Source organism: Lissotriton vulgaris, chromosome 11, assembly GCF_964263255.1.
Source record: "Lissotriton vulgaris chromosome 11, aLisVul1.2, whole genome shotgun sequence".
NCBI classification, from domain to species: domain Eukaryota; kingdom Metazoa; phylum Chordata; class Amphibia; order Caudata; family Salamandridae; genus Lissotriton; species Lissotriton vulgaris.
Genome location: NC_141699.1, coordinates 575,077,273 through 575,221,451, shown reverse-complemented (window position 1 = coordinate 575,221,451; position 144,179 = coordinate 575,077,273).

Sequence of the window (144,179 nt, the reverse complement as noted above, 5' to 3'; positions counted from 1 at the left end):
TAGTCTGCCCTGTTCCCATGATGCACTGGGCCAGGGACAGACTGATTTGCATATAGCCAGGTTCTGAGCTCGGATGGTGCAGTGAGATAAATAACGGTGATGGATCAAGCCCTGATCTTTGGACTGGGTAAGAGTGGTCTGCTTAATTCAGACACTCTGTTCATCACCACCCCCCTTTTCTGAATCGTTTTTGCCCACTATAGGTGTGGCAGGGTATACTCAGACATGAGTCCCTTTCTCACTGCACCATCAGGATTCAAGCAAGCCGGGCTGAAGACGGCTGAAATGCCAGAAACCGGTCCCCGGTAGCTTGTCTCCTTTCTGGTGAAGAATTGGCTTGGTAGTTTAGTCTGCCCTGTTCCCATGATGCACTGGGCCAGGGACAGACTGATTTGCATATAGCCAGGTTCTGAGCTGGGATGGTGCAGTGAGATAAATAACGGTGATGGATCAAGCCCTGATCTTTGGACTGGGTAAGAGTGGTCTGCTTAATTCAGACACTCTGTTCATCACCACCCCCTTTTCTGAATCGTTTTTGGCCACTATAGGTGTGGCAGGGTATACTCAGACATGAGTCCCTTTCTCACTGCACCATCAGGATTCAAGCAAGCCGGGCCGAAGACGGCTGAAATGCCAGAAACCGGTCCCCGGTAGCTTGTCTCCTTTCTGGTGAAGAATTGGCTTGGTAGTTTAGTCTGCCCTGTTCCCATGATGCACTGGGCCAGGGACAGACTGATTTGCATATAGCCAGGTTCTGAGCTGGGATGGTGCAGTGAGATAAATAACGGTGATGGATCAAGCCCTGATCTTTGGACTGGGTAAGAGTGGTCTGCTTAATTCAGACACTCTGTTCATCACCACCCCCTTTTCTGAATTGAAATACAATAGCCATCATCGGCGTAACTTGCGAGACAACCTGCCTTTTGGGCAGTTTCTGCGGATCAAACGCAATTGTACCAGGAGGGAGGATTATTTTAGCGAGGCAAAGGTACTAATGGCAAAACTGGTGATGAGGAGCTATCCTTACAGATTAGTGAAACATGCGATGAAACGAGCATGGTATTTCGATTGACAGGCATTATTCTATAAAGAATCTGTATCACAATCTGACAATTCATCGAACACGATTACTTGCGCCACCACATTTGGGACAGAATCCAGCATTATCAAAATTATCATTCTGAAGAATTGGTACTTAATACAGAAATTAGAACCACATCTAACACACCCACGGTTTGCTTTCAAAAGAGGGAGGAATCTAAGAGATCGTCTGATGAGGGCATACAATGAACCGATTCCAGTTTCAATTCAAAATATGTGGGGTTTGACACCTGTAATGGAACATTACCTATGTGGGAATTGCGCAGCCTGTGCCACTACAAGTGTGATAAAAACATGTAATGTGAATGGAAAAGAATGGCGTTTACAACAACATACTAACGGGCACATGCATCATTGTCAATTGCATTCACAAACAGTGCGAATCGCAATTTTCATCCTTTTGCGAATGCAATTGATAAAATTGGGATGCATCATGTTTTTCGCAATTTTAGAAATCGCAATCATGTTGCGATTTCTAAAATTGCGATTGCATTTAAGAAATCGCAATTTGAGATTTCTTAAATGCAAATCATGAACATTTTAAATTTGCGAATTCACAAATAGGGAGAGGTAAATTACCATGAAGTTGACCTTCATGGTAATTAGTGAAAACTTTCAAAAATGAACAAAAGTGCATTTTTGAAAGTGTCATTTTACACACACACATGCCCTTGGGGTATGTGTGTGTGAAAAATGTACTTAAAGTTATATTTCAGGGGTGCAGGGGGGGGTCCCTGCACCCTTGAAATTGCATTTTGAATTTGCGATTCGCAAATTGCTAATCGCAAATTGAAAATGACTTCTCATTCATTCCTATGGGCCTCTAGGCCCATAGGAATAAATGGGAAGGGATTCCTTTAATTGCGATTCGCAAATTGTGAATCCCAATTAAGGAAATGTAAGAATCGCAAAAAAAAATGCGATTTCTTGGTGCATAGCCGTTTGCGATTTCTTAATTGCGATTCCTTAATTTTCGCAATTAAGAAATCGCAAACTGCAACAATGATGCATGTGGCCAAAATTGTTTGACTTGAAATGTGATTTACTGTATGCAATGTCTGTGCTCCTTATTTTATATCGGGAAAACAACACAAGAGGTGAGAAAACGCATTATGCAACACCAATCACGGATACAATGCAAAGTATTAACTGCACCTCTAGTTGAACATTACATGAAAAAGTCACATACTCCTTCTGACATGAAATGGCTTGTACTTGAAAGTGTAAAAGGTACAAATAGACTGAAATACATCGATCAGCTGCTCACACTCAAAGAAAACAGATGGATTTGGACTTGCAAGACTGTAGAACATGGATTGAATTCATTTGTTGAGTGGCATACACTGGCAACCCTGTAATAAGTTCTCCAGGCTTCCGAGTATTCAGTATTGTCACATCACAGTAGGAGGATAAATACGATTTGGGTCTTTTTGCATATTTTGTGACATCAATAATGATATGCAGGCCACTTTAGTGTTGGTCATGATAGCAGATCTGTTCTGATACACCCAAGATGGCGGACCGTGCATTACACAGGATTTGTAGTATTTGGGTTGCTATTTCCCAGTTGTAGAGGTTTTGCCCTCTTTAGACCTGCGTACAAACTATTGGTGTGCAATCTGGGATTCACAGCTATTTGAGCAGTGCCTTTTTATCATCCTTACTGTTTTTTCTGTTCTGACTTTAAAATCGTTGGTTTAAGCTGTGGTAGAGCTTTTCACCATATTTTTTCTGCAATTTTTTCTGTAATTCTCTCTGTTGGGATTGACGTTGAGGTGGGCACTATATAGGGTTTTAATTCGGCTTTATGGCAAATATAGTTTGCGCAGAATACCAAATACCAACAGGAGTGAGGTTTTGAAGCCACTCAAGACCTATCCAAGATGGTCGCTAATACACGTGATGCGGACGGCATGACGCATGATGTTAAAAGTAGTCTTTGCCGGGGCCGCGTCACTCGGTCTTTTATGTCAGGCAGAGAGTCAAGCAATGCTGATTCCTTTTAAAGTAAGTGCCTTGCAACCCCTATGTAGCTGGTGAGCCTTTGGTAGTTGTGTGAGAATGGGCAGGGACTAATTGAGCACTTTGGTTTTGTTTGGTAGGACATTGAATCATTGATATACAGCGTTTTTTAAAGTATTTTCGGTGCCTAACTGTATATGGGCGTCGTTCTGGTCTTCAATAAATAGAGTAATAGAATCCATTTTTATTTATTTTCAGACTTGTCATATTGGTTGAAGGTAAGAAGACTGATGTATCAGTCTGATTACAATTTTAAGATGGTTTTTGGTGGTGGTATAGGAATATCTTAGTTCTTTTGTTTTTCACTTGGTGTGCTTGAGCCTAAAGGAGATAGCTGTGATGGATTAGTGAAATTGTTCTGTCACTAGTGATTTTAGTCAATTCTATCACTTATGGTTTGGTGACACTATGTTGGGTTTATGTGTGGTACACATCTACACGGGTGTTTATTAATTAATGGATGTTTTCTTTGTGTGTGAGCAGAAGATACGTGTATAGCATTGAACTCAGGTTTGGTCTCCCTTTACATAGTGTGTTGTATTTGTATTTTTATTGCATTAGATTCTTTGTGCAACATTCCGTCCTGAAGTTGGTCTTGGGGATCTGTTCGACCGTTACAGAGACCGAAACGACGACAATACTGCATCCTTTTGTTATATTGAATAGACTGCATGGCATAATCAAAGCAATGTGAAATATATCTGTTTAAGTTTGTAATATGGTGGGGTGTTGGCCCATATGGATAACAAACAAAAGATGTATTGTTGCTATTGAGAAAAATGTGGACAAATGCAGTAGTACTTTTAGAAGTTGGCATTTCTGTGTGCTATGTGTTTGCCAGCCTGATGTGTATTGCATGTCTGGCTCTGGAGTGACAGGGGCTGGTGAGGTGTGTGTGGCTCCAGGGAGGGCTTGGGAGTCAGCGCTAGGCTGAATAGGTGATCTACATTTGGAGTAGTGGGAGGAGTCCCCTGACCCTGAATAGGTCTGTCCCTTCCTAGGTGAATGCTGGCCCGCCTCCCTGTGGTGCATCTGATGACCGAGTCCCCCCCTGACAAAGGGGTAGAGGAGCCCTGTAAACAGAGTGCTTCAATATCCCCAGAACCAGTTGAGACTGGTTCCCACAAGCCCTATGCCAGGGCAGACAAAGAGAAATGTGGTATATACACTGGGGCTGTGACCCCATGGGTGTGCTTCCTTGCAACTTTGCGGCTGCTGGGCCCCAGGAGAAACCGCCATGAGGGACTGCCTCCCTGCTGGAGGGTCCTGTGAGCTGGCCTGCCTGGGCCCAGCTTTTGCCCTGAAACTGTTGGGGCTTTAGCGCCCTGTGGGTACAAAATCTACTTTTCCAGAGGAGCACGAGGGCTTTGCATCTCTGGGCAGTGAAGGATTTGGAATGGAATGCCGGTGTAGGGATCCCCCTGCGCTGGTGGAGAGGAGAGGGAGTCCACCCCGCATTTAGGAAAGTCCCGTGCATTGCCTGGAGTTGTGGCGGGAGCCCATCCCACATGTTGGTGTCAGCGTGGTACAGCAGAGCCTACCCCATGGTTTTTATACCTAATTAGTGGGAGCCCAACCAGCATTGATGCCATTCTAGCCGGAGCCCACTCCGCATTCTTGTCTGCGTGGAAAAGGGCCACCGCACCACAAGAGGCGGCCGGGGTGGCAGGCAGGCTGCCTTACTGTGGGCGGAGCCAAGACCCGGAAGTTGACGACCGGCTGGTCGGAGGAGAGATGGAGTGACGCGGCATTCTGGCTGACCGTGTCTGCAGGAGATCGGGGCACCCGTGTGCTAGTGGGAGCCCCACAAGTTGTCAGAAGAGCACGTAGCCTGCAAGGCACATGGTTGGTGCCTTTTCTCCATCCAGGAAGGACCGGAAAAGTGAGGAGAGGCCCCCGGAGCAGGGGCCCGCCAAGGCACATTGTCGCTGCCTTCCTGTCACGTCGGAGGAGTCAAAGAGAGCACCAGTGAGTTGAGCTCGAGTTTTCACCCTGTTGGTGCCAGTGCTTGTCTCCTTCAGCTGTCCCACAGGAGAGGGGGCAGCTACACACGTTGGGGGGCAATTTGGTTCTGTAGTCCCAGAGCAGGGCCCCTCAGGTACCAAGAGTGCCGGTGTGGATTTTGTGTTGGCCGCATGTTTGGTGCCGAGAGCAGCATCGGAAGGCCCCCATTGAAGGAGAGCTCCCTAGGGATGGTAGAGTGCTGCTGCTAAGTCTTCTATGCCTGCACCGTGAGAGAGAGAGCGGACAGCTGCAATGGTGGGGCATTTTTCCTCTCTTGATTAAGTAGGGGTGAGTTGCACCCCCCCTCCCCAGTGCGGTACGCACATTGCTTTTGCTGCATTGGCAGCCAGAGGGCCAGTGGAAGGCCCCCATTACACCCTGACATTTTGGACAAAGGGCATAGGGCCCCCTAGGAAGGCCAGGGGTCAGTGTTGGTAGGGCACAAGGCCCTATGGTGATACCTATGGCATAATGTGTTTATGCTTGTGATTTATGCATAATATCTTTAGGCTGATGATGATGATGCCTAATGCTAAGGTGATATAATGCTGAGGTCATTCAGGTACCAGTAGTTACTGGTTGTATTATTTTTCCTACTTCTGCTTTGTGATGGTTCTGACAGTGGCCTGATTGACTCTGTCATATATGTAATCCCCTGTAAATTATTTCCTAGTGCCAGTTGGTACAGTGTATATGTGTGATTATGATTCCAATGTATTTTGGATAATACAAAGGCAATTTTTATATAACCTTGTGTGGAGTCATTTTTGTAATTTACCTAGTGTGTGGCTGCTGTGTGTGTGTGTTGCACAAACTGTTTACACATTGTCTCTGAGATATGCCTCACTGCTTGTGCCAAGCTACCAAGGGGGTGAGCAGGGGTAATCTTCAGTGTGTAACTCCTTTGCCCTGACTAGAGTGGTGGTTTCTGCCTGGATTAGGCGCATGCCCTTAGCCAACCAGATATCCCATTTCTAACAGCCTCCCAGAATAGTTTTTGTACATGAAGGTGCCACTTCCTGCCCCCACAGCAATCCTGCCGACAAGATAGGCACCCTTGCACCATGGTGCAAGGGTGTCTGCATTGGCGGTAACTGCACTAGGGCAGGCCGAAAGGACAGGAATGCGCATATTGGATAAATACTGTGTATTCCTGCCCTTTCACTTTGACGTAGAGCAGCCCATCAAGGTAACTTGCTGTGCTGCCCTACTCTAAATTACCATAAATGAGCCCTGAGTTTTTACAGTGATCACTGACATAGCAGCAACAGTTCCTCTGCTACCTCAAAACTCACTGCAGACTTCTAAGAAATCTGTGGATACATTTGTGAGAGATTGTCTGCTACCAGAAATCAGAAATCACTCTCAATCTGTCCATTTTAACACAGAGCCATTAAGGGCCAGATGTAGGTAGCCCTTTACCGATCGGAATCGGCCGAAAATACCGATTTTCGGCCGTTTCCGATCGGTAAAGGGCTATTGAGATGTAGGGGCACATTTTCGGTAATTTTACCGAATCGGTATCATTACTGAATCGGTACATTTACCGATTCGGTAATATGTTCCGAATCGGTAAAATAATTACCGATTCGGTAATATTTACCGATTCAGTAAAATTACCGAAAATGCAATGTAGGTAGGCAATGTACCTTCTGCACATGGCTTACAGAATCAGTATTTTACCGTGGAATACAAATCCATGGTAAAATACCGATTCCGGTGTGCATGCACATGTGTGCATGCACACCTATGTCATGTGACAGGCAGACCTGCCCTTAGGGCAGGTATGCCTGCCACATGGCACCTGTGCCTGCTTTGGGGGTGCCAGAGGGTGTCAAAGTGACACCCCCTGCACCCTTGTGAATTCTTTAATTACCGATTCGGTAAATACCGAATCGGTAATGCCTAATCATTCCTATGGGCTTCAAAGCCCATAGGAATGAATGGGCATTACCGATTCGGTATTTACCGAATCGGTAATTAAAGAATTGTTAAGAATTCTGTAACGAATCCAGATGTTGGGACCTACATACCATTTACCGATTTTGAAATACCGAATCGGTAGGATTCGGTATTTCAAAATCGGTAAATCGGATTTACCTACATCGGGCCCTAGCTGTCTTGGTGATAAATGTCAACTGCAAATCTGTCTTGTAGGCTATAATTACACCATTCATTTGAAAGATGTTGTCATGAAGTTGTTGGGACCACCTAGCAGTATTAAAATAATACAGCACATGTATCCTACTGGCCACAATAATGGCTGCTGGGCCTGAAATTAAATGGTGGGCTTCTAAAGCCTCCTTGCTTTCCTATGGTATCTTGATAGAGCAGCTAAATCCTGGCTTGTGTAAAGTTGTGTGGTTGTTGAAACCAAATACAGTATAAAATATATAATACTTTCACCAAAGGAATGGCATATCTGGCCACAGTTATACATTAGGAAAGGAAAAACTAGCAATTTGTTATCACTTTTGTCAGTCAGAAAAATGTACAACAGAGACGCAAAACCAGATTCTACTAACATTTATAAATTATAACTCCCAATCTGAGATTCATAATCGCAATGCAGTATGGTACCATTGAAATGGTCACAATTACTATTCTCCGTTGAAAAGATCATGGTGCATTTTCAAGAGGACACACAAGGTTTCAAGAACCCCCATAGTATGTTACTGTTATGCTGTGGATTTCTGCCATCTTGGATATCACTAAAGATGTCTACCTCTGGAGTTGTCAGAAATCTCACCTGGATTTTCCGCACGAGCGAGAGGAGGCCACGATGCTGGGTCCCAATTTCCGTATCAAACGAGATGACCCAACAAAGATCAAAGTCAACCCCGACCGAAAGGGGAAGGGGAGAGTAAATAGAAGATGTCCACTGATGACTGTGCTACAGGAGGTGTGTCTAGCGGGACAGGTCTAGGTTCTCGCTTCATGAATTTACGAAAAAGGTGCATAAGTGAAAATGTCTATCAGTAGATTTCCTAATATTTCTTATAAAGTTGTGTATATTAAGTAATTACCTAATTATCCCCTCTTCCCACTAGTGTGGAGATAGCGAGATTAACAGGAAATATCAAAATCTAGAGGCAAGAAAGAAAAGAAAAAAAGTAGTATGCAGCAATCAAACATTTCCCTCCCATTTCCTGAGCTATGGTGCGTACAACAATCCCAGTATACCTTAGGTGATAATGATAGGCTCATAAGGCACGGCTGGAAAACTACATAAAAAGAGAACAATGTATATCTATCTATATTTTCAGTGCATTACTTCATGCACACAATGTGCAGCCAATTCATTAGGTCAAAAATACAAAACAAAAATAAGCCTAAACAAAATTAATGATGCAGAGAACACAGACTGGTAACTGTTCGGTATAATCCATCAACTGTATTTCTTGTATTTCTTTCAGAGAAAAAAACAGGTATGGTAAAGCAGAAGACTTCAAAATCAGATAAGTATAAGCATTTTCAAAGCAAACTTAAGTGTCTGATGCCAGCTCGCTAGCGTGTTAGCAGACAATGTTCTTATCAGCTTGACTCTTTATCAGAATGTTTTCTTTTGCAGAAGCATCACGACGAAGTATCCAGAGATAGTGGTTAAGGATTCCATAGAAAGAAGCCACTGACAAAACGTGACGGTAAGAGCTCGACCCAAGGAGTCTAAGGAGGACCCTGCCAGCAACGAGGGGACACCTGGAAGCCAGGTAACTGTGAGTGACAGCAGGAAGCAGCTGACTGCAAACAGCTAGAACAACAAGCAACTTCCTGCCCGTCATTGCCAGACATGCTCTGCTGCACCCGAAAGGCGGCACGGAACACCAGCAGGCATAACAGGAGTTGACATATATATTTTTTTTTTGTCATGTCTTTTTTATTTAAAGAGTAACGACAGCATTTGCACAATGTAAGAAGGAATATTAGGTTAATCCACGTACACATGTTGAAGCTAGCTTTTTTATTTCGGTTCCCATTATTTGACGGTCTGGGAATATCTCAAATGTGCATCTTCATCTCCTCCTCCATCTGCTCTCCCGGTTATGGCAAGTATCACAGGTCGGCACCCGGCTCAGTATAGAGGCCACATCTGTATTCATTCCAACTGGCCCAGACCTTCCCCCGCTTTCGTGGACACCCAGAACCTTCATAGATTACTTTTTCCACCATTATACACCAGTCCATATCTCGTTTCCAATCTTTAAGCTTTAGTGGCGACTCTGCTCCCCATAATTTTACAATATTCCTCTTGGACACCATAAGCCCCCAGTGTGACACATGTTTGCTCCATCCGACCCAGATCTGAGGATTCCCACACATTCAGTAAACATCTCCTCTCTAAGAGGGGATCATCCCCTCCCACTATATTATTTATACAGGACAAAATTGAAGTCCAATATTTCTGTATCCCTGGGCTGTTCCAAATTATATGATGGAAGGTACCAAGCAGGCAGAACAAATTTCCTCCCCATCTTTACTATTGTGTTGCATGACATAGAAGCCCTGTATAGCATCAAAGCTGTGGTAGTCAAAATCGTGACCTGATTGCTGCTTCTTTGGGGGAGTATAGATCTTCATAGCAGTCTTCCTCATCTATGTCCCCTATATCTGCCTCCCCGTTGCTGACGGAGCTGGAGCAAGTAGTCTAGCTTCCAAATGGGATGCTTCAGGGAGGATCTCACCTCTGGGGATTCCTGTTGTTATGGCATGCCGAACCTGGAGATATCTGAAAGTTTCCAATCTAGCTACACCGTATTCGCGCTGCAATTCTGGAAATGATATCACTTTTCCTCCTTTCCAGCGATCTCCCACCTTGGAGGTGCCAATCATGTCCCATTTATCAAACCCAGGTTTGAGTCTCAGCATGCCTAATTTATTGGAATCCTACACAGGAGTGAATTGTGTAATTTTTCCCTCCCAACCTAGGGTTTTGAGGTTTCTATGCTTGGGAGTGGTGTATAGTGCCCGTTTATAGCCGTGTGGTTGCAACAATTGACGGTCCATGGCATATCCTGGGTCCCCTTGTGGACAGTCCACCCATTGCATGATTGGGGCAAACTGTGCTGCTTGATAGTATTTGTGAATGTCTGGCGGCACTATGCAACCGTCATACCAGTCACGGGTCAGTTTTGTGAGTGATATACGAGTAGCCTTTCCATACCACAGGAATGTCCTTAATTCAGATTCTATTGCCAGGAACCAGGAATAGCGTATTTTGTAACACAAATAAAAATCTGGCCAATGCCATCATTTAAATAACGCCGCTCTACCCAGTAGGGACAGAGGCATGGTCCTCCAGTGGCAGACATCCTTCTTAAGGTGCACCAGGGGGCCCTGGAGTTTATAGTCGGAAAAGCTTCTGGGTCAGTGGTGACATAGATCCACAGATATCGGAAACCACTCTGGTCACCCTTACTTCGTTATCCTGAGGTTACCGCTGAGCTTCCCATTTACGGACAAACAAAATTGATTTAGACCAATTAAAGATATATCATGAGTATTTATCAAAGAATGTGAATATATCCCATATTCAATGTAGGGAGGCGCGAGGGGATGCCACGTATAGCAAAATATCATCTGCATACAGGGATATTCTGTCTTCCCATTCCTCAATCCATCACAGGTCCCGAACTAGGGGGTCCGCATGGACCAGATCACCATAAGTTCCAAGACTAGGGCGCACAACAAGGGTGAGAAGGAGCAGCCCTGTTGAGTCCCCCACCTGAGTGGGAATTCTCTAAAGGGTTTTACATTAACTACTACCTTGGCCAATGGTTTGGTGTACAATAGGCATATCCACGACAAGAACTTTGGGCCAAAGCCCATGCGTTCCAACACTGCAAAAAGATGTGGCCACTCCACCGTGTCAAACGCCATACGGGTGTCGAGTGACAGGATAACTGCGTCTTCTTGGATAGATTGGGCTTGAACCAGCACCCCTTGGAGTTGTTGCAAATTCAGAGCAGAATTCCTGCTGGGCATGAAGCCGGATGGACCAATTTATAGTTGACATATTTTAACATAGGAGTTCATGGAGACGTCACAGGGGTGTTTAGTAGAGAGCACACAATTATTTGTTTTGAGATATGCCCTATTGGGGATTTCTATGTATCCTTCTTTCCAATGATCATGGTCATGTTAGATATGGAGCTTCTTGTTGGCTAGGGTATGCCTCCAAGCCAGGCATAATCCATCACTCTAGTCACGGTAAGTAACATACACACCGAAGAAAACCTGTACTCTAGTAGCTTGGTGCAGAGAAGGCAGGCTTATCACCAGAGGCAATGTGTAAAGCATTCCTACCACACACACATACAGAAACACAATGAATACACCACAACAGACACTCCACACAAAATGATGTAATATAGTATATTTTAAATAAATGCAGACCAAAAAGACATGAAGCACAAATGCTGTTTACACTATGCAAATACTAACATAGTACACGTTATCCTGACAAAGCAAGGCAGAGTGGCATATATCATAAAGTATTTGGCAAGTCATGCAGACTTATTAGAAGGCTCATAGGTTGCAAAAATGACAGGAATTACACAATTAGTGCACAAGGTGCATGTGAAAAGCTCAAATGAGGCAAAACGACCTGAATTATTTAATCCATTCCCAGGGCAGCAAACTTGTGTAGGCAAACATATGAACCAAATAATGAAACCCCCGAGCAACACGACAATCAAAGTGTCAGTACAAAATCAGTTCTTGTTCCTTCGTTGAGTTTAAATAAAAAGTATCTAAAGCAACTCAACGAAGGAGGAAGTACTGATTTTGTACTGACTCTTTGATGGTTGTGTTGCTCAGGGGTTTTATTATTTTGTTCAGGTTAGGGGCTTGGACCTTTACATATCTTAAGGGTGTAAGTGGCCACCCTTTTCCTTCTGAAGCTCCATATAGGTATTATTTTATAGTTACATGGGGATAGTGATAGGTTTGCGCATAAGATACCCGTGTCACTGACAACCCCTTATGAAAAAATATGAACCAAATTATAGTACAATGGAAAGGTGTTGGGTACCCTTCAATCTTGGTAGTTCCTTTGCTTTCTTTATGTGGCAAACAAGGGCCTCCACTAAGGCTTCACCCCGTATGGTAACCAGTGGTCCGTGCACCAAGGTATGTCCACACCAAGGGGGTAGGGGCACACTCACTCCAGGATTGCCTGGTGTGTCTTTTGTGGTTATCAGGCAGAACAGCACTGCCCATGTAGATATCCCATGACAGCAATAGAGCTTCCCAAGGACCGTCCACCGCTGCGAGGAGTAGAATCCCAAACCCACAAGGGGACCAACTCCACAACAAATGATGGGCTGGACTGAGTGACCTTTCTGCCCTGGCGTTGTGCAGCGAAAGAAACCCACATGGCTCCCCTCACTCCTTGTGCCTTAATTCCTGGAGACTGTGGGGTAGGCAACCTTACCTGGCCTGGGTGCAAGGTGTGTAATCATACCTCACACTGGGCCATGGAGAAGGCGCTGACTCCCTCGGTGTCTCTGCACACCCGCTCAAGTAGAAGGGTCGCAATGGGGGGCACTCCCGTCAGGAGGTGAGGAATCCAGCCTGCCTGTGAAGTTGACGGAGCCCCTATGAGGGGGTTTTTCACAGTATGACAGGCGTTCAGGCCAAGAGACATGCATGATGCGCTAACCTTCAGACGTCCTCAGAAACCAATACCAGCACTCACCATGCGCTGATTGTGGAAAGAGCTCCCGTCCTTCAATAATCTTCCCCACCATGAGGGATTATCTCAGAACCACTCGCCAGCGCTGAGCCATCTGTCTCACTTCCCAGCCTCACTGGCAGCCCCCTTGCCCATTTGTTTTTTCCCAGTGAAAGGCATGGGGAAAAAGAAGAAACCAAGCTCAGGCGGGGAAAGTCCCTGGGCCAAAGCAAGTTGCTAAAATTGGATCCTCCAGTACCCTAGGCTTCCAAATGAACAGGGATGAGGGGGAAGCAGCCAACCAGCTCCTGGAGAACACTGGAAGCACTCAGGGAGCAGTGGGCAGGCAGGCCAGCATACAAAGTCACTTGCAGAGTGGGGCATTCTCTACTGCAACCCAGCTGGCAGCAGGTTAGCACAACTAAGCAAATAGTCCAAATGGCAGTTCCTCAAAGCAGTGCCATAGTCCTCTAATACAGTATGTAGAGCCAGTAGCATCTAGTTACAAGTCCCACACAGTGTCTGGCTTGACCAGAGTTAGGAACAGCTGGCAGCAGGGCAACAAGCAGATAATCAATCGAGTGAGTGTCCTTTAGACGACTTAGCAATTAGCAGGCAGCAGGGCAACAGGAGAAGAGCCAACCAGATTAGTCCTTTAAGCAGCACAACAGTCCTTCTGACAGAGGTTCGGTTCCAGATCTAAAAGTGATATCTAAATATATGAGGCCAGAGCCCTTGTATTATATTCCAAAATGTCTTTGAACCAGGGGTAACTACCAAGGAACCCTTTCAAGTGTACAATAAATCCCTTTCAACCCAGCCCTGGTTCTAGACATCAGTAAGGGGTAAATCAGCCCTTTGTGTCAGGGCACGCACAGCCTATACAACTGTAAAGTGTGAACACCCTCTCCCTCCCCTAGCCCAGGAAGAGCATCAGTATGTAGATGAATGTAGAACTTAACCGTGTCACACTCAAACCCTTCTGTGTGATGGTTGTCTGGAAAGTATGCACAAAGTGTAGCTATCACCCAGGCCCAGACGTGGATTGGAATAAGGCTATTAAACACAGTCATAATCACAGAGAAATGCCCAATTTCTAAAAGTGGCACTTATAAAATAGCAATGTAAAATCCGACTACACTAGTAAGCAGGATTTATCGCAACCAGTCTAAACATACCAAACATGGCAATGCCACTCCTTTAAGATCAGGAATTACCACTTAAACATATATAAGGGAATTCCCAATGCTAGTCTATGAGAGGAGTAAACCTCACAGCAGTGGGAAACATAATAGGCTTTTTGGCACTACAAGGACATGCCACAAAATAAAGGCACATGTCCTACCTATTACTTACACAGCACCCTGCATATAGGGCCACCTCGGGCCTACCTTAGTGGTGACCTATATGTAGTAAAAGGGGAGTTTGAGATTTGCGAAGCCTTTAAATGCCACGTCACTGTGGCAGTAAGCTGCGCTCACAGGCCCACCTGCGGCAGTGGCCGTAGACAGGTTTGGAAGGCGACTTCGGTAGGTGTCACAAGCAGCGCAGCAGGCCCACATGTACCATTTAATTTACAGGCCCTGGGTATATGGTATACCATTGTACAACAGACTTACATGTAAATCTAATATGTCAAACAGGTGTAAACCAATCATATTATGTTTTGGGGAGAGAGCAAGTTGCACTTTAGCACTGTTTAGCAGTGGTAAAGTACCCAGAGTCCTAAAGCCAACAAAAGAAGATCAGAAAAATAGGAGGGGGAAGGCAAAAGGTTTTGGGATAACTCTGCAAAAAGGGCCAGGTCCAACAGTCATGGCTAGCTCTTAAAAGTGCCCCTGGACCACCTGATATTCAGCTATGGTCCGACTATAACACCCAAAAATATCCATTCAATTAAGTTAAATTTAAGGTAAATTATATACTGCTGTATCTATAGTGCAAGTTACATAGCAGCAACTGAGTTTTTAAATAATGAACTTTGTTAAAATATGTGAATTTCACATTTTAATGTTGTAACATATGTTATTAGATTCTATTCGTTAAGTTGAGAACAGGTACTTTTGTGTTATGTTGAGCATATCAGTCAATCTGAGAAATATAATTTTGTAATTTGTAATTGGCAGTAACTCAAGCAAACCTCTGGCCTGTATATCCTTTTCTATTGGACTCTAATCAAAACACTCTAGCACAGGCTTTAAATTCCCGGACAGGCGAATGTCCTTTTAAAAATAGCAAGGACCAGTTATTGTGGAAGAGGATGGCTAGGCAATGCCTGACAGAAACAAGGGAGTTTAGATTGAGAGCAGCTGAAGAGCAGATGCTCTGACAAAAGTTCTTTGGGTCATAGAGAATGATGAGCCCGTCAATAAAATATCGAGATATTCCGTTTTTATAGATAATATCAGTATTTCTCACACCAGGCTCTTTAACGCAGAATATATTTTCTGTCTCGATGCAGTCAGAAAAAATGGCCTGTCAACAGGGGCTCAGCAAAGGTCAGAAGGCATAGCCTTTAACAATACAAGCATGGTGATTTGCACAGACAAACCAGCTAAAGAAAATTACTTAACCAATTCAGTTATTTTCTGGGCTCTTTTCTAATAATTTTCACATCATGTTATGTCATAGAGTCTTGTACAGTGCACACTTTCACTTCCAAAGAAGTATACCAATGCTGCTGTGGGCCAGCTTGCTCCTAATTGAGATGAAATAGGCCAGCAAAATCTCACACTGGAAGAGCCACGTTTTGAATGAATGAATGAGTGATTGATTTATAAAGTACAGCAATACCCTGAAGTATCTAGGCACTATCTAAAAGCACATGCAGCTAAGTACAAGAGGGAAATATGGTTATGCCCTAAAGAGCCATGTTTTAGGCTTCTCCTAAATATTACCAAGTTTGTCTCTTTCTTAAGAGAGGTAGGTTGTGAGTTCAACAATTTGGATGTGGTCGTGATGAAACTCTTGCCACTCCACTTGGTCTTTTTTTATCCTGGGACGATCAGATTCCCGAGCTCTGCTGATCTTAGTGACCTGACCAGGATGTAGGATTTTAGATGGCTAGCTAATTGGGTAGAGCATGTTTGATTGAGTGCCTCTTTAGAGCCTCAAGCAAATGGAATAAAGCAATGACAGGAAAGACAACAAGGCTTCATGCAGATTACTAGGTTTTGTCCACACCTTGAAGAGACAGAGAGTTGGCTGATCAAGCATCCAAGAAGGCACTAAGGTGGATACATGTAACATGTAGCAATGAGATGTTAATGGGCATAGCAACTCCATTTTGCCTTCACAGTCATTGTAAGTTGTGAAGCACTCCACTGCGAATCAGATCAAATACCATTGTTATCTTTTGGATGCCACCCACTTGATTGATGTCAATTTTGGAGGTTTTTTCATGCCATGTTAAATGAGCCTATAAGTGCTGGTCTGGCCATCCAGTCAGGTGACTGGAGATTAATGTGGTAAGAGTAAGAGTTGGGTTTTCCATGTTTGTTTAAGTTTGGCCACTTCCATCCTCACTCTTAAGAGCTCTTTGAAACAAATGTGATTTGGTATCTTTTGGAGCGGGCAATCACTCCAGGGAATTACCTAATTTTTTTAAATCACTCCAGTATTCATGATCATTCCTGAAGTAAAAAAGAGGTCTGTATAGTGGGGGTTTGGGGCCTTAGTATTCTTATAAGAGGAGTTAATGGAATTCTCAAATACGATGAAGTAAATCTGCATTTAAACACCGATTATACTGCTGTGAATCAGGAGGGCGTGGCTAGCGCATGAGGAGGATGGCAGCGTTCTAGCGGCACTCGGTGAGGCGAAGCAGGGACTAAGGAGCATTATGGCACCATTTTTAGCAGGAACTTGCTGGAAATGATGCCACAGACATCAGAACTCATGCGGGATATCAGAGCGTGAGTTTCACTTTATTCAGAGCTCCGCAGCCTGAGTGCTTCTTCCTCACCGTCATTAATAGTTTTGACGGCAGGGGACCCACCATCATATTTGAGCGCACACTCGGCAAACGTCACATCCGCGCCCAGAGGTGCTTTAAATTTGACCGCAGGTGGAGCGGGGCTGCTACTTTTTTGAGGGGGCATTGGACATTGGCTGGACTTACCTCGCCTGGGAGACGCTTGACTTCTGCTCCCTCACCTGGATCACTACCGCTGTTGCCGCTGTTGACACCGTGCGGCGGCTGGGGACTATATTTCCTAGCCTCCTTAGCGGCGGAAGCCGCAAACGTCACATCCGCGCCCGGAGGCGCTTTAAATTTGACCGAAGCCCCGGTGGAGCGGGGCTGCTACTTTTTTGTGAGGGCATTGGACATTGGCTGCACTTACCTCGCCTGGGAGATGCTGGACTTCTGCTCCCTCACCTGGATCACTACCGCCGTTGCCGCTGTTGACACCGCGCGGCCTCTGGGGATTATTATTCCTAGCCTCCTTAGCGGCGGAAGCCGCAAACATCACATCCACGCCCGGAGGCGCTTTAAATTTGACCGCAGCCCCAGTGGAGCGGGGCTGCTACTTTTTTTGTGGGGGCATTGGACATTGGCTGCACTTACCTCACCTGGGAGACGCTGGACTTCTGCTCCCTCACCTGTATCACTACCGCCGGTGCCGCTGTTGACACCACGCGGCTGTTGGGGACTACATTTCCCAGCCTCCTTAGCGGCGGAAGCCGCAAACGTCAGATCCACGCCCGGAGGCGCTTTAAATTTGACCGCAGCCCCCGCATCGCGGGTTCGAGCGCGGTTTGCGCCGGGCTAAGCCCGGGCAAAGGGCGGGCCATCTGTGGCCATCCGGGGCCGGAGGAGACCGGGCTGGGCTACCCCCCTAACTTTTCCAACTCGGGCTGTGTCCTCTGCTGGGACTGTGGGTTAGTTAAGCTTCTCTGTAGTATTAATAAGTAGTCCCATTGGCGCTTTTGTTAGCTGTGGGAGTAGGAGTTCCTACCCTGATGCCCACCAGATTATAGGTATTCAGGTTGTCGTATTGCATTACCCTATTGCTTAATTGTCTGTATTTTCTGGATCACTTGTGGTGGTCTTAAACATGACGTCTACTAATGGGAAAGGGAAAAAAGCGCGACTAGTAGCACTGGTGGGTCTATTACAAGGACCATGGACCAGTTCATAACAAGGGCTGCAGTCGTGCTGGAACGCGAGATAGCTTTAACTGAGAAAAGACTGTTGTTAGAACCTATCTTCTCTAAACGTTGTTCACTGGGCACCATTAGGGATGCTGTCACCCCTGAGCAGTTATCCGCTAATTCACCCAAGGTTGATATCCGGTTGGATACAAGTCGGGATTTGGAGGCTACCAACGTATCTGACGCTTGTTCTACAGTAGCTCTTACTATCTCGAGATCATTAACAGGGGACAATTCTAAAATAGCCTCTGCTTCTCCTACTAAACGTGGGAAAAGAAAGCGAAGGGGGGTGCACAAAAGGGTAGATTTCCCAAAGTAATTAAAACCACTACCTCAGGAGGGGCCTCTGCTACATTGTCTCGTCCTGTAATTGATAATACGCCGCCCACTATTGAAGATCCAGGGAAACAGTCTCCTGAGCTGCTACAGCGCTTGCCGGTGACAGCACAGCTCCCTGATAGCATTTTTGGCCGGATAGAGCACCTGATGAAGTCGTTGATCCTTCCCCTATTTGAAAGAATTAAATTAGTACTTGAAAATCTGGGGAAGTTGGAAAAAATTGTTATGGCGAATACTACTGCCCTAGAAAAGTGTGTGGGCTGTTCTATGGTCCCAAATTGTTTAGCTAAAGGAGGTTTAGCGACAGTACCTGGTGGTAACTTTGCAGTTAGCCCCAACAAAACACTCCCTAAACCTCCCCTGCATTCAAGTCAACACAATAGTAGGGGCATTACAGGGGCAAATAAGACAAATCTCCCTAACAGTAAGAGAGTTGAAGTGCTGAGGTGTGAGGGCAGGAAGGAGCTAGAACCCGCCAAAGTGGTGGTACAGGTAATCCCTAAAGAGAAGGGGGTTGTAGGTGTAGAAGGTAGGAAGAGGAAGCTTCCCTGTATTGACCTCCCCCCTGACTCAGTGCCTTATACTGTGATATTGTCAGGGGTACCTGAGATTCATCAGGAAAAACTGGAAAATCACAGGAAGCTGAAAAATAAAGTCATCTTTTGGCTCAGTAACTATAGACCACTCCCTGGCTATATCAATGATGAAATTTTACATGTAAGGAGGGTGAGTTGGTTGGGTAGCAGATGTAAGGACCAGGTAGGGGATTGTATAATTGTAAACTTCAGTGACCCCAGAGCAGTAAGGTTCATCTGCGAAGGGAGGGAATTTAGAGGGGAGGGTGGGATCCAAACGTTGGATCTAAGTTACTTTTATCCTCGCTCAACCTCAGGTATCCCATTGTTTTCACGGAATTGGTTTGAAACGCCCTCTAGACACTCTAACTCTGCATTTAGGGAGGAGTGTCATCTCCCCCGGGTTCATCAATTCAATACTCTATTTAACCACCAATTTCTACTCTTAACCGATTTGCCCCCCTATCCACCCTAGAGGAAAACGATGACTTGGGGATGGTAAGGATCTGTATAAGATACCGTCACATGGGAGTCTGTTTCAAATTCCTGGGGTAATTGGTTGTAGTTCTGTATCACCGTCTCAAGATTCTATCCCTTCCCAGCCCTCCTCTTTTATTAACAACAGTACTGTTACGGGGAGTCTTGCTCCTCGCCACACAATGGGTTGCCCGGAGGTGATTCCCAGTCCCGTTATTTCCCCGGTGAAGGTTTCTTCATGGAATATTGCGGGCCTGGAAACTAAATTGCACTTACCAGACTGGGCTAGTTTTATTGATGAGTCTGATATCTGGTCTTTTCAGGAAACGTGGGCAATAGTCCCTCTCTTCCGCTCTGGCTATCTGAATTTTTCAAAACCAGCAGCTAAGGGTATTAGGGGTAGACCGGTGGGTGGTGTGTCGATCTGGGTACGTCAACGTGAGGGTGTGTCAGTGGTGGAGATCCCGATAGATAGCCCCTTGGTATGGATGACGTGAAGCTTTCAGAGGCAGAAGACTCTATGTGGGGTATTCCTCAGTTGGAGCTGACACCAATTAAAAAATGGACGCAAGAGGCTCTGTTTATGAAGGGTTTGTGTCTTGATAAGGGCATGCGGGTTGTTAATGGCAGAACGAAGTCAGACAGGTCAGGGGCAGTGACTTTTTACAATGGAAGATCTGGGTCTCGCATTGATTATATATTGGTTAATCTGCAGTTGTGGTCAATCATCGCGGATATGGTGGTTATGTGTAGACCAGAAACCGACCATAATCCCTTAGTCCTCTCTTTGACAGATAACAGTTTTATTGATACTGTCATGGTTAACGTCCCTATTGTACAGGGAAAAGTAACCCTAACTAATGATGAAAGAAGGGTACGCTGGCCAAAAAGAGCCATGAATGAGGGTTCCCTGTCCACGATTAGGAATATGCTCACCAGCATAGTGGGCAAACTCAACAGCTTTGAGTCTCAGATTGAGATCAATGAAAACTTTCCTGGTATTTATAACGGTTTATTTTCAGACCTTAAATCCTTTTTTGTTAAGAGTTTACCCCCGAACACTAAAAATAAAGAGTTGAGATCCTGCTCCTGGTATGATAATGGCTGTAGACAGGCACAAAAGCTCTGCTTATAGCCATTAAATCTGGATTACCAGTTGCCATTCGTAGCTGTAGGGCTACTTATAAACTCGCCCAGCTAAGAGGAATTGGGATGAGAACTGCTGGAGGGGGTTACTTCAGGCCTGTGACGGGCGGAATATGTCACAATTTTGGTACCTCCTCAAATGGGGTACCCACAACTTATGTGGAGCCACAGCAGTGGGTTTCGTATTTCAAAAAACAGTTTAAACTTGAGAGCAGGTCCACAGTTGTGACACCGACCCCTATGTGTGAGGAATCCTTGGTATTTGTTTTCAGTGAAGTGAAGGCTGTCCTAAAGGGTATTCCGAGTGGCAAAGCACCGGGGCCTGATTGTATCCCTGCTGATCTACTCAAACACGAGCAAGACCTATAGGTCCCAGATCTTACAATGTTAGCCAATGCCCTTGCTAGCGGAGCATCGGCTCCTGATTCTTGGCTAGGGGCAGAGATATTGCCAAACTATAAGAAAGGCAATCGCTCTGCCCCGGCCAATTATCGTCCAATTAGTCTTATAGACGCGGTACAAAAGATTGTGGCCCGTCTAATGTTGGGTCGTTTACAACGGCTGGATGGCTGATTTTGATATACTAACACCGCTCCAGGCGGGATTTCGGTCGCACATTGGTACCCTAGACCAAGCATTTAGGGTTATGCTCCTGTATTGGAAAGAGTTTTTGCTTGGGGGTGGCATGCTTTTTGCGGCCTTCGTGGACCTTAGGTCCGCATTTGATCTTGTTCCAAGGATCAAGTTGTCGGAAGTTTTATTGGGGATGGGCATGCCCAAAGAGCTGGTAGCTCTTCTTATTAACATGCATGAACACACGCATGCTAAAGTTCGATGGGACAAACCTGGCGAGGTGACTGATAGGTTTGAGGTCTCTAAAGGGGTTAGACAAGGGTGTGTGTTAGCTCCTACCTTGTTTTCCTTGTTCATTAACGGGGTCACAAATTATTTTTCTAACCACCCGACTGACGCATCCTCCCTTGCTGGCAAGAAAGTCCAGCTGCTCATGTTTGCGGGCGATACGCTCCTAATTTCTAAGACGAGACAGGGGTTACAGCTTGCACTGTCTCGCTTTGAGCTTTCCTGCCGCGAACATGAGCTGAAAGTCAACGTAGGGAAGACAAAATGTATGGTCCTCCGCGGTCCAAGACCAGTCAAAGCAAGGGTTAAAATGGGTGGGGTCATTCTCGACCAGACAGCTGTTTTCACTTATTTGGGAGTTACCTTTAGTGAAAACCTAAGTTGGAAACCCCAGATAGACCTCCTCACCCTTAAGCATGCCCAACTTGGTGGAGCTCTGTTGAAGGAACCTAGAAACTCTTTTACTAAACCACTGGCTCCCCTGATCAAAATCTATGGCTCTAAAATTATACCGGCCATTATGTATGGAGAGGAACTGTGGGGCTTTAGTGACACGTCCCAACTTAAGGTTGCACAGAACAAATTCCTCAGGTCTGCAATAGGGTTACCTCAATCTATACCTCGTATTCCCCTATTATATGACCTTGGTTGTAACCCTGTTGAGGATATGGTACGGTATAGACCACTGGCGTTTTGGCGGCGTCTGTGGACGACACCGGAACTGTCCATGTATGCCGAGGACCTGCTGGAATTAAAAGGGCTACGGGGCTCATCCAGGATTCCTTGGTTATCCGGAATAAAGGCCTCTCCGATTGATATGGGGGGGAGATCTTATGGGTTGATCCTGTCACTGCCGTTTTCCCCTCAAAGAAGCTTTTAAAGAAACGTATTGGAGTAGGATTAAGGAAAAGAGATTAGCATCTGTTCTGGGCAGCTCTATGACAACATTATTCCTTGGTATCAAGGACGTTCCCTTTTATGAGGAATATTGGGACATCATAACAAAGCCATTAGATCGTAAACTGTACCATCAGTTAAGAGTAAGCTCTCTTCCGCTTCGAGGGTTAACGAGCTCCTGGAATCTACTTGGCACTGATAAATGTCCCTTTTGTGTGGAGGAGGTACAAACTTTTGACCATTTCCTCTTCTGCTGTCCAATGTATACACAACCTAGACGAGTATGGCTAAGGCCTGTATGCCGCTCACTGGGAACCAGATCCGCACATGCTGCTAGTAGAATCCTGAAATCTGAGACTTCAAAATTTATTGTTATAGGTGTAACTAAATTTGTCAGTTGGGCATGGTTAATTCGGATCCGGAACTTGAGTCCTTAATATATTGTGCATACAACGTAGTTGGTGGTTTACCATGAATGTCTACTCCATATGAATTCTGCTTTTTACTTCTTTTATGGTTTATTGATTGTATCAGTCATGAGTCTTTGTATATACACTTAATATTTTTTTTATTTCTGGTTTTAGCATGCATTGTATTTATGGATTTTATTAAGATATTTTTATTGTGCTGTATATGTATAGTATGTCTTTTATGATGTAAATCGAAATAAATACCTTTTTGACTGAGCGCACACTCATGGAAAAGGCTTCCCGTGACTACTGTGACCTTCAGCTGTGGCTTGAATTGTTTTCACACGCAGTGTGAGGAGACTACTTTATATTTCCTGATGCTCAACAGAAAATATGAGCAATAAATTCTCTTTTTCCAACTGCTCATTTTGTATAGCTTTCACAGGAGACTATTCTGCTGAGGTAAATGCCCCAAACATCTTTTATTCACACATCACATGAGCCTTACACCTTCTGAAACAAAGCAAATTTTTATATGCCACTTTGCTATGTGGCATTCTTCTTTCTGTATTTTATATTTGAAAACTAAAAGTTACGCAATATCCCACCCTGTGGATTTTTCTCTTGCCATTAATTCTGAGAGTTCTCATAAATTTCACTCTTGTACTTTACGGTAAGGATGGGCGTAGCACTCCCCTCCGTCCTCGGAGTGTGAGTAGTGTTGCCTACTTCGCGATTCGCAAAGTAGGCGTAGTAGGCAACACTACGCACACGCCATGGCGGAGCGAAGTTGCCTGCCACCCGCCTCCCTCCCGCCCTCATCTAAATGCCCAAAATCATTTAAAACATTGTAAAACTAATTAAAACGACTTACCTGAGATGCGGTGTCCTGGGGCTCCCTCTTCCTGGTATCTTGCCGACTTCTTCCTGACAAATGCGCATGCGCGGGCACCGCGCATGCGCATTTCTTGCAAGAAATATGCATCCTCACTAGTCCTCACTAGTCCAGTCACCTGAGGCGGAAGCCGGGTGCAGGCGAGTGAAAAATATAGCTCTGAACACTAGCGATTTTAAACCTGTTTTTATCATTTTATCTTGTTGTGACTTGCACTTTACTCTACAAGGCTGACTACACACAGCTGATTACTAGCTTCTGTGTCCTTCTACTACTACTTCGCACTTTGCACTTTACTCTCCTGGCAGGCACCTGAGGCGGAAAGCCGGGTTACCTGAGTTCTTTTAACACTGCTTTGGTTTCTCCTACCTCTGATACCTCCTCTGTTGGCGCCGCGCTGCCCTGCCTGCAGTCTCCCCAGCCTTCCTGACGGCATATCTTGCTGCTAGGGGTTTCCCTAGGACCTGCAGACGCGCGTTTTGGTGGCGGCCATATTGGGGGTAGGCAGCTAGTCGGGCGGCAGTCTAGTGGTGCAGTCCTGCGCCGGACGGCCAGCGCCGCCTTAAAACTAAGTACACTCCCCTCCGCGCAGCGGACGCGCTCTGCGGAGGCGCCTAAGGAGCGCCGAAGGAAAGCCCGTCTGCACCCGTCAGCGTCCCGGAGGTGGCTGGGCGCGGGTCAGGCTGGGCGTTTTGCCTTTTATGATGATAACCTATTCCAGGGATATCCTTCTTTCCCTTTGCACCCCCACCAAAAACTGCACCAAGGTGTTCCCTAAACCCTCTCGGTCTAATAACAGGTGCCCGGGCTGCGGCTGGTTACCTGGCCAGGGCCGTATTGCTTCCCTTACATCTCCTCCCAACAGCACAATCTGCCTTCTGCTGAACACAAGGTCCCTAGCCAAGCACGTGCTCGATGTTTATAACCTCCTAACAGATTCCAGAGCCGACTGTTTTTGACAGAGACATGGCTGGGAGAGGGCGCTGGTCCGGATATCGCCACTGCAATCCCCCGAGCCATGTGATTTATAGGAAAGACAGAGCTAGTGGGAAGGGGGTGGAGTGGCTCTAGTCATCGACAAGCGTATCGCCTGCTCTATCCTTCCCTCGGATAACATCCCGGGGTGTGAAATACTTGCCTTCTCCCTCTCACTATCACCTCAGCAGTCTTGCATAGGACTGTTGGTCTATAGGCCCCCTGGCTCGATAGGCACTTTCTTTGAAGATCTCCACTCTGTGATTTCCTCACTATGCCTCAGATCTAATCACTGCCTGCTCCTTGGCGATTTTAACATTCACTTGGACAAGTCAGACGACCCATACACAGCATTAAGCTTAATGACATCACCTCATCCTTAGGTCTGGTCCCACAACTTCGGTCCCCTACTCATTGTAAAGGTCACATATTAGATCAACTGTTTTCTACTGTTCCAGTAGTTCTCACTGCCCTTGCGCCGGTCCTGTGGTCTGACCACCTCCTCGCAGAATTTGAGATCCCTTCTACTACAAAGAGCTCTGATTGCGGACAAAGGGACAAAGTGCTTCCCTCGAGAGCCTTCCATCGAGTCTCTCCAGCCATGCTATTAAAGGAACTAGAGACCCATCCTTGCATGCTATCGGGCTACTTGGAAACGGACCTTGACCTCCTGCAGGGTTGGCTGACCCAACGTTTCGCAGACCTTGCCCCCCCTTACCCCCTAAGACACCATCGGTGAAATCCTCTGCTCCCTGGTTTTCTTCGGCCCTGGCAGACAAACATCGGCAGTGTAAAAAAGCCGAAAGGAAGTGGCGAAAACACTACGACCCCAGCTCCAGGGAAACCTATAGGTCCTTGATAAGAGACTATCATCACGACATCACCGCCAATAAAAAGTCCTACCTGGCTAGCAGAATAGAGGAGGCCACTAACTCCTGCAAAGAAATTTTCAGGATTGTCAAGGATGTTATCTCCCCTCCCTGGACCAATCCCAAAATCACGCACTCTGAGTCCTGGATTTCCGATCTGGCTGTTTTTTTTGCCGACAAAATTAAAAATATCCAGCTCTCCTTTGGTGTCTCCAATATGAGCTGCACTTCCACTCTTTGGTCTCTGGATCCCTCACTGTCTGCGTCAGGGCCTTCCCTTTGTAACTTTCCTCTTATGTCTCTCCAGGCGTCGCTGGACCTCCTCACCAAACTCAAATCAGGCTCTCCTCTTGACCCTTGCCCCGCCAAAACCCTTGCTCAATGGGCCCCTACTCTTAATCATCTCATCAACCCGATCCTTAACCTCTCGCTTAGCACAGGTGAAGTCCCTCAGCCTTGGAAACAGGCACTCATCCTGCCATTACTCAAGAAACCCAATCTAAACCCTGATTCTCATGCCAATTATAAACCCATCTCCCTTCTGCCCGCCCTTTCGAAAGTGGTCGAGAAACATGTCCACACTTCTTTGTCCCACTTTCTAGAGACAAATGACCTACTACACAGATCCCAGTCTGGTTTTCGCTCTAACTTGAGTACCGAAACCGCTCTGCTCGAGGTCACCGAACTGATCAAGGCAACCTTGGACAAGGAAGGAAAAGTTATGCTGGTGATGCTCGACCTCTCTGCGGCCTTCGACACCGTCCCCCATGACCGCCTCCTAGCAAGACTCTGGGAGGTGGGTCTTAGGGGGACGGTGTTCAGTTGGTTCCGGTCTTTCCTCTCTAATCGACAGCAAACTATCTGGGCTCCACCTTTTTCCGCCGCGATGCCACCTCTGGAGGTCAGAGTACCGCAGGGCTCAATTCTGAGCCCTTCGCTTTTCAACATCTATATGACCCCTTTGGTGGCACTCGCGGAGGGCTTTGGGGCCCAGATCGTGTCGTACGCTGACGACACTCAACTCCTGTTCACCTGCGACAAGGGCCACGACTTTGACGGGACTTCTATTTGGGGCTGCCTTGGGGCGGTGTTTGACTGGTTCAGCCGACACTGCCTCAAGTGCAACTCCGAAAAGTCAGAAGTACTCTTCTTTGGCTGCCCCGCAGACCCCAGGTGGAAAGAGTGGAGGCCTGCCACCATGTTCCCTCCTGATAGTGATTCTAGGTCTGCGAAGAATCTGGGTATTCAGGTCGACAACTGCCTCTCTTTCAGGGGTCAGGTGTCGGGCCTGGCTGGCAGATGCTTTGCGATCCTGAGGATGCTGAGGAAGTTCCTGCCGCTACTATCCATCGAGCACAGAAAGACCACTGTGCAGGCCCTGATTGGCTCTCGCCTGGACTACGCTAACGTTCTGTACCTTGGTCTGCCGGAATACCTCCTATCGCGCCTCCAGGTAGTACAGAACTCTGCAGCCCGGGCCATCTTTGGCCTCACCAGAAGAGCCAGGCCCACTGAGCTCCTCAGAACTCTTCATTGGCTGCCGATAAAGAAGAGGATCGCATTTAAGGCCCTGACCATCGCCTTTAAAGCCCTTCATGGTATAGGCGCCCGCTATCTTCAGAAGTGGATCACATTCTACCTCCCTCCAAGATCCCTTCGTTCTTCATCTCAGGCTAGGGCAGTCACCCCTAGGATATATCGTGCTCGCTGCGGGGGACGTTCCTTCAAACATCTTGCGCCCCTGCTATGGAACGATCTTCCTCTCGCGCTCAGATCCAGCTCCAATCTATTGGCATTCAGGAAGGATTTGAAAACCTGGCTGTTTCAGCAATAAGTCCATTTCCTTGTTCTCTTTTCACGCTGCCTGCGCCGCCTGTTTGCTCTCCCTCTGTTGACCTGTGAGGCTCTGACAGCGCCGGGACACTCCTCGGAGTAGCCGTGCGCTATAGAAGCACCCCAATTAACATAACATAACATAACATGCCCGGGCACCAGCCCAATCATGGTTATACTGCATTCTTCACACATGCCTGATTGCCTCCTCTCACCACATTCCTCTATTGTGTGGCTGAGGTCCCATGCCGTTCATTGGTAATGTTCACGACTTTCCCAGGTTACAATTGTAAGTTGGTCTATCCTGTCAGGTGGGTGGGCATGTTGTTGTGCATGTTGGTTGTGATCTTGTGACGTGTGCATTGCCAGAGTTGTGGATTGCATGGTTGTGGAGTTGAGGAGAGTGGGGTGTTATTTGGGAACTTGCAAAGGGGCTCTGCATTTGCCTTGGTCCCATTCTGGTAAGGCTGGATGCTGATGGACTGTCGGAGGGTGAAGGGAACATGCACACTGGCTGTGTATTTGGAGGCGACATTGGTGTAGGTCCCATGGTGTTCTGATGTTGCCTGCACATTGATGTGTGACTTGTTCTTCCTGTTGCGCTGATTGTGTGCTGTGTCACAAGGGGGCACAGGTAGGACATGTGTGCAGTGGATTGCCCCCAACACATGCGTGCATCCGGCTATGGCATATGGTCCTTGCTTGGTCTCCATGGGTTCCTAAGCATTGTGTGTTGGCCGTATGGGGCCTGGGGTGCCAGGGTGATGGTGATGTTCAGGACATGTGCTGGGGACTTGGATGTGGCTGGCTGTGAGACTCCGCCTACTCTGGCGAGTGTTGGTTGGGGTGTACCAGGGTCCAACAGGGGCAGCAAAGCCAGCAGCTTGGTGTGGGGTGGGATGTTGGTTGTCCACTGTGTTGGTGCCATTGGCCTGTTGGGCGAGGATGGGCAGGATGCGTAGGATGGTTTTCCCTTTCAGTCTGTAGTGGACAGTGGCAGTGTCAGATGTTGGGCCTGTGAGGCAGGTGCGTTTCCTGGGGGGCGCTGTCTTTGTCTGTGGTGCCTCGTTGGTGGTCCGGGGGTGGAGGTATGCTGGGAGGGTTTTGTGGTCCTCTTGGATGTCCGGGCTGCATGTTCAGTTGCTCCATGGCATCTGTTGCCCTTCCAATGATGCCCAGGCTGCCGTACGACTTTACATCAGGTCAGAGCAGGTGTAAATTTCCTGCTGCTTGCGTGCCTTATCGCGTGTTTTGTGTTCTTATCGCCGATCTGTCTGGTGGTTGTGAATGTTGAGGTGTGGTGTTGTCGCGACTTTGTGCACAGGAACGCCTAGTCTGCATCTCATTAGCAATAGTTGTGGGGGTCATCTGTGGTTAGGTTTTTGTGGGAGCTATCACAGGAAAACTGGTGCTGTGGGCTGTTAGCACCTGCTTGTGAATGGTGGGGTACATTTATCACAACTTTGGCTGCAATAAAGTGCTGTTAATTCAGTGATAACTCCTTGTGAATATGCCCCTTAGTCTGTTGTATCTCTCTTGTAATTCATAGAGTGTTTACCAGTTTTGATACTGGCCTATTGATCTTATCCGAATTTTATTGTTCCATATTGTAATTTAGTATTCTTAATTCTTAGAAATTTAGACTAAAATGCTTTTATCTTAACAATGCTTTAATTGTTCCAAACAATTATTTTCCTCCAACATGTTCCTGTTCTGTATTGTCTGACTTTTTTGTCTTGTCCTTTATCCTGAAGTCTTCCCTGCCTCACCTCGTGGGGTCTGGACGTGTCATCGTTCCATATGGCCTCATCCCCCCCTCACCCTCCATAGGTTTTGGATTTTCTCTAGGTACAGTTTTCCTTCTTCTACTATTTCTAACAGTACTTTCTTCTTATTTCTCTCTCCTATCTTCTATTTCTAACTTATTTCTTCATACTATTTCACATTACCTATTTGCCTACCTTGTCTTTCCTTACTCTTTCACTTATTTTTCCCTTACTTGATTTTACCTTATTATTCCTTTTCCATGTCTTCTCTTCCCCATACCTAAAATGTCACATGTAGTAAACTTATATCTTTACTTTTATTTCCTCCTCTTTCCAAAATGTTTGATCTTTTTCCATATAGTTGGTTTGTTTTTTGCTATGTTTCTTGTTGTTTGCATTTCTACATTGATTGGAGTTTTTTATTCATTCCTTTATTTATCTTATGTTTTTAAATCTTGTCTCTTAGAATGTCACAGGTTTGCATTCACCTATTAAAAGGCAAAGGATGTTGACTCGTTTAGCTAAATTGGGGGCAGACATAGACTTTTTACAAGAATCCCATTTAACGTCAGAGGAGTCAACAAAATTGAGGAGAGGATGAGTTGGGGAGGTTTATTAGTCACCAGGAGATGGTAAACACAATGGGGTCCTAACCCTAAGTCGTAAATGGTTCCCTGTTAAATTACTTTCACAATGTTCTGATGAAGTTGGTAGATAATTGTTCACTAAACTTTTGTTTGGTAATGTTCCGGTTTCTTTATTAAATGTGTATGCCCTTACTGCTTGAGACTCCTCTTTTTGGGTTTCCTTAGCTTAACAGATTGCAAATTGTATTGATGACAATTTCGTTCTTACAGGTTACTGTGATCAAGTTTTTTACCCCTTTTTAGACCGTAATTCAATGGTCTCTTTTGTCCCTCATAAAGCTTGTAAGCTTTTCTTACAAACTATTAAAAAATATAAGCTTATAGATGCTTGGAGACTTTGGAATCCTACTACCAAGGAATACACTTATTACTCTCCAGTTCATCATACTTAATCATGATTACTCTATTTTTTCATATCACATAATGTAACCCAATCATTAATGGAAGCTGATATTGGGTCCATTCTAATATCTGATCGCGCTCCTATTACCATGCAGCTAGATATCTTACAGAAACCCCACACTCCCCGCAAATGGCATTTTAATAACACTCTTCTTTTAGATCCAGTATTCATTTTCTCTTTTATCTCCTTTTTTAATGAATATTTTTTGTTTAATCATACTGATGCTTTTCCTTTTCATGTGGTGTGTGATGCTTTTAAAGCAACAGCTAGAGACTATATAATTGGTTATGTCTCCAAAAAAACATAAAATATCGCAAGAACTCATCACATCCCTCTTAGTCAAGATAAAGAAATTGGAGCGTTCTTATTAGTCTTCAAAATCAAAAGATTGTTTAACAGAACTTATAAATGTTAAATTTCAGTTCATTAACGACTCAACAAATAATGCTTCAACATATTTATTAAAATCCAGTGCAAAGCTTTAAGGGGGACAGAACAAAGTATTAGCTAATTATTTGACAGTTAAGCATAACAAATTCAATATAGAGTCCATTATGGATGAACGACAGTGTTTGAATTTTAAAGATGATGACATTTTAAACACATTTCTCCAATTTTACAAGACACTCCATAAGTCAGAAGTCCCTCCTATAGAACATCACTGTGACGAGGCACAAGGATCAAGCACACTGGATTGAGTACGTTTAGGTTTTATTTTTACCACTCTTTTCTTATGGGATGCCAAGGTTTATATTCCACAGTCCATACACAGATTATAGCCCTGTTGTATATCAGAGGCGTCTTCTGTCTCTCCTCTTAACCTCCACAGGCGTCTTCTGTCCTTCCTGTTACTTTCACAGGCGTCCTCGGTCCACTTCCCCTTGTAGCTCTCGATTATTCCTGGGACTCTTCGGCATGAAAACAAAAATATAAGCGTACGTGAGGGAGTTGAAAAAGGCAACTGAGTTTAGGGACACAACCTGTCCATCCTACTTTGGTGAAGGGTCGCAAGGAACCAGGATACGTGAGGGAATAACGGAAGTGTCTTCAATTCTTGCCTGCCTTCCCCATCCACCCCGTGACCCACTCCCGTACTTGTCGGAACCGCGCTCCTCCTGGGGCATGGCAGGGCGCGGTGCCTTGTAGTTGGCCTCCTGGTGCATCTGCTTCTGGGTCTCCCCTCATTGCTAGCAGCACCACTTCTCATTCCTCCGGCTCACTCTGGCCTCCCGCCTCTCCTCGGGTTCTCCTTCTCCTCTTCCAGGTCCTGACTCTCCTCTCCAGTACTTCTCCTCGCTTCCTATGGGCTTGCAGTGGTTGACGTCCGTCCTGGGGCTGGGATCCCATAGTCATCCCCCGAATTAAAGGGTCAGGGGCCAAAATATAAGGAGTCTTCTTCAATCTTGCTTCGCTCAGCTGAGTCCCAGTCATCCAGCTGTAAAGAGAGGAAAGGGCTGGGCTCAGGGGGTACAACCCACCAGTGTTTCTCATGTTCCTTCCCCACCGTGACCGTCTGGAACCGTCACAATCACATATCTCCGCTTTTATCTGATATCCAACCGCCACAAATTACCCAATCAGATTTAACTAAGGAAATTTCTACCACTTACAGACACTTAAAAAGGATAAAGCTCCTGGCCCAGACAGCTGTACTGTTAAGTTTTTTACACATTTGCACATTTATTAATTCCCAAATTACATAATCTATTACATTGTTTTTAAAACTCAGGTAAATCTTCAGGCTCTTTTTCAGATGCTCTCATTTGTCTTATTCCCAAGGAAAGGAAATATTAAAGATATTGAACAAACGTTTGACCCATGTCTTTAGTTAACGTTTAAAAAAAAAATCAAAAACTAGCTATGCGTTTGGAATCCCACTTGACTGAATTTTTGGGAATGGGACAATCTGGATTTGTTAAAGGTTGTCTCATCACAGATAACACTAGTTATTTTTTGACATTCTATCTAAATCCTCCCATGTTTCACACCACTTAGCAGCAGTAGCACCGGAAGCAGAAAAAGCACTTGACAGAGTGGAATGGACATATCTTTTTCAAACTCTCAAATGGTTAGGCTTTAGACCTAAAATAATCTCTTTAATATCAATTCTATATTCAAATCCAAGAGCTGCTGTATGTGCAAACGGTACTGTATCGATTTATTTTAGTCTGGGTAAAGGTATTCGGCAGGATTGCCATTATCCTCATTTCTTTTAACTTAGCCTTAGAACCTTTTTTGTCACAGATTCGTCAAAATAAGGACATCCGTGGATTTAATTTTAACGACACTCAAATTAAATTGGCGGCATATGCTGACGATATATTACTATTTATTTCACAACCCCAGTCTTCTCTCCACACGTTCCTACATGAAGTAGACTCCTTTGCGGCTGTTTCCAGATATAAATTAAATAAAGAGAAAGGCGAAATATTACCTTTAACAAAATATACTTTCAAATATGATTTTGCAAGCTCAAATTTTGCATAGAGCCCTCAGTATTTTAAATACTTAGGTTTATAGTTTACTCCCTCTATCTCAGGTACAATTTCACGGTGCATGGATAAATGTATACAGAGAATAACCTCTTTAACCGCTAAATGACATCCTATATACTTATCTTGGTGGGGTCGTCTTGACACCATAAAGATGATGCTATCCCCTATAGTTCTTAATACAATCTCCAATGTCCAAGTCTCCATTCCTTTAAAACTTTTCAAAAAAATTAAACTCTTTATTGTACTCTTTTTTATGGAGCAACAAAAAAATCACACATGTCCTTAGCAAAATTGATTTGCCCTAAGTCACAGGGGGCGTTAACTTCCCTAACTTTCCTATATACCACAAATCTTTTTGCTTTGTCAAGCATCAACATGGCTCTTCAACCCCTCTAAGGACTTTCCTCTTTGGGCTAAACTGGAACTTTCTTTTCTCTCTCCTTTTTTCATTTCAAGAGTATCTCTCCTTCTCTCACAAGCCACAACACCTCTCAACTCCCATAATTAAACACACATCTAAGATTTTGAAACCTAATTCCCCATTAGACCCTATAAATTGGTTCTCTTTCTGTAGATCCACAATATGGCATAACACTATGATACTGATATGTGGCAAACCTTTTTACTTTAAATCATGGAGGCAAAGAGGTTTCATTTGGATACATCAATTATATGCACAGGATCCATTTTTGTTTTCGAGCAGGCTAGGGCCCTCTTTAACCTACCAATGTCTTTCCAATCTAAATATCTTCTCCTGAAACAAGCTATTCTGACTGCTCATACCCAATATATACTTCCAAATCCTCTTACAGATCGTATGCCCTCCTCAGTTGCAAATCACATTCTCTTTCACATATCACCCCAGAGCATCTGTTATTTGTAATTACTTACAGATCTTGTGTGTTGCACAAGAGAAAACTAAGGTGAAACCTTCTTTGGAACAGGATTTGGGTGTTAATTGGTCCACAGGCACATGGAATAAAATATGGATTAAAATCAGAAAGTCTTCGAGATTAGACAATACTACACAGACACTCTTTTTTTGTATATAATAGGCTTTTGCTAACCCCGGTCATTTTAAATAAAAGACACGCTGATCTCCCAGATGCTAGCTAGACATGTTCTTCCCCACATGAAGATTTACGCCATCTACTTTTCACATGCCCGCCTGTCTGTAATTTTTTGGAAAAGGTGTGATCCCAAATCAATTTAATTTTCCACTCCAAAAATTCTTTCTCTGTCTCTCATGTGATTTTGGGAAGTTTGTCCTTGATTTGGACAGATTGCAAGTCTTATACAAAGATTATAGACTTATTGTTGGCAGTTGCCGTTCAGCAGATAACCAAAACTGGAAACTATTTACCAAATTATCCTATCAAGCTCGGTGGTATGTCGTATGTTACAACCACAGATTAGATACAACTCTTGTGTATCCTATTCGCATGGCAACGAAACAACTGAATTTATGGTTGCCTATTACATTGTTCATTGATGCTAGTGCTAGACGCTCCTCCACCCTGCCTCTTGTACAAGAAGTTTCTAAACCTCCATGACTTTCCTTTCATAGTACTTATACGTTAAAATCATTTTGAATTTTGTATTATGATTTTTTCTTTTTTTGTCTTTAATTTATATGACTTGTAATCCCCTTTTGTGTACGCTAATTTAATTGCATATTTATATTAATATTTTTCCTTCTAGGAAGGTTAATTTCATGTATGCATCCAAATATTTTATTTCTAAATTTAAAATGTGATTCATGTGACTATGTACTGTTATATTGCCTTTTGTTTTGTGACTTCTATTTTCCTTAATAAACTTACTTCTGAACTTATAATACTGTGAACCATGACCTACCGTTGAGGGGAGAAATGGATGTTTATCTCAATGAAAGTTTCAGACCAAATGCTGGTAGGAAACATACAGCCTGATTCATCATAGACCCGTTTTGCGAGTCTATAATAGCGATTCATAAGGAATCGCTATTACAGACTCACAAAACAGGATTCATGTAGGAATCGCAAAAAGATTTGCGATTCCTACACAATCCTTATTTGCGAATAGCAAATTGCAAATCGCAAATAAGGAATAACTCCCCATTCATTCCTATGGGCCAAAAGGCCCATAGGAATGAATAGGGAGTATTCCTTATTTGCGATTAGCAATTAGCTAATCGCTAATAAGATAGCGATTTAAAGGGTGCCAGGGGTGTCCAAAGGACACCCTGTAGCACCCCTTAAATGCAAATTGAAACAGGTGTGGCGCACACACATGTCCAAAGGACATGTGTGTGTGCAACATGCAACTTAGAAAAATGCTTTTAAAAGCATTTTTCTAAGTTTTCGCTATTTACCACGAAGTTTGACCTCGCGGTAAATAGCGGGCCGAAATTGCGAATTCGCAATTTTTTAATGGATGATGAATTGCATTTAAGGAATCTCAAATAGAGATTCCTTAAATGTAAATCCTCGCAAAATTGCGACATCGCTATTACCGATTTTTGGATTTGGGATGATGAATCCCAAATGCAAAAATACAGCTGAAGCATGAAATGAGAATATGAGTTATATTAGGTTGGGGAAGTCCAAGAATAATCTTGCGGCATGGTGTTGCATTTTATCTTTAAAGCATTTCTTGGCTTTTCAGTGAAGGCATGTATTGACCCTGAAGTGTCTTAACCTCATGCGCGCTAGCGGAATTCCGCTCACACGCTGAGATTTTTTAAATCGCATGTTACGTGACGAGCTGGGCTCGTCATCAGCGTGCGAGGAGGCTACGCCATGACGAGCCCAGCTCGACATCAGCGTGGAAGGGGTTAAAGAAAACCTGGATGTCATGTGTGAATGATTGGAACTATGGTTTCATTCTGGCCATCAGTTTAACTAGAACTCCTAACAAAACTTCAAGTTGGGGTATTTAGTATTTTGCCATACTGCTATAGACTGGACTGCATATTCATGTCATGAGAGCATGATAGCTATGAAACTGAGCATTTTGTTCTTTGGAGTAAAATGTGGGATTAGGCAAATTTGAACCAATTGATTTATAAATTCTGCCACCTCATGCAATTTGAGTTCTGACTGCTCAGGGGAAACTGCAGATCAGTGGCAGAACTTCTTATGACCTAGTCATTTCTTTAAATCAACCTACGCCTTCAACCTATTTGTTGTCTAAATTGAATATTCTCCCCTTTCATCCATAGCTCCTGGCATCCAGCTTATTATTTGGTAGCAACTTTACCTTGTGAATCATTTTGTTTTGATGATGGCCCTGAATAATTGTTGACCATAGAAGTTGAATCATCAACACCTCCTTTACATAATACTCCTAAAAATGGAGTGTATAATATGGAAGTTGTCTGAGGAATGTTATAACTCTGTGTTTTTTTGTTAGTGCATAAAGAACAGACTCTGGATATTTTCACATGATCTCGTCTCAAAATATCAAAAATGTAGAAAGTGGATATCCCTGCAGGCCCCAAAAGGAAGGACATGGCTGCACAAAAAAATCCTTGAGGCATATTCCTCTTTCTATGTGTGCTGCAGAATGCAGTACACATAGAAAGAAAAAGTAACGAGAATAAATAAATATATTTGTCCCTGTTATGCCTCACTTGAGGAGGAGGAGCATTTTAATGAATTTCCAGGTTTACCAGTAATGGTCAATCTGGGAATGCATGCAAACCCATTGGTGGATACATGAGAACACCCACACTTCACCAATTGAATGCTTTCCTGGGGCAGAATAATGCAAAACAGCTATTTGCGCTGCCTTGTGTCATTCTAGACTGATCAAGCCTGGTAAGGCTACACAAGGTGGCCTTGCGTGGCTTGAGAAATCAAACTTAAGAGTTGCATCACTCTTGCACCCTGTTGAGTGGAGCAAGGCAAAGGAACTCTGATATAAATATACCCATACATCTTTAACAAATGTAGCACCACTAGTAACCGTGAGTTGCGGCCTCCTTAGTTGCCTGCCATAATACTTTCTGCTGGCTCAGTAATTATTGTTAAGGGGTGTTAAAAATGGAGGTCTCTAGTTGGCAATAGCTGCCGCCACTGTCCAAATAGGCACCCTTCTTGCTAAGTCAGGGCTAGAGGGCCACCCCCTTTGATTATCCCTGCTCGACCCTGTGGTAACGTAACTAGAGCAGTTAGGCCTATCTCAGAGCCAGTGTGCGAAGCATTTATGTAATAAGGCAGTAACAACACCACAAAAGGACACAACTCAGGTAGGTATAGAAAAATAATATCTTTATCTAACAGTGTAATTCAAAACTCTCAAAGCGTTTCAACAACTACAATTCATGTCAACCCAAAGGGACTCAAACAGAAAGACAATAACGTATTCACCAAAGCGTGACACTGACTGAATTCAGGGTCGGGGATTACACGACCGGTTGCGCACCAGATACCTGTAGTTGAAAAGGGGCAGAGCCCGCAGCTTCTCGAAAAAGCAGAAAGGTGATAGGCGGACTCCCAGCTACCGCAAGTCTTGGTGGTTGCTAAGGTCTGCAGCATGCAGCCACAATGAACAAGGCACTCAGGGGACAGGCAGGACTCCGCAGGCAGCACTACTTGGCTGCAGCGGCCCAGGCTGGTGGTGGTAATGACTCTCATTGTGCAGCTCCGTGGTGGGTGCACAGCGGCAGCAGCTCTCTCTTAGCTGTGGTGGCCCACTAAATGATAGCGACAATCCTCAACAAGGGTGAACAAGGTGCAAGCACACAGCAACAGCAGCTCTCCCTCAGCTGCAGCAGCCCACAGGCCAAGTCTCAAGGATGTAAAGTTGCCAAAGGTGCGGGCGCTCAGCAGCAACAGCTCTCTCTTAGCTGCGGCGGCCCAAGGGAGAACTCAGTAGCAAAGAGTGTGGGCACTCAGCGGCGATAGCTCTCTCTTGGCTGTGGCAGCCCACGGGGCAAATCATGATGATGCAAAGTAGCAAAGGGTGTTGACACTCAGCGACTATAGCTCTCTGTTGGCTGCGGCGGCCTACAAGGCAAATCACAAGGATGCAAGTAACAATGGGTTTGGGCATTCAGCGGCTACAGCTCTCTCTTGGCTGTGGCGGCCCACAGGACAAGTCACAATGATGCAGAGTAGGCAAGGGTGCGGGCACTTAGCAGCAGCAGCGCTCTCTCAGCTGCGGTGGCCCACACTACAGAGAATGATCTCGGCCAGGCTAGCACAATGGTGGACACTCAGTGGCTGCAGCTCTCTCTTAGCTGCAGCGGTCCACACAGGTTCAGCAAAGGGCTCGAAGGTGCAGATTCCGAACGAGGTCTCCGCAGCGGCAGCTCTCTCTCAGTGGCAGCGGCCCACACAGATCCAGCGGAAGAGTGGAAGGTGCAGATTTAGGCGGGCACTCAGCGGCTACAGCTCTCTCTTGGCTGCGATGGCCCACGGGGCAATTCATAATGATGGAAGTAGCAATGGGTGTAGGCACTCAGCGGCTACAGTTCTCTCTTGGCTGCGGTGGCCCACGGGACAAGTCACAATGATGCAGAGTAGGCAAGAGTGCAGGCACTTAGCGGCAACAGCGCTCTCTCAGCTGCGGTAGCCCACACTACAGAGGATGATCTCGGCCAGGCTAGCACAATGGTGGACACTCAGAGGCTACAGCTCTCTCTTAGCTGTAGCGGTCCACACAGGTTCAGTGAAGGGCTGGAAGGTGCAGATTCTGGCGTGGTCTCAGCAGTGGCAGCTCTCTCTCAGTGGCAGCGGCCCACACGGATCCAGCAAAAGAGTGGAAGGTGCAGATTTAGGCGGGCGCTCAGCGGCGGAAGCTCTCTCTTAGCTTCTGGGGCAAACACAGGTTTTAGGAAAAAGGGTTCAAAGGTTCAGAGTTAGGCGGGCTTTCAGCAGTGGCAGTTCTCTTAGGTGCAGCGGCCCACACAAGTTTAGCAAAAGGTGCAAAGGTTCACAGTCCGCAGTCCTCACAGTAGAACTAGAGGCTCTGGAATACTCGATGGAGGCCTCACCTGCAAGTAGAATTCCGCGCACAGGAATTCCGACGGCTGACGAGGTGAAGTCTAATGTCCCTGAGACTTCTGCAGGAGGCACTCTTGGTTTTAGGATGCCAAGTCTAACAAGGTGTGTTTATTTGTATCTTTATATTTAGCGTTATTGTTAGCCTTGCATAAGCTTTGACTACTCCACCATCAGCCCTTCCTGTTTTGTTTGTTACAAGATTGGTCATGCTGAATATGTTTGTACAGATCTTATAATTATCTTTGATAATTTGGTTTGGTCATCGTTTTTGTTCTTCCCTTGAGGACTGTATTATTCATTTATCACTACTTATGCTTCAATGCAATGGTTATTAATAGTCGATTATATTGCATCAGTCTTTAAAGTTATTATAGGAGTATGCTTGCACATATCGAGGTTAAAGATTCCCTCTAAGATTTCATCTTTGGAACTTGAGATGAGGTACTGAATGGGGTCAGGCAGCAGAGTAAGGATACTGAAATGTCCAGTGACATATTCATTGATGGTAGACAGCAGTTTTGTTTTGAGTCACTGAGCTTAAGGTAGCTTTTGGGCATTCATGAAAATTCCACAAAGGTCAGGAAGTTCAATAGGCCTGGAAATGTTCTTCTTGGTTGGAAACTTCCAGTTAAATTTGCATGCCAGGAAGGGCTAGACTTTCCAGTCTGCCCCTGTGGCATTATCCGGTTGGACTTCAGATCAAGGGGCCCTCCATTAGAGCTGGATGGACTGCCCAGGCCCAACATTGGTCACCCCTCCACCCCCATGCCACCTGGCTGATGTAGGGTGGGGCTGATCCTTAAGGGTTCCTCTTGTGGCCTTGCTGGAGTCTAGTAGAAAAGGTTTCTGAAAGACATTAAGACGATGGAGCAATTTACTAGCAAACTAGGCCAACCATTGTGGAGGAAAGTCTGACACGTCAACAACGTGCAGAGGAAGCAGTCATCACCTCCGTTTGTTTCTGTTCTCCACTTTTTAAGTGTCACTCCCATCTTAGTTAGACCCTCCTTGTCTCTTGCCCAGTCTGTGTCCTCTTTAATTTCCATCTCTGCCTTTTCTATTTCACCCCTACACTCCTTACCCATCTGTGTCATCTGTTCAATTGGTCCTCTTTATTTCTCATTACTGACACCTCACCAACGTTTATTTACTTTCAAACATCACTTTGTGTTTTCCATTCTTTATTGTCATTATGCCCAGCAGTACCTCTTTCCCTTCATTCCCTGTCCAGTAACTTCTTCTCAGATATGCATGTTATTGCCTTGATCATGTACATGCATTAAAAGTATGGAGTTCCTCTGACTCATTGATCATTCCCTACACAGGACCTTAATGCCATTCTTTACTGAAGCGTGAGGTTGTATTTACATTTGTAAGTTAGAATTCTTGAAGACTCACTGTGGCTTCATAATAATAATAGTAATTACAACAACAGTACTAATACTACTACTACCACTACTACTACTAATAAAATTAATCACGATACCATTAAGTATTTAATTTTTGCGAAATTTAACCTGTGGTACCTCACGCGAACACTGATTATAAAGGTATGCTTCCTGTTCAAAAGTCTTTCAAGATATCAGTAAAGGGACTGGCTTGAGGCGATAACAAATGTATCCAGCAAGACATATTCTTTCCAATGTCCCTATGTGGGAATTTGAAGCAAATGAAAGTGACTGATTAGATGCCTGAACATTAGATGATAGTGTTCCGATGGTTAGACAGAGTGTGAGTAAAGTGTGGCCTATGTGGGAAATATGTTATTGTTGTCAGTGCACCCTCAGTTTAGTCCCAGCCATATGCAGATCAGCCTTGACCCTGTGCCTCATGGCAATAGTCCAGCCCGAACTGCCAAGCCAGGTCCTCTCTGGACTGGAAACAAGCATCCTGGGACCAGTTTCAGGGTATTACCCTTCATCAGCCAGACTACCTTAATTCCAGTGGCACAGTGAGCAAGGAACCCACGTCTGGGCATACCCATCCCACTTAGCGCGAAAAGTGCTATACAAACAAATGATGGACGGAATGCTGAATAAATCATACATTCACCCCCAGTTAATAGATCTGGGTTCAATCCATCATTATTTTGCTCACCATGCCACCCGAGTTTAGACCCAGCCATATGCAAATCAGGCTTGACCCTGTGCCTCATGGCAACAGCCCAAACTGCCAAGCCAGGTCCTCCTTGGACTGGAAACAAGAATCCTGGGACCGGTTTCAGGGTATTACCCTTCATCAGCCAGCCTGGCTTGAATCCAGTGGCACAGTGAGCAAAGGACCCATGTCTGGGCATACCCATCCCACTTAGGGCTAAAAGTGCTACGCAAACAAATGATGGACGGAATGCTGAATAAATCAAATATTTACCCCCAGTCAAGAGATCTGGGTTAAATCCATTGTTCTTTTGCTCACCATGCCACCCCAGTTTAGACCCAGCCATATACAAGTCAGCCTTGACCCTGTGCCTCATAGCAAGAGTCCAGCCGGAATTGCCAAGACAGGTCCTCCCTGGACCGGAAACAAGCATCCTCGACTTGTTTCAGGGTATTACCGAATATTAGCCAGGCTAGCTTGAATCCAGTGGCACAGTGAGCAAAGGGACCCACGTCTGGGCATACCCATCCCACTTAGGGCGAAAAGTGCTACGCAAAAAAATGATGGACGGAATGCTAAATAAATCATACATTCACCCGTGGGTCCCATGCTCTCCATGCCGCTAAAGTCAAGCTATCATGGCTGATGAGGGCTAAAATCCCGAAACTGGTCCTAGGATGCTTGGTTCCAGTCCAGGAAGGACCTGGCCTAGCAGTTCAGGCTGTACTGCTCTCATTGGGTGCATGGTCAAGACTGATTTGCATATGGCTGGGTCCAAACTGGAATGGCATGGTGAGCAAAAAAAAAACAAAATTATGGAAATAGGCCCAGATCCCTGTACTGGGGTGATTGTATGACATTGATCTGCATTCTGTCCATCAATTGTTCTTTTTGCATTTGTCGCCCGAGTGGTATGGGTATGCCCAGACGTGGGTCCGATGCTCTCCATGCCACTGGAGTCAAGCTATCCTGGATGATGAGTGCTGAAAGCCCGAAACTGGTCCTAGGATGCTTGTTTCAAGTCCAGGGAGGACCTGGCCTGGGAGTTTGGGCTGGACTGTTCTCATTGGGTGCAGGGTGAAGACTGATTTGCATATGGCTGGGTCCAAACTGGAATGGCAAGGTGAGCAAAAAAATCATGGATTTAGGCGCAGATCTCTGTACTGGGGTGAATGTATGACATTGTTCTGCATTCTAACCATCAAATGTGTTTTTTGCCTTTGTCACCCCGAGTGGGACGGTTTTGCCCAGAAGTGGGTCCTGTGCTCTCCATGCCACTGGAGTCAAGCTATCCTGGCTGATGAGGGCTGAAAGCCTGAAACCGGTCCTAGGATGCTTGGTTCCAGCCCAGGGAGGACCTGGCCTGGCAGTTCGGGCTGGACTGTTCCCTATTGACGCAGGGTCAAGACTGATTTGCATATGGCTGGTTCCAAACTGGAATGTTGAGCAAAAAAATTATGGATTTAGGCCCAGATCTCTGTACTGGGGTGAATGTATGACATTGTTCTGCATTTTGTCCATCAATTGTTCTTTTTGCATTTGTCACCCCAAGTGGGACGGGTATGCCCAGACGTGGGTCCCGTGCACTCCATGCCACTGCAGTCAAGCTATCCTGGCTGATGAGGGCTGAAAGCCAAAAAACGGTCCTAGGATGCTTGGTTCCAGTCCAGGGAGGACCTGGTGTGACAGTTCGAGCTGGACTGTTCCCATTGGGCACAGGGTCAAGACTGATTTGCATGTGGCTGGTTCCAAAGTGGAGCAGCATGGGGAGCAAAAAAATTATGGCTTCAGGCTCAGATCTCTGTACTGGGTTGAATGTATGACATTTTTCTGCGTTCTGTCCATCAATTTTTCTTTTTGCATCAAACACTTAGGGTGCCACTTTTGCGTCATTTTTAATATGGGAAAAGTGACATGCGAGTGGTTCAAGGGGCTTGTAAATCTTCCCCTTAATGTCCTATATTTCTACTTGAACCAGTCTCCTGCAGTAATCAAGTAACTTCTCAAAGGGCAGTGTGTGCTTGCCTAGATAAGGTGCTTGAGATACTTAGCAGAATCTTACACACACATTTAGCATATTTTCCTCAAAATTTGAGGGAAAAAAAGAATCACGTTACATGGCCTGCCTTAGTTTATGCCGGTGTAGAAATTGACAGTATACAACCAGCCACAGTATATGCTTCGATGGGTCAACCATGGAACAAGAGAGGAGCAGGCGTTATACACCACACCATAGTATGTCTGAGAAGTCCACTAGGGTGTGCCAGGATGCAATCCACTGGAAGGGCACAACACAACAGTAATGGTATGATCTGATGGTTTTACTGTAGGAGACAGAGCAACAAACCAATTATAAGATAACCTACGCTCCTTTTTTTAAATGTTTGCATACACTAAACTCATACCAGGGATAGACAGAAACTCCCACGCGTAACACATCTCTGCAGCAGGAGCAATGGCCAACTGAGCTTTCTCACAAAATCCCTCTGAATGTTGCTTTAAGAAACTCACCGCTCACACTTTCTATGTGAACCCCTCTTGACAATGCTTTGAAGTTAAACACACAGCGAGAGAGAAAGGGCTAATTAAAGAGTAATTGATATTTTATAAGTGCAGAGGGGTGGAAATCCTGACTGTGCCGGAGAGAGAGTAGACCCAGTGATTGGCCACTCAGGAGGCAGTAATAAAAAGAAACCATCTCCGAGACAAGATGTTAAATTAAAGTGAGATGCAAGCCGACGGAATGGAAAGGCGTCGAGGTGGAGAGTGGATGGGGACTGAGGCAGGAGTAAATGGGAATGAGAAAGGAAACAAGAAGCGGGATAATTGCTTCTCTGCACAGCTCTGGGCAGTGCGCAGCGTGTTGCTCGCTGAGGCGAATATACCTAATAAACACGCACTTGGATTAATCAGGAATATTATTTATTTTTCACACAGCAAACGTGTAGGACGCAAGAAGCCAGGAGTCTCCTAAGTGAAATTTAAAGACATTGCAACCTCTGCCGGGCAGGACAACCCTTCTTGACCTCTGAGTGCCAGATAGGAGAAATAGAGTAAAGGGCCACACTTGTCCTTTGCTTTTGTTAAAGTTCTGTCTCTGGTTTCATTCCGACCATTCTCCATTGAAGACAAACTAATGACGACTTAGGTTCATCCTCAGGGCATACTGTTGCTGTCTAATTGCCACTTTACTTAGTGTAGTAGTGCACGTGTGCGGCACAGCACCTTGGGGCAGATTTACAATAACTGGCGCATCCCCAGGGATGCGCCAGTTATTGGGCGCTGCAGCTCCGCCACCCACGGTGCGCCGCATTCACAATGCGGCGCACCATGGTGCAAAAACGGCACAGATGCGTGACGCATCTGTGCCATAAAGGTGGCGCATTGCTGGAGCTGCGTCGCAAGGCTCGGGGGTGCCTTATCTGTCCAATGCTGCGTCAAGCCTTATGCCTGCTTCAAGCAGGCGCAGGGTTTTGACGCAGCATTGGCCTAAAAGTGACTGAGTGAAATCTTGTAGATTTCACTCAGCCACTTTTGCGAGGCGCACCTGCCCCGGAATGCCCACCCTGCGCCGGAACGCCCACATGTGGCGCAGGGCTTCACAACGTGACGCATCTGCCTAGATGCGTCACGTTGTAAATGGGACGCAGGGATGCGCCACGTTTACGCCGCTGTTGCGTGACGCAAATGTGGCGCAAGTCCAACATAAATCTGCCCCCTTATTTATAACTTCATAGTTCAGTCTACTGATTTCACCCTGACTCTAAGAAGTATATTAAGTAAGATTTAGTGCTGTGTTTGTGTCACAAAAGTGAAACAAATGAACGCAAAATCATTTTTTCCAACTTACTTTCCAACGTAAAACTTGTTTAGCACTGGAAATTCTTTCGAAAGTAGTGCAAATCAGCGCCTAGCCCTGCTTAGGATTGCTCAGCATTAAGAGGGACTTCCATGGGTGGTGCAAGGGCGTTCCCATCCAACCACCCATGGTTTCTGACACAAAAATCTATCTACTAAAAGAAAGTAGACAGGGTTTTATATAAAAAATAATACCCTTTCGAAATAGGCACACATGCAAAATAGGAAAAGTTCTAAAATCACTATAAGCCTAGTATTTTATACTGGAAGGGTATCCTACCTGTGCAAAACCTATACTAGACTGACACAGAAACCTTTGCCCCATGGTGCAAATGTTTGCATGATATGCTAGAGAGAGAGGAGGAGAGTCGATATGCCGCTGTCGGCTCTTTCCTTCTAGCCCAACCTAGCACAGCATTTTTGGCTGCTGTGCTGAATTGCCTGAGAAGGTAGTAAACAGACCTATAAGGGGTATAATGTTCAGCTTACGCTGACGAGGGAAAATTAACAGTAAGGCCACAAAACGGTGCCAAGAGCAGAGCCGCCCTGTTTCCTGTATGAATTATTCATTGTCAACATTGCATTCAGAATCATTGCTGCTCTCTTCATACCTTCCACCCAATGTCATCTTCTGGTTCCATTTAAGTGTTAGGTATTTGTTCAGGGTACAGTGCAGTTGGTGGTATTGATCACCAGACTTGAACATTCTGGCTACAAAAAATAGCTCTGCTCTTGATCTTGAATTACAGCTAACTACGCCAAGGCTTGATTCACAAGCTACATTTTGTAGTATGTAAAGTGGTACTACTCACGTTCTATAAAATGCAATTCACAAACCTATGGCTAAAGACCTCCGTCTCCGTCTCACCTATCTTTCTGTGCAAAGATCTCCGCATATGTAAGTATACTACCCTGTAGTAAATGTGGGAGAGACTGTGGAGTGGTGAGAAAATGGGAAATAACTACTTAAAAAAATGGGTGGGATCATGGGAAATTTAAGGAGAATTTGGCAGGGACATGATAATATAAAACATATCCCTACAAACGAATAAGGGCATTACAATTTACAAAATATACTTTTAAAATTATTATAAGCTTTATATGTATAAATATATACATATTATATACATATATATATATATATATATATATATATATATATATATATATATATATATATATATATATATATATATATATATATATATATACGCACAGATATATATCTACACACACACAAATATATATATACACACACACACACATATATATATGTATATATATATATATATATATATATATATATATATATATATATATATATATATATATATATATATATATATATATATATATATATATAGCTATATATATATATATATATATATATATATATCACGCTCTTGGGGTGTCCAAAGATCGAGCCGCACTCGACGTGCGTGTGCCTTCCCCAATGCATTTCATCTGGTATGGGGAGCTCTGTGAATTCGTACCTTTAAAAGCATCTGATTGGCCGACGCGTTTCGCAATTAGCTTCCTCAGTGGCCGTCAGAAAGAGTGCATATTGGTGACTCCTTGACCCCATTAAAGCAATATCATGCGTCCTAGATGGGCAGGTCATATGACTCAACACGTTGCATTTGGGGAAACTGAATCCTTTCTTTAATCCTGTATGGATGCACCCAAAATGTTTGCTCAATAAGAGCCCCGAATACGGCAACTCTGCTCAATTGATCACGCATGTTCCACATCCAGGACCGCACTTCTCTCAGAGTCCCGTGGCCCCCCATTTTATATATATATATATATATATATATATATATATATATATATATATATATATATATATATATATATATATTTCTGCTGCTTTTCCTCCGTAATTTCAAAGAAAGAAACAAGCACTCATGGGAGGAGGATCAATCGGTTTTTATTACTGACCCTCTGAGCACCAGACGCGTTTCGGCTACTGCCTTTGTCAGTGGTACACTGACGCGCCATTTTTTTCTGTTTTAAATATCCCCCGTGTGATACTGACTTGTAAAGATGGAAATGGGACTACTTGCCCTACTTTCTCCGCCATCTTGGAACTGTTATTTACATAGTAATGTATACACTTTCATTACGCCCTGAATGGGCTTACACTTTGTCCACAATTTTATGTAATGATTTTCAATACCATTATGCTATTCGGCCCTGGATAGGCTTTTCTGTAAATAACAGTAATTGTAACAGTTTGTTCTTTCCATCTTTGATGAACTCTGTGCAAATCATATTTGTTAACACCCACACCCAAATTAAGAAAACAAGAGAGTTAGACATATACAAAATAACATATAAAACCACTTATACATTCTCATAATCTGTTTCTTATCATGATTCTCTTCGGGTCAACTGCAACTGTACATTACTGTTCAACACTTCCCTGGGAGTTCTAACCTAAGTGTACTGTCATTTCCTCATGACTGTTCAGTCCTCCCGGGTTCTTTGTCCCAATATCTATTATGTATCTGGATTCCAGCCTCCTAGGTTTTTGCAGCCTATCCCCACCTCTCGGATTGTTGGGGACTTGATCCAATATAAAGTATTCCAGTAGTTCGCTATTACTTTTGTGATGTTGTTTGTAATGTCTGGCTACTGGATATGATGGATCACAGTTTGTTATGGCTCTGAGGTGTTCCAGAATGCGCATTTTTGTGGGATTTACGGTGCTGCCTATATAGCGTAATCCGCAGGGACACAATAGGCAATACACTGTGTAAGGTGTTGTACAGGTCAAAAAGGATTTAATTTTACGTACTTCTCCTCTTACTTGGTAAGTCATGACTTTTTTATTGCGTTTGCACGCCTTACAACGTCCACAGGGGTGGAAACCCACTATTGGTTTCCCATTCAGGGCGTAATGAAAGTGTATACATTACTATGTAAATAACAGTTCCAAGATGGCGGAGAAAGTAGGGCAAGTAGTCCCATTTCCATCTTTACAAGTCAGTATCACACGGGGGATATTTAAAACAGAAAAAAATGGCGCGTCAGTGTACCACTGACAAAGGCAGTAGCCAAAACGCGTCTGGTGCTCAGAGGGTCAGTAATAAAAACCGATTGATCCTCCTCCCATGAGTGCTTGTTTCTTTCTTTGAAATTACGGAGGAAAAGCAGCAGAAATACAAGCGAGGTTCGCCCCTCGCAACAAAGCACCCGTCCTAGAGTGCGCGACCTGGCGAAAAGAGGAAGCAAGAAAAAAAAAAATATATATATATATATATATATATATATATATATATATATATATATATATATATATATATATATATATATATATATATATATATATATATATATATAGATATATATAGATATATATATATATAGATAGATAGATATAAAACCTACTGGCAGTCGCCAGTAGGTAGTTATAGTTAGGACATGTTATCCATAGGAAATCTGCAACATTCTGTCCCCAATAACGTTGGCGTCGATTGATAAATCTTTGCAAAATTTTCCAAACTTTTGTTCCGCTCTGGTCCGCTCCTATCCCGAAAGTTTCATGGTGATTCGACAAGTGGGGGCCAAGAAAAAAGGGGGGTCCCAAAACGTGTTTTCCCCATGCAGTTTCCCCTAGGACATTTAGCCACAGCTACAGCTTGAACTGCTGAACGGAATTACTCTAAATTTGGCAAAGAGGTAGTCCTTAGTTCAGACGTGTGCCTTTTGCTTAAAGGGTGTCAATCTGTTCAGTAGTTACTGAGAAAATTACAGTTAAAATCTTTTATATATCTATGGTGGATCCGCGGAGTCTGCACGCATCGTCATTGTACCATAAGCGCACCCTTCCGATCACTCGCTGAATGCTAATTGGCTGTCAAGTGGTTGTCAACATTCGAAATCTTAAACGCTAAATCTACCCCCAGCACAACCCGTTCCCTACACAAACACCACTACACTACCCTAAACCCTAGAACACTACCCCCAACACTTATACAAACAGCACTTCATTTATTCATATAGATAGTAACTCATAGTTAGTGTTACAAAATCACTATTACAAGTATACAGTTATCCATACAGTTACTCATGCAATCGCTGAGTCATATGTATGCTTCTTTATTCTCTTGCAGCATTAATTTTATTTATTTTCTAATTTTTTTCATTATTAGCTCATTTGGGCATTATTAGGAGTGGCGAACACAGGGCTGGTCCCTATGTAGTCCTGAGGAAGAGCTTGGGGGACGCTCGAAACATGTTGACAGATATGAACTAATAGATACACCTAAACTCATTGTTCTTTAGCCACCCTATTTATTCTACCCTGTTTTTAGTTCTACCACCTAGGAGCAAGAATAAATCATTTATAGCTTACTAGGCAGGTATTTTTAATCACTTACACATATCCCACTCCACCACATCACAGTTCTCGCACCACACATAGTCTAATTTAAATGCTCCTATGTAGTTCGCAAGTCGAAGCACGCCCCAGTCCATAGAGGACTGGGATGGCCCCAATGATGAAGCATGTCACCGTGGGGCAACCCTGGTGAGTGAGGGGACACTAAGAAAAAGAAAAATGTTTCTTTTTCTTCTACTAAACACATTATTCCAACCCCAATGAGTGTTGTGAATATGACTTTCGTCACTGACCATGTCATGAATTATGTGATATATATATATGTAAACAGCTGCGTATGAAGGGGCCGTATTTAGAAGGAAAGGAAAAGTCACGCAGGGTAACTTTTTCTCTCCTTGTAAATATGGAGGAGCCACCTGCGCAACAAGTACGTCACAAAAAGTGACGTACTGGTGGTGCAGAGAGCTTGTAAATCTGCCGCACAATTGTTTTCATTTCTCATTTTTTGTTCTTCCAATATATGCTACAATGTACAGCCTACATGGTAGGAGACAAATGCCTTCACTGATTGTTTTTTGTGCAGGAAGATGTGTCTTCCTGCACAAAAACAAACTCCACACAACACAGATATTCTTGCACCATGTGCAAGGGTGCCTGTATCACACACATGCCTACAGTTTAAGCAGCAGTTTAGAGGGAAGGACAGACTTCCAACTTTTTTATATACATATGTTGAATCTCTGTGCTTCGGAAGAAGCTCAGCACGATGTAGCTAAAGAGCTTACAGTGTTTTGCTACAGCACTTCCTTATAGTTCTGCAGTTATACATTCACCATATACCACAAATGCATTCTTTGGTCAATTATGCAGTAAGTATACATTTATGTAAACTTTCACACACTAGCATATAAATTTAGCTCTTTCTTTAAAAAGAGTAGTTAGTTCTGAAAATAACTTTTTTTTGTTTTTTGCACTTTTATATTTTTTGAACTTTTTTTTCTTTTTTTGGTTTTTTAAAAAGAAAAAAAAATCAAGAGGACGAACAAAACCATGAACTTTGAGGAAATAAAAGAAAACTAGCATTGAAGGTTATCAATTGCTCTGCAAACTAGCCATTATAGATAATGGGGTAGCCCATAAAGTCAAGGCGGAACTGGGCGCAATACGGAAATGAAATACTGGTCTGTGACCAAATGTTTTGAAAAGAGCAGTTTTGTGTTGTGTACAACACTACAACACTGTTATTTAATAACCTAACAAAGAATTTTATGCATGTACACAATTACTATTTATGCATATATATGTATCAAGAGACCACACATGAAACAAGCGCAAATCTGTATAGTTGACTCCAAGAATATCAACATTTATTTTAGAATTAATCAGGAATACTTTTTTAATAGACATAGGTTGCCCCACCTACATTAGGGACACCATGGAAGCCATAAATCTAGTAGACAACCTTCCATTTAACACTAGTAATGAATTATTGGTGACTATGGACATATCCTCGTTTTATACGAGTATCCCCAGGAGGCAGCCTTGGAGGTGATTAAGGTGGCCTTAGACAAATGACTAAGTATGGGTGTAAAATCCGCTCTGCTAGCGGATTTTGCGGATTTTCGGGAAATTCGCAATCCGCGAGATTTGCGGATTTCCCGCAAAATCCGCTAAATTCGCACGCAGTGGATTTTTTTTCTGGGTGATACAATTTTTGCGGCGCGCGGCGTTCATCAGCGTTTGCCGAGTTGTTTTTCTCGATATTTTGCGAGTGCTGCGCCATTTTGGATCTTGCTGCGGGATCCAGCGAGAATTTGGCGAGCGCGATTACGTAATCGCGGCTTGCCATCTTGCACAGCGAGAGTTTGTCAACGCGAGTACGCCGTGATCACGCATCGCGGGACTTCGCAATTGCGAGCTTGGAGATGCGGCGAGCAGCAACAATCTCGCATTCGCGAAAATATAAAATTTGCAATTCTGCACAAGAAATCCACCAGCAAGCAGCATAAACCTTCTGGAAATGATGATTTTTATCTGAATAACTCCTCAGGTTGACATTTGCCTGCACTTTTTTTGCGAGGAGTCCATTTTGGGGAGGGGGGGTGGGAGGAAGGAAGTGCCCCACAGTCTTTACCTTCCTGTTCCTGTCCAGCAGGCTCCTCCCAGTGCTTTGTCCATCTCCTGGTCACTTTTCATTTGGATCTGGAGCTGGAAGGATTACTTTTTGTGGATGCTGCTGGATATTTGGATTTGAGGCCTTTTTGACTTTCTTTGGATCACTTTTGGATTAGAAATTTCACAAGTAAGTTTGTTTGGGGCATTACAGTTGCTGCAACTACAATTTTGGAATTTTCGATTTTTGGGCTGTTTTGGGGCCTTTTGCCCAGGGGTACTCAGTGGTGGGTGGACTGAGTCTTTCTGTGGGGTGTCTTGAACTTAAACATCATGGAGGGCATGGATGGAATGGGATTGTGCTGATTTTTCAGTGATTTTCGTTTTTTGGGGCTGTACGTGTGGCCTTTTCACCAGGGGTATTGAGTCTTGCATGGCCCTAGTCTTTCTGTGGGGTGTCTTGAACTTAAACATCACGGAGGGCATGGATGGAATGGGATTGTGCTGATTTTTCAGTGTTTTTCGATTTTTGGGGGTGTTCATGGGGAGGGACAGGCCATGTGGCTGGGGGCCATTTTGAGTGCTGCTACAGTCCCTGGCCATGTGCTGGGAGGCAAGTGGCCATTTTGAATGCAGGCATTGTTGTTAGGCCTGCAATCATTTTGCCTACTTTTCAACCTTTATGCCCAGGGGTAGTGAGTCTTGCATGGGCCTAGTCTTTCTGTGGGGTGTCTTGAATTTAAACATCATGGAGGGCATGGATGGAATGGGATTGTGCTGATTTTTCAGTGATTTTCGTTTTTTGGGGCTGTACTTGTGGCCTTTTCACCAGGGGTATTGAGTCTAGCATGGGCCTAGTCTTTCTGTGGGGTGTCTTGAACTTAAACATCATGGAGGGCATGGATGGAATGGGATTGTGCTGATTTTTCAGTGATTTTCGTTTTTTGGGTCTGTGCTTGTGGCCTTTTCACCAGGGGTATTGAGTCTTGCATGGGCCTAGTCTTTCTGTGGGGTGTCTTGAACTTAAACATCATGGAGGGCATGGATGGAATGGGATTGTGCTTATTTTTCAGTGTTTTTCGATTTTTGGGGGTGTTCATGGGGAGGGACAGGCCATGTGGCTGGGGGCCATTTTGAGTGCGGCTACAGGCCCTGGCCATGTGCTGGGAGGCAAGTGTCCATTTTGAATGCAGGCATTGTTGTTAGGCCTGCAACCATTTTGCCTACTTTTCAACCTTTATGCCCAGGGGTAGTGAGTCTTGCATGGGCCTAGTCTTTCTGTGGGGTGTCTTGAATTTGAACATCATGGAGGGCATAGATGGAATGGGATTGTGCTGATTTTTCAGTGATTTTTGTTTTTTGGGGCTGTACTTGTGGCCTTTTCACCAGGGGTATTGAGTCTAGCATGGGCCTAGTCTTTCTGTGGGGTGTCTTGAACTTAAACATCATGGAGGGCATGGATGGAATGGGATTGTGCTGATTTTTCAGTGTTTTTCGATTTTTGGGGGTGTTCATGGGGAGGGACAGACCATGTGGCTGGGGGCCATTTTAAGTGCTGCTACAGGCCCTGGCCATGTGCTGGGAGGCAAGTGGCCATTTTGAATGCAGGCATTGTTGTTAGGCCTGCAACCATTTTGCCTACTTTTCAACCTTTATGCCCAGGGGTAGTGAGTCTTGCATGGGCCTAGTCTTTCTGTGGGGTGTCTTGAATTTAAACATCATGGAGGGCATGGATGGAATGGGATTGTGCTGATTTTTCAGTGATTTTCGTTTTTTGGGGCTGTACTTGTGGCCTTTTCACCAGGGGTATTGAGTCTAGCATGGGCCTAGTCTTTCTGTGGGGTGTCTTGAACTTAAACATCATGGAGGGCATTGATGGAATGGGATTGTGCTGATTTGTCAGTGTTTTTCGATTTTTGGGGGTGTTCATGGGGAGGGACAGGCCATGTGGCTGGGGGGCATTTTGAGTGCTGCTACAGGCCCTGGCCATGTGCTGGGAGGCAAGTGGCCATTTTGAATGCAGGCATTGTTGTTAGGCCTGCAACCATGTTGCCTACTTTTCAACCTTTATGCCCAGGGGTAGTGAGTCTTGCATGGGCCTAGTCTTTCTTTGGGGTGTCTTGAATTTAAACATCATGGAGGGCATGGATGGAATGGGATTGTGCTGATTTTTCAGTGATTTTCGTTTTTTGGGGCTGTACTTGTGGCCTTTTCACCAGGGGTATTGAGTCTAGCATGGGCCTAGTCTTTCTGTGGGGTGTCTTGAACATAAACATCATGGAGGGCATGGATGGAATGGGATTGTGCTGATTTTTCAGTGTTTTTCGATTTTTTGGGGTGTTCATGGGGAGGGACAGGCCATGTGGCTGGGGTCCATTTTGGGTGCTGCTACAGGCCCTGGCCATGTGCTGGGAGGCAAGTGGCCATTTTGAATGCAGGCATTGTTGTTAGGCCTGCAATCATTTTGCCTACTTTTCAACCTTTATGCCCAGGGGTAGTGAGTCTTGCATGGGCCTAGTCTTTCCGTGGGGTGTCTTGAATTTAAACATCATGGAGGGCATGGATGGAATGGGATTGTTCTGATATTTCAGTGATTTTCGTTTTTGGGGGCTGTACTTGTGGCCTTTTCACCAGGGGTATTGAGTCTTGCATGGGCCTAGTCTTTCTGTGGGGTGTCTTGAACTTAAACATCATGGAGGGCATGGATGGAACGGGATTTCGCTGATTTTTCTGTTTTTTTCCAATTTTTTTGGGGTGTATAACTGAACTGATGTTCCTCTGTCTTCCATTGCTTTTAGGTGCACAAGACTCAAGAGAACCACCAGTGCCAGGAAGAAGTCCTGCAGCAGTGTGTATGTGCAGCATAACGTCACGCGACGTCACGTCTGGCCTCAGACAACTCTACAATTCGTGCAACTGCGGCCTGCTGTCTGACCTGCTCTGAAGAAGATGGCCCCAAAAAAAGGTCTCTGTAGCTCCTCTGGCAAGAAAGTTGCTAGTAAGGAGCAGAAGAAGCAAGTTACCAAGGAGGCTGGTGTGCCGGCCGCCGCGTTTTTTGGGAGCAAAAAAAAAAGTCCGCCTGCAGCAGCAGCAGGATCTGCTGGGGACCAAGCTGGGAGCAGCATCCCCGCTCCATTGGGTTCAGTGCCTCCACCACCACGCCAACTTAAGTCAAAGCCCTTGAGTGCTTCAGAGGCAGTCAGTGTACTTCTCCAATCACCATCAACCAGTGATGTTGGCTCATCGCAAGAAAGTAGCAGCAATGTCCCTGAATCAACACAGGTTGTTGTAACTCATCTGACAAGTGTTGAACAACCACAGCCGCAACAACAACACCATGTGCAAGTACAAGCCCAAGTACATGTGGAAGGAGAGACAGCGCAAGGAGATGCGCAAGCAGAGGTGCATGGAGGGTCACAACACGTGCCCACAATAGTTGTTCCTCCCGAAGTAGGGGCATATCAGGAAATCGACAATCAAGCCGAGGTATCATTGGAAGCCACTCCTCCTGATGATCATTCATTGTCTTCCACATCCCTAGCAAGGAAAAGATCAAGGTTGGTGTCTACATCTTCTTCAAGCCCACCTCCTTCTGATGATCCCATTCTGGATGAAGATTGGGAACCATCATCACGGCAGTCTGAGAGTGAGGCACACCATGATCTGACAAAGGTACCTAAGCGTAAAAGGAAGGTCGTCGAAAAACTCATAGCTATGGAGTGTGATGAGGCTCAACAAGAAGTGACGGATACTGCTGCTGGTGAAGCCTCTCACGATGACGACGAGCCAGTCATCATAAAGGTCACTGCAGCCCCAGCTGGCATGCAGCAAAGAGACATTTTGACCCTATCCCGAGAAGCTGCTGAGCGTGATGATGATGTCGACGAGGAGGCAATGGAAATGGAAACACAACAATCATTAGATTTGGAGTTAACTAGTACACCAACACCTACCGCTTCCATATTTCTTTCTCGCAAGAAGGGACCTCCATCCACCTCGACCTCAATTCGTGGTGGTGAAAGTGCAAAACGTACTGAAGTTCGGCAATCCACATCCTCCACTTCATCTGGCATTAGCAGCAGGACCACCACCACCAGTATCGCCGCCTCCTCCGGCCCCCAAAGACATTTCAAGTCTCCAGTTTGGGACTTCTTTAGTGTTTGCCCAAAAAAGGAAAACGTAGCCATTTGTAGCATTTGTAAGCTTCGAGTTAGTCGTGGTAAGTTTGGTACCAACTATGGTACCGGAGGCCAGAGAAGTCATCTTAGGAGAACGCACGCTGTCCAATGGTTTGCGCACCTAGAGGCGGTCAAGGAAGCCCGAACTGCACATAATGAAAACGTTGATTTTTCATCTGATGATGACAAGGAGGAAGAAGACGATTCAAACACTTCACTTACACCCAGTACCCCTGTCAGCAGCACACCCCATGTGAGCCACACTAAGAGCGTGGGAGAGAGTGAGACATCAATGCGAAAAAGTTCATCAGCGAGCGTAACTGGGTCGAAGTTATCATCATCATCCCGTAAACCCTTGGTCCAGGGCAACATTAAAAAGATGTTGTTTACAGAAGCGCAATATGAACGCAACCACCCACTGACGCGTCTGTATAACACTAAGCTGGCTAAAATGCTAGCTCTGGACCTTCTCCCTTTTTCTTTTGTAGAAGGGGTTGGTTTTCTAGAATTAGTGGCAGCGCTCTGCCCTAAATGGAAGGTTCCTAGCCGGTTCTATTTTTCCCGAGTTGCGGTTCCAGCACTACATGAAGATGTTCTGGCGGTGATTGGGGCAGCTTTGCAGAAGAGTGCTGTTCACACTATACATCTGACAACAGACATGTGGACCAGTGGCGCAGGCGCTGATTACATGTGCATCACTGCACACTGGGTCTCTTTTTCAGGGGCTAAAGCAAAGCTAAACGCAGATGTTGACTCTGACATTGTTTTTAAAGCTGCTCGGAAACATGCAACACTAGCCATGTTTGGTTTGGAGAAACGTCACACAGCAGAAAACATTTTGGATGTCTTCAACGCAAAGGTCCTTGACTGGCTGTCCCCAAAAAAACGCCAGGTTGGTTATGTTTCCACGGACAATGGCTCCAATATAGTTAAGGCCATGCAGCTGGGTGACTATTTCAGAGTGCCGTGTTTGGTGCACTGTATAAACCTGGTTGTCAAAAAATTCTTGGGTGATAAAGACAGTGCAGCGTACAGAGTAGTGGAGACCTGCCGAAAAATGTGCAACCATTTCAGCCATTCTTTTAAGGCCCGGAAGCATCTGAGGAGCCTGCTATATGAACGTCAAATGCCAGTGAAAGCACTCATCCAGGAGGTGGTAACACGTTGGAACTCAATCTTCTACATGCTTGAGCGTCTGTATGAGCAGTATACGGTACTCGATCACTATTTCTTAACACAGGGTACAGCTCAGAAGGAGGACCTGAGGATGAGTGCGGCGCAATGGAACATAGTTAAAAGCCTGATACAAATGCTTCGTCCTTTTGAGTTCTTCACGCGTGCAGTCAGCAAGGAGGACTGTAATTTGGGGAAAGCTATCCCATTGTTGTACATGCTGGAGCACCAACTAAAGGAGGTGTGTTCTGTGTTTGAAAAAGATGAAAAAAACCAAGACCCTTTTGTTCTGGCTGAGAAATTATTAGAGCACCTACAAGGTGATGAACGTCTTAAAATGATCCACTCAAACCAGCATTACATTTGTGCTACTATTCTGGATCCACGCTACAAAAAGGCGCTGGCAGGCAAAACATTCTTTCCTTTTGCTGATGAAGATGTTACACAGTACAAACAGTGGATAGCCTCCTCAGCCAAGAGGTTTGAAAGAGAACGGCAGCAAATTGAAGGAAAAGGCAGTACATCAGCATCAGCAGGCCATCCCCAGTCAAAACAATCCACTTCTGCACCTGTGGCTGCGGCACAAGTGACCTCTCAGCCGTTAAAGAGACCGGCAACCGGATCATCTGCACCACCAGACACAACAGTAACATTGGAGGCTGAAGAGGATTGGCTAGCTCGGCTTGGGTTTGGTTCTCAAAAGGTCACAGCAACAGCTAAGCAAAGTGGAGGAACCTTGGAGGAGAACCTTGATTCGATGGTCAAGGACTATCTGAATGACTCAACAGAGGTCTATGTTAATGCTGACCCATTGGCGTATTTGCATGGGAAAAAAGAATTGTGGCCACAGCTCACCAACCTGGCTTTAAACTACTTGTCTTGCCCACTCGCAAGCGTGTCTTCTGAACGTGCTTTCAGTGCTGCTGATGGCATTGTAACTTCCAAACGGAGCCGCCTCTCGCCCAAAAATGTGGAGAGGTTAACAATGATCAAGATGAATCAGTACCTCATACCACCAGATTTCAGAGTACGAGAAAGCGCGCCGGATGAAGACGAGGTGGCCAGCAACATAGATGAGGGAATTTCTTCTCTGTCAGGTGACACTGAGCTCACCCTGCCTGAATTCGCAGAGTATGATGACGAAGCCTTATTCTCATTCATGGACCGTGATACCGAGCCCTGAAAATGAGACAACGAATCAATAACTTTCTTTTTCGTCCTTATTCACTTTTATTCCTGTGTGTCTGTCTTTCTTTGTTGTGCACAGTTAATATAATTCAAACTTTAATCAGATAATCACAAAAACAAGCCCATCAGCAGAACTGTCTTCACTTGTTTGCTAATTGATTTGAAGGTGCCGCAGTCTGCATTCCTCAGGTTCACAAGTTCAGAAGAACATGCTCCTCTATCCTCCTCCTCCAGACTCCTATTTCCATCAAAGCAGAGGGCTGGTTTACGCCCAATGAAGAAAGACTCAGCACTTGTGGGGGTGTTGTTCTACCTCTTTGCAGGTGAGTTGACGGCTCTGGGGCCATTGCTGGGAAGCTCTAATACCGGATAAAAGTGGGTTGGACCAAATCCGAGGCGGAATTTTTTGTGTGTTTTTGCTGACTTGCTTGCCTTTGAGGTGCTCTTAGGGGGGGTTCCGTCTGTTTGTGGGTGAGTTTCGGGGTCTGTGAGCACTGCTGGGACACTCTAATCTTGATTGCATTTGCTTTTCAGGAAATCCGTGGTGGCAAACCGGACTTATGGCCTAGCTACGCAGCGTGTTTGGACCGAAGGCCGAGAAATATTGTAAGTAGGAGATGTTGCTTTTGGCCTGTTTGGGGGTGTTATGCTTTTTGGCGGGTGGGTTGGCGGGTCTTGGTCTATTCCTGGGAAGGTCTAATACCGGGTAGAAGTGGTTGGGACAATATCCAGGCCGATTTGTTTTTTGCTATTTCTGACATTTTGCTCAATGTAGCGTTTTCGGGGGCCTGTTTGGGGGGCTTCCTGGTAATTGTGGGTGGGTTTCGGGGTCTGGGAGCACTGCTGGCTATGGATACTTTACTTTGCAAGAGGTTTGAAGCAAATCCAAGGTGGCAGAGGGGAGTTAGGGCCTAGCTGCAGAGCGCGCGCGGAGTGATATGGGAAATTTGGGAAAAACTGACAAAGTCCCCATTTTTGTTCTTTTGCTCGTTTGGCTGTTTGGGGGTCTTCTACTCGTTTTCTCCTGGGTTGACGGCTCTGGGGCCATTGCTGGGAAGCTCTAATACCGGATAAAAGTGGTTTTGACCAAATCCGAGGCGGAATTTGTTTTGTGTTTTTGCTGACTTGCTTGCCTTTGAGGTGCTCTTAGGGGGGGTTCCGTCTGTTTGTGGGTGAGTTTCGGGCACTGTGAGCACTGCTGGGACACTCTAACCTTGATTGCATTTGCTTTTCAGGAAATCCGTGGTGGCAAACCGGACTTATGGCCTAGCTACGCAGCGCGTTTGGACCGAAGGCCGAGAAATATTGTAAGTAGTAGATGTTGCTTTTGGCCTGTTTGGGGGTGTTATGCTTTTTGGCGGGTGGGTTGGCGGGTCTTGGGCCATTCCTGGGAAGGTCTAATACCAGGTATTAGTGGTTGGGACAAAATCCACGCCGAAAAGCCTTTTGGCACTTTTTGTAACTTAGGGTTCGTTAGGGTTAGCCCTAGCAGCAGGATTGCATGTGTTTCGGGGTGTTCTAGATTTTTGCAACTGAGTTCTGGGGTCTTAGAGCACTCGTGAGAATGTGAAATTTTGGTTGCAAGTCATTTGAAGAAAATCCATGGTGGGAAAGGGGGGATTTGGCATAGTTAAAGAAAGCCTTTGCCACTATTCTTAACTTAGGGTTCGTTAGGGTTAGCAGTATTTCTATTGCATGTGTTTGGGTGGGGGGGTTTTCGAGTCTTGGAGCAATGCTGGCTATGGATACTTTTGCTTGGTTGCTTGCAAGTGGTTTGAATGCAATCCACGGTGGGTAAGGGGTTATTTGGGCACCCTTTTACTTTCAAAGTACGTTTTGTCACCAGTTTTCTGCTAGGCCTCGTTTTTTGCGATTTGATTGGGGGTCTTCTACATTTTTGCAACTGGCTTTAGAAAGGGTCTGGGTGGGAGCACTGCTGGGAAGATCTAATTTTGTTCTAAAACACAGTTTACAGTACACCTAGCTTGAGGGGAAAGATCCGCTACATTAATTTGCCCATACTTATTTATCCTTCAAAAGGTGACTCAGACAGAGTACGCACTGTCAAAAATATTGTACTGTCTACTAGGAAAATCAAAGTGTGAGTTTTTGCACTCCACAGCCTACATACCTTATATTTATTTATCAGTGGTGTTGTAATATTATATCACTTCCTGTTTTTCGTTGAATAATTACAGGCCGGGTTTCAGTCTGTGCAATGGGGAAAAAAGGATGGAGTCAGGCTTCACATTAGCGAGCCGCAATTCAGCTTCCGCCAGGCAGGCAGTGGACAGGGTGTCTTCTGGTCACCAACATTGATGGACCAAGCGTCAGATGGAATGGAGGAGTGCCGCTAATAAGAGGATTTTTTTTCTGCATGCAACTTACTTACAAATTCAACAGGACAACTACAACAACATACAGATACAGTATCCATTGTGTTTTTCTAGGACTGTGACTGCATTTCTTGGATCTCTCTCTGCTTCTAAATTGATCCTTTAACACATCACTTAGTCCACTCCACTATCACATCTGCACCACACATAGTCATTTGTAAGTGCTCCTACGTAATTCGCAAGTCGCAGCACGCCCCAGCCCGTAGAGGACTGGGATGGCCCCAATGATGAAGCATGTCACCAAGGGGCAACCCTGGTGAGTGAGGGGACACCTAGAAAAAGAGCAATTTCTCCTTTTCTATCTACTACACCTTCCAGAGTCCAGACCAACCCCATTGAGTGTTGTGAATGGATTTATAGTGACCAGCAAGGCTCTCAGGTATCTGGCAACAGAGACCTTATGTTGAATATAGTTATCAATAATTCCACACACGCCCTGTACTGTCGCATTCTTTCTTCCACAATTGTCGAAAGTACTACTTACTTTTCACTGACATACATGCACTAGTGCATGCACTTTCAAAGATTGATGGATAGGTTTGTACACAAAGATTTGTTTATGTTCAATTGTTTGTCCATGCTGTGCTTTTTTTACAGGGTGTCTTCTGGTGGTGACCAACATCGATGGACGAAGCGTCAGCTGCAATGGAGGAGTGCCGCTAATAAGAGGAATTTTTTTCTGCATGCAACTTACTTACAAATTCAACAGGACAACTACAACAACATACAGATACAGTATCCATTGTGTTTTTCTAGGACTGTGACTGCATTTCTTGGATCTCTCTCTGCTTCTAAATTGATCTTTTAACACATCACTTAGTCCACTCCACTATCACATCTGCACCACACATAGTCATTTGTAAGTGCTCCTACGTAATTCGCAAGTTGCAGCACGCCCCAGCCCGTAGAGGACTGGGATGGCCCCAATGATGAAGCATGTCACCAAGGGGCAACCCTGGTGAGTGAGGGGACACCTAGAAAAAGAGCAATTTCTCCTTTTCTATCTACTACACCTTCCAGACCAACCCCATTGAGTGTTGTGAATGGATTTATAGTGACCAGCAAGGCTCTCAGGTATCTGGCAACAGAGACCTTATCTTGAATATAGTTATCAATATTTCCACACACGCCCTGTACTGTTGCATTCTTTCTTCCACAGTTGTCGAAAGTACTACTTACTTTTCACTGACATGCATGCACTAGTGCATGCACTTTCAAAGATTGATGGATAGGTTTGTACCCAACGATTTGTTTATGCTCACAATTGTTTGTCCATGCTGTGCTATTTTTTCTTGTCTCACAAAACCTTTCCCAAAAACCCCCGTACCCATCCATTTTTCAAACCCTAACCCTCTTCCCCCGGGCTGTGTGGTTTTGATTGATGTGTGACTAAATTACAGCAATAAATCCACACACTTGCTGGGGAGGATAAGGTGATTACTGTACAAAAGAGAGAGGTGGGGGACCAAGGAGCTATTATAAGGTCCAGTGTCCATGCTCCTATTTTAAACTGATTTCCAAAAAGGGACACTGTTCCTAATGCAGGGTGCAAAAAGTCACCAATGCATGAGGGTGCTAATATCACCCATATGTGAAAAAAAGAAAAGGGGAGAAGAAACAGAATCCCTAGGTAAGGGGACCCACAGAAAACAGGGAAAACATTTTGTGTCCTCTGTTGCCCTCACACACCTCGAAAGGTGTCATGCTTCATCATCGGGCAGTTGCTCCTCGTAGGGCCGGCGCTGCATTCCCCTACAGGTTGCCGGGCCATTCGAGCCAGCTCCTTCCTCCTTGATGGTGTCTTGGATTTGGAAGGAGCAACTACATGAAGAAAGAAAGACATAGTCTGTAACCAATGCTCCTTAAGATTAACACAAAATGATTGAGCAGAAAGTTGTCACAGTACAAGTAGCAAATTGAAAGCACAGTACATAACTATTGAGGACAGTATCTATGTAACCTCCAGCTTCTTCATCCTTGCTCTAACATTAGTGGGAGTTTAAGGAACAAATTCTACAAGCACTATGGACTTCCATTACAGTCGACTATGACAGTACACCAGTCTTATTCTTCTTCTTCTCTCTTGTTTAGGAAAATTGGTACGTTATCTTATGCAAGCCGGCATAATGCCAGCGCAGTGAACTTGCACCTGAGAAAAACAGACGCACACCATGGTGAGTGAGACAGACTTGCGTTACTGTACCGGTCCAGTACATGCAGGTGGTGAAGCTCTTACTTTTCTATTACGGGTGGCACTGAGAATACTCTGTTAAAAGGGCTACTGCTTAATTAATTTAGCTTTCACCCTACAGTGCAAATGAGTATTAGAAAAGGAAAATAAAGAAGCTAAATAATCTAATTATCTATCACTTCACATGGGATGCATTTGATGACATATGGGATGACTTTAGGTGCTTTGCTTATTATGGAGTGAACAGTGATACCCCCACACATGAATGACGTACTACTACTAAACTAAAGTTATTAAGAGAGGTAGGGAGTGTCCACCGTAATAACCGGATATATGCTGCGCTTGCAGTTGCAATACAAACTACTGCTACTATTCATGGTAGTATTTGGACAAAATTACAACTTCTTTTCCTTGCCTTTCCTACACTGGGACGGACGTGCGGGTGCGGTGTTACATGCTCTTCAAAGTAACACTTAGTTCATCCAGTGACGGTCTACTCTCTCTAGATACACATATGCTATCTAAGAGTCAGACAGTACCATGAATGATCCAGGCATCCATCCATTCAAAGTATATGCACACATACAGTTTCTGTTTCACCCACCCAGGCTGTTCTCCTTACACCCATCCTTGCTTCATCATTCACCCAGCCATGTACCATACCATATTCTTTCCTTCCCAGCCATCTCCGGGACCAAGCAAACACATATCATTCTTCTTTGCCAGTCATCATTACATTTCTCGTCCTTCCACACTTACTTACACCCTTCTTTCGCTTTTCGTTCATCCCTTCCATCAAGTTCACCTCAGATCTGATTGGGATTCTTCTCGCCAAAAACTTCACAGCTAAGTCGAAGTACATTTAGAGGAGGCTACTACCTGGTTTATTTATAATACACCCGTGCAGAAAGCACACTCTGCAGTCTTCAATCTCAAATGAGTAAGGAATGTATAGCTTACCTCTGCCCGCCACCACCGTGTCATCCCCCACAGATTTGTCCGGCTCCTCCCCAGAGTTGTCCTTGCCAATGCCACCACTACCTCGACGCTGGCCCCGCCTCCAGATGTTCCACCTACAAAGTACATTTAATAATGTTAGAATACACCACTCACTGCTATATAATATTTGGTCTAGGAGGAAGAAAGAAATGTGAAAAAAACAGTATACAATTTAATAATTTGTGACTGTCTACTGTAAAGTAAAAATGTCCCTTTTTCCAGGGAAGGCTGTTGTCTTGCTGCACTTTTTGGCACAACTGATGAATGCTTGCTTTTTATTTTTAACATGCACCACTTTTTCTCCTAACAGACAGAAGCTTGACTTCTAAGAACACGAGCAGGATCAATTTCAAACCAGGTGAGAGCTCGGCTCGACCACAAGAAATGTGTCCAATTAATCGTCAGCACTAAGCACTTTTCCATTTCCAGTTAAACGTTTACTTTTATGACAAACGTGATTTTAATAAATGTGTTTACTTTTAATAAAGCTTTTAAACTCAAATAGACTCTGTGGTTTTTGGTCCTCCAGACTAGAGTGGATGAGCTAAAGGTTTTGGAATTTTTGCAAGCATAAGTCCGTGCCTCTGCCATCGGTGACTTTGGGAGCTAAATGACTCTGCCACACTATCTAGTCAGTAAGGAGATTGGGGGTTCAACTACAAAGTCTGTTATCACTGAGGTATGTGGAAAGTCTAACAGCACCTATTATAATTGATAAGCTAAGCAATGCATTATTTAGTGTCCATAGTTCTGTTTGTGCAGATTTGTCCCTGCAACAGTAGTAGAATGAATTGTCCTCCTATCCAAACCAAAAGTAAAGTAGTATCTTATTCTTTCTTGGTGGTCATTCACCTTTTTATTAATGGCAATTGTCAAAGCATAAACATTTAGAATACTTGAAAAGACATTATGGACAATCCCAGAGGACTGCACTCAGTGCATAGAGCTATTGCTGACTATAATGGGAGTCCAATGGAAATGCCAAATGTGAAATCTTAGTTAGCTACACAGACAGACTAATAAGAATAATCTAGTAATACCACACGGAGTCATAGTCGAGGCAGGATAAGAATTTAGATCCTGTCTACAAGAAGATCAAAGACGATTTAGAAAAAATCGAATGAGGATGGAACGCTAGGAAAAAATAAGCACTCTATATTAAAATTAAAACTTACTGGGGCCAGCAAAGGAGCCCTCGCCTGCCCGGTCCTGGCCTGCATCGTCAACAGCACCCTCCTCCTCCTCCTGTGTCCTCCTCTTGCCCCTGGGGGAAGCTGATGTACAACATGAAAGAAAGAAAAACAGAAAACATGGATGATATTTGTCAACCAAATCAAATATTTCAAAAGAACTAACAAAATATTTTTGCGAAATAGCAAATAGACAACTACTCCACGGGATATATTATTGACCAATCTCATGTGGTCGACTACGTTATTACTTTAGTATTGCTTGATTTGCGGACCGTCGAATTGGAAATTACCTTATGTAACTCACTAAACAAAGTACTAAAAAGGTTTGCCTAGGATTGGCAGGCAGCAGTCCGCAGCACGCAAAGTGACAGCCAAAGTCCATCGTGATTGAAGATCAGCGACAACACTAACGTTTCCTACTACATTAACCAGTCATTAAAATACTCAAACTATCAATCCACCACCACTATTTCTTCTTATCGCCATGTGTACAAAGGAAGGACTGGACTTGAGTCTGTAGGGGCTGATTTAGAAGCCCCTTGCGGCTCTTTTGCTCCATTGTTGCGTTACTTTTGTGACGCAGCGGCAGCACAAAAGAGGCGCAATGGTGCGGCGTATATTAACAACGTGACGCATATGGGAGATGCATCACGTTGTAAAGCCCTGCGCCAATAGGGGGGCGTTCCGGCGCAAGGGAGGGCGTTCCTGCGCAGGAACGCATCCTAAAAGTGGCTGAGGGAAATCTACAAGATTTCAATCAGTCACTTTGAGGACAATGATGCGTGACTCAAACCCTGCGCCTGCTTGAAGCAGACGTACGGCTTGACGCAGCATTGGGGAGATAGGGCACCCCAGAGCATTGATGGAGCTGCACCATCGTTGCGACGCAACTCCAGCAATGCGCCGCCTTTACGGCACAGATGCGTAACGCTTTGGTCACGTTTTGGGCCCATGGTGCGCCGCATTGTAAATACGGCGCACCATGGGTGATGGTGGCGTGACGCAAAATTACTGGCGCATCCCTCGTACTTTGCAGGGATGCGCCGGTAATTAAAAATCTGAACCTTAGTGTGTAGCATTACGCAGTTCTTTAAACTACATACATAATTTCACAGGCCAATGAAATGAACACAAAATATAAAACAAATAAGCATAGTAGCAACACTACTGAGAAGAAGGAGAGCAGTGTACCTGAAATGCACAGAAGATTTTGAAATATAATTTACCTACAATGTAATGAGCAGCATTATTGCTCTTGGTAAAAAACAAAAATTTGCAATATAATAACACAGCAGGAGAAAACATAGTAGTAAAGAAATAGCTACTACTACTCACCAAGCCCGGGGATCTCAAGGCCAAGGAGGTCGAGCAGATCTCGCTCACGGGTCAGGACATCCGTCCAGCGGTGGGTGGCCTGGTTGTAGGTGCGCCAGACCCGAGAGTGGTGGTAAATGGCCTGGCACACCTTCTCCCACCGCTTCAGGCGCTCCCGGACCCCGTACCCGGCACTGATCTTGCCGCCTCCCATGATGGTCCTGGGGAGGCAGCGCTGAACATAAAAAATGAGTTGGCCCACCTCCGGGGTAAAGATCTCCCTGGGTACAACCTCCTCCCCCCTCAAATGCCCGCACGGGAGCCGGACACGGGGTGCGGGACCCTTCCCCTTCTCGGGATGCTTCCCGGCTCCCTTCACCATGGTCTGGGCGGAAAGGAATAAAGAAAATAGAATAGGGAAGAGAAGAAAAGAAAAAAGTTTAAAAAAGTAGTTTAAAATTAACCAAAAGTAGCAGTAAACACAAAAATATAGGGCTAGAAAAATAGAGGGATAGATAATAACTAAAATAGATCAAAAAAAAGCTTCAAACAAGCAAAGGATAGCAGAGATTGACAGAGGATACAAAGACCATGCCCAGAACCATAGCAATGAATAAAAAACAAGATGGCCGTGCCCGTTCACGACCGCGCGGGTAAGTTCGCCCGAGATTTTCCTTGCGAACACTCGCGAAACTGTACTAACAAGCCGCACACTTTGCGAGATTACACTTCGCGCCCGGAAACGGAAATACATCAGGCAAACAAGATGGCCGTGCCCTTGAACGACCGCGAGGGTAACTTCGTGCCTTGCGCTACGAGTGGCTCGCAAAAACGCACAAAACCTTGCGAACTAACACACCGCAAAAAAACAAATTGCATATTCGCACAAATTCGCGGCTTCCGAATCCGATCTCGCGAGTGTTCGCGCCCCGCAAATCCCGCGAAATTGCAGTAAAACGTGTTTTGCTAAACTGAAAGCACTCGGCAGGTGCAAGATTTCAAACTCATCATTAGTAACAATTCCCTGTAGTGCTTCCTGACTGGGGCCCCTCCAGAATTCAGTTGCTAGTTGCAACAATTGTATGACCCTGCTCTGACCCTCACAGCAGGCTCATAGAATAGCTACAAGTAGGCCACAAAGGTCCTGGAAAAAAAAAAGCACTGCAACAGAAAGCAAATTACAGATAAGGAAGCAGGTGCCAGACTGGAATTTTAAAACAGTGACACATTAATAAACTAACCCCAAATTAATTCATGTCAGTTGAAGCAGGGCTGGTGTGCTTGCTTTTCCCCCCCATAATCTACAGTGATGATGAACCAGAGGGTGACATTGATGTAACAGAGGGTTGCAGTGGTGAAACAGAGGGTGCTGGGAACCTGTGATGATAAACCAGACGTAGAAACAACATAATCACGACCGTTGTGAGCCGAAATGTAAGTTCGCAATTGCGAACTGGTACGAAACCCTCGCGAACTGGCAGAAATCCTTGCGAACACACAAAAAAAAATCCGCAAATTCGCGAGAATTCGCGGATTTTGCGGATTGCGAGTTCTCAAATCCGCAAAATTCGTGAACGCGAGATTCGCAAAATTCGCCCATACTTACAAATGACCAAAACCCACCAAAATCCCCAATGACTTTATCATTACATTACTAGACATTGCTTTGAGCAACAATTTCTTCATGTTTCAAGACAGTTATTATTACCAGACCAAAGGCGTGGCCATGGGGGCAAGTTTTGCCCCAAATCTGTCCATTATCTTTATGGACGCCTATGAGCAAAAATATGTTCTGAACACCCATAATCCACACAGGAACAGTATTGCCCTGTGGCGCAGGTATATTGATGACGTGCTGATGATCTGGCAAGGGACTGAGACACAACTCAACACCTTCCATGGCTGGCTCAACACCCAATCTACTGACATACAATTCTCCCTAGATCACAGCACGTACGAAATACACTCTCTAGACATCACCATCAAAGCTGAGGAAGGGAAACTCCATACCACACTCTATAGAAAAGCCAGTGAGCGCAACACACTCTTAAGATACTTATTTCATTCCCGCTCTGCAACCTAGGTCTACTGATTGCTCCACATAACAAATTAAATTATTGCACTTCAAGCAGTGCATTCTAGCTTTCACGAATTGGGGATGTCTGTCTGGTGGTGATGTTGAAGGTGATGCCACAGAGGTACTTGCTATTGCCGGTGGTGGAGGTGCATTTTGGCGCAGTCTTCTACATTCTTCGTGAGCATAGTTCACAGGATGCATGGATTGGAGATGCTTGCGCACACTAGCAGTACCACAGGAGTATTTCTTGTTGGGATCTCTTCTGAACAGTACTGCCTGGCAAATCTTGCATGTTACTTTGGTGGCATTACGTTTCTTTTGCCCCTCCGGAAAAGTAAAAAATTTCCATACAATGGATGTGTATCTTTTGGGAGGGTGAGGTTCCGGTAGAAATTGTTCAGTAACAAAATCATCAGAATCAGATGATTCTTGCAGTGGTGTAACCATTTTTGACTCCAAAAAAGAAGTTGAGGTTTCCAATGAACAAAAAAAGTGATGTACTTTTCAGGACAGGTATTCTCCTAAGGAAGGTCTAGGAAGAGTAATTGAAATGGGTGGGGTTCTTCAATAGTTAGAACAGTAAGTGTTATAAACAAATGAAATCTCTTTTTTTGGTCACATGGGACCTGCGTTGGGTGCGTACATGCAGCACGAATCTAGCGTGACTTTTACAAATTGCATTTAAAAGTAATATAAGTTTATTAAAACTAAAAGAATATAATTTGTTTCCCCTTAATATTTATATTATATATATATATATATATATATATATATATATATATATATATATATATATATATATATATATATATATATATATGTATATTCTCGCTCCAAGGTTGTCCACCATATAGTAGCACACGAGCAGGGAATCCGCTTGCAGATGCCGCTCTGTAATGGATCTGCCCGACGCGTTTCAAAACTCCATATGCTTCTCTTCAGGGGCTTTAACATAAGCGGCGTGCATGACCGCCAACCAACTTCTCCATTTTCCATATGCCACACCCACCATTGGGAGGCTCAGATGAGACTGTGCGTTATGGGAAGTGTGGAGTGGAAAGCACAAATCCTGTATGGACCCCGCAAGAGTGCCCGTCCTCGATTCCATGTATGGCTGCTGCTTCACTGCCGTGACCCCCAAGGCTAACGGGGTGGTGCCTGCTCTGCGGCTGGACGGCCGCATATATATTCTCACTCCAAGGTTGTCCACCATTGAGTAGCACACAAGCAGCAGCTTGGTTTATTTCAAACACGCAACTGCCCATACCAACAAACGCATTTGGGAAGGCGCACGCAGGCTCGAGTGCAACCCGCTACTTGGACAACCCCACGGAGCTGTAATATATATATATATATATATATATATATATATATATATATATATATATATATATATATAGATAGATAGATAGATAGATAGATATATATATATATATATATATATATATATATATATATATATATATATATATATATATATATATATATATATATATATATATATATATATTACCTACTGGCGATAGCCGCTGATCGGAATTACACCAAACTTGGCAAAATTGTAGGGACTGGTACGCAGAAGTGCCTTTGCTATATTTGGTGAAAATTGCTCCAGTAGTTTTAATGAAAATTTACTTCAAAAACACATATATATCTAGGCGGAGCCTAACCACACATCTCGTGGTGAAATCTGATCGGCTGTCAGCACTTCATCAGAGAAGTCTTGGCAGCCATCTTGGAACCAATATACATGATAGCACCTCATTAAAAAAAAACATTGTAGTTAATAGAGGGTTTTAGGACTTTAGTTACATTATGAATCATTTGTTGATGGTACCATACTCATTTTAGGAATTGTGGTGTGTTCTAAGGTGATTTTACCATGTGAAAAAGCCTTCTGCTGGGATATCATGAATCATGTTTGAAAGAAAACTATTATCTCTTGCTTTTCCCACAGTGGTTTGGAAGGGGATCTAAAAGCTAAACTGAAAGCATATTTTCTGTAAATTCACATTATCTTTCTCAGTCATGTGAGAATGAAGTCTGACATTCTCAGTAGAACATGTACATCCAACAAGGACTGAGACTGTCAGTTGATTCCTTTGGGTTCTACTGCAGCCTCCTAGAGTGTCCTAAAGAACAACTAGAGCGCTAACAGTCCTACCTATTACAAAGGTATGGCACACCTGAAGCCATCTTGATTGGAATAAAGTGGTAACTCTTAAAACATTTAATTTAAAAAGGAACAAAAGGAGGGGGTATATTTTGCCATAGAAAGTATGATTAGTGCTGCAGAAAGAAAAATTAGGGCACATTTTGAGCGATTTCTCAAATCCTCTTCAATTTCATTAAAAAATTCTGACATGCAGTCTCCCAAGATGGCCACCAGAGACAAAAGAGCCCAAATGTAACCCAGATATTACCAGATGTAGCCCAAGTATAGCCCAATGACAGAATGTCCAAGAGTGTTCTAAAGAACAACTAGAATGCTAACAGTCCTACTTATTACAAAGGCATGGCACACCTAAAGCCATCTTGATTGGAATAAAGTGGTAACTCTTAAAACATTTAATTTAAAAAGGAACAAAATGAGGGGGTATATTTTGCCATAGAAAGTATGAGTAGTGCTGCAGAAAGACAAATTTGGGCACATTTTGAGTGACTTCTCAAATCCTCTTCTATTTCATGAAAAAATTCTGACATGCAGTCTCCCAAGATGGCCACCAGAGACAAAAGAGCCCAAATGTAGCACAAATATCACCCAGATGTAGCCCAAGTATAGCCCAATGACAGAATGTCCTAGAGTGTTCGAAAGAACAACTAGAGCGCTAACAGTCCTACTTATTACAAAGGTATGGTACACCTGAAGCCATCTTGATTGGAATAAAGTGGTAACTCTTAAAAAACATTTAATTTAAAAAGGAACAAAATGAGGGGGTATATTTTGCCATAGAAAGTATGATTAGTGCTGCAGAAAGAAAAATTAGGGCACATTTTGAATGACTTCTCAAATCCTCTTCAATTTCATTAAAACATTCTGACATGCAGTCTCCCAAGATGGCCACCAGAGACAAAAGAGCCCAAATGTAGCCCAAATATCACCCAGATGTAGCCCAAGTGTAGCCCAATGACAGAATGTCCCGGAGTGTTCTAAAGAACAACTAGAGCGCTAACAGTCTTATTTATGACAAAAGTATGGCACACCAGTAGCCATCTTGATTGGAAAGAAGTGGTAAGTCTGAAAACATTTAATTTAAAAAGGAACAAAATGAGGGGGTTCATTTTGCCATAGAAAGTATGATTAGTGCTTCAAAAAGAAAAATTAGGGCACATTTTGAATGACTTCTCAAATCCTCTTCTATTTCATTAAAAAAAATTCTGACATGCAGACTGAAACATGCACTTTGAATTCCAGCAGCAGACTTCCCTGGTGAGCAGTAGCTTTACTATAGTGATCTAATGATCAACTAGAGTGCTAACATTCAGAATTTATGGCAAATGTGTGACACATCTGAATGCCTTCTTGATGGAACCAAAGTAAACAAGCATTGAAAATACAATAGATCTCGCCCTCGTTTAAGTTAAAGCCATTCTGTTTGTAATGAGGTGGCTTTTTAGCTTTGCTTTTATTAGTGTTTCATGTAAATAACATGCATATGTATGCATATATGTATATGTATGCATGCATTTATATTTGTATTTATATAGATATGCAGATTATATATGTTTGTATATGTATGTATGTATATATATATATATATATATATATATATATATATATATATATATATATATACACATACATATATATATATGCCTATGCATATATATGCATATATATATATGTGTATATGTGTGCGTGTAGAGAGAGGTGGAGAGGTAGAGGTGTAGAGGTAGAGAGGTAGAGGTAGTGAGGTAGAGACTAGTAGAGAGAGAGGTAGAGAGGTAGAGAGTAGAGAGTGAGTAATAGAGAGTAGCGAGAGAGTAGTAGAGAGTAGTAGAGAACAGTAGAAAGAGTAGTAGAGAGTGAGTAGTAGAGAGTAGTAGAGTGAATAGTAGAGTGAGTAGTAGAGAGTAGTATAGAGTGAGTAGTAGAGAGTGAGTGGTAGAGAGTAGTAGAGAGTAAGTAGTAGAGTGAGTAGTAGAGAGCAGTAGAGAGTGAGTAGTAGAGAGTAGTAAAGAGTGAGTAGTAGAGAGTAGTAGAGAGTGAGTAGTAGAGAGTGAGTAGCAGAGAGAGAGAATAGTAGAGAGTAGTAGATAGTGAGTAGTATAGTGATTAGTAGAGAGTATTAGAGAGAGAGTAGTAGAGAGTGAGTAGTAGAGAGTAGTAGAGAGTGAGTAGTAGAGTGAGTAGTAGAGAGTGAGTAGTAGAGAGTGAGAAGTAGAGAGTGAGTAGTAGAGAGTAGTAGAGAGTGAGTAGTAAAGAGTTAATAGTAAAGAGTGAGTAGTAGAGAGAGAGTAGTAGAGAGTGAGTAGTAGAGAGTAGAGAGTAGTAGAGAGTGAGTAGTAGGGAGTAGTAGGTAGTGAGTAGTAGGGAGTGAGTAATAGAGAGAGAGTAGTAGAGAGTAGTAGAGTAGTAGAGAATGAGTAGTAGAGAGTGAGTATTAGAGAGTAGTGGAGTAGTAGAGAGTAAGTAGTTGAGAATAGTGGAGAATATTTTAAAGTTTGGCACAGCACCACTTGCACAATAAGACCAATCAAATCATATCACTTAGAGGCCTTATTGAAGCGCTGAATCTTGGTGTATATTCAAATGCTTTTATTTTCCTTAAGTTTATGTACCACAACTAGCCGACGCGTTTTGTTCTGTACAACAGAACTTCTTCAGGGTGTTCTTATTTCCTTCAAGTTATGTCTGTATCCTGTTGTCATATAATTACAAATGTTAGACGAGACGTAAGTACATTCTTATTCAAAGTGACTAGGTATCAATTTTACCCACACAATTCGGTCAGACTTGAGTAATTTATAGCATCCTCAAAGTCAGTCTTTCAAAACTTCCAAAGAATAGGACATGATAATCCAAATCCAAATGTTTCTCAAGAAAAGTCATTTTCAATCGTTCGGAATATCGGTGTTTGGGCAGATATGACCCAGGGACCCCCAGTATGCAAGGGGAATTAGTCCCCCCTCTGCAAACAGGCCAGTGGCCTGCGTTCCAGAGAGGTGTATAAAGGGGCATAGCCTCATTACACCTCTGTGCAATGCAGCCCCCTGGCGCATACTGGAGGTTCCAGGTGGGCTAGTTGGCCCCCAGGTTCCCCTAGTATGCAAGGGGAATTAGTTCCCCCTCTTCAAACATGCGCGGGGCTGCGTTGCACAGAGGTGTAAAAAAGGGTGTGGCCTCATTACACCTCTCTGCAATGCAGCCCCCTGGTGCATACAGGAGGCTCCTGGTGGGCTAGTTGGCCCCCAGGGACCCCCAGTATGTAAGGGAAATTAATTCCCCCTCTGCAAACGCGGCAGGGGGCTGCGTTGCAGAGAGGTGTAACAAGGGGCATAGCCTCATTACACCTCTGCAATGCAGCCCCCTGGAGCATACTGGAGGTTCCAGGTGGGCTAGTTGGCCCCCAGGGGCCCCCAGTATGCAAGGGGAATTAGTTCCCCCTCTTCAAACATGCACGGGGGCTGCGTTGCAGAGAGGTGTAAAAAGGGGCGTGGGTTCATTACACCTCTTTGCAATGTAGTCCCCTGGCGCATACTGGAGATTCCTGGTGGGATTTCAGGTCTTATATAGTTAGGAATTAGCATTAAAAAAACCTTTGAAATTCACTGAACAAAATATAGGTTTCAGGCCTTATATAGTTAGGAATTAGCATTTAAAAAACCTTGCAAATTTACTGAAAAAACCATAGGTTTCAGGCCTTATATAGTATGAAGTCATCCTACTCACTTATGCAAACAATGGATCATACTTACATATTTACTTAGCTACACACTTATACAAACACAACTTCATCTATTCATTTAGTTAGTAAGTCATAATTAGTGAATTATAAAATCATTATTACAAGTATAAAGTTATCCATACAGTCACTCACACAATCATTGAGTCTTATGTATACTTATTTATATACAACAACTGACACATACACTGCCTTTTATTTTTCTAGTTTATTGGACATGTACCATTGAGAAATATATTTGCTCATCACCACACCCATAAAGATATTCCCTCACCCAAACAACTGTTAGAACATGTAGTTTTAACTTCATATATCTAGTGAATCAACTATTCACACATCTTTGGGCAGTCACACACCCCCCACCGAACCACACACACATTCACTCTCCCATACAAATACTCAGTTAACTAATCAATAACTAATATAGACTTTCACATAGCTAGTAACCAACTGGAGAACCAGTTTACACAACAACTGACAAAGTGATACAGATATTCAAACAGTTTAGTCACTATCCACTATATTTAGTGAGACACTATAAATTGGTCAAGTAAACAGTCAATTACACTGATATTAAATCCTCCATCCAAATATTTATTTTTATATATCCACTCATTCTTCAATGCAAATTGCTATATATATAATGCATATTTAAATAACGAAGCAAACCACATTCACTGGATGATGTCATCAGTGATGTCGTCAGTGATGTCATTTGAGATGTCATCAGTGATGTCACTGACCATGTCATGAATGATGTAATATGTGACATCATCAGCAGTGGATTGCGGGTGTGCGAAATATAGTTAGCACAACTAACTATATAGGAGCAATTTCAATGGTTTGGTATGACTGAAATGACCAGCTAACTATAACACCCCTAAAACTTATAGTTTATTTGAGTGAATTTTAAAGGTTTTTTAAATGCTAATTCCTAACTATATAAGGCCTGAAACCTATGGGTTATTTCAGTGAATATGTATATATATATATAAGTATATATATATATATATATATATATATATATATATAATTTTTTATATAAAAAAATTCGTGGAAATTGTGCGCCCACCGCGTTGACCACGTAGATGACGTCATACGAAAACGCGCGCGTGTGGTGTGGCGTACTACGTATATGTTGCGTATGCGCTTGAAGTCACGTACGGGTCGCATAGCAATCGTGCTTGAAAATACGCACCCATCGCACACCCTACGTGGATCCTACAAAGGAATTCTCAATTGACGGCTACGTTCCGCGCAGTAGTTGAGAAAGGTGCGTTTTGGGTGCACGACTCCTCAAAAAAATTGAAAAAAAAGAAAACAGAAAATATTTAAAAAATATATAAAATATATATATTACATTTGTGTAAAAAAATATATTAAAATGTGTAATGTAATCTAAAAAATAATATATCTAAAAATAAAAATTGTAAATCAGTATCAAAGAAATAAATAGAACAATTAATACATTTAAAAATTGTTATTTAAAAAATCCTTCGAAATCACAGAAAAAAACCTTGGGTTTCAGGCAGGTTATACTATGGAATTATCTTTTAAAAAACCTTCGCAATTCACTGGAAAAACCATAGGTTTCAGGCAGGTTATAGTTAGGAATTATCATTTAAAAAACCTTAGTAATTCACTGTAAAAACCATAGGTTTTAGGGGTGTTATAGTTAGCTGGACATTTCACTCATACAAAACCATTGAAATTCCTCCGTTATAGTTAGTTGTACTAACTGTAACTCTTGCGCCGGCAATCCACTGGTGATGATGTCACATAGTACATCATTCATGACATGGTCAGTGACATCACTGATGACCTCTCAAATGACATCACTGATGACATCACTGATTACATCATCCACGTGACAATCAGATACATCTCATCATACACTACGATAATCTTTCATCAGTCACTGTAAAATACAGAGTACCATATTTTAATCCATTGACACAGTAATACAAGTATCTAAAAACCAAATCAGTGATTCCTAGTTCTACACACACATCTAATCAATTACCTATAGATTCACTCATACATGTTGTCAATGATCAATAGAACACAATCAAATATACTTATACACTTATATTGACATTACACACCAGCACACATCCTATTCAGTTATGCAGTCATCCTACTCACTTTTGCAAATAATGCGCATGCACGGTTGCCCGCGCATGCGCATTTGTCAGGAAGAAGTCGGCGAGAAACTAGGAAGAGGGAGCTTCAGGACGCCGCATCTCAGGTAACTCGTTTTAATTACTCCTACAATGTTTTAAATGATGTTGGGCATTTAGAGGAGGGCGGGAGGGAGGCGGGCGGCGCGTAGTGGGGCTACGCGAAGTGTGTGGGTGGGTGTAGATTTCCCCCCACTTCGTGGTGCTTCGTGTAGCCCCACTACACTCAGGGTTAATAGTGACATACAGTCTAGTAGAGTTGTGTAGAGTGGAGTGGTGTACAGTACAGCATTGTAGAGAGTGCTAGAGTGGATTGGCATACAGTGTTATAGAGTACAAAGGCACAAAGTGGCATAGAGTGGAGTGGTATAGAGTTGAGTGGTGGAGTAGAGTTAAGTACTGTGTCATAGAGTAGAGTGGAGTAAAGTGGGTTGCAGTGGCATACAAAGAGTTACATACAGTGTTGTATAGTGAATTAGAGTATCGAAGAGTGGCATAAAGTGGAGTAGAGTGTTATACAGTGGCATACAGTATATTATAGTGTTGTACGGTGGAGTGTAGGGGCTGCAGTAAAGTTTTAAAGAGTGGCATTAAGTGTAGCAGAGTGATATAGATGGAGTTGCATAGAGTACAGTGGCATGTCAAACAGTGGAGCTGCATAGAGTTGATTGTTGTACAGTAGCATAGAGTGAGCTAAAGTCTTGTATAGTGGCATGGAGTGGAGTGGCATAGCGCAGGTAGTAAACTGGAGTGGTGTTTCATACAGTGGAGTGTTGTGTCACAGAGTATAGAAAAGTGTTGTACAATGAAGTATACGGGCATAGAGTGGAGTATAGAGTTGGACAGTGGAGTGTCCGGGAATAGAGTGGAGTACAGTGGAGTAGAGTGTCATAAAGTGTAGTAGACTTTTGTAGAGTAGATTTACACAGAGAGGAGGGGAGTGCAATACAGTGGAGCAGTGTAGAGTGGAGTTGAAAACACTTTAGTTGCTTAGAGTGGATTATTGTAGAGTGAAGCAACACACAGTGGAATAAGTACAGTGGAATATTGTACAGTAGTGTGAAAAAGAGTGGAGGGGCATAGAGTGGAATTGTGTTGAATGGGGTAGAGTGGAGTGGTGTAAAACGGAGAAGGGCACTGTAGATTAGCATAGAGTGGAGTGGATTACAGTAAAGTAGCATAGCGTAGAGTCTAGTAAACTGGTACAAATTGAAGGGGAGTCTCCTATAGTAGAGTGGAATGCTGTGTTGTACACTGTGGAAGACTGTGAATGGAGTAGAGTGTTGTACAATAGAGAGTACAGTTACAGAGTCTAGTACAAATTTGAGCAGTGACACGTCCCCATAGAGTGATGTAGAGTCTAATAGAGTGGCATAGATTGCGGTAGAGTTTTGTAGACTGGAGTTATATAGAGTGGAGGAGATTAGATTGGAGTGCCATAGAGTGGGTTAGAGTACAGATGACTCATGAGTGGCATACAGTGGACTAGCGTAAACTGGAATGTTGTAGAGTGGAGTGGCATACTGTGGAATAGCGTAGAGTGGAGTGGTGTGGAATGACATAACATATAGTGGTGTAGGCATCGAATGGACAGGCATACAGTGGCATACATTGGAGTGGGTACATTGTAATAGCGTACAGGGGAGTGGCATACAGTATAGTGATGTCCAAATAGAATAGCATAGAATGGAGTAGTATACAGTGGAGAAAGGTAGAGTGAAATACCATACAATTGAGTGGCGAATATTGAAGATGTGTACAGTGCATTAGCGTATGGTGGAGTGGCATAGCGTGGAGTTAAATTCAGTGGACTAGTGCAGAGTGGAGTACAGTGGAGCAGTGTGGAGCGGAATTGGGTAGAGTGGAGTAGCATACAGTTTAGTAGCGTACAATAGAGTGGTGTACACTGGACTGGCATACAGTGGAGTAGGGTATAGTGGAACAGCATACAGTGAAGTGGCATAAAGTGGAGTTGTGCCTAATGGACTAGCGTAGAATGGAGTGGGCTGGAGTGGAGTAGCGTACTCTGGAGTGGCGTTAGTGGAGCATTGTATATGGAATGGCATGCAGTGGGCTAGGGTATAGTGGAGCAGCGTGCAGTGCAGTGGATTGCATTAGAATAATGTATACTGGAGTAGCGTACACTGTAGTGGGATAGAGTGTAATAGCATACAGTGGTTTCGCATCTAAAGGAATTACATAGAATGTAGTGATGAAGAGTTGGATAGCGTACAGTATAGTAGTATACAGTGAAATAGCATACAATGCAGTGTTCTAGATTGGATAGGAACAGTAGAATAGCATACAGATGAGTGGCATACAATTGAGTGGCATAGAGTGCATAGAGTGGAATAGCACATAGTGGAGTAACGTACAGTGGAGTGGGGTACTGTGGAGTTGTGTAGACTGCAGTGACATACAGTGATGTGGGGTAGAGTGTAATTTCATACAGTGGAGTGGGGTACAGTAGTATGGCGTCAACTGGAATAGCGTAGAATGGAGTGGCATAGAGTCAAGTGGCATAAACTGGAGGGGCGTACAGTGGGGTAGCATCAACTGTAGTGGCATACAGTCGAATAAAATGCAATGGAGTGGCAGACAGTTTAATGGTGTAGAATGGAACACGTATAGAGAGGTAGCGTATAGTGAAGTGGGATACAGTGGAGTGGTGTATACTGAAGTGGCATAGAGTGGAGTTGTGTACAGTGTAATAGCATAGAGTGGACTGGCGTACAGTGGAGTTGTGTACAGTGTAGAGTGAAGTGGCATACAGTGGAGTGTTATGCAGTGAAATGGCGTAAGGTGTAGTAGTGTATAGTGGAGTAGTGTAGAGTGGAGTGGCGTACAGTTGCTTGGGAAAGAGTGTAATAGCAGACAGTGGAGTGGAGTTGTCGTATATTGAAGTAGTGTTCAATGGAAGTGTGTGAAATTAAGTGGCATCGCTTGGAGTGCCATACTTTGGAGTGACTTAGAGTGGAGGTGCATATAGGGGAGTGGCATACAGTGGAATAGCATACTATGGAGTTTTGTAGAGTGTAGTGCCATACAGTGCAATAGCTTAGAGTGGAGTGGCATACAGTGGAATGTCGTACTGTGGAATAACATATAATGGGGTATCGTCCAGTGGAGTGGCGTAGAGTGGAGTGGAGTAGAGTGAAGGTGAATACAATGTAAGAGCATAGACTGTAGTCGTGTACAGTGGAGTTGTGTATAGTGTAAAAGAGTACAGAGGAGTGGCATACTGTGGAAAATCCATATTGTTTTATTGCACTTTGGCTGTGTTCTGTGTTAGGGCATTAGATATAGGTAAATAGTTGGTTGTATTGTAGTTCGCTACCTATTACCACTTTATTCAAGTGGTAATAAGTAGGGAAATGTATTGATATCTAGTACCTAGTAAGTACTGTATCTTTTAGGAAATCTTTCTTTTTTTAACATTTTTTAAAGTTGCAAAGGATTTATTAGGAATTGTGCGGTACTCCATACACTTTTTGTTGTAAATACAGTGTTCTGCACAATATAATACAAGATATTTGTTTTAATAAAATAGGTAGGTACCTTAGAACTTCCTAGGTAGTACTGTGGTACTCCATAACATGCTTTTGTAGATATTTATATAAACTTAGAAAAATGTTTGCCTGCCTATTATTACTTTACTACAGTGGTAATAGGTAGAGAACATTATATAAGCTAATACTTACCTATATCTAAGTACCTACATCAGAACAATGGCAACGATGCCTCAAAATAAGACAGCTGCCATAAACATTTGTAAAGGCAGTTATTATCCAATCAAAAAGTAGTTTTTCATTGCTATGTACCACAGTAGCTTTTCAAAATTTTGCAAAATTCCCCAATAGTACTGTGGTCACAGGTATCAAGATCAATCAATCAGTGCATTTGTAGAGCGCACTACTCACCCGTGAAAGTCTCAAGGTGATAAGGGGGAGGGGAAACGCTGCTACTGCTCGAACAGCCAGGTCTTGAGAAGTCTTCTGAAGGTCAGCATGTCCTAGGTCTGTCGCAGGTGGATAGGGAGGGTGTTCCATGTCTTGGCTGTGGGGTGGGAGAAAGATCTGCCACCAGTGATTGTTCAATGGATGTGTGGAAAGGTGGCGAGGGCGAGGTCGGCAGAGTGAAGCTGGCAGTTCAGGTGTAGAAGGTGAGTTGTTTGTTTAGGTATGCTGGTCCGGGCGTTGTGGAGTGCTTTGTGAATGTGGGTAAGGAGCTTGAATGTGATCCTAATGTTGAAGGGAAGCCAGTGCAGGTCTCTCAGGTGGGCAGTGATGTGGCTGTGGCGGGGGACGTCGAGGATGTGTCGTGCGGAGGCATTCTGTATGCGTTGAATTCTTTTCTGGAGTTTGGCCGTGGTTCCCACATAGAGGGCGTTGCCGTAGTCCAGCCTGCTGCTGGCGAGGGCCTGGGTGATCGTCCTTCTGGTTCCGTTGGAGATCCATCTGTAGATCTTGCAAAGCATGCAGAGGGTGTTGAAACAGGAGGAGGATACAGAGTTGACTTGCTGGGTCATTGAAAGTGATGAGTCCAGGATAAACCCCATGTTGCGTGCATGGTCGGTGGGTGCCGGTGCAGCTCCCAGCGCGGCCAGCCACAAGGAGTCGTCCCAGGCGGGTGGGGTGGAACAGAGGATGAGGACCTCCATCTTGTTTGAGTTGAGTTTCAGGTGACTGTTCTTCATTCATTCTGTGACAGCCTTCATACCTTCGTGGAGGTTGGTTTTGGCGGTGGTGGGGTCCTTGGTGAGGGAGAGGATCAGCTGGGTGTCGTCGGTGTATGAGATGATGTTGAGGTTGTGTGAACGGATGATGTTGGCGAGTGGTGCCATGGAGGTCGGGCTGAGGGATGATCTTTGGGGTACGCCTCAGGTGATCTTGGTGGCTCCGGATCGGAATGGGGGGACGGACTCTCTGGGTTCTGTCGGTGAGGAAGGAGGTGATCCAGTACAGGGCTTTGTCGTGGATCCCCGCGTCGTGGAGGCATGTGCATAGGGTGTGTTGGCAGATGGTGTCAAAAGCGTCCGAGAGGTCCAGGAGGATGAGGGCCATGGTTTCGCCTTTGTCCAGCAAGGTCCTGATGTCGTCATTGGAGGCAATGAGGACTGTTTCGGTGCTGTGGTTGATGCGGATTGCGGATTGGGATGGGTCCAGGGTGTTGTTTTCCTCGAGGAAGTGGGTCAGTTGCCTGTTGACGATCTTCTCGAAGACTTTCGCCGGGAGCAGGGAGATGGGCCAGAAGTTCTTGAGGTCCTTAGGATCTGCCTTGGGTTTCTTGAGTAGGGTGTTGAACTCGGCGTGTTTCCAGCTCTCCTGGAAGGTGGCAGTCTCGAAGAAGCAGTTGAGGATCTTCCAGATATGGGGTGCGATGATGGAGCTTGCTTTGTTGAAGATGTGATGGGGGTAGTGGTCGGATGGTGAGCCGGAGTGGATGGTTTTCATGATTTTGATGGTGTTGTTGTCGTTGACATGGTTCCAGGAGAGCAGGAGGCCGGTGTGGCTGGGGGGTGGTGAGTTTGAGGTGTCAGCGGCTGTTGGGGGGGTCTGGGTGATGAAGTTGTTGTGGATGTCTGCGATATTGCTGTGGAAGAAGCTGGCTAGAGAGTTGCAGAGGTCAAGATCAAGATCAAGAATACCTTTTTTTCGCTTCAAAGAACCATTAAAGTTTCACAATATAAAAAAATATTAACAATTCATAAAACATTATCAGGCAAAAATGAAAATGAAAAACAACAATTCATAAAACTTCAGCAAAATACAAATAAAAACATCATGTTACCTGTTTATGAAAAAGACAGCTAGATTAACAATATCATTCCCTGACAATCCTATGCAAATTTCACTCATATTGCTTTCTAATCATGATAGAACCCCTTATGAAGCTTGCTACTGCAATGTAGATGTCAAAGGTATCACTAAGTTTAAATGCTTTATAACTTAAAAAATATTGACCCTTTTTCCTGACCAATCATCACAAAACTTTCCATCACCAGCCAATGTTGAAGGAAGAATAGTTCTTGAAAGTTTTGTGGAGATTCGCACTCTCCAACCTCCAAGGAGAAAAGCACTCTGTTGCAAAGAAATCGAATGGTTAATTCAGCTTAAACAATCAGTGTTTTATTTAATGGTGGGCAGAGCTTGCGGAGTTCTGCCACCCCTTTTTATTGCACCGGACATTACTAAAGAATAAAGGGGGAGAACAATTACGCTACATTTCGATGGCTCTTACCATCCCAAGTCGGTTTCTGCCCAACTTCACACTGGTAGCTCTCAGAGCCTGGTACCGGCCCAAATTTACACATGTTCAACTCCCCCTTGTACAAACAGTCCACCAAGTAGCAGGTTTTTCCATTGATATATGTCTCCTGGATCATATAACCAAGTTGCAGCTCTTTTCTGAGCGGGCCATGCACTGCTTGATGGTATCCACTGGCAAAAGTTACCACAACTCTTGCCATTAGCGGGAGGTTGTTGTAATCGAAGCCCTGGCTAGGCCTGAAATGGACACAAGGTATAAATGGCAGGAAACATCTGGGGAGGCAGTGTTAGGGGGACAGCCCCCACACTGGCATCACAAAATGCAACAGCACAAGGAAGGGTTATCGCCGTGCTGCCATCCTTGTTCCGAGTCCCGACAACAGGGACTGATGACTACTGGGCTCCTTACAATCGAGCACGAGGCAGCGCCCGGACTCGGAAACAAACCCCACCTCAGCATGACGTCATCACACAGGTAAAAGTACCTGCTTTAAAAATATTTTTGTGACCATGTGCCTTGGTCTGTGCGAGGTGGTGCCTTTAATTGTAGGGCTGTCTGCCATATTGTACAGTGTGGGATTCCTCACTCACTCACTGGTTGATGTTCCAATATTTCTGATGTGGTGATGGTACACATTCCTCTGCAAGTGTCCATTTAAACTGTATGCTCAAACTCCCGCTTTATGCACTCAACATGACCTGCATCTTCTTGGCCTCCTTGCTAGAGGTGAATGGTGGTGACTGGCAGGCATACCCAACCCTAGTTTTATTCTGGTGCAATCATTTCAAAGAAACAACCCTTCATGTTTCAGCATGGCACATTTATATTTATATATATATATGTATTTACTCATTAGCAGTCACCAATGGGTAGGTATAATTAGAACTACGTTCCATATGAAAGGCATTTTTGGCGTTTGCTAAATGATAATAACTTTGGTACGAATGATGAATCTTTACATAACTTTACAAAAATTGCACTACATCCCCGAGCTTCATAGAGGCCCAGGGTAACCCATCCCCATAGGGCCGTGTAAAACATTTATGAAGGGGGAATGTGAACACCATATCTAACCCATGGTATGGAAGCAGTGACACCATCCCCCTGGGTAAGCTCAGTAACCTAGGGTCCTGGGTTCCCCATTCCCTGGGACACTGTTGGCAGAATTGTCTTACACTCAATTGCCACCATTAATTTACTACTACAAAATTCTAAATAAGTAAAGTGGTTCTATCAGTACCCAGGGCCTGTATGTTTAATTCTACTGGTGGGCCTGCAGCACTGCTTGTGCCACCCACTTAAGTAGCGCTTTAAACATGTCTCAGGTCTGCCATTGCAACCTGTGTGTGCAGCTTTAAATCTTCCCATCGTATAAACATTGCAGGAGACTTTAATATGTGCTTTGAGCACTATGCACCATATCTAGAACTCATTGAGGAGGAGGATCGTCTGTGGGGCATACGGACCCTTAATTGTACATGCTGATTACCCATAATAAGTGCTGCAGGATCCCAGATTGTAGATAATATGGTCAAGTATGGACTAAGACCATGGGATTTATGATTTCCTGTTGATCAAGCTGCAAGGTCAACTTTTACCAGAGGAAAGTATAACAGCTACATTGATTTGATTTTGTTGATCATAAGTATATGGCATGAGGTATCAGACCTTGCAGTTTGCTTACGCCATCACAGTGACTATTTTCCAATTTTATTACTCTGGGACAGGATGGCATGTAAGGGGAGAGGGGATGTAGAAGATCCTGTTGCCATAAATTTGGTGGAGATCACCAGTATTAAACGAGCAGTTAAATGGGAGGTTTTGCTTAAGTCTGAGGATCTGTTAGCTAATTTTATACCAACCTATATTTATTGTACTATGCCAAAATGAGCTGACCCCTGGTCTGATTGTAGCTCATAAAGCCTTTTTCATTAGATTACGCTTACATTTTGTAAAAATGTGTAGGGGGAAAAAGGGCTCAAATCCATGTGAAGTCTAAAGAATGGTTCAACCATACGTGTAGATTTGCCAACGGTGTTCTTATTAAGGCCCTGAAAAGCAAGGATAGGTCGCATATTGTCATAGCCAGGAGGGAGTATGCTAGTACCATAAAGAAAAGCCTTGTAGGAAAAGGGAGTATGGAAAAATCTATTGGCTGCGACAAAGTGCAAAGACAGCAAACGCTTCTGGCAGCTAGTATACCAAAATGGGTGATCGGATCAACTGATGCCAGATTGCCACATTTCCACAGAGGAATGGGTTTTATATTTCGGTGGTGGGCATATCTAAATCCACTGTCGACACTAGGCAGGAAGATTGTTGGAAATGTATGCTCCAAAAACCACCTTAGGTATATTGGCGCAGAAGCCTTGGAAAGTTCCTGACTTTATTAACTCCTGGTTGATCTATATAGGAGTGAACCGCAGATCTGAGCTCCATATATAAATTCTGTGTCAAATGCCTTGATGGCTGGAGGTCAGGTGCCTGATTCCTGGAAAGGTGCTATTATAGTAACAATCCACCAAAAGAAGATTGGACTTGCCCAAGCAACTGTAGACACATAAGTCTAATCGATAACATCAAGAAAATGTTTTTCTCCCAGATACTCAACAGGTTATGGGATTGGATTGCAATAGCAAAGATGCGATCAAATTTACAGGCATGCTTCCGGCATAAAATTAGCACAATAGACCAAATTATAAATTTTTTAGTTATCAAGTGGACCACTGTAGATTTACAAAACCAAGTATATGGTGTTTGGTGATTGCAAGGGCAAATTAGGAAGAACTATAATAGTGGATGAGGTATCCCTTAAGCGGGTCTCTGAGTTTGATTACCTGGGAGTACGTCTGGAAGACTTGTATAGGTGGCCAGCTCAACTGAGGAAGAGCACCCTGTCATTAAAGCATGCCGCAGGGTACATCATAATGTTTGCAAACAGTGTACAATTCTTTTTCATTTCTCCTCCTCTGGAAATGTATAGGAGCCAAGCTTGCGGGCGGTGCTTTATGGAGCAGACATCTGGGGGCACTGTAACTTGGAGATGATGGAAATGGCAGAGAATAGTTTCCTAAAATCACTGCTGAAAATTCCCCTGAGCACCCCAGCACTTCCCATTCACATGGATTTAAGTCTGGGGTCCATCACTGATATTGCAGCGCTGAGACCTATAGAGTTTGGCTAGAAGGCCTGTTAGAAGGTATGTGTGCTAATAGGATCCCTTGGTATGCCAAAATAAAGTCTTGGTTATATAAGCTGGGCTTAGAAGGCATTTGGTGAAATCTCAAAGACCCACCAGGCGATGCAATTGAAAAGCTCAAAATGGCATTCAGGGCCCATGTTCTGACAGAAAAAATGCCCAAGACCATTTTCTTTTATTGAAATGGGGCTTCGAGTTCAATTTGTATTTAGATATGGTTATGAACCCATTTACACAAGCACTGTTTATCAAGTTTAGAATGGGCACATTACCAATAGCTTCCTTTACCTGCCTTTGGAAGAAGGGGTTAGGCACATCGAGAATGTGCCCCCAATGGATGTGAGACCATAGAGGCAATTGAACATATGTTATTCTTTTGCATGGCATACACAAAGCAACATACGCACTGGTTTAGACCACAATGCAAAATGATGGACCTCAATGACTGTACCACAGCACTGAGAATATTTAGAACAAACACGAGTGGGCCAGTTGTTTTTTTCAATTGGCAAAATTCTCACAGCCATATGGTATATGAGGACCAAGACATTTTCTGCTGGAGAAAGGTCTTTATGGACAATTGAAATTTCTTATATCTTTGTTAAGAGTAATACAACCCGTTTTTATTAATTTGTTGGGCCTACAGCATTTTTATATGTACATACATGTATTTGGTATTATTTTTTTTAATCTATATATGTTTATATATTGTTACCTGTTATACTTTTGTATGAACCGAAATAAAGGAAATGATGATGACGGAACTGCCGTTTCAAACTGGCAATAAAAACCTTTTGCAAGGCTCAAACCTTCCTTTACAACACATATAAATCACCCCATTGGTAGGCCCTAATCAACCCAGTGGGCTGGATGCAGTATATTTGAAAAGTAGGACATGTACTTTTGAGTTTTTCATGTCCAGGCTTTGAAACACTCCTAACTTCGTTTTTCTATGCTGCAAGGCCTACCTCTCCCACAGAAGGGTTGCCTTATTACATTTAATAAGCTGTAACTTCTAACTGGGAGCAGATGGACAAGCTGAGTTTGATGTCTAAGAAAGTGAAATTAATCCCTTCCGTGCTCCTGTCAGCCGTTGGCCGACGGGAGCACTCCCTCCCCAGTGCTGCCAACGGCCTTTGCAGCCCGCCCACTTAATAGAACGCCCTCACCGCAGCGGTATTGTCGCCACAGTTAAGGCGTTAAAAACCCTGTTTAATGGTAAAGTCAGATTTTTTTGATGCAATTCTGAAAATGCTACTTTTTGAAAGTTGGCATTCTCTTGTCCTAACCATTAGGTGCCTGGAGCCTGATTGTGTGTCACCTGACTAGGTGTAGCTGGCAGTTGGTCCTTGTGTATTGCTCCTATTTTGGCCACTCTGAGTTAATGAGGGAAAGAATCTATCACCTACCACACTTGCACATCACAAAGACTCTGCCTGATCACTTTCACAATGGGTTTGACACTGGTCAATTGCGATCTAAGACAAGCTGGAGCCAGGACAGAATGGGATGCCTGACACCTCATGGGGGTGGAAACCTCTAGATGCTTCCTCCACTTAAAAGGGGGCACAAGATATGAATGCTGGACCCGAAACCCCAATTATCCAGTACACTTCTGGTCCTGTGGACTCTGCCAAGAGGGAGGACTGCTGTGGTGCTGAAAGGACTGCCACTATGCTGGAATGCTGTTCTCAAGGACTACTGCCCTACTGCCCTGCAGTGATGACATGTTGCCCTCTTGCCTGGGTGATAAGGACTGGGCTTCGACGTGTTGAACCCAGGACCCCTGAGTGACTCCAAGGATAGTTGGCTGGCCTTCTGACTAGAGGCTCAGGGACAAAAGGCTCCAACAACCTTGAACCCAGCACCTGTGCTTTGCCATCTGTGAGTCCTACCCTGCCAAGTGGATCCACCCCAGACTTGGACCCTTGGAATTGGGCCAGAAGATGCTCTGCTAGCCATCGGTGGTTTCAGCAGAACTGACGCATCTCTTCTGCTGTGTGATGCAACCCCAAGCAGAACCATAGCATCGCCTGTGTATCTGTGTGGATTTCCCTGAAGCAAGGACTTCGCATTGCTGCCCGCGGACACCCAGGAACCTGCTCTGCATTATGCTTCTGCGACTCAGGATTTCGCATCACAAACCCCTCATCGATGGCATACTCCACAACAACACAGGGCTCTGCATTGCAAACCCCGCAACTTCTCAGAACCAGCTGATATGTGATGCATTGTGACAGGACTTTGCATCGCAAGCCCCTCATCAATGGCATCTTTGATGACAATGCAGGACCGCACATCGCAGCTTCACAACTCCTATAAATTGCCATCCTCGAAACGAGACTCTACAATGCTCTCCAACTTGCATTTAAGGTACTCTTGTTGAGTGGGCCCAGCTGGGTCCCTGTAGCTGGATGGCACTCAATCACCGGTCAGCCTGAATGTGTGTCATAGTACCGGTTTAGCGTGACCAGATAGCCACAGTAGGCACTTTGTGTTATTCGGGCACTCTTTTCACTTAACTCTTTTAAACTTATTGTAGAAGAGGTGTGGTGCAGCGGCCAGTGTGCCTGACTCCACACCACAGTGTTTATGGTTCACTCGCCGGTGGAGGTTAGCCCAGCACCATGTGACTCTGGGCAATAGCTCGCTTAATCTTTCCCAGCACCGGGACACCTCTCCGGAGGTAGCTGTGTGCTTTACAAATGCTGGTATTTCATTTACCCTATTTTTCTAAATTGGTGTGGGATTATTTGTGTGTTCTGTTAAAAATGCAGCATAAATTCTAATTTAAGTCTGACTGCTCTGTGCCAAGCTACCCGAGGGTTGAGCACCTGTTAATTTGAGGTTTGCTTGTAACTTCACCCTGACAAGGTTTGTGGTAGATGCTTGAGTAGGATTTCAACCCCATAACCAGTAACTCAATTACATACATTGCTGACAGGGGAGCCAGTTGGGCTGCAGAAGCCTTGGGGCTTCACTGCGTACCTCCTATGTAAAAAATGCTGTGAGGTGCCCCGGGAGGGAACTTCCATTTCCAAAAAAAAAAAAAAGACACGGCGTGTTGTTAACTCCTGTGTGGTCCTATTCTATGGGGCTGCTTGCAAAGAGCCGATGGGGCAGAAGCGGGCCTGGGGCTCCCCCTGTGGCACACTACAAATATTAAACCTGGGGTTGTCCCAGGTGGGACTGGGACACCCACCCAAAACATATTTTACAAATACAGAAAGGGAAGAATGATAAATGAGTGGCAAGGAACTCTCATTTATTATTCACTGCTCCTAGCAAGGAGCGCCCAATAATGCCCAGAGCTTTTTTTAAAATAACAGTATTTATTCCTGATATTCTTCCATGAGGGACAGTGACGCCACCAACCTTTTTTAGGATGTTATGGGGGCTGCAAAAAGTGCAGCCGCTACCCAGCAACATTAAAAAAAAAACACAATAAGTCTCCTGGGTCAATAAATCCATGCCTCCAGGGAAGCTAACCATATTTTATTTAAAGCACTCCCAGGTGGAATAGTATGCTGTTCAGCTGGAGTGCAGGGCCCCTTTGTGGTAGGTTCTATGGCTGCACTTTATGACTTGGAAAATGTTAAAGGAAAGATTCAAAGCTGTATCGATTTTTTTTAATAAGGCTTTATTAAAAAATATTATGAAAATCATTTTTAGTAAACATTGCAATGTGTGAATTTATATATTGTAAATTTGTTTATAATTATTGGTGACATTTTGACAAAGATAATAGGTCTGTTTTATATATGTTAATACTCCGACCCCTTAATAAAGCCCTGTGCACAACCTCATGATGCACATGGCTAAAAGACGTGTGCGGCGGTGGTTGGGCTCCAGCGGCCTACTTTTGTTTGGGATGTTCTGACCCCTTGACAAAGTCATTAGGTCATACTTGCCTAAAATTACACCCTTTATATTGTAACAACACATAATAAGCTGTGTGCGACCACAAAGTTTTGTCCATAGACCAGGCCCTGTGCTGAACCCCAAGATGTGCATGGCCAAAGTGGCCATCACTGAAATTCACCAGTTATAGTTATCGCAAGTAACTATAACTCATGCCCTTAAGTATCTATAACTCACACCCTCACCACACACTGCTAATTAATTCCCAAATTACATCACTAATTACATGTTATATGATATTATTGACAACATCACTGCAGCATCTCAAATGACATCATTGATGACAACACTGTGTATGGCGGGGGAGAGGCTTTAGTTACTTTAGGGCACAAGTTATAGTTACTTGAGATAACTATAACGTGAATTTTAGTGGTGTTCTTTATTTGAAACATTTTTTAGCTGCAGTTTCAGTTCTCATACAAGTCATCTTAAGGATGTTAAGAATCTTAAGGGCGTTGCAAAAGCAAAGAGAGAGGCTGAATGTCATGTTATTTCATTTCTTTCATATTTATTTCTTGTTTGTTTCTTTTTATGAGCTTTCTATCATTTTCATTTTTATCATGCTGGTGCATTTTGGTCTTTATAGTATACATGCTGATGTATGATGTATTGCTTGTCTGTATACTCTACACAGGTTTCACATCATTTTTAGATGAAAAAGATTGTAATTTTACTTCAACAGCTTATTATTATTGATATGTATCTGATAAATACTTAGTTTAGTTCTATTGATATTTCGTTCATGAGTCGTATAATCCTAAGGAGATCGCATCAGTGTAGGAAATTGTGTCACTGCTTGAAGGGGTGAAACCCTACTCGAGCAGCAACCACAATCTCTGTCATGATAAAAAGCAAGTAGTAAAAATGGTCGCCTATTCCAAACCAACATGAAAAAGACATTATCATTAGTGATGGCAATTACTCAGAATTCACGTTTTACGCCCGTTAGTGTTGACATAATTCTTCTGCTAATCTCCACATTTTTCTTGCAGAGACTGGCAAAGGGTGACAAGTGCTGACGGAAAGAGACACACCTCGCAGGGCAAATTAACTTCGCGCTCTGCCAGCATGATCCGGGGTCTGCCTCAAAACAGCCAGGGGAGCGCGGGGCATGCTTTACAAGGCGTTCAAAGAATGTCAAGTGGGAGGTGTAATAGAGCATGCAGGGAATCCTCCAGGGATAGGTGGAGTACAAGCACGGTATTTGTTTCTTGGAAGGAGCGCAGGCAGCGCCACTCAGACATGATCTGAATGAAAATCATATCTACTGAGTGGGTCTGCCATGCTGGCTATCAGAAGGGACGTACGCGCTGTAATGTTCAAAGCCAGCTACTGGCCTGATTTAGTACAGGTGGTAATTGAAACTCCAGGGGCATATCTGCAAACAATTGTCGGAGCGCGGAGCTGCGCCAAAGTTGGCAGCGCCGCTCTCTGAAATTTTTCAAAATGCAAGGATGCGCTGTATTCACAAGGATACAGTGCACCCGTGTTTTCCCTAGCACTGGTGCAAAAAAATGCTACTTAGCGCCATCGCAGGCACTGCGTTGCAGGGAATGATTTTTTATGTGCAGGAAGGTGTACCGTCCTGCACATAAACAATCCATAATGGCTATTAGTCACTTTTATGTGTGCTGCTTTCACTTTAGCGTAGGGCAGCTCAGCAGGATGCCTTGCTGCCTGCTCTACACCAAAATGCCATAAATGAGGCTCTCATTGTGAGCACAGGAGAACAAAAACAAACAAGCAGAACATGATTGGCTATAGTTTTGAGCACTTGTGCATGTTCAGTATCTTTTCATGCAAAATTCCCAAAACAGAAATGAGAATACATTTCACACGAAAACGTAGTGCCAAATGCTAATTTCGCATTTCACAGAATTATGCATAATTTTATAGCATTTTCCCCAAATTTTGTGCTATTACCCAAATGCAAATTATGTGAAGTTCTCTCAGCCCTAATTATATTGTGCAAAGGAGAAACTGTGGTTCACCCTCTGTGGTTAAGCAGTGGCATTTCAGGTTTACGCTCCACGCCACACAAACTCTTTAATGTTCATTGAGCTAAGTTACTGCAGAAACATACTCATGATTGATAGTTCAAATTTGCACAATAGTCTGGTAAATTCATAAAATTTGTTAACCAAATGAAACATCGAGTAGGTAAGCGAGTTCACTCACTCAAATTTCATTTTCAGCACATTACCTTTATTGTTTACTATCTAGCAACATGATCAAAACTATGAGCAAAACTACCTCATTCCTCATATTTCACTCTACACCTTAGCGCAGCTACACAACCACAGAGACACGATAAAATACCAAATCAACTTCTACATAAGTCACACTTCCAACTGGTCTGCCTTCAACGATACACAATATTGCTGCTTAAGGGATTCTGGGGCATATTATCAAGGACCGGAGTTAAAAGTATCCCCATTTTATCTTTTATCAGCAGGAAACTACTGATAAAACTGCGATAATGGGCTTGATAATACGCCCTTGTTAATTCCCATAGAAGCCCATGTTCTGATGTTAACATGGGCTTCTATGGGAATTAACAAAATGTTTAAAAAAATGATACTTGTACTTGTATAGCGCACTACTCACCCGCAAGGGTCTCAAGGCGCTTGTACGAATACCGCTGTGGAACCCATCCTGGCTTTCCCTGTGGGGTGTCCACTCCTGGTCACCCCCAAGGTGCATTGCAGAAACGACATTTAACTGCAATGTAGGTTTTTCAGATATCAGAGAGTTAGAGTTTAAATAAAATGGATGCCCAAACACACTCCTCTTTAAGGCATTTGCAGGTTTTAATGGGCTTGGTATATTGCCCTTTGATCCCCACTGTAAGCTTTTCCCCCAAGTGTCTGAGCATAGTAAGCAAATTCAAGTAATGAGACCTTGAGCTATCAGAACGCAATGTTAATTTTGGCCATTAAGGCACCAATAAAAAATGTCCTACAGTCCCAATTTAGGAATGGCTAAATGTGCAGAACAGTCCAGAGCTTTTGATGTCTCCAGCACTTAATTTGTAAAAATAATAATAATAAAAAAAAAAATATATATATATATATATATTACCTACTGGCGGTCGCCAGTAGGTATATATAGTTAGGACCTAGATACCATAGGAAATCCCCAACATTCTATTGGGAATACCTTTGGCGCCGATTGAGGAATCTGCGTGTAATTGTCCTTAAAATTGCTTCTCTCCGCTCCGCTCCTTCCCTGAAAGTTTCGGAGGGATTCGTCAAGCGGGGGGCGAGAAAAAATGGGGGTCCCAAAACGTGTTTTCCCCATGTTAATTTCCATAGGGACCTTTAGACACGGCTACAGCCCGAACGGCTGAATGGAATTACACCAAACTTGACAAAATGGTAGGGCCTGGTATGCAGATGTGCCTTTGCTATTTTTGGTGAAAATCCCTCCAGTAGTTCTTGAGAAAATTGAATTAGAAATTTTTCAAATGGCATTTTCAATGGGATCTTTAGACACGGCTACAGCCCGAACGGCTGAACGGAATTAAACCAACCTTGGCAAAATGGTAGGGACAGGTATGCAGTAGTGCCTTTTCTATATTTGGTAAAAATCCCTCTAGTAACTGTTGAGAAAATTGAATTTGAGCAAATTATATATCTATATGCGCTGAACATTCTATTAGGAATAACTTTGGCTCCGATTGAGGAATCTGTGTGTAATTTTCCAGAATCTTGGCCAGCTCCGCTCCGCTCCTTCCCTGAAAGTTTCGGGGGAATTCGTCAGGTGGGGGTCGAAAGGGGGGTCCCAAAACATGTTTTCCCCATGTTAATTTCCATAGGGACTTTTAGACACGGCTACAGCCCGAACGGCTGAATGGAATTACACCAAACTTGGCAAAATGGTAGGGCCTGGTATGCAGATGTGCCTTTGCTATATTTGGTGAAAATCCCTCCAGATGTTCTTGAGAAAATTGAATTTGAAATTTTTCAAATGGCATTTTCTATGGTACCTTTAGACACGGCTACAGCCCGAACGGCTGAACGGAATTACACCAAACTTGACAAAATGGTAGGGACAGGTATGCAGTAGTGCCTTTTCTATATTTGGTGAAAATCCCTCCAGTAGTTGTTGAGAAAATTGAATTTGATCAAATTATATATCTATATGCGTTCATCTTACGTGCACCGTACGCGTATGTGTGCGTACCCTTACGTGCGCGAGTGAGTTTCTGATAGGCTGGCAGTCGACTGTCAACATTCCAAACTGTCCAAACCAGGAAGTGTTAGCCACCATCTTGTTTTTCAGGATAACTGAGGCACAAGAGAGCCCAAAACAAGAGTGGAAAACAGGAAAAGGGGCAGGGTAGAGACCCCCCAACCCTCTAGCCCTTCTCAGGGGGTCCCAAAAGGACCCCCAAGGGGAAAAAAAAAAGAAATCGAAAAAATTGAGGGGTACGTGCACCGTACGCGTACCCCGGGATTTAAAAAAAAATGGGGGAATAAGCCTTTGAAGGTGAGAGTGCGCCGCACAACCAGACACGTGCATTTCTCCTTTACTTTGCAACTCAACGCTTTTCAGACACCTAGTCCTTGTTCAGGAGCTTGACAAAAGAAACACAACAACTACATGTTAACCACCTCTTGTGATTTATTAAATCCGCCCCAGTGGGCGTGTACTGATGCCATAGTAAGCCGTCCAAGTGCCTTCTGGTATTAGTGGTGTTAACAATAACATTCAATCACTGTGGATGCTGCAGTATTCCCCTCTCAATGTCAATTAAAACCCCAGTGGGTAGGTTAAAAACAGAAAGGCTGGTGATGTTGCCAATAAAACCCTCACTGTGGGACACTCCGTCCTTTTGCGGCACCCAGCCTTCAAAGATCCACATTTGCAGCAGCGGTTCATCCTCACGACCTGGCACAGCCGCTTAACATCAATCAAAACCAGGTTGCCACTTGTGAGGACGCCCAAACAAGGGAATAAGTCGTTGATGGTGAGTGTGCGCCGCTCAACCAGATACGTGCATTTTGCCTTTACTTTGCAGCTCATAGCGTTTCAGACATCTAGTCCTTGTTCACGAGCTTGACAACAGAAACACAACAGCTACATGTTAACCACCTATTGTGCTTTATTAAGTCCGCCCCAGTGGGCGTGTACTGATGCCATAGTTAGCAGTCACAGTGCCTTCTGGTATTTTTGGTATTAACAATAACATTCAATCACTGTGGATGCTGCAGTATTTCCCTCTCAATGTCAATTAAAACCCCAGTGGGTAGGTTAAAAACACACAGGCTCGTGATGTTGCCAATAAAACACTCACTGTGGGACCCTCCGTTCTTTTGCGGCGCCCAGCCTTCTAAACACCAAAGATCCGCATTTGCAGCGGCGGTTCGTCCTAGCGACCTGGCACAGCCGCATAATATCAATCAAAACCAAGTTGCCACTTGTGAGGACGCCCACACGGGGTAATAAGTCTTTGATGGTGAGTGTGCACTGCACAACCAGATACGTGCATTTCGCCTTTACTTTGCAGCTCAAAGTGTTTCAGACATCTAGTCCTTGTTCACAAGCTTGACAAAAGGAACACCACAGCTACATGTTAACCACCTGGAGTTGCTATATTAAATCCGCCCCAGTGGGCGTGTACTGATGCCATAGTTAGCAGTTCCAGAGCCTTCTGGTATTCGTGGTGTTAACAAAAACATTCAATCAGTGTGGATGCTGCAGTATTCCCCTCTCAATGTCAATTAAAAAACCATTGGGTAGGTTAGAAACACACAGGCTGGAGATGTTGCCAATAAAACACTCACTGTGGGACCCTCCGTTCTTTTGCTGAGCCTAGCCTTCTGAACGCCAAAGATCCACATTTGGAGCGGCGGTTTGTCCTCATGACCAGCCACTGCTGCATTACGTTAATCAAAACCAAGTTGCCATTTGTTAGGACGCCCACATGGCAAATAAGCCTTTGAAGATGAGTGTGCACCGCACAAACAGATACGTGCATTTCTCCTTTGGCTTTGCATCTCAATGCGTTTCAGACACCTAGTCCTTGTTCACAAGCTTGACAAAAGAAACAGAACAGCTACATGTTAACCCACTGTTGTTGCTTTATGAAGTCTGCCCCAGTGGGCGTGTACTGATGCCACAGTTAGCAGTCCCAGTGCCTTCTGGTATTCGTGGTGTTAACAATAACATTCAATCACTGTGGATAATGCAGTATTCCACTCTAAATGGCAATTAAAAACGCAGTGGGTAGGTTAAAAACACACGGGCTGGTGATGTTGCCAATAAAACCCTCACTGTGTGACCCTAGGTTCTTTTGCGGAGCCTAGCCTTCTGAACGCCAAAGATCCACATTTCGAGCAGCGGTTTGTCCTCGCGACCTGGCAGGGCTGCATAACATCAATCAAAACCAACTTGCCACTTGTGAGGACGCCCACACGGGGGAATAAGTCTTTAATGGTGAGTGTGCGCCGCACAACCAGATATGTGCATTTTGCCTATACTTTGCAGCTCAAAGCGTTTCAGATATCTAGTCCTTGTTCACAAGCTTGACAAAAGGAACAGCACAGCTACATGTTTAACCACCTGGAGTTGCTTTATTAAGTCCACCCCAGTTGGTGTGTACTGATGCCATAGTTAGCAGTCCCAGTGCCTTCTGGTATTCTTGGTGTTAACAATAACATTCAATCACAGTGGATGCTGCAGTATTCTCCTCTCAATGTAAATTAAAACCTCAGTGGGTAGGTTAGAAACACACGGGCTGTTGATGTTGCCAAAAAACATTCACTGTGGGACCCTCCTTTCTTTTGCAGATTCCAGCCTTCTGAATGCCAAAGATCTGCATTTGCTGCAGCGGTTCATCCTCGTGACTTGGCACGGCCGCATAACATCAATCAAAACCAAGTTGCCACTTGTGAGGCTGCCCACACGGGGCAATAAGCCTTTGAAGGTGAGTCTGCACCGAACAAACAGATACGTGCATTTCTACTTTACTTTGCAGCTCAACGCGTTTCAGATACCTAGTGCTTGTCACAAGCTTGACAAAAGAAACAAAACAGCTACATGTTAAACCCCTGTTGTTGCTTTATTGAGTCCGCCCGATGGGCGTGTACTGATGCCATAGTTAGCAGTTCCAGAGCCTTCTGGTATTCGTGGTGCTAACATTAACATTCAATCAGTGTGGATGCTTCAGTATTCCCCTCTCAATGTCAATTAAAAACCCAGTGTGTAGGTCAGAATCACACGAGCTGGAGCTATTGCCAATAAAACACTCACTGTGGGACCCTCCGTTCTTTTGCGTTGCCTAGCCTTCTGAAAGTCAAAGATCCGCATTTGCAGCGGCGGTTTGTCCTCACGACCTGGCACTGCTGCATTACGTCAATCAAAACAAATTTGCCACTTGTTAGGAGAACCACATGGCAAATTAGCACCGCACAAACAGATACGTGCATTTCTCCTTTACTTTGCAACTCAACGCGTTTCAGACACCTAGTCCTTGTTCACGAGCTTGACAAAAAAAAACACAACAGCTACATGTTAACCACCTATTGTGCTTTATTAAGTCCGCCCCATTGTGCGTGTACTGATGCCATAGTAAGCAGTCCCAGTGCCTTCTGGTATTTGTGGTGTTAACAATAACATTCAATCAAGGTGGATGCTGCAGTATTCCCCTTTCAATGTCAATTAAAACCCCAGTGTGTAGGTTAACCCCTTCGCTGCTCATGACGAGCTCAGCTCGTCATGCAGTACACTGGTTGTGTGCTCATGACGAGCTGAGCTCATCATGAACTATGGGATATACCAATTTCCAGCACAGGAGAGGAATCAGCTTAGCAGTCATGTGGTTAATACACACAGGCTGGTTATGTTGCCAAGAAAACACTCACTATGGGACCCTCCGTTCTTTTGCGGCACCCAGCCTTCAAAACACGAAAGTTCTGCATTTGCAGCGGCGGTTTGTCCTCCCGACCTCGCACAGCCGAATAACATCAATCAAAACCAAGTTGCAACTTGTGAGGACGCCCACAATGAGGAATAAGCCTTTGAAGGTGAGTGTGCACAGCACAAACCGATACGTGCATTTCTCCTTTACTTTGCAGCTCAACACGTTTGAGACACCTAGTCCTTGTTCACAAGCTTGACAAAAGAAACACAACAGCTACATGTTAACCAACTGTTCTTACTTTATTAAGTCTGCCCCAGTGGGCGTGTACTGATGCCATAGTTAGCAGTCCCAGTGCCTTTTGGTATTCTTGGTGTTAACAATAAAATTCAATCACTGTGGATGCTGCAGTATTCCCCTCTCAATTTCAATTAAAAACCTAGTGGGTAGGTTAAAAACACACGTGCTGGTGATGTTGCCAATAAAAAACTCACTGTGGGACCCTCCGTTCTATTGCAGAGCCTAGCCTTCTGAACACCAAAGATCCGCATTTGGAGCGGAGGATCGTCTTCGCGACCTCGCACGGCCGCATAACATCAATCAAAACCAAGTTGCCATTTGTGAGTACGCCCACACGGGGGAATACGCCTTTGAAGGTGAGTGTGCACTGCACAACCAGATACGTGCATTTCTCCTTTACTTTGCTGCTTAACGCTTTTCAGACACCTAGTCCTTGTTCACGAGCTTCATAAAAGTAACTCCACAGCTACATGTTAACCACCTTTTGTTGCTTTATTAAGTCCACCCCAGTGGGCATGTACTGATGCCATAGTTAGCAGTCCCAGTGCCTTCTGGTATTTGTGGTGTTAACAATAACATTCAATCACTGTGGATGCTGCAGTATTCCGTTCTCAATGTCAATTAAAACCCCAGTGGGTAGGTTAAAAACACACGAGCTGGTGATGTTGATAATAAAACACTCACTGTGGGACCCTCCGTTCTTTTGCGGAGCCCAGCCTTCTGAACGCCAAAGATCAACATTTGCAGCAGCGGTTCATCCTCGTGACCTGGCACGGGCGCATAACATCAATCAAAACCAAGTTGCCATTTGTGAGGCTGCCCACACGGGGGAATAAGCCTTTGAAGGTGAGTGTGCACCGCACAAACAGATATGTGCATTTCTACTTTACTTTGCAGCTCAACGCGTTTCAGACACCAAGTCATTGACACAAGCTTGACAAAAGAAACAAAACAGCTACATGTTAAACCCCTGTTGTTGCTTTATTAAGTCTGCTCCAGTGGGCGTGTATTGATGCCATAGTTAGCAGTTCCAGAGCCTTCTGGTATTCGTGGTGTTCACAATAACGTTCAATATGTGTGGATACTGCAGTATTCCCCTCTCAATGTCAATTAAAATCCCAGTGGGTAGGTTAGAATCATACGGGCTGGAGATATTGCCAATACAACACTCTCTGTGGGACCCTCCGTTCTTTTGCGGAGCCTAGCCTTCTAAATGCCAAAGGTCCGCATTTGCAGTGGCGGTTTGTCCTCGCGACCTGGCACTGCTGCATTACGTCAATCAAAACCAAGTTGCCACTTGTTAGGACGCCCACATGGCAAATAAGTCTTTGAAGATGAGTGTGCACTGCACAAACAGATGCGTGCATTTCTCCTTTACTTTGCAGCTCAACACGTTTCAGACAGCTAGTCCCGGTTCACGAGCTTGACAAAAGAAACACAACAGCTACATGTTAACCACCTATTGTGCTTTATTAAGGCCGCCCCAGTGGGCGTGTACTGATGCCATAGTTAGTAGTCCCAGTGCTTTCTGGTATTTGTGGTGTTAACAATAACATTCAATCACTGTGGATGCTGCGGTATTCCCCTCTCTTTGACAATTAAAACCCCAGTGGGTAGGTTAAAAACACACAGGCCAGTGATGTTGCCAATAAAACACTCACTGTGGGACCCTCCGTTCTTTTGCGGCGCCCAGCCTTCTGAACGCGAAAGATCCGCATTTGCAGTGTCGGTTTGTCCTCGCGACCTGGCACAGCTGCATAACATCAATCAAAACCAAGTTGCCACTTGTGAGGACGCCCACACGGGGCAATAAGCTTTTGAAAGTGAGTGTGCACTGCACAACCAGATACATGCATTTCTCCTTCACTTTGCAGCTCAACGCATTTCAGACACCTAGTCCTTGTTCACAAGCTTGACAAAAGGAACACCACAGCTATATTTTAGCCACCTGTGTTTGCTTTATTAAATCCGCCCCAGTGGGCGTGTACTGATGCCATAGTTAGCAGTCCCAGTGTATCTGGTATTTGTGGAGTTAACAATAACATTCAAACACTGTGGATGCTGCAGTATTCCCCTCTCAATGTCAATTAAAACCTCAGTGGGTAGGTTAAAAACACACGGGCTGGTGATCTTGCCAAAAAAAAACTCACTGTGGGACCCTTCTTTCTTTTGCGGATTCAAGCCTTCTGAATGCCACAGATCCGCATTTGTAGCAGTGGTTCGTCCTCGTGACCTGGCACGGCCTCATAACATCAATGAAAACCAAGTTGCCACTTGTGAGGCTGCCCACACAGGGGAATAAGCCTTTGAAGGTGAGTGTGCACCGCACAAACAGATACGTCCATTTCTTCTTTACTTTGCAGCTCAATGCATTTCAGACACCTAGTCCTTGTCACAAGCTTGACAAAAGAAACAAAACAGCAACATGTTAAACCCCTGTTGTTGCTTTATTTAGTCCGCCCCAGTGGGCGTGTACTGATGCCATAGTTAGCAGTTCCAGAGCCTTCTGGTATTCGTGGTGTTAACAGTAACATTCAATCAGTTGAGATGCTGCAGTATTCCCCTCTCAATGTCAATTAAAAACCCAGTGGGTAGGTTAGAATCACACGGCTGGAGATGTTGCCAATAAAACACTCACTGTGGGACCCTCCGTTCTTTTGCGGAGCCTAGCCTTCTGAACGTCAAAGATCCACATTTGCAGCGGCGGTTTGGTAACACGACCTGGCACTGCTGCATTACGTCAATCAAAACCGAGTTGCCACTTGTTAGGAAGCCCACATGGCAAATAATCCTTTGAAGTTGAGTGTGCATCGCACAAACAAAAACGTGTATATCTCCTTTACATTGCAGCTCAACGCGTTTTAGACACCTAGTCCTTGTTCACGAGCTTAACAAAAGACACACAACAGCTACATGTTAACCACCTATTGTGCTTTATTAAGTCCGCCCCAGTGGGCGTGTACTGATGCCATAGTTAGCAGTCCCAGTGCCTTCTGGTATTTGTGGTGTTAACAATAACATTCAATCACTGCGGATGCTGCAGAATTCTCCTCTCAATGTCAATTAAAAACCCAGTGGGTAGGTTAGAATCACACGGCTGGAGATGTTGCCAATAAAACACTCACTGTGGGACCCTCCGTTCTTTTGCGGAGCCTAGCCTTCTGAACGTCAAAGATCCACATTTGCAGCGGCGGTTTGGTAACACGACCTGGCACTGCTGCATTACGTCAATCAAAACCGAGTTGCCACTTGTTAGGAAGCCCACATGGCAAATAATCCTTTGAAGTTGAGTGTGCATCGCACAAACAAAAACGTGTATATCTCCTTTACTTTGCAGCTCAACGCGTTTTAGACACCTAGTCCTTGTTCACGAGCTTAACAAAAGACACACAACAGCTACATGTTAACCACCTATTGTGCTTTATTAAGTCCGCCCCAGTGGGCGTGTACTGATGCCATAGTTAGCAGTCCCAGTGCCTTCTGGTATTTGTGGTGTTAACAATAACATTCAATCACTGCGGATGCTGCAGAATTCTCCTCTCAATGTCCATTAAAAACCCAGAGGGTAGGGTAGAAACACACGTGCTGGTGATGTTGCCAATAAAAAACTCACTGTGGGACCCTCCGTTCTATTGCGGAGCCCAGCCTTCTGAACGCCAAAGATCCACATTTGCAGCGGCGGTTCGTCTTCGCGACCTGGCACGGCTACATAATATCATTCAAAACCAAGTTGCCACTTGTGAGGACGCCCACACCGGGGAATAAGCCTTTGAAGGTGAGTGTGCACTGCACAACCAGATACGTGCATTTCTCCATTACTTTGCAGCTTAACGCGTTTCAGACACCTAGTCCTTGTTCACGAGCTTGATAAAAGTAACACCACAGCTACATGTTAACCACCTTTTATTGCTTTATTAAGTCCACCTCAGTGGGCATGTACTGATGCCATAGTAAGCAGTCCCAGTGCCTTCTGGTATTCGTGGTGTTAACAATAACATTCAATCACTGTGGACGCTGCAGTATTCCCCTCTCAATGTTAATTAAAACCCCAGTGGGTAGGTTAAAAACACACGAGCTGGTGATGTTGCCAATAAAACACTCACTGTGGGAACCTTCGTTCTTTTGCGGAGCCCAGCCTTCTGAGCGCCAAAGATACACATTGGCAGTGGCGGTTCGTCCTCCTGACCTAGCATGGCCGCATAATATCAATCAAAACCAGATTGCCACTTGTGAGGACGCCCACACGGGGCAATAAGCTTTTGAAAGTGAGTGTGCACTGCACAACCAGATACATGCATTTCTCCTTCACTTTGCAGCTCAACACGTTTCAGACACCTAGTCCTTGTTCACGAGCTTGACAAAAGAAACACCACAGCTATATTTTAACCACCTGTGTTTGCTTTATTAAATCCGCCCCAGTGGGCGTGTACTGATGCCATAGTTAGCAGTCCCAGTGTATCTGGTATTCGTGGTGTTAACAATAACATTCAAACACTGTGGATGCTGCAGTATTCCCCTCTCAATGTCAATTAAAACCTCAGTGGGTAGGTTAAAAACACACGGGCTGGTGATCTTGCCAAAAAAAAACTCACTGTGGGACCCTTCTTTTTTTTGCGGATCAAGCCTTCTGAATGCCACAGATCCGCATTTGCAGCAGCGGTTCGTCCTCGTGACCTGGCACAGCCGCATAACATCAATCAAAACCAAGTTGCCACTTGTGCGGCTGCCCAAATAGGGGAATAAGCCTTTGAAGGTGAGTGTGCACAACACAAACAGATACGTCCATTTCTACTTTACTTTGCAGCTCAACACATTTCAGACACGTAGTCCTTGTCACAAGCTTGACAAAAGAAACAAAACAGCTACATGCTAAACCCCTGTTGTTGCTTTATTAAGTCCGCCCCAGTGGGCGTGTACTGATGCCATAGTTAGCAGTCCCAGTGCCTTCTGGTATTTGTGGTGTTAATAATAACATTCAATCACTGCGGATGCTGCAGTATTCTCCTCTCAATGTCAATTAAAAACCCAGTGGGTATGTTAGAAACATGCGTGCTGGTGATGTTGCCAATAAAAAACTCACTGTGGGACCCTCCGTTCTATTGTGGAGCCTAGCCTTCTGAACGCCAAAGATCCACATTTGCAGCGGCGGTTCGTCTTCGCGACCTGGCACGGCCGCATAACATCAATCAAAACCAAGTTGCCACTTGTGAGGACGCCCACATGGGGGAATAAGCCTTTGAAGGTGAGTGTGCACTGCACAACCAGATACGTGCATTTCTCCATTACTTTGCAGCTTAACGCGTTTCAGACACCTAGTCCTTGTTCACGAGCTTGATAAAAGTAACACCACAGCTCCATGTTAACCACCTTTTGTTGCTTTATTAAGTCGGCCCCAGTGGGCCTGTACTGATGCCATAGTTAGCAGTCCCAGTGCCTTCTGGTATTCGTGGTGTTAACAATAACATTCAATCACTGTGGACGCTGCAGTATTCCCCTCTCAATGTCAATTAAAACCCCAGTGGGTAGGTTAAAAACACACGAGCTGGTTATGTTGCCACTAAAACACTCACTGTGGGACCCTCCGTTCTTTTGAGGAGCCCAACCTTCTGAACGCCAAAGATCCGCATTTGCAGTGGTGGTTCGTCCTCCTGACCTAGCACTGCCGCATTATATCAATCAAAACCAAGTTGCCACTTGTGAGGACGCCCACACGGGGCAATAAGCTTTTTAAAGTGAGTGTGCACTACACAACCAGATACATGCATTTCTCCTTCACTTTGCAGCTCAGCGCGTTTCAGACACCTAGTCCTTGTTCACGAGCTTGACAAAAGGAACACCACAGCTACATTTTAACCACCTGTGTTTGCTTTCTTAAGTCCGCCCCAGTGGGCGTGTACTGATGCCATAGTTAGCAGTCCCAGTGCCTTCTGGTATTCGTGGTGTTAACAATAACATTCAATCACTGTGGACGCTGCAGTATTCCTCTCTCAATGTCAATTAAAATCCCAGTGGGTGGGTTAAAAATTCATGGGCTGGTGATGTTGCCAATAAAACACTCACTGTGTTATCCTCCGTTCTTTTGCGGCGCCCAGCCTTTTGAACGCCAATGATCCGCATTTGCAGCGCCGGTTAGTCCTCGGAACATGGCACAGACGCATAACATCAATCAATACCAAGTTACCACTTGTGGGGATGCCCACATGGGGGAATAAGTCTTTGTAGGTAAGTGTGCGCTGCACAACCAGATACATGCATTTCTTTTTTACTTTGCAGATCAACGCATTGCAAACTCCTAGTCCTTGTTCACAAGCTTGACAAAAGGAACACCACAGGTACATGTTAACCACCTGTTGTTGCTTTATTAAGTCCGTCTCAGTGGGTGTGTACTGATGCCATAGTTAGCAGTCCCAGTGTATCCGGTATTCGTGGTGTTAACAATAACATTCAAACACTGTGGATGCTGCAGTATTACCCTCTCAATGTCAATTAAAACCACAGTGGGTAGGTTAAAACACACGGGCTGGTGATGTTGCCAATAAAACACTCACTGTGGGACCCTCCGTTCTTTTGCTGAGCCCAGCCTTCTGAACACCAAAGATCCGCATTTGCAGTGCCGGTTCATCCTCCTGACCTGGCACGGCCGCATAATATCAATCAAAACCAAGATGCCACTTGTGAGGACGCCCACACGGGGCAATAAGCTTTTGAAGCTGAGCGTGCACTGCACAACCAGATACATGCATTTCTCCTTCACTTTGCGGCTTAACGCATTTCAGATACCTAGTCCTTGTTCTCAAGCTTGACAAAAGAAACACCACAGCTACGTTTTAACAACCTGTTGTTGCTTTACTAAGCCGGCCGAAGTGGGCGTGTACTGATGCCATTTGGTGTTTGGGCTCAAAACAAATTAAATTTGCACCATTTGCGGGTTCGTCTCCTCTTGTCCTATTGACTATTGAAGAAGTTCTATGCCTCATATATATATATATATATATATATATATATATATATATATATATATATATATATATATATATATATTCACAAAGGTGCAATCTTTACCACATCCGCTCGCGCGAGTGAAAGAAAGATCACGCAACTCCAACGTGCAAATTTGGCATAAGTTCTTTTTAATCCAACAGAGCCACTAGATCCGCCGCGTTTCGGGCATCGGCCCTTGCTCACAGATCACTTCACCTTAAAGCAACGGCACTCGTAGGCGCTGGCCTTCCCTGGCAGTGCTCCACGTTTAAATCAACGCTATGTCGACTTCCTTTGTTTTTCCGAAAAAGTCAAGCACTCCCAGGGGGCAGCGTAGTGTGTCTTTGTTCAGCAAACAACTCCAACAAACAGACGCATTTCGAAAATTCCTTCATCAGTGTTAACTCAGATCATTGCGAGGAAGCTTTTTAAATTCAGTTACGTCACCCGCCAAACAACTTCGATGACGGTGTGGAAACCTGTCACAATGCATGTTTCATAGCGGCCATCTTAACATAGTACTTTTCATTATGTCTATATAATGGATTTCACATTAACACATTACTTCTGTGTCAAAACAGTCCTTCAATTCATAAAAACAACAATATCTTAAATATCCAACCCATACATGCCAATACATATAATGAGTGCGTTTTTCAGCAGGCATTATTATTTTTTTTTTAACAAACTTTATTGAGCAACCTTGGCAGTGTGGCAGTGTAAAATTATCACAATAAAGGTCATTTTCTTTTTGATCCACATTATGAGCATACGTAAACAGTACAGCATATAAAACCACTATACAGTGGTACATATAATTATCTGGAGAGGAACTACAATTACTTATAAGTGCAAACAACATTTTTCAAGTATAATGCTGCAGTAATATTCGAACATTCATACTACAAAGCATAGTTTTCCTCTTGAACTGAAATAAACAATCCCAACTATACCCTCCCACCCTAGCCCTCCAATACCAAGATCCTGGTCTGTTGTATGGTAATGCCATTGTTATCTAAGGGGGGTCTGGATGGTATTTACCTAAGGGGTCTATATGTCGCTAATCTGACTGAGTGGGGATCCGGGGTTCAGGGGCTTTTAAGCATGTGGTCGAAGAGCGGTTCATGGAACTATGTTGTCAGGGTACCTTGCAGGGGCAGGGGGTCAAGAAGTTCAAACCCGTGTAGCATGACATCCCAGTCCCTTGAGATGGGTCGCTTCCGGAGTCCTCTCTCCTCCTCCCTCCTTAGAGCTACACGCTCAGAATTCCCCCACTGTATCATGTCATTTTGCCAGCTGGACAACGTTGGGCACCTGGGGGACTTCCATCTCATAGTAAGAGCTCTGATTGCTAGGACAAGGGCCAGATCTGCAAATCTCAATCGTACCTTCAGTTCACTTGTACGTCTTCAGTAATGACCTGATAATTCTGCCAATCACCAGGGCATACTTACCTTATCCTTTCTCAGGACCCAAAAAGACACAACACTTCACAATACTTACCTAAGAAAGGAATAATACCAACGAATAACTAAAGACATATGGCATATGCTCGGGAGCTTATGAAAAACAACGCCCATTGGTGACAACAACGCAAGAACAATACCAGTGACGAGAAAACAACAACCCGGGAAAAACAACGTCACTCGGTAAAACAACGCAAGAAACCAAGGGCCACAAGGTAACAACGTACCCCAGGGTACGAAAACACAACAAAATACTAAGAGTCACAGGGTAACAATAATGTGAACAACAATGCGAAACAAAGCCCACCATTATGGAGCTAAAACAACGCGCACTCCTCCTAACAATGCCTCGGGGTGGATTACTTATTGGTTTTGGTTTCCCTGGATAAGAATGGAGCCCAACCTTCAACAACTACCTGCAGGAATGGATACTTACCATCCTTCCGATGCTACAGCACTTGGACCAGAAAGCCCCTGACCTCCCATCCCAAGTTTGAGTTTGAGTTTGAGTTTGAGTTTAAAATTACTTATAGAGCGCACGTCTACCAGCGGTTTCTTGGTGCTATAGTTGACAAGGTCCTGGGCTAGAAGGCTGAGGAAGCTGCTGGCGTATTATTCAAAGGACTTCGTGAACAGGAAGGTCTTGAGGTGTTTACGGAATTGCGGGTACAGGGGGATAGAACGAAGTTCAAGGGGAAGGGAGTTCCAGAGGGTCGGGGCAAGGGTGGCGAATTTTGAACCTCCCCACTTCTTTCTCCGGTAGCGTGGGATGGAGAGGAGGGACTGGGAGGACGAGCGTAGTTCCCTGGTGGGAACGTATGGAATGATCTCAGAAGAGATGAACGCCGGTGCCAGGCCAAGTCGGGCCAAGAAGGTGAGCGAGGCAAGCTTGAATTGGACCCTAGCTCGCACAGGGAGCCAGTGTAAAGATTTCAGAAGAGGGGTGGAGTGGTGAAATTTTGGGAGTTTAAAGGCCAGGCGGGCCGCCTGGTTTTGTATCTGCTGTAGGCGTCGCAGACTGTATTCGGGGATGCCAGCATATAGGGCGTTGCCGTAATCCAGGCGGGACACCACCATGAACAGGATGATGAGCTTAAGGGCGGGGAAAGTGAAGAAACGGGACACCCTGCGTATAGTGTGCAGTGAAAGGAAAGAAGAAAATACCACAGAGCTAACCTGGGAGTGAAGGGTGAGTTGAGAATTGAGTTTTATGCCTAGTGTTTTGACAGAGGAAGAGGGTACAGGAGAGGGGCCAAGGGAGGGGGGCCAGAAGAGAGGAGACCAGGGGCTGGATGAACCACCCGTCAATACCAGCTCGGTCTTGTCGGGATTAAGTTTGAGGTGATTGTGGTTCATCCAGTCCCTGATATGGAGCATGACAGATTGAAAGTTTAGAACAGAGGAGGGGGAAGAGGATAGATTGAAAACAAGCTGGAGGTCATCCGCATAATTGAATACGGCGACCTCCATCTGTTGGAGGGAAAAGATAAGAGGGGCGACATACAGATTGAACAAGAGGGGGGAAAGGGAAGAGCCTTGGGGAATCCCGCACTGAACTTTCCGGACGTCCGCTGTGAAGTCACCCAGGTGGACGGCCTGGGTGCGGTCCCTCAGGAAGGAGGAGAGCCAGACCAGAGCGGTCCCCCCGATCCCCGCCGCCTTGACACGGGATAGCAAGATGGTGTGATCCACCGTATCAAAGGCGGCTGAGAGATCGAGGAGCACTAGGGCCTGGTGCTGATTGGTGTCCATGCCCTCCCTGAGGTTGTCCAGGACCGAGATGACAACGGACTCCGTGGAGTGTGCGGGGCGGAAGCCAGCCTGGCGGGGGGCAAGAGCTCCATGCATCTCCACAAAGGAGCTCAGAGCGCAGGTGACATGGCGCTCGAGCACCTTAGCCAAAAATGGCAAGAGGGAGATGGGGCGGAAATTGGCAGGGACAGAAGGGTCTGCCCTGGGTTTTTTCAAAATAGGCACAATAACCGCGGACTTCAAGGGGTTTGGAACTACACCGTGAGCAAGAGAGCTGTTGAGGAGATGAAGGGGGGGTCTGGGCAGGTAACAAAGACATGGCGGAGAATGTGGGCAGGACAGGGATCAAGCGGAGAACCAGATTTGACCAGGGGAACTAAAGAGGTCAGGAATTCCCTAGTGATGGGGGAAGGGTGGTGAGTTCACCCTTGGGAGGGGGACATTGGGGGTCAACAAAGGAGGGAGAAGGGGGAGGGATGTTGGCCTTAATGGTAGCGATTTTATGAATAAAGTAATTATTGAGGGAGTGGCAGAGTTCTTCGGACGGGGCAGGCTTAAGAGTGGTTCTGTCCGAGAACGCCAGGTTGTGGACGATCGTGAATATCTCCTTAGACTGGTGTTCCGCGGCTAGGATTTTGGAGGAAAAATGTGATGTTTTGGCCTCCAGGATGTCTTTTTTATACTGGGTAAGGATGGTGGTATACTCCAGTTTTAGAGTGGGGCAATACTTTCTCCTCCATGCCCGCTCCGCGCGACGTACTTTTAGTTTGGTGGCCTTAAGCTCTTCGTTGAACCACCGATTGGCGTCCTTCTCACGCTTGGAGGAGATGCGCTTGAGTGGGGCGACGGAATCGCGGCCAAAGGAGCCAAGGCATACAGGCCAATAATGGTATTTATTCTGTTTTTTTTTATTACACAATGATAGAAGGATGAAAGAAAGAAATCACTGCTATGTCACGATAGGCCTGCTTCACATGAATCCCTAAGCAATTGCTAATGTAATTAGAATATACATATGTAGAGCTCATATGTAAATCAGCATATAACCTGAAAATAGGAGACGATAGTTAGATAAGAATAGTTAGGAAATAGGAGTTAGTGGAACGCCTCATCAAGTTCTACACATTCCGCTTCCAATTCTCCAGCCGAATCAGGATTCTCTTTTCCACCGTCACAGCTAAATGTCTGTACTGTGATGAATTACCAGTGGTCGAGACCCAAACACCCCCTTAAGTACAAGTGGAAACATTGGTCGAAACTTCTAGCAAGGCTCACCCCCTGTTCTCATCAGATTCCGTACCACTCAGCGCCAAGGTCACAGCTTGTCGTAGTTATGAACCGAAAGGCACATATGGGGTTTACGATTATAACACAAAATCTGTACATGTCGGGGAAGCATGGAAACATTCTCTAATTTAGATTGAATACATTTGCCAATTATTCGTGGATTGCACGTGATTTCAAAGCAACCATCGCCTTCTGTAACGTTATAAGTGGTAACAGTAAAAGTCTGCGGCGGGTCAAGATCAGGTAACACTGTGCAGGAGGCACAATAGTCATATACTGACAGCCGACTCTTTACTGTATCAATATCATCGTTGCTATCAATATTCGTAACGTTGAAAGCCTTAAGTAGGACTCCTGTCAGAGTTGGAACTGAAACAAGGCATGTGCACAAAATATCAAGGACACGTCTCATGTTAAACATGTAGAAATGGGAGTCTTTTAGAATCTTGGTGGCCAGATTTTCCCAAATGTTTGTTGTATCAAAAAGGATCGAATCCGTCCTTTGCTCTCTGATGATCGTCTCGCTGTTGATTCTCCCTGGCCCATCTCGGCCCGTAACATACCATGCCGAAAGGAGTCCAGCGACGACACATCCCGCAGCGGCAATCCATCCAATGATCTAAAGAAAACAAGTCAAAAACAGGTATTATTTATTCTCAAAGGTAGCATTTGTCAGCGGGAACGTAGTCCCACTTTTCCTGTCTGGGTTTCATAACCAATATTGTGTTATAACTGCCCGTGGCAATTATTTCAGCCAGTTCAGGGGGTTGATTAGGCGACTGTATCTACACTTTGGCTCTTGGGTTTTTATCAGTTGAGCCAAAACCTCCTTCTCCATGTACAGTTAGGAGGGTTGGAGCAGTCCTTTTTCTCACCACCCCTCCAAGGACTGGCATTATAACCAACTGGGCAACTCGATCACCAGGTTGAACTGTCAAATCCAGATCACCACTGCTCAACAGTATAATTTTGATTTCACCTTGATAATCAGAATCGATCACACCGCCCAATACCTGGATGCCTTTCAGCGCGAGCGATTAAACCAAAGTGTCCTATTGGTATTTGGATACCAATTCCAGTTTTGATGAGGACAATATCTCTTTGCTTTAATACATGGGGTTTCAAAGTGTACAAATCTAAACCAGCAGCTTTATGAGTAGCTCTGTGTGGAGCCAAGGCTCCAGGAGTAATTTTCCAATAAACAATGGTGGCTACTGCTGTATGGGGTTGCACATTCACAGAAGTGGACAACATTCGCATAATGAGTGTCTCAGAATTATGTACAGGTCTATTGTTAAGAATCTGTAAGGCATCAACGAAGTGAATTCTCCATTTGTGCAAAGAACCATTAGATAGTTTTTTCAAATGATCTTTTAAAAGGCCGTTCATGCGCTCTATTAATCCCACAGCCTGTGGGTAGTAAGGAATATGAAAGACCCACTCGATATTGCGTTGAGCACAGTATTCTTGCACCATCCTCCCTTTAAAGTGTGTGGCATTGTCCGATTGAATTTATAAAGGCACCCCATAATAAAGACCTATCAAATCCAAAGTTTTCAGTGTATTTACAAGAGTAGCGGGTTTATAAGGGGATGCAACCAAATACCCTGAATAGGTGTCTACAACTGTACATACATATTTGACAACCTCTGCATGTTGGCAAGGGACCTATGTAATCTATCTGCCAAATCTGTGCTGGTGACTTACCTCGATGTAACTGACCGCTCACTATTGTGGTACCTCACGTTGTTGAGAATGTTGGCAAATAGGACATTGTAAAATTACTGTTTTAATCATGTCATGGGGAAGATGTATCCCTCTATCTGCTGCCTACCTGTGAGTACTCTTTTCTCCAAAATGTCCACACTTTTGATGTGCCCATCTCGCCAATCCAACCAAGTTAGAATCCTGCGTTTCCATCTCTGCCTCAGAGATCTTAGCATTTTCATCTGCAATGAGGTTAAACAATCTATCAAGTGAATCAACAACAGAGTGTGCATCAACATGAAAAACTGTTACAGTACTTTGAGGAAGCATGTCCCACATTTCTTTTCACAATTCTTTACCCCATAATTCTTTGTTATTTATAAACCTATCGTGAGCATGCCATGTGGTAAGCCAAATTGCTAATCCATTAGCAGTCGACCAGGAGTCAGTGTAAATATGGCAAACTCCTGGTAATTCCTGTTTCAAAGCCTGATATACAGGATTAAGTTCATCAAACTGACTGCTCTTTCCTTCACCAGTTGTATTCAATAATTTCTGGGTAGCGGGGTTATAGGATACCGCCTTCCCTTGTCTTTTAGCTCCAACATAACTGCCTGAACCATCCGTAAACCATGCATGCTTCCTCTCCTCCACGGAGAGATCGCTAAATGGCTTATCCCACTTAACAGGGGATTCCTGTACTCTAGGTATATTGTACTCCACATCAGTCTCCTCTATTGGCGCCTGCGCCACCAACTCATGCACTATCGCGGTGCCCTTAGGACCCACTTGAGCCCTGTCCTGTATGTACCACTTCCACTTAATCACACTAGCTTCCTGTGCGTGTCCAATTCTATGAGTTTTAGGGGAGCTCATAACCCATTGCATGATCGGAACCTCAGGTCTCAGATTAACCCCTTCGATGCTCATGACGAGCTCAGCTCGTCATGAGGTACACCTCTCGTACGCTCATGACGAACTGAGCTCGTCATGAACGCATAGGTTTCCGTTTGCGGTCAGCGAACCGCGGATATCTGCACCGCAGCAATGCGGTTAACATTGTGTCCCAAAGTCAATTGTTCAGTGTCTACTAAAGCACAATAACATAAAAGTAACTGTTTCTCAAAAGGTGTATAACGCTCACCAGCGTCGGGCAATTTCTTAGTCCAAAATCCTAGGGGTACTTTTGTCTTGCCCTGTTTTTGCCATTAACTCCAATTTGCATATAAACCTTGTATGGTCACATTTAAATCGACGTCACCATCACGCACTGGCTACAAATCCAAAGCATGCTGAATAGCCTCTTTCGCTAGCTCAAATGCAGTCTGCTGTGGCTCGCCCCACTCAAACACGTTTTTCTTCCTAGTAATCTTGTACAAAGGGGCCAAAATCTGACTAAAATGGGGAATGTGTTGTCTCCAAAACCCAAACAAGCCAATAAAGCTCTAAGTCTCTTTCCTGTTTTGGGGTACTGCAAATTCCTTAATTTTCTGTCTCACTTTTGGTATTATCTCGATTTCCCTGATGCCACTGAATACCTAGGAATTTCACACTCTGTGCTGGACCTTGCAAGTTATCTGGATTAATCAACGATCCTTTGCTTTGTAAATGAGTTAAAATGTGGTCTAATTGTGTCTGAACTTGCTCCTGCGTCTCACAATGTAGAAATATATCATCAATGTAATGACAAATTTGTACACCAGAAGTTATCGGTACCACATCTAAATGTTCTGCCACCAGCTGGTGACATATTGTCGAACTGTGTAAATAGCCTTGTGGCAAACTTTGAAATGTCATTTGTCTGCCACCCCATGAAAAACTAAATTGTTCCTGTCATTCAAGAGCTATAGGAATGGAAAAGAAAGTATTGGCAATATCAATAAGTGCATACCAAGTCCCTGGATGTTTCTGAATTCTCTCAATTAAAGTAACAGTGTCAGGGACAGCAAAAGTCAAAGACGGTGTATATTTGTTTAATTTGCGGTAATCAACTGTCATGCGCCATGAATTATCACTTTTGCGCACCGGCCACACGGGATTGTTCCATACAGAAGTAATCGGAACCACAACCCCGGCATCCATCAAGTCTTTGATAGTAGCATTGATCTCATCATGCCCACCTGGAATTCTGTACTGTTTCATTGAGATTACCTTAGTCGCCTCAGGCACCTTCACAGGAGGAATTTTCAAGCGACCTACTCTCACAGTATTAGCTGAGATATAGCGTTTCGTTCCAAAGTGGTAATATCCATTGTCTAAACATAGTGTCATTCCTTTTAAAATGTCAATTCCAATAATATATTCAGAAAGGGGCACAACTAGTACATTATATTCTTTTCTTGGTATTTGCCCGATCTTTAATTGGAGATTAGTTTGTACTGCTGGGGTCTCTTTACCGCCTAATCCTGTAAATGTAAAATAATGTCCTCTAAATTTCTTAGGATTTCCATATATCAAAGTTGCCTCCGCTCCTGTGTCTACGAAGGCTCGGGCCCGTTGCATGTTACGATGCGTCAAAAAAATCTCTCTGTCTACATAGGGTCTATGATCTTTATGAGCCCAATTCCGTACCGGAGCTTGACCTATTTCCTAGTTGTTTTTGTTCCTGTCCTGTGCCCACGACAAATCAGGATATAGACCTTCATAGCATTTTTGAAGTACGTCTTCCTCGTACACTCTCTCTTCATAATATGAATTTCTCATAGTCCTGCCACTCTGTGATCTTCGATCGGGAGATCTACATCTCTCGTTTCTCATTCTGCGTTCTGGAGATTTACCTCTTTTGTGTCTTATTCTCAGTTCCGGAGATCTACCTCTCTCGTTTCTGGCCCTGCGTTCTGAGGATTCTACCCTCCCATATCGTGTTCTATATACTGGGTATTCTTCCCTTCTTCCCCTGTATAGCTCGTCATCACTTCCCTCTAAATGTCTCTGTTCATGATCCTCTTTATTAACTCTCTTACTCCCTTCTTTTCTATCCAAACCTCTTTTTCAATATATTATCCATTGCTTCTGAGTAGGATCCCCATCTATTTCTCCCATTCTCACCCCATCCTTCATTAGGACTGTAAACAGATCTTGTCTGGTCAATTTGTTATTGTCTGTACGGACTTCAGATCTAGAGGGTCTTCCTGTCTTCATCCATTCTCCCAGTTCGCCCAACTCACGAACCGCTTCGATCACTTGAGCTAGTGTGTTTCCTGTCTGATTTATTAACAGTGTCAGCATTACCTGCTTATAAGCAGGAGGAGCAGTACGAATTATCTTATTTCTTACAGAAGTGTTAAGTAGTCCCTCCATTAGTCTGTGTGCAGTATCTAAGAAAATAGAGGTTTTCATCACCTCTTCCTTTAATCTCTGTGTCGCATCTCTCAACGTCTACCATGGCTTTTTATTTACTGGCCAATCTGATTCAGTCAGGTATTTATGACTGCATCCAGCCACAGCCAATTGTAATAGGCTAATCTGATCGTTAAGCCCATAGTTTCTGAAATGTTCTTGAATTGTCAGGTCTGTGCTTATCGTACAAAATTGTAAGGCGTCTCCTTTGTCTAACATTATGCCTGCTGCATCCAAATCATAAATGCGGACCATCCATGTAAGCAAATTCTCACCAGATCTCTGCCAAAACCTGTCCAAAATATCATTATTTCTTGTTGCATAAAATAATCCAAGCTATCTAAAGCTATTCCCTGGGGATGTTGTGGACCACCCTGCAACTTTCTCCGATGTATCGGCTGCGCGTGCACCTCTCTACGCTCCTCTGATTTATTTTCGATCTCAGTCCTAATAGGCTCTGTTTTTCAGTTCTCTTCCTCCCCTAAACCCGAAAACTCTGAAGAATCCCAAATATTTCCATCCCACTTCTCGGGATCCCAGTCGAGCCCTACTTTTGCGATAACTAAATGTACCTTCCTTTTACTAACTCTCCCTCGCTTGTTCCTGTACTTGTATTTTGCAATATGCACTGCAGCCCTTTCCGCTACAGTCTGATAAGTCTCTATCTTGTCCAACAGTAATTTATTTTGACATGTTAACAACATAGTCGCATTCTTTGCTTCAACATACTGTTCTTCCAATTCTTTACACTCACACTGTAACTTCACATATTTCTCATGTATTATTCTGTAAACATTTAGCAAAACCCATCATCTCCGTCCTAATATAGGAAGCTCTTCTCCTTTTGTTACTGGCACTTTCTGCAAACATGAAACCACTTGAGCCGGTTCGGCTTCAAACAAACACGCATTCCAGTTTTCTCTCAAACCAGCAGAATTAGCCCATTAATGAGCCAACACTTCATATGGAGTCGATTCCCATCCAGGAATATCCATTGACAATTGCACGTCAACCTTTGTTTTCCTAGAAAACATAATTTTCTCTTTTCCCATATAATCCACCTCTTCGATCCTGTGAGTCACGACGCCAAGATGTAATGACCTGATAATTCTGACAATCACCAGGGCATACTTACCTTATCCCTTCTCAGGACCCAAAAAGATACAACACTTCACAATACTTACCTAAGAAAGGAATAATACCAACGAATAACTAAAGATATATGGCATTTGCTGGGGAGCTTGCGAAAAACAACGCCCATTGGCGACAACAACGCAAGAACAATACCAGTGACGACAAAACAACAACCCGGGAAAAACAACGTCACTCAGTAAAACAATGCAAGAAACCAAGGGCTACAAGGTAAAAACGTACCCCAGGGTACGAAAACACAACACAATACCAAGAGCCACAGGGTAACAACATTGCGAAGAACAATGCGAAACAAAGTCCACCCTGGTGGAGCTAAAACAATGCGCACTCCTCCTAACAACGTCTCGGGATGGATTACTTATTGGTTTTGGTTTCCCTGGATAAGATTGGAGCCCAACCTTCAACAACTATCTGAAGGAAGGAAAACTTACCATCCTTCCAAAGCTACAGCACTTGGACCAGAAAGGCCCCGACCTCCCATCCCAAGGAATACAGGCGAATAATGGTATTTATTCTAGGGTTTCTTTATTACACAATGATAGAAGGACGAAAGAAAGAAATCACTACTATGTCACGATAGGCCTTCTTCACATCAATCCCTAAGCAATTGCTCATGCAATTAGAATACACATATGTAGAGCTCATATGTAAATCAGCATATAACCTGAAAATAGGAGACAATAGTTAGATAAGAACAGCTAGGAAATAAGAGTTAGTGGAACACCTCACCAAGTTTCTACACATCCCGCTTCCACTTCGCCAGAGGGAGTCCGTTTCTCCAGCCGCATCAGGATTCTCTGCTCCACCGTCACAGCTACACATCTGTACTGTGATGAACTACCAGTGGCCGAGACCCAAACACCCCCTTAAGTACAAGCGGAAACGTTGGTCGAAGCTTCTAGCAAGCTTCACCCCCTGTTCCCATCAGATTCCGTACCACTCCGCGTCACAGCTTCAGCTAGCTAGGTGTCTGTTATGACTTCAAGGCAGTGTGAGCACACTCCTCCGAAAAGAACCGGTTCCTGCTAGTATACAAAGTGCGAAAAACAAGTGAGAAGTAAAACATGACACTTCACCCAGAAAACCTTAGATGATGGCAACAGTTTAGAAAATGGAGTCGTTCAAGCATAGGCTACTATTCCCGCAAAGAGCCCGAATTAGTATGCAAGATGACATTAGAGTATGCCAAAGCCAATAGGTAAACTCTGCCTTTAAGCAAGATACAGTCAGGCACAGAAAGAGCATTATCGAGTCCTATTTTACAGCCAAACTATATTATGCGGACCTGCATAGCACTATATTAGAGCAAAACATACTGAGATGGTAGTGGGCAATGGTCATAATTGAGCCAATTATCCATAAAAATGTCTCAATCACTACAGTCTGCGAAGGCCCATGAGACAGCCCAGAACATTATCCGCAATGGGAATGTGTGTGATATCACCCAGGCATCCCAGGACGCCATCCCAGTAGTCCCGGATGTGGGGGCATGACCACAGCATGTGAAGGAAGTCAGCCTAGTTTCCTTTACATTTCGGCAGGCATTATGATAACATATGGTAATTCATCACTAACAATGCCGTGTATCGGCGCTGCCTATGGTTTACGGGGGCTACCTTCCTGGGTCCAGAGTTGAGCTGATTAACCCTCTGGTTACAAATTCGGCCATGTATCAGCCTAATCCCGTCTAAGACAGACCATATTTTTTATGACTTGCCAATCGTCCATCAATTCATATGGACAAATACCGTAATACCAAAAGATCACACCGTGTATCGGCTAATGCAAAAAAATAGATTTCTTCTTAAAGGACTGAAAAATTCTTAAAACATGTAAGTGACGGTTTATAAATACAGTGTATAATATTTACAGTGAAGGGTCATAAGTGACTGTACTGTTATTGAATATTCAAGGTTCAAGGAGTCTCAGGGAATTATCTCCCTAAATGCAGCACAAGCTCTTCCCCAATGTTCAGTCCATGGGGTGCCTTAGTCTGTAAATCGCTTATATAACGCAATTCTAGTCTGTGCAATCTTGATACTCTGTCCCCACCTCACGGGTTAATTGGCAAATGAACCACCCAAAACATACTTCAGCAACTCTCTGTTGCCTTGATGTTTACAGGCAAAGTGCCTTGCCACTGGATAATTTGTATCCATGTTGGCAATGTCCCGTTGATGTTCTAATATGCATATTTTGACACTGTGACAGCTCCCTATGTATCTCAGTACACAGGGACATACCAAACAGTATACAACATGTGATGTTGAGCATGTGATGAACTTATCATTGGTTTTCTATTTTTTCAACCCAGGAATGTTGTAGTTTAAGATTCTTTTACTACTGGCAAAGGCCCTACATTTTCCACAGGGAAAGAAGCATTTCATCTCTCTAAGTGTTCCTGATTTTGGGGTAATAGGGGATAGATTACTCTGTGCCAAAGTGTCCTTGAGTAATCTTGACTTACGAAATGTAATCAATGGTGCTGGGGGAATATCCTTCCCTATGACTTAGTCTGTCTGGAGTATATGCCAATTTCTTTTAAGCCTTTTCTTCAAAGTGTTGGCATCATTTTAGTATGTAGTTATCATACAAAATTGGCCACTGTCTTAGTTAAAGCTCTTACCAGTGGTGCTTCCTTCCTTCACCTTCAGAAGTTCTGATCTAGCAATTCTCTGAACTTTCTTATATGTGCTAGTCAGCAGACTTTGCTCGTACCATCTGGCTCTAAATCTGGTTATATAAGCGCAGGAGTTTGCCATAAGGTATCATCTTGATCAGTTTGGGAGGGTGGTTGCTGCCGGCATGTAAGATGGAATTGCCTGCAGTGGGTTTCCTATATGGTTCTGACTCTATCACTTCCTCCTTGATGTATACCCTGAGGACTAAATAGTTCAAAGCCACTGAACTAATCTCATAGGAAAATCTGAGATTGTTATCATTTAAATCCTGAATGAACTCCTTGGCTTGATGAACCGACCCCCTCCATACAAGGAAGAGGTCATCAATGTATCTTTTCCAGACTACCACATATTTGGCTCATTTGGCCTTTTCACCAGCTAGGGCCACCTGCTCCTCCCACCAGCCAATGAACAAGATTGCATAGCTGGGGGCGAAGCAGGGGCCCATCGCTGTCCCGGAGATTTGTCTGTATAACTCTTCCTGGAATAAGAAAATGTTATGTAACAGACAAAATTCAATGAAATCAACCAGCATTATATTGTGTTCAATGAATTTCAGTGGCCTTTTGTTCAGAAAATATTTCACAGCTTCAATGCCCTGCGTATGAACAATACATGTGTACAGACTGGTTATGTCTAAGGTGATTAGTACAAATGTGGGTTCCCATTGAATGCTGTTTATTTGAATGATGAAGTCTTTCGTATCGTTGACATATGATGTCAGTTGCAGTACCATCTGGGAGAGAAAGAAATCTATATATGTAGACATGTTCTCAGTCAATTCTCCTCTTGAGGAAACAATTGGCCTCCCTGGAGTATCAATTTGGTCTTTGTGAATTTTAGGGAGTTGGTAAAAAGCAGGTATGATTGGATCACTGTTCCTTAAGAATAGAAATTCATTGGTGTCTCACATCAGTTTGTCACACCACTTACTAATCAGACTATGGTACTCAGTGAGGCTATCCTGATAATGTTCTTTAGTCGTTTTTTTGTAGTATCTGAGCAGGGACACACAGAAGTAACCCCCATTGTAATATATATTGAATATCATAGGAATTAGCAGACAGTAATTAACATGACATAGACAAGGTCTCCCCATGGAGTATTACATAATCTTTTTTCAAATTCCAGCTGATTGTTTCCTGAGGAAGGGTTCGGTACCCAAAATGCAGTAGAACGGTAACACAGAATGTATGTGAATTTATCAACGCAAATATAAGCTTGATGAAATAAGGAATCATTTGGAAGAAATCATTCTTGGAAAAATATCAACGCAAATATAAGCTTGATGACATAAGGAATCTTTTTGAAGAATTCATTCTTGGAAAAAATTTGAAAAATCAATAAACATGAAGAAATGTTTTAATTCTACCTAAGATTGAAATGTATTTATAATGAAGTAGGAACCCGAATATGACCTGAGTTGTGCCGGGTGGTGGGGGGCCGGGTGCCCCCGGGTGAAAAACCTGCCCTTTGACTACGGTCCCAAGCTGCTACACCTGCCAGACATCCATAAGCCTACTTTGAGACAGCAGTAACTTCTAACTAGAAGAGCGTGCTTCTTGACTTATGGTTTACATCTGGTGAAATGTGTTTTGGGTAGAGTAGTTTTACCTGGTATTAAATTAAATAGGTGAGTACAAGATTTGAGGGGATCTTGCTGATTCGTTTAATGAGATAAAGTGTTTGTCATGATCCTAGTCCCCTCCTAATAAGAGAAACTGTAGGAGGTAGTTACAAATAGGGTCTCTAGTTAGCAGTGGTTTGCACCCTGTTCAAGTAGGGATCCTCACTCTAGTCAGGGTAAGGGAGTCACAAAGCTAAGATAACCCATGCTGACCCCATTGGTAGCTTGGCAGGAGCAGTTAGGCTTATCTCAAAGGCAATGTGTAAAGCATTAGTACATACACACACAGTAACACAGTGAAAACACTGCAAAATGACCTCACACCAGTTTGGAAGAAATAGCAAATAATTTTTGCCTGAATATTTCAATATTTCGGAAGGTGAGTAACCCAATATACCCTTGCGGGCTCGGGCAGAGTTTAGTAAAGTATAAATTGGCCAGCAAGGGATTTCATTTATATGATTTTACAGCACTAGTTTAGGACTTGTTGAATAACAATCAAAGTACCTAAATTTGAGTTCAATCAGCGGCTGTTCGAATAAATTCAAAAGTTTCTAACAATGAGAAAGCACAGGATGTTACCACACTAACATCAACAATAGAGTAAATGAATAATAAAACATGAAACCAGGATAGTTTTCTTGTCTGAAAAGTTATTATTTTTGGATTCAAGACAAAGAATAATTCTGTACACAAAATCAACAATAACATAAAGCAGGGTACATACAAAGATATATAATGGATATTAAAGGTATTGATTACTTTTCCTATAATATATCCATAAAAACAGTCCAGACTGCTAAAGAGGTGACAACTTGATTTCTAGTATTAATCAGGAGAAAATCAACAGTCGGTACAAATCATACAGTGCAGAATTGGACTATGTGGGTCGACGTTTCGGTCTTATCTTGATCATTTACAAGACCATCATCAGGACGGAATATTGGTATATACAAGGTTGACCCTCTGTAAGAAAAACAACATAACATTACAGTGTATTCTGTTACTTTTAAATACTTTTAAATTCCTGGTTCACTAACTTAAAAACATTTGTAGTTACATCTTTATTTAGAAAAATTAGAGACAATCTAAAACAGTCGGTGTGGCGACTGGAGCAAGATAACATCATTTAACAATCATAGGATTAAATTATTCCTAGGTTTTATTTTGAGCATATGTTGGTTTACTCACTTTTTTATTCCAGCTCACAAATAATTTTTGCCTGAATATTTCAAGGCAGAAATGACAAAAATCCAACATACACAAGTAAAGATATCACTTTTCAAAGGTTAAATCAGTTCAGTCCATAGAAGTCTAAGGATGTGTCACTCTTCGCACAAAGAACCTAGGATGCGTCAAAATTGAAAGATGAAACAAGAGTAAGGGAGATGAGGTGAGGTGCTGGAAAAGCAACGCAATGCGTCATTTACTTACTCCCCCAGGAGGTAATGCATTGGTTCCATACTGCCAGGGGAGGTGATGCTCTGGTTTTGCAATGTTTTTCAGGAGAGGTGATGTGTTGGTTCCTTACTGTCAGCAGAGGTGATGCGTTAGTTCCTTACTGGAGGGAGGTGATGCATCGATTTCCAAACACACAGCCTTGGTTCCTTACTGCTGAGCAATGTCGTTGGAGAATTCCGAGCCCAGGAATGATGCATTGAAAATTCAGACAGGCTGCATGGATTCCAAAGTGATGAGTAAGGCCCTACGTTGGAGTTGGAGCAGTGCGTCACAGACTTCAGTATTGCGGTGCTCGAAACTTCAGATAATCCGTCCATCACCACCCTCTTTTGTACCGCTTTTGGCCGCCATACGTGTGGCAGGGTATGCTCAGACGTGAGTCCCTTGCTCACAGCCTTTCTAGTGCTGCTTGACATGTCGGCCGCGTTCGACACTGTCAACCATGCAATTCTGATCAGGAGATTGATAGAGGCTGGGGTGTCTGGCTTGGCCCTTGAATGGCTGGTGTCATATCTCGATCAAAGGCACCAAGTAGTTGCACTGCCACCCTTTCAATCGAACATCAAGAGGGTTGGGCAGGGAGTACCCCAGGGCTCAACCATCAGCCCTATCCTTTTCAATCTGTACCTCAGCCCCCTGATCAAGCTGATCAAGTCGTTTGGCATAACAGTCACCAACTATGCCGATGACACCCAACTTATCTTCTCGTTTGAAGGTAAGGGCGGGGTGTCACAGGAGGTTTTCCATCGATGCATGTGTACTACGGCAGAATGGTTGGGGAATAACTCCCTCCAATTCAACAGCTCGAAAACTGAGGTACTACATTGCTCCATGGACCGGACCCCCAGACCCCTACCACAGGGTTTTTGGCCTCCCGACTTCCAAGGCACTAGTTTGCCTGCAGATTCGGTTCGGAATTTGGGGGTAAAGTTTAGTTCCGACCTACAGCTGGACACATCAGTAAATAAAACGGTGGCCACGTGTATGGCTCTACTTGGATCCTTGAGAAAGATTCTACCCTTGCTTCCGGCACAGGCAAGACCAGAGGTAGTGCGGAGCATCATTTTAAGTCGTCTCGACTATTGCAACGCATTGCTGCTGGGGGCTCCAACAAATACAGAATTTCGCTGCCAAACTGGCACTCTCCCGACGTCGCTCGGACTCTTCTGTTAAGGCACTCAGGGACCTCCACTGGCTGCCAATCTCTCAACGGGTGAACTTTAAGGCTCTATGTCTGGTTTTTAGAGCTTTACACAGTCAAGGTCCGCCCCCTTTGCAGGATCTCTTTTCATGGTACATTCCTTCAAGATCACTCCGGTCAGCCTCAGCTCACTTGGTAGTAGTACCCAAGTTCCTGAGGTCCCGGATGGGCGGACGGTCCTTCAGGATTACCGCAGAGCGGCTGTGGAATTCTCTACCGTTAGGTCTAAGGGGCCTGGAAGATTTCTCCGGCTTTAAAAAAGCGTTAAAGACCCACCTGTTCTCCAGAATAATGTAAATAGATTGGAAGCTGGTAAAATCTTGTTCTGTGTCATAATAGTCTAAGCGCCAGGATGCCCGTCGGGTGACAGTTATAGCGCTATATAAGAACGCCTATACATACATACATACATACATACACTTTGCCACTGGATTCAAGCAAGCAGGGCTGATGAGGGCTGGAATGCCAGAAACCGGTCCTCGGAAGCTTGTTTCCGGTCCAGGGAAGACATGGTTTGGCAGTTCGGGCTGGACTGTTCCCATGAGGCACAGGGTCAGACTGATTTGCATATAGCCATGTCTGAACTGGGGTGGCAAAGTGGGCTAAAGAACGGTGATGGATTAAACCCAGATCTTTTGACTGGGTGTGAGTGTTTGATTGATTCAGATGCTCCATCCATCACTACCCCCTTTTGTACCACAAAACTCACACTACGGTGGCTATTCTGACATATTGCAATGGAAAGCTGGGGTCTGCAGTGATAGCCGTGGTCGATGCACCGATTGGGAACCATGTTCCGGTGCTGTCAGATGCAATCTGTTGAAGTATGCAGTAATGTGACAATAAAAACAGATGCTGGTAGTAAATGCATGGATTTTCTCCTTCTGTGCACCAGATTCCACTTCCAAGGGCCCAGGGACTGGATTTGGAATCACTTGGCAAGTCAGTACCCTCAGCAGAAGAGCCCAGGCGCTAGTAGGGAAAGTCTTTAATGACCCTGAGACTTTTTAACAAGAGGCAAGCACACACAAGCCATTGGAGAACGTTGGAAGCAGAATATAGAAAGCCAAGTCCAGTTCTCTCACTTCTAGGACAGAAGAAGCAAGCAGTTGGCCAGCACAACAGGTAGAGTGGTAGTCCTTCTTACATCATTCAGCTGTTCTTCATGGCAGAGTGTCCTGAGTTAAGAGGTGTGTTCTGACTTTGGGATGCCAGAGGTACACCTTCCTGCCTTTGAAGTAGGCAGACTTCAAAGGAAGGTCTTTGTAGTGTACAAGACCTTGCCTCTTCCTGACCAGGCTCCAGAAACACTACAGGCGGGTGGAGACAGCTTTGTGTGAAGACAGGCACAGCCCTATTCCATTGTCAGTGACAACTCCTCCCACCACTCTAGCTCAGGAAGGCCCTTCAGCCTGGTGATGCCCATCAGGATATGCACCTCAACTCCCTTTGTGTGACAGTCTAGAGTGAATGCACAAGAGCCCAACTGTCAGCCAACCCAGAAGTAGATACTACAGACAGGCAGAGGCAGATGATAGTTAAGCAAGAAAATGCCCACTTTTTAAAAGTGGAATTTTCATACACACAACTTAATAACCAACTTTACCAAAAGATGACTTTTTAAATTGTGAGTTCAGAAACTCCAAACACCAAATCGCTATCAGCTTCCAATAGGAAATTACACTTTAAAGATATTTTGAGGCAATCCCCATGTTACCCTATGGGGGAGATAGCCATTGCAATATGAAAAACAAATATAGAAGTATTTATTAAGACATGTAAAACACACCTTTACATGCCCTATCTTTTAAATATACTGCACCTTGACCATGGGGCTGCCTTGGGCGTAGCTTAGGGGTGATCTAGGTGCAGTTTAAGGAAGGGTTTGGGCCTGGCAAGTGGGTGCCATTGTCAGGTCGAAATGGTAGTTTAAAACTGCACACACAGACACTGCAGTGGCAGGTCTGATACATGTTTGCAGGGCTACTCATGTGGATGGCACAATCAGTGCTGCAGGCCCATTAATAGCATTTAATTTACAGGCTCTGCGCACACTTGTTGGACTTTACTAAGGGGTTTCTAGTAGATCAAATATGTCAATCATGGATAAACCAATCACCAATACAATTACACAGAGAGCAAATGCATTTTAGCACTGGTTAGCAGTGGTAAAATGCCCAGAGTCCTGAAACCAACAAAAACAGGTCATAAAAATAGGAGGAAGAAGGCAAAGCATTTGGGGATAATCGTACAGCGTTGGAATGATTTACCTATCACTTTAAAATCAGCCCCTTCCCTGGTGAGCTTCAGAAAAAGCCTAAAAACTTGGCTATTTACTCAAACTGTATAAAATAGGAAAATATGTCTCTCCTGCTATGTTTCCAGTACTGGTTGTCCCTTCTGTCTCATTTGTTTTTTGTTTCAATAGCGCCAAGACGCCTTAGGGCAATATTTGCGCTTTATACATTTTATGTACATTACATTTACATTACACATAGGAGGAGGAGGATAAGGAACAACTTTCTCAAAGAGGTTTAAAGAGAGGCTGTTCTGGTTTTAATATGGAGGGGGACATCTGTTTCCATTGTTTTTGTGTACAAATTTGTAACAAATGAAGGGACTAGGGATAATGTGCTTGCAGTACCAGATTTGTTGGCCTATGGGGTGGGAGTTTGAAAATGTGCTGTTATTTTGCCTGTTTGTTATTTGGTTGTTTATGAGTGAGTGATGTTTGGGGTTTAGGTGGGACTTTGAGGCCTAGGACTGGGTAAAGGTCTTTTTTTCTTTCAAATGATTGTCATAGAGTAGGTTCTCCATCCTGTAGCTGGGAGTTCTTTGCTGTATGTCGCTGGCCTTGTGAAAATGAGGCATCACTCTAAACTCCATGTTCATTTCTTGATCTCTCTCCTCTTAGCTATTGTGTTTCTCGCCCAGTATTAGAACACTCCTGGCCCTGGGCCCTATATCAAAACACAGACTATAGACATGGCTGCCAAGTGGCTCTTGACATATGTAGCACCTTTGGGCAGTCCTAGTTTACAAGTCAATGGCACTGTGCATCTCGGAACTTGATTAGTAAGCTTTCCTATTACACACATTAGTCTAAAAAATACACAGTAAAGTGTGCTGTTGGCCAAAATTTCAGAATGATTGAAAGGTTGGCACTTGACTTGGTGGCTATGCTCAAATGTGGAAAGAATTAGAGCCAAGGATTTAGGCATCAATTAACAGTGCCCCAGAATGGAGAGGGGTACTTACCACAACCAGGGAATGCTATTAACTGGGTGCGGTAAATATCTGCTATTCTATTTCCCCAGAAAGGTGGGTACCTCCTTCCAGAAATGACGTGTTCCACACAAAATTCTTCATATAACAGAATTCACCCTCCATTTTTTTCTGTTAAGTGGAGCAGGTTTGACCAGACGAAAATAGCAGGGATGGCCATGTTTGACATTTAAGAGCAGTTATCGGAATTTATCCCCATTTTTGTGATCTGTCCTGGAAACCGAAGGTCTTTGGCATCTACAGGTCGGGCTCCAGCTGTCAGTTAAAAATCCTAGGCAGCAGTATTAAGTCTGTGTCTTTAAAGCAGATAATCTCACAGCAGAGTTATATAAACGGCTCGCCGGCCTGCTGCGTTCCATCCTAACACGGTTTATAATGAGCACCTGGCAGTAAGCATTGCTGGGCCCATTATATAGCAACGGAGACGGCTGAAACACGAAGAAATGGCCTCCCATTGACGCTCTGAACACAGAATAAATATAGTTAGAGAGTCAGCAAAGCCGACAGGGAGTGTTAGCTCAGCCGCTAATCTTCTGATCTTTAAGCCTGATTGTATTTCGCGTTTTTTCTTTTTATTTCAATGCGAGTTTGCAGGTAATGCATGATTTTCACATATGCATGGAAACTCAATTGTTATCTGCACAAAACAGGTAGAATTGCATAACAATAATTATTTTACAAGTAGAAATGTGGAATTTTGCAATCATCTGACTTTCTGTCCTTTTTTGCTATATATACTTCGGTGAAAAAAAATGGCGACAGTAGTTTTTCCTACAGATGAACACGGACTCATTCACATTCATTTTCTCAGCAACAATTTCAAGAATGTAAAAATCACATTTCAAATGATTCTGCTGTCAGCTTGTGAACTTAATTTTTCTAACCGTATATATAAACTTTTTAAAATTAGCAATGTCAGAACATTTTCCTAACTTTTATACGTAACATTTAATGTTTTGGTACGATTGGTGGCAAATATCTCACCTCCATTACCTTACCTCTGGAGTAAGGTGCCCTGGTTTCTGACTATTTTCAGGAAACATTTGAAATGAATGGGAAATGTTTAATGTTTCTGAAGGATTATGCGTAAGAAATTGCTACATATTTCGAATATGACAACATTGTCAAGTCAGAATACATAAATACAAATTACAAAAATATAATCTGACATATGGTGGCCTAAATATTCTTTACAGAACTATGGGGCATATTATCAAGGACAGGCGATACATCATCGCCGCTTTTATCGGCAGGAAACTGCCGAGAAAGCGGAGATAATGGCCTTGATAATATGCTCTATGAATTCCAATCGAAGCCCATGTTAGATGTGTTCACATTTAACATGGGCTTCGCTTGGAATTAATAGAGCATATTATCAAGGCCATTATCGCCGCTTTATCGGCAGTTTCCTGCCGATAAAAGCGGCGATAATGTATTGCCTGTCCTTGATAATATGCCCCTATGATTTTCGAATCTTAACTCCAATAGAGCAATATTTAGCAAAATAATATTTAGGGCTCAATACTTTTGTCAGACGATATGTAGCCCACAATATTCTGGTAACATTCCATTTGCAATTGGAGACAATAAAGTAATTGCTGAACACAGTGTAAGATGTTGAATGGGTTAGTCCCCCGTAGTAATTAGGGGTGAGCGTAACTCATGCAATTCCATGTGGCATAATTAACCAGAAATTCTGCATGATTACACAAAATTACCCGAGAAGAGTAATTCTACATTTAGCACTATGTTCTTAGCTCATAATGCATCCTCATGTCCAATATAAAAAGGAGGATGCCTTTTGCGGGAAGATATAGTGCTAAATACAACAGAACAAGAATAGCGAGGACACACAGCACTGTAGGGCATTACCCCCAGGTCCCTCCAGTCATCATCCCATTCATTACTTGTGGAGCATACCAAAGCCGAAAACCCCCAAGCACTCCCAGACACCACACCGAAAGCAGCCTCCCAAGTGAAGCAAAGGGAGAACTGAGGAACATCAGCAGGAGCACACAGCCCACAAAATACTCCACCAAGCCACAGGGTCGCACCCCCAGAACAAGCAGGAAACGACCAAGGAGATGAAACAAAAACAGGAACCCCACAGTGCCGCCATCCAGAGGGCAGTCAACCCCCAATGGGAACTACCTGAACCAACAAAGGAAGAGGAGCACCCCACAAGGATGCACCAGAGGCCGACAACAACAGAAGGACAGCGAGGGGGACACACACTGAGGGAGACCGAAAGCAGCCAGACACAACAGCAAGCCATGACCAAGCCAACATGGACAGAACCAAGGACTGGAGACCAAAACCCCTGAAAGCAGAAGGTGCCAGCGACACCAAGGAGGCAACCAAGCAGAAAAAAAGGACAAGTAGGACACACCAGGGCCCCACCGACGCCAACCTCCAAAACTGCAGAGCGGGAGGGAGCCTGCCACGAAGAAGACCAGGCAAAGAGACACCAAGGCCAGAAAGGAGGCACACCACAGAGACTCCAAGAAAAAACCCCAGAAGGGAAACACAGTCCAAAGCAACCATACCACCAAAACAACCGACACACAGAGGACCAGAAATGACAAAGCCCCCACATGGCATAAAAAGCTCGAATGGGCACCCACCGGGCCAAAAGGCCGACAAGCACAGCACCATCGAGCAGGCACACAGACTTTGCAGCAAAACCGACAGAGAGTGAGCCCAAGAAAGAACAGAAGGAATGCCCCCTAAAGCCAAGAAGACATACAATAAACCCCAAAGAAACCTGTGGGGAAGCAAGAGAAAACCCCACAGCCCCTGTCTCAACCAGGCACGAAGAATAAAATGGCCAAACAAGGGACAAACCCCAACACCACTGGGGAGACCCACCCGAGACCAACCTAAAATATGAGGAGAAGGCCAGCCAACAGGGCAAAGGCACAAACCCCACAGGACCAAACGAGGGCAGGGGCACACAGACCAAACCTGGAAGGAAGGAAGTACCAACCAAGAGCCAGCCCCCACCAACCAGACCGACCCGGCCACCAGAGAGCCCAGAGGACACAGCCACTGAAACCCACAGAGGAGGACCAGGTCCCAGTGCAGGAACATCCAGCACCAACCTCTAGCGCAGACACAGGACAACCGCCAAGCACCCATAACGGGAGATGGAGATGGAACCCAGGGACAGGAGAAAGAGGCAAAAGCCTAGGCATCTACAAGAATGTTGGGACACAACCCCTGGAACCCAGCTGAACAGCGTCCCTGCCATGGCCAGAAAAGAGCAGGACTGAGTACCCAAAAATAGTCCTGAACCCAGTGCAGCCCAACGCCCCACCAAGAACTAGACCCACAACAGGGCCCAACCCAAGGAAAGCCAAGGGGTAGACACTACCAGACCTCGACCCAGATTGAAGCGGGCCTGGACACAAAAAGTCAGAGAATCAAGAGCGAGGGAGGCAAACACCAAAGGCCACCGAGACCAGGGCAACAATCTCAAAGACCAAACAGGCACAACAGGGAAGAACCCACCCTAAACAACACACTCAAAGGAGGACACCCCAACCACAAACCCGGGGGTCGACAGAAAGAGGGAAAAAAACAGCATTTGTGAAGACGTAGCCACCAGAGAAGAGATATACACTGGACAACACAAACAGCGTAATGCCACCAGACACCCCAAAACCAACAGACTGGACAAGGGCCAGGGAAACCCTGTCATCAAGGAACCTGGAGGAAGGACACCCCATAACAGAGTAACCAGCCGACCAACCAGCCCAGAGAAAAAAGGACCACACCAAGGGACAACCCGAAGTGAGGCCCAGCAGTAACTGCAGAAGCACTGCCCCCAGTGTAAAAACGGCAGGAAACAACAACCAAGCCAGCAAAACAGAAACAGGATAGACAAATAGGGTGGCCCACATCCCTACTCTACAGACACCCCCAAGTTCTAGAGAAGCCAGCCCAAGGAAACCACAGGCAAGCCAGCAAAGAAAAGAGGCCACCAACATGGTGCCCCACAGGACCTGGAAGGAGCGGGCAGGGTCAACTGCCACAACCCCAAACTCCCAACCACCTAGGAGTGAGAGAAAGCCACCAGAACCAGCCACAACCAGGCCACTGAGGCAACAGAAAATGGCAGGAAGCCAGAGCGGAAGCCAAGCAGCCAGCACTGGCACACCAAGCCATGGTCCAGCCCGCACCCGGAGAGGGTAGGTGCAGGGGAGGCACCAAAAGGAAAAAGTAAAAAGGCTGTACCAGGCCTTAGCGAGGCAGAGAATCGACGGACCACCAGAGGACTCAAAAAAAGACCCACCCCCAAGCAAGGAGCCACTTGACCAGGGTAAGGGAAGCGGGAAAGGCACAATGTCAGAAACCCAAAAGGCAACCGCCATAGACACAAGATTAGAGCCAGAGACTCCCCAGAGGCAAATCCCCCCCCACACACACAACCAGGAGACAAGGATATAAAAGGGACAGCCAACCCAACCTGAGGGCCCAACAAGGGGACAGCGAGGCCATGAAAAACATAAGCAGAGCCAAGATCCCATAACCACACTCGAAGAACCGTGTCGAAACCAGAACCAACCCGGATGGCACAGAAGTGCATAACACCCCAAGGGAGCAGACACCAGTAGAGGGGCCTTGAATAACGGGACCCAAGCAGAAACAGCAGCATCAGGGCCAAGCAGAAGACAAGGCCAAGCAGAGACCAGAGACACAAGAGAAGGTGGGCAGGAACACCAAGGGACCAAACTCAAATGGCAAGACAGGACCCAAAGTTAAAAAAACAAGACCCAGACACCTCCACAGGGACACAAACCCCGGCTACAGTTACACCAGAGACCCAGCAACCACAGACTCAGCCGCAGAAGAAAGACAACCAAAAAGTGGCCCCAGATGTCTGGACCAGACACCTCCTCCCAGAAGGGAACATGAGACAAATGAGCCAGCTACCACCAAACAAAAAGGTGTAGGTGACCCACACACGTGCTTGGCACCAAGCAAGGCAGAGAGGAGACAGAGCACAGAAAGCGCAATGAACTCATTCACCACTGACAAAGAACCCAGGACAAAGAAGGGAGGAAGGAAACTGAAAGCGAGCCACAGTGCCGGGAAACAGCAGAAAAGAAAGAAAACAAGAGAAAACCACTATGTAGGGCTCACCATGGGGCATTTAAATGCAGCAGGAACCAAAAGAAATGCCCCTAGAACACACAGGCATGCCCACCAAGACTGGCATGCCTGGACAGAGACAAGTAGAACAGCTCCCAGACACCCAGAAGCCAAACAGAATGGAAGCAACCTAGAACAGAATATAGCAGCCTCAACAAAGCCCCCACCAAACAGCCCAGGCATGCACCACCAGAAAAAGTGCCTGGGCACAAAGCAGAAATAAAACAAAGAAGAGAAACCTATAGGCAGTGCTCACCAAGGGGGATAAACAGGCAGTAGGAACAAGAAAATGCCCCCAGGACACCCAGGAACACTCATCAAGAATGGATGGCAGGATAAACGCTGCCAGAACCGCTCCAAAACACCCAGAAGCAGAGCACCCCATCATAACACCGACCTGCAAGCAGCCACAGCAATTGCCCATCGTGCCAGGACCGGCCAAACGAGCAAGGGAGAGGCAGGCCAAAGGAGAGTCCAACCACAAGCCGAGAGAAGTATCCGGAGCAGCACAGAACACCCTATGGCAATGCGACTTACATCCGAACCATCCTTAGGAACTCATGTAGCCAGAAACTGGACCTCTACAGAAGCCTCTGCACACCAGCTGCAAAGGGCCTGCATACAACCAACGCATCTCCCGGCAAGCCGGAATGCTGGGAGGCACAATCAAGGCCCCTAAGAGATGCCACTCGCACCCGGCAGGAGCAGCAGCAGCAGTTCACGTACCATTCTGCCGGCAGACAGAAAACAAGGTCCATTTTCAAATCTCCCAGAATAGGCTTGCGCTGCGCGACACTGCATGCACAGTCTACGCTAGGCCCGAGACCTAAAAACTAAAAGGCGGAATGCTGGGTGAGTACTGGTTGAGTGTTACCAGTGGGAGGGGGTGGGGTTAGGATCCCAGCATTCCACTGTTCTTTTTTCTGTCTAGAAGTAGGTTATCTCCACAAGTAATGAATGGGATGACGGCTGGAGGGGCCTGGGTGTAATATTTGGGTTCTTAATGATCTGCAAACCACAAAGAAGATCTTGCAAAATAGAAAACATAAAAAAAACTGGAGCAAGCAGTTAACTAAAGAGAAGTATGAAATAGTCCAACTATATAGAAATCTCCAAAAGCATTCTTAACTTTGTTGTGATAGGACTGATAAAAATATCTCATAGTCTTCAAATATATGAGGGATAAAGTGACTTTTGCCTTACATTATAAAGAAATTGTAAGTCATCAAGGGCTCCATGGCTATATAGAGGATTAAAGTTGAAGGATGGACTCATGGAACACCAAGTCGACTAACAGTAGGCTTTTAATGTGTGGCAGAGGTTTTTTGGTATTTATAATACATGGTCACAAGTCTACTCATCTCCCAATATGCTTAAATATTTAGGGCCAAATTTATCAACACTTTGCACCAGTGCAAAGTCATAAAAAATGATTGAAACCAGGGCGAAAGTGGTAATTTTAGACTGAATGAAGCCCTAAAGTAATAGTTTGCACTACTTTCTGTGAAGGGAGCCGCTCTTGAGTGGTGCATGACCAGTCCCGTACAACCACCTATGGTGATAGATGCAGAGCTCTGTCTACTAACGTTTGTCGTCAGGGCTTTGTGCCAAAAATGTATGCCTCTTTGAGGGAGGTGTAAAGTTGGAGAAAAGTTTTCTTTTCTCCAGAGTGTTCCAACTTTGCATATGCTGTACTGTCCAGCACACATACAAAGTGGGAAAAGTTTAACTCTTTGCCTAAAGATAGCATTTTGTACTGGAAATGGTACACTTAAAGTAGAAAATCCATGCAAGTCATTATGTACACACCTTTACACTATGGGGCAAAGCTGTGTGTGTGCGTGTTGCTCTAGGCAGCAAGAAAGTGCACCATTACAGGGGAAGGCAGCAGCAGTATAAGTAAGGTTATCCCTTGGCTCAGTTAGATAGTTATTAAAGCCCAAATACTAGTCTTGGACACAAGCAGCTACAAGTAAACTTATAAACATAGCAACAATATTTGTATAAAAATATAAAATATATTTTATTAAAACAATTGACAATCCAGATTTCTGTAAGCGCAACACTTGATAAAAATAGAGTTAAACAACTCTATACAGAAATAATAAAAACAACATCACATAAATGTATTAAAAAACATCAATGAAACATGTATATGCAAAATTGCTAACCAATTAATCAGAAAACAGACCTATTAAAGTTATAAAAAACATATAGGACAGACATTTGGTGGGAGAGAAAGTAAACAAACACAGACAGTCACAATTTGTCATTGAGGTATGCACATTAACTGTCCAATCTAACTCAAACCAAAACCCGACTTCTTCTCGATGTTCTTGGGGCGAGTTTGGTAGTTTAATTGTGCACTAGTATGCGTCGACGCGTTTCGATGGCCTTTTTAGATGATTGCCATCTTTATCAAGACTTGTAATCTTGTTTATGACTCTCCTACAATGGCACTGGATGGTTGCCTTTATGTATGGATCCTGTTGGTAAATACATTTCAGTAAGTATATGGCATAGAGTAGCATGTTATTGTCACTGTAGAGATTGCTTTAGGCATAATCAGCTTATGTTGGACACTATATTTAGTATTTATCACTAACGTTTTATATTTGTTAGATCCACAACGTTAACATAGCAGTAATTATCTACACCTTATTAAGGTATCATCCCTGAGCATTTTCTATGTACATGTTTTTGGCAAAACATTTTGGTATCACAATTTTTTCCTACTAGTATGTGGGCTTCAGTTCTAGGAGATGCCCAAAAGCCATCAAATTCATTACCCATTGTTAAGGTGAACAGTGAGTGCATGGACCTTTATTACTCGAGGCCATCAGTCTGCTCCCATTCTATATTAGGAGGTGGGACAAGAGAACAAGTTACCTTAAATCATCATTCTCGCGTAGTTTGAAGCTCTAAGCATTGTATATTGATAGATGGTGTTGTGAGACTGTCTTGGCCTGCAGGTAGTAGTGTCATATCTTAGCATATGTGGCATTGTCCTTCATGTATGTATGGATAAGAGCTTTGGGGATTTTCAAACTTGAGCCAACTGGCAACATCGGAGAGAAAAATGTTACGTAGCTTGGTTGGTGTTCCCCAAAGCACCCCTACTGCTCCGTTGTTTCTTGACTTAGGTAGAAAAAATGTGGTGGACATAGCGAGATTACGACCATTATTGTTTTGGAGACGAATCTGTACCACTCCAGAATTGGTTCATTGCACCACAGCCTTGAGGGATGTGATTAATGCGGATCATTTTCATGCAATCCGGTGGCTTAAAGAGCTAAGGACACTCTTAAAAGATCTGGAACTTTGCCAGTTTTGGGAAGAACCTGACATGTCAACTTTCCCATCAAAAAAGCAACTGAAAGATAAATATTGGGAAATGGATTGGGTAAAAGTTCAAAGAGGTAGAATTAATACTAACCTAACTGGTCGTTTTCGAGATTATAAATCACGTCCCCTTTGTGAGGCATACTGGAACATCATCGAGAACCCTCTAGGCCACTAATTGTATTTTCAATTCAGGGTCGGGACACTTTCTGTAAAAGCTTTTACCTCCAAATGGGCACTACTAAGAGACGATAAATGTCATAACTGTTTAAACTTGGTTGAGACCATAGCACATTTCTTTTTTTATGCCCCCTTTATGTTGCCCCTCGTCGCAAATGGCTAAAACCCATCTGCTTAAACCTGGGCACCCGGAGGCATATAAAAGCCCTAAGGATATTAGAGTCAGACTGCTCACCCTGTATAGCGGTTGCTGTAGCGAAATTTTTAAAGTGGGCTTAGATTATACGCGCTCGCACTTTACAGCCACATGATGATAGCTAGTAAATTACCTGTTGTTCTTAAAATTGCTTTTAATTATGTAATCATTTTTAATTGGCCATACATGTTTTTTAGAAAAACTTGTACTACAAAACGACAGTAATCAATGAATTTAATAACTTTTTAATATGTGTATTGTTATGTATTATTTATAGTGTATTGTATTGTGATGTATTGTGTGTCGCTTTTATGACAACCTGTCGAATAAAGCTTTTGATAACGGCTCTGTCCTGCTCTCTCCCTTTCATGCAGCGCAGCAACCTGGGTTCCTGTGAATAAAAGATAGTACATGTGGCCTTTAATGTCTTTCTCCTTCGTATGAAAAAGTGGCAGTGCAAAATAACAGAGGTCTGTAGTATGAAACTAAGCACACTCATGTAATCATTTGTTGCAAAAAAATACACTATATGTAGTCTTAATTCAAGTCAGCTAAAAATAGATATGGCTTGACCAAAGCTCTGCCAAAAATGCTTCCATAAATGTCCATTTCATGGTAATTACTCTTCAATTCATGGAAACAGTTAGGAAAGGCTGAAAAGCCAGTGCTCGTTTCCACTGCTCAAAGCACACTTCTAATTCCCTCCATGTCCTGCCTTTCCCTCTGCCTGTTGGCCATGCCATGAATTGTGACCTCACAGTTGAAATGTAATAAGTTATTACAGCTGAACAGCTGCTTCATTTTCTCATTACAGGTAACCTGGGATGTCACTGCTAGCCTGCAGTGACAAAATTAGAGATGGGTTTGTCTATGGAATTTTATAGTCATAGAAGGCATCAGTGTATTATAATGACCTTTTTTTGTGTTTCATGTTGTCCAGGCCTATGAATTTGGAGTCCCGAGGTGGGATAGGCGGAAATGAGAAATGCTTATGCTGTAATGTTTCATGATTATAAAAGAGTAATTCTGAGAAAATGTGCTTGAAATCTGCAGGCGGCGGTGCAGCAGCTGGAAAGAGCTCTTATTATTCATGTTCCTTTATAAAGCCCGTTTTAGCCTGTCATTGCACGAGAAAAGGTTCTGAAAATTACGCAAGTGGAGACATTTCTCGCTGGAGGAACTAGTTCCATAGTTTAAGCTGAAACGATTGACTGACGAACAAAGCAATTGATACAAGAAATAGAAATCAAGCAGGTAAGCCAGAAAAAGTGTGTCAAAGTCCATCTGAAAACTCTAAGAAACGGAGTGTAGTAATTTAGTAACAAGGCTGATGTACAAAACGTCTTAGAGCAAGATGTCACCTGCGAGTTTCATTCCATACGTGGAAGAGCCGAGAAAGCCAAGAAAAGTTTTCATTCGCATAACTAGAATGTGTTCACACCATAAACGGGTATACTTAAATAAAGCAAATGATGAGTGCCCCGCCGTTCATTGCATTGTGCAAGAAATCCACCGCACAAAAGAGCTCATGGTACAAGAAGCATCACAATCAACATGACTCAGACAGAGGCAGACACACACACACGCAGAAAGGGCCTGATTACGTGTTTGGTAGTGTGGGGCCGGGTCCACCTCACCACCTCACCGCCAAACCCCACGGCGGTGTCTATGAAATAGGCACCGCAATGGGAACTTCGAAGACAGTACCTGCACGGCATGGATTGGTGCAGTCTATGCCGTGCAAGTACTGGGGTGCATGCACAAGGGGGGGCACCTGTTGTGCCCCCGCATCACCCCATGGCCTGAGGCACAAGGGGGCTAGGATCCCATTTGTTTCCTCTCCACCACGGTTTTCATGGAGGAGGAACCGCCATATATAGAAGAAGAGAAGAAACTCGTAATATGCTTGGCGGGACTGTGGTGGTCCTGCCTAGCATATTGCAGCCTTAAGACTGCTGCTCAACTGTCAGGGAATGTCGGTTCCCGGGCAGCTGCGTCGGGGCAATATCAGTCCAACAGCCCTAATTTTAATAGGGTGATCGAAAGACTGCCACTGCTGCACCCCGTGAGTCTGGATGTCCGTGGATTGTCAACTTGTAATCAAGCCAAAAGTCGCACGCACACACTGAGGATAGAGAAACTAATCAGGCACCACCAATTTCTTTGCATGCCACAGAAATACCCATCATTCTGTCCTATGCATATCTTCTCAGTACACTGGGGAAAACAACCGGGGCCTCATTACACATGGTGTGCACAATCCCTGTCAATGCCATGGTGCACCTTTCAAAAATTAAATCTGTCCCAGAGCAGGATAGTGCAGTCTGTTATGATGAATATACTCCCACCAGGTCAGCCACAAACTCACACCTGCTCTTTGGGACACTGCCTTCAGTGAGATACTTAAACAACAGGGGGTGGTGATGGACAGAGTTTCTGAATTAAGCAGAATACTCTCACCCAGTCAAGAGATCAGGGCTTAATCCAACACCGTTTTTTAGCTCACTGCACCATCCCAGCTCAGAACCTGGCTATATGCAAATTAGTCTGTCCCTGGCCCAGTGTATCATGGGAACAGGGCAAACCAAACTACCAAGCCAAATCTTTCACTGGGAAGGAAACAAGCTACCGGGGACCGGTTTCTGGTATTTCAGCCGTCTTCAGCCCGCTTGCTTGAATCCTGATGGTGCAATGAGCTAGGGACTCACGTCTGAGTATACCCTTCCACGCTTATGGTGGACAAAATAATTAAACAACAGGGGGTGGTGATGGACAGAGTTTCTGAATTAGGCAGAATACTCTCACCCAGTCAAGAGATCAGGGCTTAATCCAACACCGTTTTTTAGCTCACTGCACCACCCCAGCTCAGAACCTGGCTATATGCAAATTAGTCTGTCCTTGGCCCAGTGTATCATGGGAACAGGGCAAACCAAACTACCTCAGTGAGATACAGCGGGCCTCATTTATGAGAAATGTTGCGTTGCTGTGAGAAAGCAGCGATGGAACACTTCTCAGTGCGCCCTCTTGCAACACAAATGATGTGTCATATTTACTGTATGACGCATCATGTCGCAAGGAATGACAGATACGTCAGTATTACTAACTTATCTGTCTGGGCAAAAGTAGCGCATTGCTGGAGTTGTCTCTGAAGCATGATGCAACTCCAGCAATGGTTCTTTCACATGGAGCAAGCCACATGCAAAGGGCCTGCATCACTTTTATACCTGCCATGAGGAAGGTGTAAGGTTTTGACGCATTGGCGTCCTAGAAGTGGCCCAGCAAAATCTCATAGATTTCACTGCATCACTCCTACGACCCTTTCTTGTGGGGGCACGCCCACTCTACGTACATTATACCTGACGCAGATAAAATGTAGCGCAGGGGTTTACAAAGTGACGCATCTGCCTAGATGCGTCACTTCGTAAATGTAGTGCAACATGGTGCATTATTTACGCCGCCGCTGTGTCACAAAAAGTGACGCAACGGTGGTGCAAAAGTGACACAGGCCTTCATAAATAAGGCCCATAGTGTCTGCTCCCATGTTGCTCCATGTTTCTCAGTGCAGGTGGCACAGTCGTGCACTTTAAAGATGGGGCAGAGATACCCCTGCAGGTGGGGGCAGTGAGTAACTGCACCTACGTGCAGAGTGGCTTTCTGGGGGTCCATGGGACCCAATTTCTCCTCCACATAGAGCTGCCCTCAGAGGGCACACTAACGGTATGCCATCTTTTTGTGACACATTGTCAGTGTGCATGTTTGCCTCTACGCTCACATCCGTAATGCGCCCTGAGTGTAGAACCAAAGTGGTTCCATCAGTTGCATGGGGCCACATTCTATTAGTAGCATTTAATTTACAGGCCCTGGGTACACATTGTACCACTTTACCAAGGACTTACAATTAGATTAAATATAGCAATTGGGTATAAGCCAATTCTACCCTGTTTCAAGGAGCGAGCACAAACACTTTAGCACTGGGCAGCAGTGCTCAAATGCACAGAGAGCGAAAAGCCAACAAAATCTGGTTCAGAAAACAGAAGGTGAAAGCAAAATGTTTAGGGATGACCTTGCATAAAGGGCCAAGTCCAACAGCATACAATTCACTAAAAAAGCAAAGAAGCCAATATGCAGGCATACACCTTGTGTAAGTGTGTAAACCTTGCACTGTATAGGTAAGATGATTTACAATGACGATATATCATTTAGACTCGTACAGAGGTGTGAACATACATTTGTAGAAAGCAAACGTCTAATACAGAAATAATAAAATCATTTTTTTATTAAAGAGTGACTGAATGTGAACATTTAACTGTAACCGAATGTGTGCATATTCAGAGGAGTGTGCCATGAAAATTCTTTGAATTACATATTTAAACTGGGAAAGTAATGGGAGCATTAAAAGATTGAATAATTAAATTTATTTCAGATCAAAACTCAGTTTGAAATTAGTACATTTTAGTACTCAATCGCAATACTTTGTCACATTATTTGAATGCAAAAAAAGGTAAAATATATTACATCAATTAAAATTCACTTAAAAACATACATCATACTAAAAACGAATTATTTCATGAATTCACAAATTCCTAATAACTGCAACAATAAAAAAATACATTAAAACATCTGAAGGGATATGCGTCTATGCATAGCCACAGCCCACAGGAAGGAGGCGAGTACATGACACACATAAGGCTCAACTGTTGAATAAAGTGCAGTGCAAGTCTACATTGTACACATTTAAGATTTATATTTACTCAACATAGGGACTAAAAAGGCTTTCCTTTGGGGGCTTAAAATGACCAAAAGAAAAAGCAAACGTTGAATTGTTTGACCTGCTCTCCCATTACAAGGGCATGGTGGTAAATCTCTCATAGAAAGGATATTGGCTGGAAAGCCTAAATTTAAAGGAATATAACAGTCGAAACCTATGAGAATTGTAGCACTCACTGCTGACAACTACAGCGAATTGCAAATTTGACCCTGTAAGGCATCTTTGCACTCTTCAAAGGTCACAACATTTGAGGGCATTTAATTCCGATAATAGTAACACTAGTGATTTATAGCACTTAGAAACATCAGGAATGCGGTAGGAAGCACTCTATTGAAAACATGTTATCATTATTAACTGAGCCACAATGAAAGTTGTGTGATAAAACCCATCACCCTATCAGATCTCTGCTTGCCGTAGCTTATATTTATCCAGGTGAGATGTAGTAACCAGAGCTGCTGGAACCCAGGCATTGAGAATGGGGAGGTGGCAGCATGCTTGTATAGCCATACACACAGCTGGAAGCCATTGCAGATCATTTTGCAAGGGTGAGGAATCTACATAGATCTTGAGGATTTGGGGGGCCCCGGTCAGCGTATTTGAGGGGCACCTGTTTGAAACAGCTTTGAATTTATGATCCAATTTCAGCTGCTTCATACCCTCTTTAGCCAGGTCACTGACAGTGCACAGGCACACTCATCCAAAGTCTAAGTGCACCTACTGATAGTAATTACTGTAAATAAACTCTGCGACATCTGAAATAAACTTATTATTGATGTTATATGAAACATAAACACAACATTTCTCTCCAAAATGTCTGTAACAGACCCTCACAATTCACCCTCATTAAAATAAATGAAACGAAAACAGCAATTAAAACAATCTGTTTAAGAATTATTCAAGGTTATCAGTGCAACAATCTCTGCAGAGCAGATCTGGATCTATTGGGGGCCCCCTGGAAGGCTGGGGCCCCCAATGGAAGGCTGGGGCCCTGGGTCAGAGCCCACTTTGCCCATGCCTGTAAAACATCTGTGTACATATTGAATTCGCTAGCACTGCTGCAATGTATCTAGTGTTGTAATTCCAAGTCTACTGATGGCGGGCGGGTGTTGTAGTTAAGGGTCAACTTTCAAGTGTCAGATATGGAAGCTTACTAAAAGCAGTACTATAAAAATTGACACAGACCTGATCCATGGAACTCATTCTAAAAAAAATACATATTTCACACAAAAAGTTGCAACCAATGTTGGTCCTTGGGATGAGTTCTTTGAGCATTTTGCAAAGGGCTCAGTTCTGTAGAGTTACTATTATTGCAATTTTATTTATTACGTTTTAGTTCCACAAAGAGAGCCACATATAAATCTAATTTCATATTCAAATCAGGCATAAGACACTTACATTTTTTTTTATAAATTTGAAAACACGTTGTTTCATTTTCAGGACAGTAATACAGACAAAGCTTTTTTAGAAGATCGGAAGGACAGTCAAAAATAGAGGCTTCAGGAAAGAATGCAATACTGGTGATGGGGTTCCTCTCTACAAGTACTCTGGAACCCATGGTCAATGAATCATTGCTGCTTATTGAGAAGTGTAGAGGGGAGAAATAACTCATTAAGGCGAACTCAATAACTTTAAAGAACCCTGACTCTGAAGAATCACAGACTCCGAATTCCAAGTTAGTGGGTTTATTACAAAGCCAAAAAAAACTAGACATACAGACACCTCAAGACGAGGTTGTAGAAATACATTGGAACTAATACAAATCCGAATCTATGGGTGAGATGGAAACACTCGATCATAAAAAGAATGACAAATTCCAGAACCAGAACACAGGCAATGATTGGCCCAATGTCAAGATCAGTCTTCATCTGGGGTGAATAAGTGAAAAGCATTAGCCTAGCCCTACACTACCACGACATCCCTACTTAGTATTCCCCAGGCAAGATAAGAAAAAGGTTGTCAGCTTGTGACGACTTCCTAAGAAGTGCACTCACGTTGTATTGGTCAAGTAGTCAAAGCTACAGAGCTCGTTCTAAGAAGCTCCTTCCCTCTCCATCGATATCCTCACCTCCTCTCCTGTCTCAACCCCCGGGGCACTGTCTCTAAATCAAAATGCTGGACCACAAAACACGCCCACTGCTTGCCTCCTGATCACCTCATCCTGATGGGCACTTCTCGTAGGTGATTTTCCATTTAGTTTCGATACTCCCAGCTCCTGACTCGATGACCTTGAATCCCAGGCCCCTTTCAGTGCGAAAGAACATTGACTCCCAATTATCATCATTCTTACCTAAAAGTATCTTCTCCTCTCTGAGCCTAACTCCTAGAACAAAAGATGTTATTCTAACTAACAAAGAAGACTTTTCCACCTGCAACAGAAACATGAGAATAGAACAAATCCAACATACACACGAAATTCAACTCTTTACCCCACTACAAGAGCCGTCGGAGAGCATACATTTCAGGCCTACAGAAATCGGCTAACATAAGAATGAAGCACATAGGCCCTATGAAAAGACATATAAATGTACAGTTTTCCTTAAGCATTTCTAAATCATCATGTTACATAAACACATTGAATGCACAAATCATTATAAGCAACCTATAACTTCTACACATTTAAACTGGAGTTACCACACCTGTGTACAACTTTCAATCTAGTGCACGTTTATCTCTACGGTTTGCATTATAACTGAGCAACTTAGTTAAACAATTGCAGAAAGATTACACTAATCAAAACACAGCTGTCACGTTTTTATTTAGATGGCACATAATAGTTCTAACTTTTCACTTTCACATGGTTTTACAAAGTACATCCTAATGACCAAATGTTAAAGCAACAAAGGAATAAATGTAGGTGCAGACTACTCGGGATTATGATGCACCCCTACAAATGAAAGAGCACCATTGCGTTCAATCAGCAGACATATACGAAGTGCACATGATCAAAGGCTTGCACAACATTAAAATATTAAGTTACATAATCTATATTTAGAATGCAATCTTTCCCAGGCACCAGCTATGTTTTTAGAGGCAAATCTGCACATGGGACACTAAAAATAAACGTCCAACTTCATGATTCATCTCCAAATGAAATAGGGTTGGCGAGTGTTGGAACCAGCAGTGTCTGGTTGGCTGTAGGGATGCCCCCAGCCAGGCAGAACCTACTGCTTCCATCAAGGACAGGTTAGTATGCTCACTGTACAAATCATGCTCACCCATGAGTGGCTTGGCACTGAGCAGTCAGGCTTCTATCAGATGCAATGTGTGAAGCAAAGGCACAGCATCCACATGCGATATATACACTGAGCGACACAAAAGAGACTTCATACAGGATTAATGTAAAAATGTTTATATTTTTTGCACATATTCGAACATTATAACATGAACACCATTTACTTCTGGGGATAAAACACATTCGGAAATATTATTTGCAGTACTCCTATTGTTATGATTATATTGGAATGCACACTGTGGACAGTTCCTAATCTAACCCACTAATCGGCCTCCAGGGAAGATGGGTGGTGGGGTAGCGCCATAATACACAAAGATCACAAATGTTTTACCATGACCTCCCTTGATCTGCCGGAGGTAGAGAACATTGTTATCAAACTCGACACCGACACAGGTTCACTGGTTCTAGTGCTGCTCTACCGACCCCCCCAGGCCATGTCCACTTTCCCCTCTCTTCTTGAGTGAACAAATATCCTCCCTTGTGGTAAATCACGCTAAGGTCCTACTTGTTGGAGATTTGAACTACTGGTTCAATGACGCCTTGGGAGGGCCACATGCAGCTGAACTCTCCAAGCTACTCTCTAACCTGAACGTGGCCCAGCATTTATCCTCCCCTACTCATACTAAAGGACACACCTTGGATCAAATATGGGGGCATATTATGAAGGGATTTATCTCCGCTTTTTTGGCTTTAAAAGCCAAGAAAGCGGAGATAAAATGATCTCCCTATCAGCAACAGGGTGCTAACACGCAAATTTGCATGTTAGCACCCTTTTTCTCTACGCTTCCCCTTGCATCTCTAATGACATGCAAAGGGGGCGCGTTCCAGAGAAAAATAATAGTAGTAATGTTGTTAAGCGATATTTCTCCTATTATCAAGGATTTCGCTCACCCTGTTAGTGATAAAAAAAAGCAGCGTTAACCGCGGTTAGCACTGCTTTTCTTACACCTGGTATTTTCCTGACTTAGCCATGATATCCTATGGAAGGTGGATATCATGGCTAAGTTTGTGAGCCCCTATTATCAAGCTAACGCCAAACTTCGAGAGATTATCGTTGGTTTTCCAGCGATAATCTCTCAATTGGCAGTTAGCGCGAGGATTTTTATCACTTCTGAGATAAACCTTGCTAATAGCAAGTTAACACTGCGATAATTTCCGGCGATGCTTAGCATTAAAAAATTTGTTGCTAAGCATCGTTAGCGATAAATATTGCTAAACGTTGGTAATATGCCCCATGGTTCTATAATCTCTCACTATCGGTGCCCATAATCTCCCCATGTATATGGTCAGATCACCACTTGATACAATTTACTGGTAAGATCAGCGGCCAAACCAAGCCCACTACATTGGCGGGAGGTGTGACAAGAAAGTGGAAAACACTTGATAAATCGGAATTCATCAACACCTTGTCTAGCTCATTACCCGCCTTTAGCCCTGATGTTAACTCCATCAAAGAGAATATATCTGAGTGGCTACTTTTGGCAAGTAATGTACATGTCGCGCTCACTAAATCCTCCCGCGCCCGCTACTCAGACACCCACGAATGGTTCAACACTGATCTCAAACAAAAACTTGAACTGCGTCAAAAAGAGAGATAATGGAGACTAAGATATGCCACACAAGATAAGGAGCAATTTCTGCTTGCCGAAGAGAGTATAAAAAAGCTATCATGGATACTAAAGCAGCTTTTTTCTCTACTAGAATACATAATGCCCACAACAAATCTAAAGAAATCTTTAAGATAGTGAACGACCTGTGCAATGACGAGAGAACATTGCTCACTCAGTTACCCTCTCAAGAGCTCTGAATCTCCCTGAACAATTTCTTCCTGGACAAAATTTCTGCCATCAAAACCAGCATCCCTAACACGGCCAGCTCGGCACAGACAGAAGATATATCCAGCAATTAATTCACACTAGATCTCCTTCCTCCCATCTGCCCTAAAACATTCTTAGAGCTAATGACTCGTGTTAAATACGGGTCGCCTAATGACAGTTGCCCACCTTATGTGTTAATTGACATTTTTTCTGTAATGCCTCACAGTGTTCTCCCCTTCCTTTACGAGTCACTCACACA